The sequence below is a fragment of the Halichoeres trimaculatus genome, unplaced genomic scaffold, assembly GCF_033239565.1.
Source record: "Halichoeres trimaculatus isolate MK-OKI-2021-1 unplaced genomic scaffold, fHalTri1.1 fHalTri1_scaffold_19, whole genome shotgun sequence".
NCBI classification, from domain to species: Eukaryota; Metazoa; Chordata; class Actinopteri; order Labriformes; family Labridae; genus Halichoeres; species Halichoeres trimaculatus.
The window spans coordinates 22,055,639-22,177,534 of record NW_027437197.1 but is presented as its reverse complement, the minus strand read 5'-3'; the positions used below and the strand labels follow the sequence as shown (position 1 = coordinate 22,177,534).

General features: G+C 41.1%; 4 protein-coding genes across 8 annotated transcripts; 2 read left to right on the top strand and 2 right to left on the bottom strand.

Moving 5' to 3' along the window:
• Window positions 1-2,045: 2,045 nt before the first annotated feature.
• Window positions 2,046-11,027, top strand: desma (desmin a). The gene is made up of 10 exons (XM_074695182.1): window positions 2,046-2,687; window positions 4,546-4,606; window positions 4,848-4,943; window positions 6,240-6,401; window positions 6,480-6,605; window positions 6,698-6,808; window positions 7,979-8,088; window positions 8,194-8,246; window positions 8,754-8,842; window positions 10,399-11,027. Exons 1-10 carry the CDS (start codon window positions 2,107-2,109, stop codon window positions 10,438-10,440), a joined length of 1,431 nt encoding a protein of 476 aa, XP_074551283.1. The 5' UTR covers window positions 2,046-2,106; the 3' UTR covers window positions 10,441-11,027.
• A 5,564-nt stretch (window positions 11,028-16,591) lies between these two features.
• On the bottom strand, window positions 16,592-58,435 carry tmem198aa (transmembrane protein 198aa). The gene is made up of 7 exons (XM_074695676.1): window positions 57,973-58,435; window positions 36,217-36,457; window positions 26,515-26,753; window positions 26,179-26,391; window positions 25,345-25,468; window positions 18,434-18,738; window positions 16,592-17,076 (listed from the first exon to the last, which is right to left on the bottom strand). Exons 2-7 carry the CDS (start codon window positions 36,353-36,355, stop codon window positions 16,927-16,929), a joined length of 1,170 nt encoding a protein of 389 aa, XP_074551777.1. The 5' UTR covers window positions 36,356-36,457; window positions 57,973-58,435; the 3' UTR covers window positions 16,592-16,926.
• Window positions 58,436-60,117: 1,682 nt separating this feature from the next.
• On the top strand, window positions 60,118-80,826 carry bin1a (bridging integrator 1a). 5 transcript variants are annotated; one of them, XM_074694544.1, is made up of 20 exons: window positions 60,118-60,451; window positions 61,372-61,452; window positions 61,691-61,745; window positions 61,897-61,991; window positions 62,546-62,641; window positions 64,223-64,333; window positions 64,443-64,535; window positions 64,633-64,718; window positions 64,884-64,959; window positions 65,278-65,333; window positions 66,599-66,640; window positions 67,399-67,468; window positions 69,284-69,406; window positions 69,650-69,739; window positions 72,179-72,199; window positions 74,892-75,215; window positions 75,683-75,736; window positions 77,498-77,587; window positions 77,677-77,778; window positions 77,867-80,826. In XM_074694544.1, exons 1-20 carry the CDS (start codon window positions 60,365-60,367, stop codon window positions 77,966-77,968), a joined length of 1,854 nt encoding a protein of 617 aa, XP_074550645.1. In that variant the 5' UTR covers window positions 60,118-60,364; the 3' UTR covers window positions 77,969-80,826. The 5 variants fall into 5 exon arrangements, with proteins under 5 accessions (XP_074550645.1, XP_074550646.1, XP_074550647.1 ...); XM_074694545.1 differs by lacking the exon at window positions 66,599-66,640; XM_074694546.1 differs by lacking the exon at window positions 69,650-69,739.
• Window positions 80,827-83,250: 2,424 nt separating this feature from the next.
• On the bottom strand, window positions 83,251-88,688 carry LOC141808490 (indian hedgehog B protein-like). Its single transcript, XM_074695117.1, has 4 exons — window positions 88,383-88,688; window positions 86,971-87,128; window positions 86,611-86,714; window positions 83,251-83,963 (listed from the first exon to the last, which is right to left on the bottom strand). The coding sequence occupies exons 1-4, from the start codon at window positions 88,686-88,688 to the stop codon at window positions 83,251-83,253; spliced, it is 1,281 nt and encodes a 426-aa protein (XP_074551218.1).
• Between the last annotated feature and the right edge of the window lie 33,208 nt (window positions 88,689-121,896).

Here is a 121,896-nt window from a genome sequence, read left to right as displayed (position 1 = left end):
GTTTACATGGAAAGGAATATTCCAATCTCTGGTCTACATGCGCCACTGTAATCAAACAGAATAATCAGTGGGACATGCGCAGAAAAACGTAAACATCACATGGTTTATCAAAGAACGTCTCTAGTTTCGTCTTACGTCATATCCGCTGAAAGAACGCCCCCTGACAACTTTCCATTTGAGTGGATACATGATACCTCAATCGATTTGGGGAAAGGAATATTTCCACCCTGTGAAACCGATTAAATGTCCATTCTGATTGGCATTTTTCTTTCAGAATGAGGTGTATACAAAGGTTAAATTCTTTCTGTTTGAGCAAATAAACCAAATGCAAGTGGAATATTTAGGTCCATGTATTCGTGGCTAGTGTCACAAGTGGGTAAAACAAAAAGGGAGGACCTTAAATGCAGTATAAAAAGGGATTGATAACACAGTCAAGGGGTTAAACAAAACTTAACTTGTAGAAAAAAAAAACACAACAAATTATAAAACAAGGACCACTAGTAGCAGCGAGACAAAGAAAGAACACAGACTTAACGAAGTGACAGAGAGATCATACACACGCAGGATAATGGGTAACAAGACTTAAGTGTGGCAAAGAGACGGACACAGGTCAAACTTATAAGGTGCAATCAAGAAGAAGAGGGAAACACACAAGGAAGGAATTGACTTAAACACACAGGGAACAAACACAGAAAAATGAAACAGGAAACACTCAAGTCAAGACTTGAAGAAAGACACATACAAAGGAAAACCAGAACACAGGACATGAGACAGAAGGCAAAACAAATATGAAGTAACAACTAAGGTACCAAATACCAAGGATACAAGTAGCACAACAGTCAGGAAGGTGTCGGACCACGCAGATTTCACCATGGTAGAGAAAAGGCGGTTAACTGATGCTTGAACAGCAAAGCTAAATTTTGGCATTTTGCCCTAAAGTGGGGATGAGTGTTCCCATAACCTGTTTTTCTTTTATCTGCACTGATTTGCAACCCTTGTCATGGTGCGTGTGTGCCCGGTCGAGAGCCCTTCGGACAATCTGAATAGCGTGAAGGACTTTCCCGGCAGGAGCCATATCTGTCATACCGTACCACGCCTTATGTAACCAAGGGTAAATACATAACTCTGTGGTGTATCTACAGCTGCTGGCAGAAGAAATCTCAGAAAGGGTAAATCCTTATTTCTGTAACTTGGGCTTTACAGTGTAGTTTCTCAATCCTATTACATGCTCTGAACTACATAAAGTCTACTTCATCTGTTTCAAACATGTGAAGCTATGTAAAAGTTATTTAAAGCATGATCTATTTTGGTCTGTTGACATATAGATTGGAGCTGGACAGAACGTGTTTAAGAGACGGCACTGACTGTTGATATGGACTTTCCCCTTTACTAGCTCACTCAATAGTGGACTCCAACTAAAAGCACCCACAGACAGACATCCATGGACACACAACGCCCTTTCCAGCAGCTGAAACCAGACCCTTGGACAGCTGAAATGGGGGCTGGCAACAGGCGCGACAAGGGGAGAGGAATGAGAACAGAAGAGGGGCTGGAAAGAGGGCGGCAATAGAGGGAAAGTAGGGGTAATAATAGAGACAATGAATGAACTAATTTGCGAAAATGTCGTCTGAGTAACGATGACCACAACCCCTTCCAAAAGTCACCCAGTGATTCAGTTGCTGATAGCGCAGATGATCACATAACAGCAAATTTGAGCCCTAATTGTTGTGTTTGTCACAGTTTTCATGTCACATCTTTGCAAGAAACACAGCTAACATTGGTTAGCATCTTCATCGTGTCTTGTTGATCTTAACTGGTTGGCCAGTCATCCCTTTGTGAGTGGATGTACCACACAAAGTAGTGATCAAGTGGGTAAAAATGGCATCAATGCACAGCGGTGGGGTCGGTGTGGGTGGGCTAGGAGGTGTGTTGGGGGTGAACATCGAGGAGGGGTCTGGGTCGGAGTGGGTGTGGTAGATCTACAAATAGCTGTGCTCAGTGTCTGGCATTCCCTCACTTCACAACCCTCCCAGTTGCCCAGTGGGACAGTTGGGTCTCAGCACCTCGTACAGCTTCATCAAGACCACAAGAAACACAAAACCAGCCATGAGCAAGTCCTACTCCTCAGCCGAGACCGCCTCTTCCTACCGCCGTACCTTCGGCTCTGGGGTCGGCTCATCCCCGATGTCTTCCCTCTTCTCCTCCGCTGGAGGCATGGGAGGAGGTCGCAGCTCTTCCAGCCACAGGTCCTCAAGAGTCTATGAGGTCAAGACCAGTGGTATCCCCTCCTATTCCAGCTACAGGGTGTCCAGCGCTGGTGGAGCAGGAATCGGCTCCTCTTCAGCCATGCGCACCTTCTCCGGCGAGAAACTTGACTTCAACCTGGCCGACGCAATGAACCAGGACTTTCTCAACACAAGGACCAATGAGAAGGCCGAGCTCCAGCACCTCAACGACCGCTTCGCCAGCTACATCGAGAAGGTGCGTTTCCTGGAGCAGCAGAATGCGGCACTGACGGTGGAGATTGAGAAGCTGAGGGGCCGCGAGGGGCCTGGGCGCGTGGCTGAGATGTACGAGGAGGAGATGAGGGAGCTGAGGAGGCAAATCGAGGCTCTGTCCAACCAGCGGGCACGAGTGGAGGTGGATAGAGACAACCTGGCTGACGACCTGCAGAAACTCAAGCTCAGGTGAGTCCCAGCCTTTGGGGTGGTGGTTGCATGAACAGATGCTTACCAATGGAAACAGAGTGGGTGAATGATGAAAACAGGTGTGATTAAGAACACAGAGGGCTGACTTATCAGGAGTGAGCAACTGTTCCAGAAAGAGGGACCCAGGCTTATGGTTTGAACAAGATCCTGTTACGTGAGACTTCTATTATTGGGCTGTCTACATCAGGCTTTGCAGATGCTTTCAGCTTATGATTCTTTGAAGTGGTGGAATTTCTACATGCAGTGCACTGTTATGTGCTTTGTATGCCAAGAGCTGCTAGCTTAAGTGTTCCCACAACAAAAATAAGTTTTCCAACGAAATGAAACTAAGAATACATGAATCAGAAAACATCAAACTTTAAAAAAATGGTTTATCATTTGAGGACCCCTTGAAGTTTTCATGCGGCCCCTTTAGGGGTCCCAACCCACAGGTTTGCTACTACATGTCTACTTTATACAAACATGCTAACACATTTCTGAAAGCAACAGGAAGAGAAACTAGGCACAAATGAAGAGCAGGGAAAAGATTATTCAGACGTAAAAACCACATTAGTGTTTCTCTCACCAAGAACGACAAAACAACAGGGACAAATCTGAGAACAGTCACGCTTCGCTAAGTGTTAAAGTCCAACAGCTTTTATTTGTGTTCTTGCATAATTTATCCACAAGAGATGGAAAAATGTGGGGAGTGAGGAGAATGAAGGAGGAAGGCTGAGGAGTGCAGCTGAGGAGGACAGAAAGACAGACAGATAAAGGTGCAGACAGACAAGTAAATGAGCAGATGGACGCACCCACGGTTTGTTTATTTGTGAGACTGAAGTGAAAGAAGCTTAGAAAATGAAGAAAAAACTTTTCAAAAAATACAAAAAAAAATCTTCAGGTTTGTGTGTGAACAGTTTGTGGGTTAAACTGACAGAAGGAGAGGCAGGAAGAGCTGTGATGTGGGTGTATCTCTCAATAGTCTATTTGCAGCTTCTGGGCTGGCTCTTTGAATTTAGAATTTCAATCACTTAAAATTAGCTGTTTAAAAAAAACACAGCTTGAACTGTCAATTTGCATTAACACACACACTAATGCACTCACACACATACATACACATGCAGGACACGTACACAATCGTTCACCCTTCACTTTCTTCAGCCATCTTTAAATTGTTGCCTGCAGCAGTGAGTGAAGCTTGCCAAAGCACCTGCTGCTCCCACTGAGATCAAAAAGCACACAGAGACCTGCTGCCCCGCCAGCAGTTACGACACACACACACACTCAAACATGCACACACACACATGCACTCACAAAAACACTGCAAAGTGTAAGAAAGCAACAGAGGTTGAATTCTATTTGCCAAACAGGTTGATCCAGCAACGTTTTTTTTTCCGTTTAGCATTTTGCCATATCTGATGTTAGAAGTTTGCTGTTTCAATATGTTAATATAAATAAAGTTTATATGCTTCCTACATGCAGAGTGCAATGTGAAAAGCTAATTCTGGAAACAGCTGCAGCCGAGGGCACACCTTTGTTCCTCGTTCACTGTAACCCCTCTGACTCTGACAGCAGCTGCACCACAGCTTTACGACTCAAAGAGCAAAAAGTGCAGCAGTGTGTGTGCAAGCGTGGGTGAACGTGGCTACAAGAAAATGTACCTCTGATGTGTCATTGTCTAGTCAGTTCTATTCTTGTTACTTTACCGGCAGCCTAAAAAACACAAAGCAGAGGTATGTAGGAGTGCGAGGTGGTAACTCGTGTATCTGTGTAATAATTGGTCCCTGGAGAAGACGACTTTCAAACACAGCTGTTGTCTGACTTTCTGTTTCCTCTTTGTTTTTCTTCTTCTCTCCAGACTGCAGGAGGAGATCCAGCAGAAGGAAGAGGCTGAGAACAACCTTTCTGCTTTCAGAGCCGTACGTCTTCTTTTTTCATTTAAAGAAACCGCTGCTTTACATCTCAGTCCTTTGTCCCTTTATCCTCTGAGTAAAAATGAAACACTCCATCCTCGCACAACTTTCCCTCTCATCAACTTTCTTCCTCCAAGCACCTTCCTACTTTTTCTCTCAGTTATTACCACTTTTCTGCTTCTCAGCCCTGAGCCATTCCTCTGTCCTCATATTCCCTCCTCTGCTGCTTGTGTGTGTTTGTGTCCAGGATGTTGACAATGCTACTCTGGCCAGGCTGGACCTGGAGAGACGCATTGAGAGTCTGCAGGAGGAGATTGCTTTCCTGAAGAAGATCCATGAAGAGGTTTGTTGATCTGTCTGTGAATTCTATCTGTCCACCACCCCTAAAAAGCATTCCTTTGAGCTATGTATGCCACTAGGTTGGTGTGTGCTGTATCAGATACTGTAACACCAGATATGTTTGGACATCTGAAGACACACAGTTCCTCAAGCTATTAAATATTTCACACTTGAACACACCCACTGGAGTCAAAACATATTTAAACACACATTAATATCCTTGTTCTGCTCACTAATATAACCATATTCACTTTATGTTCTTACGCAATGATTGCAGCACTTGTGCACACTCCCCTCAGACATCAAAGGACACACCGTGTTTCACACTCAGACACACTGCAGCACAGTTGAGGTCCCTTCCCATCATTTTTTTTCTTCTGCCACAAGTTTGACCGCTCAGAAATGCAGAACTGCTGATAGGTTGAAGAGAGCATGTCAGCTGTTACATGTGTGCCTGAACCAGTATGCGTGTGTGTCAGGATATGAACAGATGCAAAAGCTATTTATAACTCTTTGGTTTGACCAGGAGACAGCTGACCAGGACTGAAGCTGACCAGGACTGAAGCTGACCAGTTTAAAACTAACCAGCTCAAACTTAATTTGTGATATTTATATAAGATATATAGATAAAATACTTGAAATTGAAGGCACAGTACTGTAATTGTTGCAAAAAGGGATTAGGGCCTGTTTCCACTGACACCATTTTTTGTGCAAAGGCACCTATTCTTTGTAAAAAACCTATGCATTTTATTATTTTTTAGCACTAAGGGTCCCAAGTGAAAACACAACCTCTGCTTTTTGTCCTTGTACTCAAAATTGCACTTCTCCAAGTCTCTGAAGCCAAGTTTGTGTCTTCTGATACTTAATGTATCAACAGCAAACAAAAATAGGGAGCAGTTTAAAAAGGACGTCATGGTTTTGATAAGGGCAGCAGAAAAGCTGTTGGACACATTACATGACCGAGCATTGACTGATTAGAAGCACTCTGACGACTTAGCTTGTGGGCACTACTATAATGCCTTTAGTGGACACAGGCCCTAAAAGAAAAGATATTTGGTCTCCATTTCTTTTTCCTTGTCTCATAACACATATAAGCTTTTCAGAATCCAGTCTCAAGTATCACACATTTAAAAAATAGTTTTCTAAAGAATTAAAAGTATGTCAGCATTTAATAAAGACACATTCAGTCTTACATTTAAAAGAGTAACTTATCACCCCACACGGTATCATTATCATCATCATTTTTATCACTCTTATTCTTGTTTAAAATGGTTTTTGTAATCCTTGTATCACCCTGCAGGAGATCCGTGAGCTGCAGAGTCAAATGCAGGACACTCAGGTGCAGATCCAGATGGACATGTCCAAACCCGACCTGACTGCTGCTCTGAGGGACATCCGCATCCAGTACGAGGGCATTGCTGCCAAGAACATCGCCGAGGCTGAAGACTGGTACAAGTCTAAGGTAGAGTCACATAATCACAGAAAAAGAAAACCTCCCTAAGCTGTTTCACTGCTCTAACTCCATCCACTCTGTTCTCAGGTGTCTGATCTGAACCAGGCTGTGAGCAAGAACAATGATGCTCTGCGTCAGTCCAAGCAGGAGACCATGGAGTACAGACACCAGATCCAGTCCTACACCTGTGAGATCGACTCCCTTAAGGGCACAGTAAGTACTGCACTCCCTTTTATACCCCTCTGTTTTGCTCTTATCATTAGTCAGCTCACTCTGTGTCACTCTCTACATGACATCTCTCCTAGAACGAGTCTCTGCTGCGCCAGATGAGAGATATGGAGGACCGTATGGGCCGCGAGGCTGCTGGTTACCAGGATACCATTACACGGCTGGAAGAGGACATTGCTAAGATGAAGGTAATTAGCTTTTATTGCTGTTGCTTTTACATTGTTCAGCTGGGATGTTGGGAAACTGATCCCAAAGAGGACTCGAGTAGCTGCTCTTTGGCAGGGGACAAACACAGATCCCAAAAAGTGGTCTAGTTTTCTACCTGTTGTATTTAGATGTTGCTTTTAAAGAGGGGTTTCAGGCCGTAAAGTGCTTAGAGCAGTCCTTGCTGACATGATGAGGTCATCATCAAAAAGATCTCCTAACTGGCCCATGACACCTCAAACATTATGTCTTCCCATAGCTCTGCCCTGAACACTCCTCCAGAAGCTAACCAATCAGAGGAAAGGGGGTTAGTGGGGTGAGGAACCTTAAAGAGACAGCAGCCAAAACAAGACATTTTTCTAAAACACCAATGTGAGAAAATAAAGATTTTGTAAGGTTGTAAATTATTAAAAGCTACTTCTTGGGTACAGAAGCGACAGTATAAAGCATGAAAAAAGCTCAGTACCCCCTCTTTAAACACAATTTTTTGAGTTTATGATAAAAAATCTTGACACACCTTTTTACAGAATTATTCAGAATAGTTCAGAACAAAGAATTTTTCATTTCTGTGATCATCAGTGAACTACTGGAGTCCAGTAAAGGGATCATTTTTTCAAGTGGGGAAAAATAATATGAGCACAGGCTAATTAGCTTCTTATACACTTTCTCTTTCATCATTGTTGTGCATGTCAGCTTAAACATGCTGTGTTTTTCAGATAAAAGACGCATGTTGTGTCTGTTATAGCCACCTCTGTTGCAATAATATGCTCCAGAAATTGCTTAGCTCTGTAAGAAATAATTAAGCTAACAGCAGGTTTGTGAGCGACCCCAGGGAGCTGATTGATGAGGCTACAATTTAGCTAGAAAAACACAATTACATGGTGGGATGAGAGTACCCTGCAGAAAATGAAAATCATTACAGAAGTGTTTGATACTGAATTTAGAGGATTACTCAAACATAAAACATGGAAAAATTTGCTCAATTAAAAAAAACACATGAGGCTCACATGCTTCAATAAACAGGATCAACCGTTGTGAGTTGCTTAGCCTACCACATGACCACATGTCACAACCTACACATGAAGATAGATTATCTGTCTCTCTGTATGTAAATCTCAGCAAACAATCATACTCTCTTATGTCCTTTCTTATAGGATGATATGGCTCGTCACCTGAGGGAGTACCAGGACCTCCTCAATGTGAAGATGGCCCTTGATATTGAGATCGCCACCTATCGCAAGCTGCTGGAAGGAGAGGAGAGCAGGTGTGTGACCGAACTGGACAAACTCAAAAAATCTTATGACCTCAAGTCTTATTGAATGTAATCTTTGGCTTGTTATTCTAAATTCTGAGTAATCCTTTTTCATAGGATCACCACTGCTACGCCTATGCAGTCTGCTTACTCCTCCATTGGATTCAGAGGTGAGAGGAGACAACAACTTCTTCCCTTCGCTCACAGAAACCCACACAATCCCGATGAGTCAATAGAAGGATGAAAAAACTAATAATAGCTCGTGACTGTATATGGTTTGTGCTATTTTGAGAGTTGCACAGCTGCAGTGACACATTCTGACCACTGTGTGGCAACATTTGACACGTCATGATTCACAGGGTCAATCATGCACAGGGCACACATCAATAACCGCACAACTGAGCCTATTTACTTGATGTATTAACAGTCCAAATGTGCAATTAATCTCTGCCAGCACCTCGTAACAATGAGCAGTAATTAAAGCTGATGTATGAGGAGCAGACGTGATTTATTACAGTGTAATTAAAAGTTTAATTGTTGTATTAAGTGCCAGTCACATATGCTCAGAACACTGTTTTGTTGTTTATCCAAGGTCATTGAATCTTAGAATGAGCTGAATGACTTTGTATGACTGCAGCAAATATAATTTTAATGGGAAAATAATTGTGCTTTCACAGAGACCAGTCCTGAGTCGCAGCATCGCTCCTCAGAGGTTCACTCCAAGAAGACAGTGCTCATCAAGACCATCGAGACCCGTGATGGAGAAGTATGCAAAAACACTCACAAAGCATCACACCTACAGCTTAAACGTGTACATAAATCAAAATGCTTTAGGGAAATCAAAGCAAACCCAGTATTCAGTATAACTTTTAAGCAACCCATGTTGATTTGATGTATTTTCACCCAGATGAAGTATTCTATGAGCCAGGGTGGTAGTGCTCATTCTGTAAGTGCATTCAGATGTTCCAACCACTTTTTATCACCTTTCACTCTTTACAGAGGAAGTTCCCTCTTTAGGTTTCATCTATCCTCCACCTTAGCATTTCTCAGCCTGAGTAGGATGCATGTAGCCATAAAAGCATGAACACAGTCTCTATAGTGATGCCTGAAATCTTGTCTCCACTGTTTAGACACTAGATCTCTGTCACTACACAAAGGCTTCACTGTATGCAGCTACTGTTCTCCCCATACCCAGCACTTCACTCCAAACAATATTTACTCCTCAGTCTATTGACCACATTCACTCTGCAGCTGTTTTACACTGCTATTGTGCTCTGAGTGGGAAGATTAACTGCTGGTTTAATGTTGTGCTAAAGAATTCAAGGTTATATAGTCTATAGAATTAAGGGTAAAAAGTATTTTTTATTATTCAAAACTTTCTAATTTAAAAGCAACTGAAATACAATAGGCAGTCAAACTATAAGAATATCTTGGACAATATATGAAAGTAACCTTTAACAAGAGTCAAAGTAAGCAGAGTTCACAGCTAATATTAGCATTTTTTTTATCACTATTCTGCTGACTTTATCACTTTTGTTTTTTGTAACTTGAAATATGTCCAAATTTTTCAGTTGCTGCAGAGTTCAAGCTTTAAAAAGTTGATTTGTTTGATTATGCATTAAAAAAAAAGAATTACATGTGTGATAGAACGAGACTGTATAATTAATGAACATAGTCTCCTCGACATTGCGCATCTTTTGAAGCAGATTGGCTGTCATAGCAATATTGGAAGTGGAGGAGTACAGCTATAGGGCACCCGTTAGCCACATGAGCTGAGCTGGGCCTCGGATTGGGCAAGCTCATTATCTCAATATCCTCTAAACTACCAGGTTAGAAAAAAATAAGCCACTCTTGTACAGTGTGTGCCGACAGTCAAATTAGCGACTCAGACAGGAGACGTTTTTTTTTCAACCAGGCTGTAAATAGTTTTATTTCTGCTGTGATACAGCTTCTTTTTTTAATTAGTGATTCAAATTGGTGACGTTTTTTTGTAGCAGGCTGTAAATAGGTTAATTTCTGCGGTGAAGGTCTGTTTTTTTGGCTTGGTGTGTATGTGACTTCTGGTACTTCCAGGGCCAGCCTCAAGTGGACAATAAAGAAACAGCAGGTTTTAGCACTTCAGCATTGTCTCATATTCTCAGACACAGGTTTCCACTTGTACAGAATTGAACACCCTGAGCGTGATTTCAAAGAAAAATGGCTGCCGTTTCAAAACAGTGAAAAGAAAAGTGCACCCACACTCCCTGCAGCTCCTCTCACAGCTAACACTTTCTTTCATTTGCTTCTGATAACTGCTAACATTTCCTTTTGTTTCCTCCTCAGGTTGTCAGCGAGTCCACACAGCACCAGCAGGACATCATGTAAACCAGGAGAGGCAACTTTAGAAACACTAAATATAATAAAACGGAATAATACAAAACAAAACAAAAAAACATCATTTTCTTACCACAAATAAGGATTGAAGCTGTAGACTGTCAGCTGATCTAAGAGAAAACACCAGTATACATCATTAAACACCTGGCTGTATACTTGATAAACTGCATAAATTCACTTTGAAGGTAAATTCTTAGCCTGGTTTTAAATAAAGGTCATTCCAGGAATTAAGCTCATTTTGATTTGTCTTCCTATAGATTTTTATTGTTTCTTGTCTGCAAAAAAAAAAAAAAAAAAATGGCAAGAGGTTAAAATGATCAGCAAAGGCCCAGCACGCACAAGGAAGTGTGCGGCTCTCCCTGTGATAACTTGCACATAAGACTCGACAAGGAAGTGCTTTTAGTTGTGTAACAGATCTAAGGAAAATGTCATGTTGATCTTAGGCTTGTAATATGTCAGAAACACAGACATGAAAAAGGAAAAGTCATGTTTGAAGTTTGCGCTCAGTAGTATGTGCAGGGTCTTATTGTATGTGTATGGGTGACATGTTATGTTGCTTCACAGTGCCCCCTTTAAGAAACCACCAAATAAAGAGATTTCCTATCAGTGTGGCAGTTTCTTTAGTCTTGGATGTTAAAGAAAAATCTTTTGTCAGTGCATCGAAAAGGACAGTATCCGTTCAAAACTCTAGTCATTATCATTCCTCAGCATTCGCCTTCCTGTTCCCTGCTTTTATCGTTTGACGTGTGTTAGCTTTCTAAAATGATACCAGCTTCCCCAGCCAAGCGCGACAGTCTTCTGTTAACATTTAATTTGCTTTTTATAAAGAAAGTAGGAGTTTATTTTATCAGTAACAGAACTGGTAGCGGTGCAGGGTGGAGTGAACAATGGCTTGTTAATGAGCTGGCTCGGGAGACGCTTTGTTTCCAGCGAAGAGCAGATTAGCACAACAACAAGAATAATATAGTCTGTGTGCAGTTTGTGTCTGAAGTCACTGGACTGAAAATGTCAGCAGAGATAAAGAGTGGGGGAGGAGGGAAAGAAATACCGTGAAAGGAGACAATAAATGAGGAGCAGAGCGGAGGGAGAAAGCAAAAATAAAGAGAGGGTAGAATGAAAACGGATATTCAGGCAAACAGAGAAAGGAAACAAGAGGAAGATTCAGGGAGATTATTCAAAACAACACAGGAGGAGAGGAAGTGAAAGAAAGTCATTTCCCTGCTTTTCCTTGAAGAAACAGATCAATGGCAGTCAGAGCGCTCTGCCTCCGTTTTTGTTTCTTTGAAACTCCTGCCAGTCAGTTTTGGTCACGGCGTGTTCCTCTCTTCTTCTTCTCTCTTTGACCGTCTTTCAGTCAGCCCGGGGAACAGTGTGCTGATGGTGTTCAGGAGCCAAAAAAGTCAAATCCTTTTATCAGAAAGCAATACAATCAAGCCTTGTATCTCATCCTATGTGTTTGACTACTCAGAGTAAAGCATTTGTCGTTACATAACCACTTCTGTGTAGTTTTTTATCAAGCTGCAATGCAAATGTAGCCCGAAACCTTCTGTCAGACCACATCAGAGCATAAATGAGCAAAAAAATAAAGAGGAGCACCATCATGCAGATGAACCCAAGCGGAGAGCCAGAAGCCATGTTTTTTTCCTCCTCGTTATGGTTCATGTTTCTGACTGGCTACTGGAGGAACACAGCCGAGCATAAACATCCACATGCCTGAAAAATGTAAACAATATTTTTTACTCCATAAATTGAACTCTAGCTTGTTACTATGCCTTTACCATTTGTATTACAATCATAATCGGAGATCAGCTTTGAACTAGTGTACACATGGTTTCTAGTGCTCCTGAAGCTAGCCTGAGGCAGGCACTCAAGAATTTGCAGTTTTTAGCACTTCACCCTTATTCCTTGCAGCAGGAAGCTGTGAATTGATCACAATAGTTAAAACTATACGGTATCTTAATTGGACCCTGTCCCCACCAAGTGTACCAAAATGGATCAGTACAGTTTGGTAGGAGTTGGAATGGTAAAACCCGATCCAGTTTGCATTTCCACTATAGACTGCATAATAAATGGACTATTCTCTGTGATGTCACACATCTGTTTTGATCTGTAAGTGACGCAAGCTTTGAGTCCCGACACAAACAGCTACAGGGCGCCTGTCAGTCATGTGAGCTGAGCTGTGCCTCCGATTGGGGGAACTTGCCGAATTAAAAGAAATTCACTTTCTGTACAGGGTGTGCCGATAGTGAAATAAGTGATTCAGATAGGAGACGTTTTTCGTACCAGGCAATAAATAGGTCTATTTCACAGTTTACTGCACCAGCAAATCAAACAAAGAACACAAAAGGCAACATAGTGAACAAAGAGCAACCATCTACATCAACATCTAGCAATTAATCTTCTTTGTGATTGATTTCCATGTGTCTCTTTGTTACCAAGTGCAATTAAGCTTTGTGTCAGGCCCCGTTTACACTTAAACGTCGCATCTGAAAATGCTAAAATGCAGTGAAAACAATCTGCATTTACACGGAAACGCCAAAGGAACTGAAAAGCTGTAGTTAGAATGCCAGGCCTGTAGGTGGTGCTATAACTGTCTTGTCCAGAAGCAGCTTTTGGGAGATCTCCAACGGAGTACAGTTGAGCCGATTCTCTGGTGTATTGGGGAATACTAAGTGCAAAAGTAGAGCAACAGATTCACATTTTGTATGAAGACAGTCAGCAGATACAGCAGATTAAGCAGCACAAGCACGACACGGTAGTTTGGGACGACCGTAACCACGGTACTGTTGTTTTGTGTGAAGCGGAGTGTGACGTCAGCATTTCCACTGAAAATGCTGGCTTACTGTTTACACGGCAACAGTGTCGACACTGTTTTAGAAAAGTCACAGTCTGAAGGCCGTTTTCAAATGTCTGCGTTCTAGGTTGGCTGTAACGCTGTTTCCGTATAAATGCAAGGCTGAAACACAACAAAACTTTTGTGTTTCACCCTAAAACCGTTGTCGTGTGAACAGCCCCTCAGGGAAGGCTGTGTGCCACCAGGAGAAATACAGCAACTACTGTTGCACTGGAAATGACACTTCTTTCTACCAATCAACAGACTGCAGTGTTGTAGCTCCACCTTCTGGGTTAGGATCAGTATGTCTGACACCCCGACGGAAGGGTCCAAAAAATTGGGACGGTACATCTTGGTGATTTCGGGATCTGTACCAAGAATAGTCAATGTAAACGCTGCAAAATGCGTCCTGTACTGAGATGAGACGACGCAAACTTAAGTCAAATATTGAGTCACTCCGAACACACTATTTTTTTTCCTGAGCTGTGACTGATGTGCAAAAAGCAGCACAGTTGCTACTGATGAGTTTATGAAAAATGCAGTTGTGCATGCAAACAAATGACTGCACAGAAAGAGTCCAGACAAGACCAATAGATTGTAGAATCACAATGTTTATCATATTTTAGGTCCATATAAATCCATGCTCAATAATAATAATAATCATAATCATAATAATAATAATAACCTGGCCATTTGCACACATTTAGACAGGGTGTTTGGGAAATAAAATACCAGTTAAAAAGTATCAGTTATTAAATTAGTGAACAACACATGTTGAAAGTCGACAATGGAAAAAGTGCTTCAACCAGCCAAAAAAAAAAAAAAAAAAAGTCAGTCAGCGTACAGTAGTAAAACAATATAAAATCAGGTCTAATTCATTAGAAAAGAATCAGCTGGATAAATGACATGAGTGTAAACATGAAGCAAAACATTTGTACAATTTAAAACTATTTACAGTTCAGTATTTACAATACAAGTGTTCCCCGTCATGAGTACAGCAGTGATGACGATCATAGAAAGGAACGAAACTCATAACATAGTTTTTGGTCCCCAGATGCACACACAGGAATGACCAGTTTCATTTTTCTATCTTGTTAATTTTTTGTATTTTTTCATAATTTCCAAACCTAAATAATAAGAATGCTGAAATGCCTACACTAACAAAATCTATCACACCGATTCAGTGCATACAGTTCCCATCTAATCAACCATGGTTTACTTAATTTCATTTCTAGATCATTCCTTTATTGTACTATCTACCTTAATTCTCTGCTGTTATTATGTAAAGCACTGAATAAATAAAGTTTTTTGTTAGTGCAGTAAAGTCACAAGAATAAACCAAAACAGGACAAAAGCGTCAACAAAACTCCAATTAACATTTTCACTGCCACTACTGAGAAACTTAACCAACAGAAAAAACACAAGGTGATTCAGATGAATGCATTTCGTAAGAAGGGGCAAATGCTTTTTGAAAGCCCTTTAGCTGGACAGTGTAAACAGAGTGAGGAGATAAAAGAAGGTCGCCTTTTCACTTGACCAGAAAGGATTCGAGTTAGTCCTCACAAGATTCACAAAGTTGTACGATAAATGTCACAAACTGCACTGAGGTCACTATTAACACTGAGGTTTTGATATTCCTCTGCTGCAGACGGTTGATTGGTTTTATTTTCATCGTTACGACTTCTTCTGCGTCTTTTTCTGGTCATGTTTTATGCACACTGGGACCAGCGAAAAATAAACTTGTCTGAGGTTTTCACGTGACGACAGAGACACACTGCAACACGGACACATTGGAAACGATTACACAAGGATTTTCATGCAGGAATGGGTTATGTTAAAAATGATTGGTCCTCCAGTGCCAAGTCCTCCTCCAAACACAGAATCTTTAACCTCAGAATGTAAAACCAAGTGGATGTAAGGGAAGTCTTAAAAGAAAGGTAGCGTCTAAGTCAGGAACAAATCTCTGTTTTAGTAAAACTTTAATACATTCCTTTGTATTTTTGGTCATCGATTTGAAGTTTGTGGCATATTTAAGCTCTAACTTGGATATTGGTAGTTGAGGAACATACATAGAGAGGTTCAACTGAAAAAAAAAGGTTCCTTTGTATCAAAAACACATCCTGAACCAAATCCTTTACCTTCTGGATGCTGAATACAACATTATAAATCTTCACACTGCAAAGCAAATTACAGGCAAATGCATGGACACACAGACATATGCACACACCAACAGCAGGTCTGAAAAAAGAAGGTCCAGTAGTAAACATTAGAGGGTGCCATTTGCAAATGCTTTCATCCTTTCACTGTGCCTCATCCTCTACAAAACATCATCCTCACATCAAACCACCTTCATTTCTCTTCACTTAGGATTTCATCCAAATAAATTCACATTTTTAACCAGGCCAGCACAGGGGGTAGGCAAGGAGAGAGACAGATACAGCATGTTCTACATACATTAAAATAAATCCCCCTCTCCTTGGTCAGCATTTGGTACGATCCATCACTTGCCAGAGGGCTGGTATGTCCACTCGCACGTGCAAACACACTATCTTTGACATTTTTCTGGCATATGTGGTCTCCAAAAACTGTAAGAAAGAAAGGTTTAATCTCTCAAATCCTGTGGTGACCAGTATCAGGAATCAGTTTCTTGTTCCTAAACAAATGATGCAAATATAGATATTCTTTTAGGATAAGATGAGGAGACCGGACATGTCAGCAAACTGGATTACCAACAGTAGCTTGTGATGTTTGAAATCAGGAAAATAAAGGGAGGTAAAGATGTCTCTCCGGTATGGGTCCTTGGTTTAAGACATTTGCCGCCTGAGGGCGGAGGAAAGTGACGAGAGGTAAGCGGAAATAGCAGGCATCGACATCTGGAGTGTTAACTGTAGAGACACATAAAAACTGTCTTCGGTGTAAACTGTTTGATTCATTACAAACCTGAAAAAAAATCCCTGTCATCTTGCAGTGATATCGGACTTTTGCTGCGATGTGGAGACAACATGTTGACTTGATAAACACCTGACGTCATGCGATGTCTTCCTCAGTAGAGAAAACGTTGGAGCAGAGCTGCCTTTCTGTTGCAGTGTTAGCTGTGTTCGCTGTTTTTTTTCAGTTTCCTCCTCTTAATGGAATCCTTGAGGAACAATGTTTATGTTCGGTCGTCAAAGTGTTTTCAAGGCGTTTTTTCTTGAGGGCAGTGCTACCTTGACTCCAGGTAAGTTGCATTTTGAAATGTTGTACTGATGTTTCTTTGCTGAAATGTGCCAAAAATCACTATTTATGGCTCAAAGGAACACAATTTTTGTAAAAATCCAAATGTTCAAAAGAAATATTTCAATGATCCATGACCTGATCGGCCTAAAAGTAATTACACAAGAGGCCTGAAGTCAGTCGCTATGACGAGTGAAAGGGATCTCTTCTTGAGTCTTGACATTCAGAACAGAACTGGATGGAACAACAACCAAAATCAGAGCAGGACTGACACAAACCACCTTGGAGGCAAAGCGACTTTCAGTCTGTGGACAGGCAGTTGAATGTTGGCACAGTCAGGGTAAAGTTTCCAACTCTTTACTGAGACAGTAATTAAGTATCCTTGTGCGGTTTTCTTCGATGTACAGTTGGGTTGTGTGCATTTCGCTGACTCAGATACGGACTGGGGGTCCACTGGGGGCTGTGAGGGGCACTTGGGAGCCACAGTCATAGTCGAGTTCCCCCATCCTGGTGCGGCTCATTCGACTGTGGGAGTATGCTCGCCGGTCTGTTTGTCTGTCCCTGAAGCTCCTGATGTAGCTCTGAGGATGGACAGATGAGAGGGTCAATAAGTAACGGTAGGTATACAAAATAACTTTGGCACAATGACTCAAAACTCATAGGTATGCACAACATTTTTTTAAAGGTAGGGTCTGCAGGAGTTTTTGTTACTTGTTAGTAAACACAAATCCAAACTGGGCTACTCCTTCTTGGATCAGTGCCAGCGGCAGCCCACACCCACTACCTCCAACCATGACTACTTGAACACACTCACTAGTCCAGCAACCACCTGCAGCATCATGTTTCTACGTGGGAGAGACTCGAGAGCTGTGCACCTGACTTAGCATGTTAGCACAAGCTAATCACAGGTATTTGACACAAAGTAACCTCGCCCCGTGCTGCACTTAAAGTGTCCGAAAATGAAAGTCGAGCCAAGCTACACCTTTGTTTTTGAAAAAACTTGATGTATTTGGCATTTTGTTTCACATTGCTTGTGTTTTTCTTTCTCTTGGCTACGTACACTATCCTAGCCCCTCAGGATAGCTTCCTCCACTCGTGGTCATCAACACAAAGTCATGTGCTTACTGTGGTCTCGATAAAGGCTGTATTATGCTTCCAACATAAACTCAATGCACGGAAATGAGACGTACAGAATCAGCATGAGAGAAGCGCACGTGGCTTTTATACTTTTTTAACATTCGGCACAGCATCCTTTCCCAAAATGCACATTCACCACTTTACTAAACTAGAGTAGAATTATTTACACTGTTTACATTTTTTTTTCCTCTTCTCTGCCAAGTTTGGTCGCAATTTCATGTCCGGAGTGGTTCATTACACAGGTATAACGGTGATCTCTGCGTGATGAATCACATAAAGTACTTTGTACTTCAGATGCTGGGAGCTCCTGATTGTCTGCATGGAGATATGTGGAAATTAGAGAGTTTCGGAGGTGCGTGATGTAGAAGTTTTCTACGTAAAAGTAACCTTGCGAGGGGGCAAGGCTGCTAAAATGACATCATCTGTTCCTCGCTGACACGTCAAGCAGAAACCAAGCTTAATTATCCACCAGGAAACGTCCTGATACAATCTAAAACATCAACATACAGGTAGAGGAGGGGGCTGGGGCAGACACTGACATGCACATAGAAGCTCATAGGAAACAATTAAGTGGAATTATTCCTGGAAAAGTTGACATTCTATTTTTTTAGAAAAATTCTGCAGACTCTACTTTTAACTAAGTGCTTGGTTATTCATTTATGTTTTCTCTTAGTTAAGAACAAAAAACAACAAAAGAAATTCTTTTGATCATTTCTTGAAAAACAATCTAAAAGCAGAGCTTTCTCAGTAAAATTTCAAACTGCATTTCCTCAAAGCACTAATGAGGATTCTTCTTCCTACCGGTGACAGCACGTCTCCGTCAAAGCGCCTCTTGGGGTTAGATTTTCTGTGGTAGCCCGGCTCGGTCTGGGGCGGGGGGACTTTGGGAGGCTGAGAGCCCTGGGCCTGGTGGTGAGGATGGGATGCTGGTGGGTGGTGGTACTGCTGGTGGTGGTGGTGGTGATGGGTGTGAGCTTTTTGCTTGATGGTGGTCTTCTGGGTTTGCCGTTTCTTCTTCTTCTTGTTCTCCTTCTCCTTTTTCAGCCGCTCTTCCCGCTGTTTGATCCGCATGAGCTGGACCCTTCGTTGCTGTCGGCTGAGAACCACTGGAGGGAAGGGATCAGAGATGAGAGATTTGTGAGACGGAGAGAAGGACAAATGGATAATAATTGGGGATTTAGAGCTTTCAGAGAGAAAAATACAGCTCGTACTGAAGATCACTCAGAGTGACGACTAAAGCGAGACAAGCCTTCAGCCCGTTTATTTATATATGTTTTAATTAGCATCTGAGTGCTGGTGGAAAGTCATCACTATGGAGATTATTGTAACGGTATGAGAGATAGACAGGAAGGGAAACCATATACATCCACTTCCCGTCCTTCACGCAGTCTGATGACTGTACAGAGCTGCTCAGTCCCCTGACATATTGTGAGTGGGTGACTGTGTTTGTGTTATTTTCACACCCACCCCAGCAAAGGATGTCCAGAATCCATCCTGTCTTGCTGTCCAGTAATTACACGGACAACTATTTTTGGATTTAGTAGTTTGTCAGCACTTTGATTCAGCTGTGTTTGGGATTTGCTCCGTGTTCATTATGTTGGGTCACAAGCAAAACCCTGCTGATCTCCACCAACACATGACGTACTGCATGCATCACAGTTACTGTGTGTGTGTGTGTGTGTGTGGATGTGTGTGAGTGGGTGTGGAAGTGTTATGAGGTCTATTGTTGTTTCTTTGTGCAGGCGGACAGCTAACGAGGCACCATCTGCCAGGGAAACTGCTTAATGATACCCCCCCTTTTCTTTTCCTCAGCTCACCCCACCGCAGGCCTCTCCAGCTACATGCTACTGTGTGTATGTGTGTGAGTGTGTGTGTTTCCACATCCTTATACCCTTATGAGAACCATTGTGAGATTAAGACCTTGTGGGTATGGAAAGTGTGTTTTCCTTCATTTTTTTTCTCAGAGGGATTCATTGTTCTGGTTTAGGTTTTGCTTTTACTGGTTTGGGGGATTCTTATAAGTATAGAAACACAAATTTGTATGTTTTTTTTTTTTTTACATAAGAAAAGGACAAAGCAAACACGTGTATGCTAATTCTTTCACGCAAGGTCCCACACACCATTCAATGGGTTAACAGACGGATGCTTTTCCTCACTGCTCCACTCGGCCGCCCTGCTTTCCCGTTGTGCCCCAGTTAATCACCCTTCCCCCAGATCCCCTGCTCCCTCTGTTTGCCTTCTCTCTTTCTCAGCCCTGTGTTCTCTGCCAATACAGGGCTCGTTGCCACTGAGAACCCTTTTAGCAGCTAAAGACTTCAGAAAAAAATCTGACAGCAAAGTACATCTATGATTCACTTATACAGTGTTGGTACATAAATAGAGGTTTCTAAGTGATGCAGTGATGACTCCGACTGACCCCACTCTTATCTCAGAGCTGCAGAGTGCAACAACATTCAGTTTTCTCGCTTGAGTCTCCTCCATCTTTCAGTATTGTTAAAAAATCTTTTACTGTTTATGATTGTTTATTTCAGTGTAACGGGTTTGAAGAGAGATGTTGTTTGCCTTCAGAGTGAGTGATAACAGTAATACAGACCAGTATGTGCTCAGTACATTACACAGTTTGTGACATGGTGTCAGGGTAGCACTGGCTGAGACTTTAGAGACTAGGTTTGAAGTTTTTTCGGATCATAAACTTTATAAAACCATGGACAGGAGGTTAGCTACTCTGAGTAGGGCCAAAATATTTAGAGCTCCCCCTGGTGACTAGCTGTAGTAATAGTCTTAAATCATACCTCTTTTATTTTTATTTATTTATTCATTCTTTTTTATTTATTTAATTTCTTTTTTTTAAAATATTTCATATTAATATTTTTATATATAAAAATATTAATATGAAATATTAAATATAATATAAATATAATACAAATATTTAAATATTTCAACTATGGTTGCAAAGGGTGGACTTTTTTTTAAATTTGTTTTTCTTTTTGTGATTTTCAGGAAAGTTTCCTTTAATTTTCATGGGAATATTAACTTAGGAATAATGTAAATTTTCAGGGTTTTGTTGGTGTCCACAAGAAATTTTGGCTTGTAAATTTTGAATATTTTTTTTCCTTATAATCAACTTCAACGAGGTGCAAAAAACAATTTTGGTTAAAACAACTCAAATCAATGCAAATTCAACTGTGTAAACTTGAATCACGTGTGCAAATAATACCAAGCACATTGTTCATCGTCTATCAGTACTTCACCAGGCTGTAGTGTTTACATTAAGACAACATTTCTGGATTTGGAGTCTAGAAGTCCTATCAAGGTAAGTTTTGATGACAGTATTGAGGTAAATATATTTGATGGTACGGTTTAACTTTAAATAATTTGAGTTAAACTCAAAGATTCTCTTCAAAATATGGATCATTTTTAGAGGTTAGCCATGACAGACTCAGTTAGGGATATGTGATTGGTCATGTGGTCCAACAAACTAAATCACTCCTACATAGACAAAACATCAGCATCCTTTGAGACCATTAATCGTATAATAAATGGAAGTTAGGGGTTTCCCATATCATATCCTCTACAATATTAATATACAATCATGTTTTTGACAATATAAATTTGTCATTTCGTGATATTTACAGTGCAGAGAAGCAATGACGTATGACGCTCCCTGTTGTAATGACCAAGAGCATAAGTAGCACAGCAGCATCAACATTAGCATGTTAGTATCGGTGCAATTTTTTTTCCTCTACGACGGACATGTGGTCAAGCTGAACGTCTGAACCCTGTATCAGCATTACCCCTAATTCACACACATAAAGCATGAGCGCCCCACAGCGCAGGGCAGCACCCACAGCAGCTGGATATCCGAGATCACAAGATCACAGGAGAACCGCATGTTCCTGCAGGAATCCACCCATGACAACATACTTTCATGGTCATTAATTAGCATGTTAAGCTCATCTGGTCCTCCTTAAACTTCAGCACTTTCAGTCCATACCTTCTCCTTTCTGTTGGTGTCCTTATAGAAAGAATGTGTTGTGTCGTATAGAATTATTTAGTTTTTTACTTTCAACAATAACTTTTCCTCCTCCAAAACTTCCTCTGGATCTGACCCACTTCATATGTTTACATTTCAAGCTTGTGTAGTGGTAGTAAATGATTTTAAAAGTGGCTTCCATACTGTGTGTGCAATAAAAATGCTGTTATTCACAAGCAGAAACCACTAATAATAAGTTTTTCTTTTCCTTTTCCTTAAAATATTGTGCTATAATTCTAAGGCTATATCGCCCACTCCTAATGGACGTAGACTCCCTGACATCACTTGCTTGCTCTGAAACTGAGTTTTGAAGCAAAACAGCTGGAGCGGCCGTATTGGAAATGGGGCAGGCTTTAAGTATCCAAATTTACAGCTATAGAGTGCCCATCAGTCATGTGAGCTGAGCTGTGCCTCTGATTGGGTGAACGCGCATTACTAATTTATTTTAAACCACTGAGTCAGAAAGCAATTCACCCTCATACTGTGTGTGACGACAGTGAAATTAGTGTTTCAGACAGGAAGCAATTTTTGCACCAGGCTGTAAATATGGCTATTTCCGTAAAAACAGCTTGTTTTGGCTCAGTATGTATGTGACTTCCAGTACTCGAGAAACAGCAGATTTTAGCACTTCCACATTGTCTCATTTTATTTTATTATATTCAGACTGGAGGTTGCCGCTTGATTAAGAATGTATTTTAGCTTCAATTTTCACAGTAGGAAAGGATGGAAGTGTGCTATCCATATTGATATAAAGTCATTGGTACAAAGTATGAAAACTTGAGAGGTGCCATTTAACTTTTTGAGCTCTGCCCTCTAAAGCAAAACACCAAGCTCCAAATTGCTGGACACATGCAATCATGTGCGGTCTCAAACTATGACATCTCGCCATTGTTGCATGTCTGTAAGATCCTGTGTGTGTATTTTTTGGCCTACACATTTATAAATGTATAAATAAATGAATAACAATGACTTTTTTTTCAGGATTGATCAAGTTTCTTCTGTCTTCTCCCCAAAGCATGTTGTTTCATCATAATGAGTTAAGTTTTTCAAGCATCTCTCTCCCTCGAACAAAGCCATTTCTCCTGAATTTTGGAGAATTGATTCCGTTGCACAACAGCAGTTTTTGCCTGCCCTTTCCTTCTTCCTGTCTGAATCCATTTCTAGCTCTCACTCCCCCACACACACACAATTGTACATTTTTTAAAATAGCACCAAAAAGCTTCCTCTATCTCTTTGCCCACACCCTCTGACTGGAAGCCATGGCAGCTGGCTGTTTAATCCCATTATTTGAGGCCATGTGTGACTTCTTCTAAGACACTATAACTCAGCACGTCACATGCCAGCAAAGATCAAATGTAGGACTTAATGTGTGTGCCTCTGCAAATAAACGAGATGTGGGTGTTTCAATTTAAGTTGTTTGGGTTTCAGGGAGAAACTTTGCCCCTGTGTATTTCTGTCTCTCTCTGTGTGTGTGTGTTGTTCTGAAGTTACGCTGTGTGCTTGTGCGTGTGTGTGATCTCGCCATCTGTGTTGTGGCTGCTTTCAGAGAAGGCAGTATCCCATTCTGCTGACAACACTCATGTTCAGACTCCCACACATATAGACACACACATTTGTTTCTGCTATTGTAATGGCTGAGACTCTTTAAGCTTCCATTGAACTGACTGTTTAATGAACAAGGACAGATTTTTCAATCATTTAAAATGGTACCAGCTTGTGACAGTGGGAGCTTCATCATTTATCCACGCAGCTGACACGATTTCAAAGCAACTAAGATTAAATGTTCAATCAAATTAAAAAACAAACAGGAGATGTGCATCAGAAAAATACATTTGTGTTTAATCCAGCCTTAATGCACACTTTCAGCTTGTGGGTGTAGCACCAGTCTTCCCTTATTACACAGCCATTGCTATGGAGATGGGTGATAAAACTGTAACTTGACTTCAAAGCTGCACTCCAAAGTTGAACCCTATCAAAGATCCAAACTCCAATATTAAGGCTGAAAAACAGACCTCGCAGATTATCCCTCCCTGCCTGAACACATTTCTGATTTAAGCTTGATCAAACATATTCCTAAACCTTTTTCTAACAGGTCTGCGTCGGCCTCAACTGCCGCCTGTGGCTCACATTACCATGAAGTTAGAGCGGACACGGGGAGGTGAGCACTGCCTCTATTGATTCAGCTGTTTCAGAGCACATCCAATTTTCTAAGTTAGAGAAAACTAAGGCTGTGTCTGAAGTTAGCTGTGTCTGACTTTACTTTAAACATTTAAATAAGGATACATTTCATTAAGATCCTCCATCCATCTGTCTTTGTCACTCCTCAAAGTTTCAGACACTGTCTCCTCTCTACTGTCCTTAGAATTTGTGAGTTTTCTAAACCTGCTGTAGCAGCTTGGACCTGCTTTTTCATGTCACCCTAACCTCAACTCCCACTTGCAAACTTGTCTGCCAGAGTCTGAATTTGAGTCCTCAGTCCTGTTGCCAGAAAATGAATCATGATGGCTACTTATTCTTAGACACACTCACCAAACACTTTTTTTAGGCATACCTTGATAGTAACACGCCTAGAGTGCTGCTCACTAGATTTTTCCTCCTTTTCAGGCCATTCACTGTAAATGCTGGAGATTTTTGTGTGTGAAAAGCCGTTTCTGAAAGACTCTGAGCAGCCCATCTGATACCAGCAACCACGCCACATTCAAAGTCACTTAAAGGTAGGGTCTTCAGGATTTCCTGCAAAAATAAAATGCCAACTTTTATGGGAATAATCCTGCTCAATCGTCACATCTGAGCCTCTTTATATGTGTGTCAGTGTCTGTGTCTGCCTCAACCCCCCTCCTCTGCCTGTTGATTTTTTGGTTTTGTCAGGACGTTTCTGGGTGAAGAGCAAGGGTGAAATGCCAAATAGATAAATATTTTTCCTAAATGATGGGAAAGCTTGGCTCCACTTTTACTCGCTTTCAGGAACTTGAAGAGCAGCAAGGGATGAAGAGCAACGTGAGTTAGCTTTATGCTAACCAGGTATGTATCAAATATGTGTTTAGCTTGTGCTAACATGCCAAGTCAAGTGCACAGCTCTCAAGTCTCTCCCACATAGAAACACAATGCTACAGGTGGTCGCTGGTCTAGAGAGCGTGCTCCTGTAGCTTTGATTAGAGGCAGTGGGTGTGGGCTACCGCTGGCACTGAACAAGTAACAAAAATCCCGCAGACCCAACCTTTAAATTACCTTTTTCTCCATTCTGATGCTTTGTTTGTACCCCAGAAAGTAGTTTAGTTGCCGCCATGTGGTTGGCTGATTAGATATCAGTGTTTACAATCAGTTTAACAGGTGTTCCTAATAAAGTGGCTGCTGAGTGTTTTGTACAATCACCAACAAAGTAAGCCATTAAACTTTTGAAGAGTAAGATATTTAATCTTAAAGAAGGACTAACAGGGACTGGAGAGTTTTAGATTATGTGTTGTTTTTGTTAGGCTACTATTGTACAAGTTGTTTTTGATTATACTTTTCTCCGAAGGAAACAGGGCAGTATCTCAGAATGATAAAATATGAAGTATTACATCCTGCAGCACAGAGGTAAAAATCAAAAAGATAGCAGAATATTAAATCCAGAGCTACTGTAACACATCTGCAGGAAGGGATAGATTTTAAAGTTATAGATGGCTACAGCACTTCTCACCTTCTGTGTGGGAAAATCCTTCTGCAGTGACTTTCCATTGGATCAGCACTCCCAGTAAGGCCAGGACAGGCCACACCCCCAAGATGACCCAGGTAAACCAGCACACTGGCCTCTTGGGTGCCACCTGCAAAGATCACACTTGTTGTTATTGTATAAAATATGCTCATTCAACTTATACTCGCACTCTGTTCCAGACACAGACAGGTATCATTGATCTGCTGAAAATTTAATAACTGTTTGAAAAAGTTGATATTTTTTCTTATTTTTTTGTCATGGAACATTAATCATCCCTTCGCTTTCTTTTAAAATCATCATCAACATAAATCAGTCTCCTACCTGAGTCAATCCAACCATCCAACAAAGTATGTTTAAGTTTTTCCCCTACAATCCAATCGATTACGACTTTGAGAGAAATAATCCAGCAGTTAAATCAGGAGCTGAGCTGATTACAGACTGTTTGTTCACTGACGCTGGCTGATTGTACGGTACCTGATGTACCTTCATGTGAAGTCATGCCAACATTTAGATTATATGACTCACTGTTCAGAGACAGACAGGCGGATATTTCATTAAAGAGATTTTGCTCCAGGAGGAGCAGCTATCTCTTCAATCAGACTGATTTTTATTCAGCAGTTTCACGGTCTGCACGACTGTTTTATGGCCACATTGAATTTTTAAATGTTTGCATTAGTGTGATTATGCGCTCTGACTTACGACACTGGCTTTAACTAGCCGAGACCGACCAAGATAAACAACCTGATGCTGAACCCCTGTCAAAAAATACAGAGCGTTAAACCACACAAAACAAACACACACACACATGCACAAGCTTACCCTCAGTCTCTCGTAGATGTAGTGCACCAAAGCAAACAGCTCTATAAAGTAATCCACGGTGACGGTGATGATGGCAGAGCCAAATGTGGCAGTGGAGAGGGTGACAAAGCAGCGCTGCCACTGAAGAGTGAGGACGGCAAATAAAGTCCCAGAGCCCAGGAGGATACCCAGAGGGACCCAGACTGTTCTCGGATGGTAGAACTCCTCCATCGCCTTCAAAATAAGAGAGAGGGGGTTCAGTTTTGTGTGTTTGGTGTAGTATTTACAGCCGAAGCATCAGGAAAAAGACGTGCAACAAAAAGGACTTAAGATGCAATGTTTGAAATGTTCCCTCACCACAAGTGAAGCCACTCCGACCAGCAGGCCCAGCAGCAGGCCCACCATAAACAGCCCCACACTGCGGACCAACATGGTCACAAGGCCACACAGCGTCCCGATGCCCAGGCCGATGCCCACTGACGCCTCAACGCTGAGCTGCGTGTCCATCACCCTCTCCTTGTAGCACAGCATAAAGATGACCACAGAGCCGAACATGAGGCCTGTGAGGAACAACACGGCCTTGAAGCATCGATAGCCTGAAAGAGAGAAGAGGAACAGACCACGGTGAGGCAGCTGGGCTCCCTGTGACTAATGATCTCATTTTAATAAAACGCTCATGCTTTATTGTGCTCTCATGAGCCATTAAAACAACTTTTGGTTTGTGTAGATGTTAAGATAATTGGATACTCTTTCTTTGCCGCTCTTCATAAATCTGAGCCGTTTTCTCAGACTCTGAAGTACATAAAAGAAACTCTGTTAGCTCAGAGCTTCATCTTTTAAATCTGCAGCTTTTGCACAAACAGCTGCCGTGTACAATCCAGTGCAAGTGGAAACAACCACAGCTCCCAGGTGTCCACTGAAGGCTGACTCCAATAGCTATAAAATCATTATTTAAGATGTATTTGAATCACTATTTTCACAGCTTAATTAATCATGTTTACAGCCTGATGCAGAATCGTTTTGGTCTCCATACCTCAATTTGTTTGTAGAAACAACAACTTTTTGAACAGATTATGAAAAAGAGGTTTGCATATTTAAGGGTGTAGCTCTTTGGGCTCCCCAGCACCTCTTCAGGCACTGACTGGCAAAGTCACAGAGGCGCCATTCATGTCCCTACGTCTATGCATAACTTCACCCTTACAGAGCTTTAAAACTGATCATCCTGGGACGCTGGTATGGTCTGGTGGTTAGTCCAGCCTCAAAACCAATCTGCGGCAAATTTCCTGTATGTCACTCCTCACCTTGTTTCCTGCTGTACCCTCTGTACTGCCTTTATGGAAAGCCATTTCAGCATGAAATTGATACCAGTGAAACCATACTTCAGCTCTACAGAGTACATGTACTCCATTTTGGTTTAGTAGTGCACATGTAGACTTTACTAGCAAAGCAAAATGTGCCACTAATAGTACTAGTAGACTAAAAATGTTCACTAGTGATTGTCCAGTAGCACTGTACAGATTTGAGTTTTTACAAGCAACATTTTCTAAGCCTACTAGTACAACATCTAACACAAAATTGTCTACTCGTAGACGACTTTGCTTTACTAGTGAGGTCTTCTCACGCAGTTGTGTGCCAAAAACCTTTACTATTTAAAGATGCTGTGAGGAGGATCTGTTTTAATTGCACTCCCTCGCCACCTTGTGGCCCGAAGTCTCCGCACACTGTTTTAAATTACTTTTAGTGAGGCACGCGTTTGTTTTGGAATTAAATGGAGATTGGATCAAACAAATTTTCTTTGATCAAGATAACTTTTAACAGGATACAACATGCTGAGGTAAGGTATTTATCAGTACAGTTATGTAGGGCTATGGTTTAAAATGTGACATCAAGACACCGTTGTAGTAGCCGGCTATATGTAGCGCTATCATCAGCCTGGTGCTCCGACGTATCTGAAGGCTAGCGTGACAACAAGTAAACACTGTCAGTTTGTATGTAGTTTAGTAGCTGTTTATATTTAGCGCAGCTGGCAGCCCGGTGCTCTAATGTGTAACGTCAGTGAATCCTGGTTATGTCCTGCCAGTCATCTACCAATCAGAGCTATTAGCTACAAGCTAATTAGCCTTTAGCTCGGGCTCTATCACTCGCCTGTTTATCTTTCTCCTGATCTTTTGTCCTTTTTCTGTCTGACAGACTCCTGTGCCCACCATCACTGTAAAATTAGTCATTGAAAACATTTTTAGCAGAGAAAAACACAGATCTCTGTTTTATTTGTTCTCACTACTAAACTTCATCAGCCAGCATGGTCCACCTGATCTAATATCTGATATCTGATACCCGACAAATACCTAGAAGGAAGCCTTTTTCAAGATCACTTTCAAGCTCCTCATAGCCTCTTTAAACAAAACTTTGGTTTACCGCTTCCACCGGTGAACTTTAAATGTCCTACTAGTAATACTAGTAGACTGATTGTAGTGTACTAGTTCTACTAGTAAAGCCAAAAGAGCCACTAGTAGTATTTTTTTACCTAATGCAAATGAGGACGAGGGATTATTAACAAACACAGCACCCTAATTGGTTGTCACATTTTCAAAAGCCAATGGGAAGCCTGAATTGCCTTTTTTCCCACCTCTTTGGTAACATATAAAGCTCACTAGTAATACTAGTGAACATTTTAAAGTTTCCTACTGGAAATTTTCCATTCTTCTAGAACTACTAGTGACACTTTTTGCTTTACCAGTAAAGTTTACACGAGCACTAGATAACCCAAATTGAGTACATGTACTCTAAAATTGAATACTAGTAGAGCTAAACTATGGTTGATTTCCCTGGTATTGATTTCATGCTCAAATGGCTTTCCATAAGTTAGATGAATTAATAATACATAAAACTATAAACCCTGGTGCCTTTATTTCATTTTGATCCTTTATATAAACACTATTGAGCTAAACTTCAATTTAGGAGTTAAAGGAGTGTAGTTGTCCTCAGGTTATAGAGAAGTTATTGAAAATTAATGAATGTAATTAAATCCAAACAGAAAGGATAAAGTGTTTAATGGAGGAACAACAAAGAACAGCAAAGGAATTAATCGCTTTAATTTGGCCTAACAGAAGTGAGTAAAGGAGAATTTCATTTTGCCAGTATTATTACCTCAGTGCAAATACAGATAAGAGAGGATGAACTGTCTCTCTAAACCTTGGTGAAGCTGCTCCAGAGTATGATAATCATTGTATAACCAAAGGTCATCCACATTCATTAGTCAACAGGCTCTCTGAATACAACAGCTGCTCTGTATTGTCCCTCCTGCCCTTGGTTTCGTCTCTCTGTGCATTATTTCCAGTTTTATGCTCGACCAAAAGGCGAAGAAGCTCACCTTATCAGCAGTCTAAATCTTATCCCTGCGTCTGTGTTTATTAATGCCTGTGTCTTCTTATTTTTCGCTCTGTTTTCTTCTCTCTCCATCTGACTGGACCTTGTCTCAAGGGGAACCAACATCGGATTGTTATCTTTGTGTAATCAGGCGTTGCACAGCCAAGGCCACACAATACTCCTCCTCTCATCCAAGCCTCGGTCCACGCGCTTTCCTCATGACCAAGCCCCTCTCTGGTTATCTCAGAAGTCTGACACTAAGTACAGAGAATTGACTTTGTCAACAGCCACCACAGATTGTCAGGATACTGAATAAGATAGTCTCTATCAATCAGAAACTGCTTCCTGAAATATGAGTCAAATGCTCATCCTCAGTCTGTTTCCTTATCCACTTGCTTCCTTTCCTTCTCCTCTTCTATTGTTCCACTGCTCAGACCTCCTACTCCTCTCTTTTGTTCCTCATCGCTCCAGCCCTCACACCCTCCCTCCCATCTGTTCACTCTGGCTGATCCAGCTCTTGCCCCCCTTCCTCCTTTCCTTCCCTCACTCCTATTTGGTCTCATCCATCACTCATCATTTCTGCATCAACTTTATTTTTTCCAGCCTGAAAGCAAAAGACGGTTAACCTTTCATCTCAAAAACATTCATTTGAACAAATTCTTATATCGCGAGAGGCATCAATCAGCAGGGAAACTCAATTTGACTACTGAGAACAGAGGAGATGTAGCTCTTCCCTGATGCTTTCTGAATGTAACAGTGGGGCTTCTGTGAAATGTCAACAATACGCGTTGTGCATAGTTATCCTGTTTGGTTTTAGAGCAGCATGTGGCGCCGTGAGTGAAATTGCACCTCTTCATCTCCTTTTTTTGTCAGAATCTGCTGACGCACAAACACACAAACAGATAACAGATGTCGAAAACCTGAAGTGCTTATGATTTTGTAGAATAATGGTGCTATTTCTTCCCATGATTTGACACTCAGCTGTGTATTTCAATAAACTTTAGACCCACTACAGTCAGTCAGAGCTGGTGTTAAGTGGAGAGTTCCAAACACATTGATTTACTCTCAAGATAATGAACTTGCAAACTGAAACCGTGGTATTGTTTGGCTCAAAGCAAAGACGTTTAAGAGGCGAGACGACAACGACTTCAAGGGCGACTTGACATTTTCTTCTGTCCTCCAGGTGAGGATGAACAAAAGCAATTTTTTCTTCTTTATTCCTCCACCAAGCTTCATGTTTGTGTTCTTGCTGAACACTGTCATCCCTTTACAATAGAGTTGTTGGGTAACTTGTTTGTAATGCAGGAGCTGATGCTTTACCAGGACAGATACAATGAATGTTAATAACGTCTGTTCACTTCAGTGAACCTGTGTCTGTGTATTTGTATGCAACTTCGCTGTTCAGGGCGACAACATACATAAATATTTATCTAAAAGCAGCCAAGGATCGTTTCCCAAAAACTTTGATTTGACCCGTCATCTGGGGCCGACAATTTTCTGTTTTATAACATCTCATTTTCCTCAAGTGATTCACATTTTTGTTTTGTTGTTAGTGTTTCTGGGAATTTATAAAGAGCTGGAATCGACCTCAAGTGAACACTAGAAGGGCAGATGTGATTTTAAAAGTTGCTACTTAAAGACCCAGTGTCTAGAAATAAGAATTCTAGCAACTGAGCACTGAGCGTTCAGATTTTAGAATGAGCCCATCTGCCGCAAAAACATCACATCACTAAGTGACGGAAGTCTTTGCAGATCAAACAAGATCTTGAAGATGACATCATTTATTCTAATCATCATGATGGGCGTTGATGTTGCAGGACATGTCTCATAGAAAGCTCCAGAATCAACCTCATAACCCTCTGATACCATCTCTGTACTGTTTTACAGTAAAAGACAAATACACCTCTGACTGTCAAACATAGAAACAGTTAAGTTTGTTGGACTATACCATAAACAATAAAAAAATGCAGTTTAGTATGAAATAGAAAAGCAGTCAGAGAGCGTAGACATCCACCAAGCATTTTGTGATTGTCATCAACACCTAAGTCCTACTTTAATGTTATACTCCCTTTCACCAAACTGTCTGATACAATTTGGTGATGGTTGCAGGTTTGTACTAACATTTTGTTTCCTGACGGTGTTGAAAATTATGATGACCCAGTACATATTTTCTATTCCAGATCTTAGAATCCAGAATATTGCCAGGATCTGGATCATACTTTTACATCTGTCAGAAATTATGGTGACCTTGTCTTGTATTGTTTTGCAAAGCAATCCGAACATTTATGGTGGAGTTATGTACACATATGGTGAAAACGGCACTATCTCACAATGATAAAGAATCCTTTAAAAAAAATCCTTCAGCGTTGTCCTTCAGACTGAACTTTTTCTTGATGACTTCTAGATTGAAACACTACACGGATGTTTACTCTCCTTTAAGTTGTTGTCTGTCTCAGTTTCACATCATTTCTTCCTAATCGGTTTTGATTTACACTAGACATGCACCGATCAATGCCGTTTTCCTTCATTTTGGGGTGATTTGTGATCAGCCCATCCCTACATGTGAAACTGATCTTGCATACCTCCGGGAAGGTCTGGCAGCCATTGTTGCTTTTTGCTCTAAGACATAAAACTCAGGACACTTTATTGGTTGTTTAAGTTATAACATAAAGATCCTATTGTTTCACAAGTATCATTCAATGATTTTCAATAAAATAAGATCGGAACATTGAAGGTTTATGCTGTCAGTTATAAAAAAATAAAAAATAAAAAGTATCGGCAGGTCAGGTTTTTTGAAGATCAGTGATTAGTGATCGGACAGAAAACTGTGATCCGTGCACCTCTAATTTACACCTATGAGGCGGATTATTGTGATTCCACATCCTAAAATATTCTCAATACAAATTAAAATCAAAATAATTAATTAAAATACCCTCAATACTAGTTGTTTGTTCAAAACATCAAAGATGTACTCTCTTTTTCTTCTTCAACAACAACATCAACAAAAACAACGGCCCCATCTCTTCTTCTCCACCTGATGTCTAGGTAGATTTCAGGACCGGTGTATTTCAAACTGAAAACCACGTTTTGCTCTTTCTGTCCCTTAAAATCTGCCACAAACAAACATGGCTACTTGTTATGTCTCCCTCTATAAGCACGACCCATGGTAATACAAATATAAAAAGCTTTTTTCTAACTTAGTGAAAAGAAAACAGAAGTTTAAAGGAGATTACTGAACACTTATTTTAAGATACTTCACATCTCACTTCCACTGTTTCTGTTCAGCAAATTGCTGCCAACTTCTAAACACCCCACCTTTAAAGCAAACAGAAAGTTCTTTGCAGTAGCTTTAAAGAGGATTTAAGTCTCTACTTTGTGTACTCCAGAATAAATAGCACACAAAATGATTTGAGTGCCTGAGTTTGTGTCCAAAACCATTAATTCACAAAACCATTACTGGATTAAATCCTCTGCAACTCTAACTACCAAACAGCTGCAGGTACAGTGAATAAATATCAATATCTGTCAAACATCCAAAAGCAAAACCCTAAGATCAGTTGTACCAGAGCAAAAACACCACATTAAATATTCTCCATCAAATGTCACTGCCTGTGATGTTTTGTCGGGACTCTGATACCTCTGTTGCATTTGTTTTTTTGTTCAATGATCTGACCTCTCATGGGAACGTCCTCTCTTTCTAATCACTCATTGATTACACATTCCTGTAATGACTTTACATCTGAACTCATTACAGCGAGGCCTTAATGCTCCTGATGCAATTAAAAGCGGTCACTCACTGGGAACAAAATTAAACCTCATGTCAGGGGCTAAGTGTCTTGATGTATGAAAGGATGCTCACACACAGTTTGAGTCTGTGTTTGTGCAGGGGGATGAAAATAAAGACGGCAGGCGGTCCTCTTCGTTAAACTCGCTGTGCTTCATTTTTCCTTGATGCTACTGAGAGAAATGGGGCATGTCTCTTTGTAAGAAGCAGGAAGTAACATTTTTTTACAGTCTTGATTTTAAAAATGTCCGACATGTGTTTGGGATGCTGTGATGCAGATTTAAAGATGTGATGTACCTCTAAGAAAACTCAGCAGACTCTAAGTTTCCCATGGCGTCGTCCAATCCATTCATTCACTCCACTCGATTCTGTATGTTAAAAGCACTGCTACAGAAGCCATGTCTGAAGGCCTGAGATTTCAATATTGATTCACACAGCCTGAAAGAAGGCAACCTCTCTGTACTCCTCCTAAATCAATAACTTCATACAGGAACTGAGCAGAGTGAAATAGAAATGACAGAAAAATGATAAACAGTGGAGATTTCAGGGCTCTTTGGCTGCTTGTTTCAGCACTTCCAATTATTTCCCGGCACTAACACATCGAGGAAATATATCACAGCTACATGTCCCTCCTGTGCTGTTTCCATCAGGCTGTCATTTATGCCGCTGGCTGACGTTCACTTCTTCCTTCAATTATTAGAACTGATGCCCGCGTCCTTCCTTATTCATTTTGTAAATAGGTTGTTTACATTGGTGGCATCCTTAAAATGATCAAAGTAGAGCAGATAAAAAAATACCTCCACGGTGGTCGATAAAACATTGGCTGTTTTGTGTCACAATAAAGACTATGATGACAAATACACACATCTGCATCTCAAAGGGTTGTTCATTCAAATATCTGTTTAAGTGCAAAGATAAAGTGTAAAAACATCAATCACATGTTTCTTTTTCTTAAAGGAACACCAAATTGATACATGAGTCTTGGTTGGTTTTTGCAAATGGGATGTTAAGCCAAGAAAAGTGGCCAAAGGCAAAATGCGCTTTGACTGTTTTGAAAGCATAAAAATGAATATATATATATATATATATATATATATATATATATATATATATATATATATATATATATATATATATATATATATATATATATATATATATATATATATATATATATATATATAAGTAATGAGCATTTTTAGACACCTGGGAAAGAGGTGTGAGCTATCACAGACAAACAGGTTTTAAACAAGGATGTTTAAACTAAATGCTTAAATCTCAGCTGGAGTTCAGTTTGTAACACCAATGCTGTTAGCTGCTGCAGTGATTTCTTTTCAAGAGTGTTTAACACCACGACTCAGGCAGACAATCATCAAGCCTTTGTCTGAAACACTTCATTTTATCTGCTGTTGCTTTAAGGCTCTTTTCTTAACCCTCTCCCTCTGATTGGCGGGGAGGCAGCCCTTGGTGTTTGAGGCCAACATATCATAAACCTCTAAGGAGATCCTCATGCGATGATCTTTCTACTTCAGCAAATATCATGAAGATCTTTTGCTATTTTTCAACACCTCTTGGAAAAACTTCATTTTAGTTACTGTCTCTTTAAGATTTCCCGTTCCAAACCTCCCCTCCTCTCTGATTGGCTAGCTTTATGGAGGCCCAATTTAGGGATTCCTGCAACATACACATGTGTAGGAGTTTGACAATTTGCACACATTTGGAGTTGACATCCAGCATTGTTACTTTATACCCATATTCAGAACAAGGGAAATCAGGATACCCTCTCTTTAAAAATTTCCATTAATCTTGAACAGAGGTGTCAAAAGTATTGACATTCATTACTCTAGTAGAAGTATAGATACTAGGGTTTAAAAAGACTTTTGTAGAAGTTAAAGTGTCCACTCACTTCTCTTCCACGGACATCTTCATACTGAGCTACATACGTCTGTTATGTCTTCGCTGAAGTGTGGCCTGATTTGTGTCATGTGTAGGTGTGATGGATCACGTACAAACCAATGGGGTCTTGGAATGGTTTTGCATTTATACATCTCATCCATACACAATCAAATTCACTCTTTCTGGATGACATTATCTCAGCGATTTTAGGATATGTTTTTACTTTTTTTTGGTGTGTCTTTTTGAGCTATGACAAGCTGGAATGAAACGGGAGTAGTGAGATGATTTTTGAAACTTGTGGAGTAGAAAGTCTGAAAATGTAAAGAGTAGAAGTAAAATGTCAGCTAAAAAATGATTACTTGAGTGAAGTAAAGATAGCCAAAATTTTTACTTAAGTATGGTAACAAAGAATTTTTACTTTGTTACTTGACACCTCTGATCGTGACATATGGTCTGAACACAGATGTCTGCTAATAGACGTTGAGAAAAGTCACCCTTAAAACCTCTGAACATCTTTCCAGTCAAGGATCCTGGAAAACACAGTTATGCTCACTCCAAGAGTCAAGGGCATGTTGTTTTCACTAGTGACAAGATAAAGTTTGTCAGCTCTTTATATCTAGATCTATACTCTCTTGCAGTACATTCTGTTGTTTTTCTATCTATATCAGGATAACTCTTCCCCGTGTTTTCAGTTTAACAACTAAGGTGGTAGTTTCATACATTGGAGGTAAGATTATCTTAGTTACTAATGAAGTTATATAAAAAAAGATGTTTACATGGAAACAGCTTCATTACTCTGTAGTGATGGTTCAGCTTGCAGCTGATACTGAGCCACAAGCACAAACTGTATTTAATTATGTAGATGCCAGATTCTGAAATTATGCTTGAGCTGTGCTTTTAATTAAATCCCATTTTTCAGTGCTTTCATTTAACACATGAACACTTTTTAGATACACTTTAGATGTGAGCAGATCAACCCTAATGAGTAGAACTCTGACTGCATTATCACTTACCAAAGAAGCAGTAAATGATGCCAAAAAGGCAGCACATGGAGCAGACCACCGAGGGCACGATCTCATAGCGCCTCTCGATCTCCTGGTCGCACTTCAGCCCCATCTCAGCCAGGCCCAGCAGTTTACTGGTGTACGCCATGTTTGTTCACAGGAAGGAGGGGCAGCGTTATGAGGAGCAGAAGAAGGCAGGGGCGGAGGGGATGGCTGGATCAGTGGGCCTCACCCATTGAGACAAGCACACCTGTGAAAGTGAAGCATTCAAAGAAAGAGTTAGTCAAAGAAGGCAGAATGAAAAGATAGAGAGGGCAGGGATCACTGGAGCTCGTTTAAAATGTTTAGCTGCTGGTGCTGCTGGTGCTGACGGGGCAGTACGAATCATCTAAGCTCCACACAGCCTCTCTTTCAACCTCTCCCGCAGGTGAAACGACCACATCGAGAAAAACTGCAATCCTGGCACCATCATTCACTCGGATTTACAGTTAAGAGGCTGCAACAAATTGTCGCTAACACTTTGGAAGTGCTTGACTTGTAGCTGAAGATCTGTTGCACATACATTAACGTTGCCATGGCAAGATCGACAGGAGCATTTGCATAAATTTGCAAGTGGTGGGAAGTTGTGGCAAGTGTACATGACTGTGGGGAGTGGTATTTCCGTCATGGAAGTACTTTTATTTTATTAAGAGAAGCAATGAGATCTCCTGAAATATATGCATCTGTGCTTGGTTCTAATCTGCTGCAGCTCAAATCATTCACTAAAACACATTAGCATTTACACACGCACTGCTGGCACAGAGGCTGCTGGCTTCAAACTAATGTATGCTACAGAGAAGTGCTGCACTAAGATATAAGATTATTTCTTTCTTTTCTTAATTTAGAATATATCAAACTGTCTTCTATAGCTATTGGGGAAACATGAAAGAATGTAGGTTAAAAAAAAGACATAAGAGCAGCAAAATAATAATAAAAAAATGAAATGAAATTAAATTAAATTATAAAACAAACAAAAAAAAACCCAAACATGACAAAAAAGTTTTAGAAAATTCTATAAATAATAATTCACAATAATTTGATTATTTAATTTAAGAGTAAATATAAGATTTTTTTTCTCCAAGTTAATAAATACAATTTAAAGATTAAAGTGCTAAAATCTTTTTTTTTTTGAATAAAAAGAAAAATAAAGGAAGAAGTGCTAAAAATCTAATTTTAAAGTGTGAAATCAAGATAACACCACAAGCAGCTGAACAGACTATTTTTTCCTTTTCCTTTCTTGCTGTAGACAGAAACAAATCTCTTGAGACATAGATCTATGAGTGTGATACGCAGGCGAAACCTTGTGCTGGAAGAACAAAAGAATAAATTCTTCATCATGTTGCTACAAAGAGCAAAACTTATGAGACAAGAGGGGCGGCACGGAAAACAAATGTATCGTTGCAGGAGGAACAAAAAACAAAATCTGTACTGCAGTCTGTTAATTTTCCATTAAATCATTTCATTTATTTTCCTCCAAACAAAAGAAAACATTATGTATATTAAGCTAATCCAATTTGCTGTTTAAATGAATGTTGTGATTAAATTGCACCAGCGTTGCATTGTGATTACCTAATGTAAATTATTAATCCACTGACTTTAATTGTAAATGTAGCCAGCGGGTAAATGAGGTTTTTGCCTGTTATGAACAATTACGGTTTTTACAGTTCACGTCTCATAACCCACAGCGCAGGCAGTGTCTAACCTTTGGTCTAATGAGGTTTTATGTAGAGATGAACTGCTACATATACAGTTATTCAGCCCAGTATCGACCAGTCTACTCCTAATTGATCTCTTTGGGGCCTTGGGGTCAGTATAAGACACAAAAAGATCAGTTTGGAGAGCGGTGTCAGAGGCAGCCTGCTGCTGGGAGACCTCTGACAGATCCAGTGTGCCCTGGGCTTAAACTCTGTCTTCTTTTGAGAGCATCTTTGCCACCAGCTGACAAAAGACATCACAGTACATCAAAAACACATCAGTGGTGAGAAGGTAGCGAAAGCATATCCAATCAGTTCCAGCGTCAATCATCTCCAAGTTCTCTTATAGATGTATGATGTTAAGATCAGAAAGGTATATGCTCTTTACTGCACATGCTCAACTCAACACAGACACTTATGATAAATTAGAAACCACTCACAAAGCCTCACTCATCTTTGAAAACCTATGAATGGAGAGTCAGTTTAGGTGGCGTAGATTGTGATATTTTACTCCACATCATCATTATTTCAGGTAACAAGCAACACACTACATATTTTATGCCAGAGTCAGACTCACTTTCAGTCTCCAACATGACATCTCTTACTAAGTTATTCATGCAGAGGTGTCAGTGTGCACTTACACTCATGCTTTTTAAGCTTTTACATAAATCTGTCTTTTTACTCTGTTTCCACGGGACATGTGTGATTCCTAATGTCGTGACCCGTTACGGATCCTTAACTAAATTCTGACGAGCCGAGAAAAAGTCTCTGGGGTTCAGTCAAGACAGTCTTGGGCGTGAGGCACTGCAGATGAAAAAGTAGTTTCCAGACAGAGTGTGTCTTGTTAAGCAGTTTATCTGTATTTTAACTTGGTGAATCTGACACTTTTCTGTTCCACATTAGTACTTGAAATGTTTTCATACGGAAAGCCTGTGTGAGCTGATATTTTGGCCGTTAATTACAGTTGAACATACCTGCAAGTTTGTTTTAGCCTTTGTTTTGCTCTCATAAACGTGTGAAACTTTAAATAAATAAATAGTTTCACAAGTTTATATATAAATAAATAAATAAATAAATAAATAAAATCTCTCTCTCTCTCTCTCTCTCTCTCTATATATATATATATATATATATATATATATATATATATATATATATATATATATATATATATATATATATATTCTTTTTAAAGAGGGGGCTGTTTTTAGGCTATATCCTGTCCCTCTGGTGTGGTACCCCATCTACCCCACCCCATGGAAGATTTACATAATTTACAGCAAAATAAATAAATAAATAAAGAACATTAATGTTGTAAAACTAAAGTTATAAAAACCTCATTTCAACTTCTTTTCAAAAATTGCACATTTTAGCTACTCTCTCTTTAAGGTTCACTGCTCCACAAACCCCGCTCCCTCTGATTGGCCAGACATTTGAGAGCAGAGCTCTGAGTAGACCTTGGTGTTTAAGGCCCACCCTTCCAACGTGCCATGAACCAGGTGGGAGATCTTCAGGGATTGACCGCATGGTTTCAGCATGTTTCTTAAAGATCTTGTTCTGTTTTAAAGAACTGACAGTTTTGAGCAGTTCGTGAACAGATTCTAGGGTTTCGATAACAAACATGTACACAGTAAAATCAATGAATGTGGGTTCGAAAATGGGCACAGGTTAAGTCTGGACATCCAACGTATTTACTTTGAATTCATATTTGAAAGTGGGACAGTCCCACATACCCCCTCTTTAAGTTGTACTTTGATGGGGGCTTCTATGCCTTTTATTTTACAGTTAACAGGACAGATACAGCAAGAAACAGGACCAAAATAGCCTTGGTCATCGGCTAGTGGCGCTATAGTCACATGAGTCACACCACTGCCCTGACACAATCCATCTTCTCACTGATTTTTGGAGGTGTAGGTAATAATTTCAGTCTGTTTTATCACCTGTTAAAAACTCCTCAAAGGTGCTTTAAGTACAGCGATATTGACCTCTCCCTCAGTTAAGCAGTCCTCTTAATAAACCTTTTCCAGCCTTTGCAGGTTTATGTTGCCTTTTAAATGTGAAGTTCTGATACTCCAGATCCATTACCTGTGTTCGTTTCTCTCATTCGGGTCACTGCACTTTACATGTCAGAGAATATATACGACAACCTCGAACACTTCAGCTCAGTCTCAGTCTGCAGCGCTTACCCTTGAACACACAGACTGCACACACATTACTCACCTGCCTGATTGCACTGTAGTGGTATTGATTTTGCAGATGCTCATGCTCCGTGGCAGAAATACACACCCACAAACACACACACAGACACATTATGTGCTGTTTAGTCCAAGTTTTTTATGACGTGGGGTTCGTGAAGGAATCAAACTTTAATGAATTTTTAATCAGTTTTCCAACCCATATTTGGAATATTATTTGTATTTTTGATTGAATCTGAAACATGTGAACGACAGTAAGGATAAAATAGCAGTCAGATAAGAATGCTGTGATTATTGATCATCACATTAACTGCAGGAGCAACTTCACAGCAAACAGATTTTTATCTGAGCAGAATCAGTGTGGACAGGAAGGAGCGAAGTAGAATGTAACAGCCCGCAGTATGAAGGCGATAACAGCAACAACCAGTGAGCTATGATATGAGCGAGTAGGCAGTTATAGCCAGTATCTCAATAATTAATTGCTTCGAATTCCCAGGTATCATTAAGACATCTAAATGTCAGCTGCTATGGTTAATTACTTCGAGGCCCTCACCACGGCAGCTTTCATTGGATGTTATGTCAGCAACACCAGCCGGAGCCCGCGCCTCTGGGCCTCCCTGTCATTACTGATATGGAATTAAAAGCATTCACATAGATTAGGATGAACTGCACACCAGTGTTTAGCATTTGAATGATGTGCCGTAAACGATGCTCCCTATGGGTGAAAGACAGAGCATACGATTCATATAAAACTGAAGATGATTAATACAACCGTGGGTGTTTGAATAAAGCGCTCCTCACCGTGCATAACGTGAACTTTACAGCCCAGTCAACAACAATAATAACAACTCTGAGAAAAGTGTGTGATTCTTTATTGATTGGTGAAGTTTCCGTCAGACTTAGGAGCAGAGCAGCACTCCTACAGCCGGAAACTTCAGCTAAGTACTTATTGACAGGAGGAACTCAGCCTGTCTGCTTCACTGAACGATCCACCTACACATCACAGCATCCTGCAGCCCTCAAGGCTGGTGATTCTCATTTTCAGCCACTGCAGATAAAGTCAAACTCAAATAGTGAATACATCAGGCACTCCAAAGCATTTAACCAGTAGCCTTGAGTTTGTTATTCAAGATAAAACATACTTCTGCTTATCTGCTCCTGGATCAAAAACAAAACAACTAATGAGAGCATCAACATAAGAAAGAATCAGTTTGATTTTCTTAAATAAACATGATTCTTTTATCAAACTTCAAATAAAAGACCCACATAGATTCAAGCTTGCCTGATTTATGGGGGAGAAGAAACTGAAAAGCAGTTGGAAATGTTTCAGTTCATCCCGTCATGTTTTGGAAAGACTTGAGCGTGGAACCAGATCTTAAAGACCGTAGCTTGGTAACACCACAGGCCCCTGACTCAGGAGAAAGATCCAGCTGGGAATTTATGACAAGGGACTTCAAAACACCGCCAACAAGAATGGTGACAAAGTAAAAAAGGTGCTAAAAGGATTCAGTCATTCAAGCTGCCTTTATTTTTTCCTCCATTTCTTTTGTTTAGTCAATCAAAAATGTCCATTCATGGGAGGCTTTTCTGTATCTTTCAATGCAGTTTAGCATACATGGAGCTGCTCATTGTTCAGGGCAGTGAGATGCAAAAAATCTGATACAGAAAAATAATAGAGCTTTAGGCAACGAGACTGCTTTTGTTCTCTTTCCATGGTGTTGCAACTATCTTGTGTTTTGCATCCTGTCTGTTTTAGTTATGAACAATCCCCCTGGTGTTTTTGAATCATTAATATCTTGTGTTTTCCATCTTTCTTTAAGGTTTTCTTGTGTTGTTTTGTTATCCTTTCTTGATATAAATAATATATATATATATATATATATTTATATACACACACACACACACATATATATATATATATATATATATATATATATATATATATATACACACACACACACACACACACACACACATATATATATATATATATATATATATATATATATATATATATATAAGAGCTGAAACGATTCCTCAAATGATTCGAGGTACTGGATTACAAAAATACTCGAGTAACTTTCTCCGCCTTGAGGAATTGTTTAATTTTAAAAAAGATCAAAGAGTGGTATTTCAAATAGAACTGAGGACATATTAAGAGAGTTTTCAGACCCCTCAAGCTACCTCTTATACAAAATAGCAGCTAGCTACAAATCTAGCTTATTTTCTGGAGTTTGGAGACTAATGTGACATTCTACGAAACGGGTGCCATTTGGGTCCGCAACATTTGATGAGATGTAAAAGGCACAAAAAATGTGTCAAATGCATTTACAAATTTTGGAGCTACCAAAGCAAGTGCTCTTATTGACATGCTGTATCAGAAAATTCTATTTCTTAAAGACAAAAATTTTCATTTGAAAAATAACTGCTCTTTAACTAAACAAAAATGCATTTTATCCGATTACTCGATTAATCAATGGGATTTTCATAAGAATACTCAAATACTAAAATGTTCGATAGCTGCAGCATATATATATATATATATATATATATATATATATATATATATATATATATATATATAGGCGTAGCCTCTATGACATCACCCTTTAGTTTCTGATATAAAGTTTTGAAGCCTAACATCAACAGAGGCTATGTTGGAAATAACTAAACCTAATCTAGCTTTGTTTGAGGCAAAGAGTCGAGCCTTGAGCATTTTTGCAGACAGCCACAGGGTACCAGCTGTCAGTCAAGTCAGTTTGCCATTAGGCAAAACTCATCAGTTTAATAACTTTAAATAAAATTAGTTTGGCAAAAGTTAATTCTTTTTTTTCTAATCATTTATCTTGGTTTGTATGTGGTTTCCAGTGTTTTTGCAGCCAACCCTCAAAAAGACTCTCAAAGAACTGCATTTTATAGCACTTCCTCATAGGCTTTATATTTGTCCACCTCAGGTTGCTGCTTGATGAATTCCTGTGATTATATTTTGAGTTGGTTTTCAGTGTATCAACCTTTATTTTATTGTAATAAAGTTATTACAATGTTTTAAGTAAAGTTTTACTTCCTGTTGCTGTCCGTCCTTACCTGATTGTTTACACCTCTACATTGTTAGCCCCGATATCTGTTTCCTCCTGTTTTTGATCATCCACAGGTTGTTGTGTTTTGTATTGATGGGTTTAGTAAATTTGGCTCTTGTTGAATAAACATCTTCTAATTCTGCACAGAAGTCCTCTTCAGCTGTTTTGTCTTGCACTTTCTGAATCAAACCATATTAGTATCACAAAGTTTCGAGCTGTTGCTGAAAGTGGCAACACACTGCTTGTCAAGAAGCTCAGCTAAATTTGCCAAGTCTGCAAATCTTTGACGACACCAAAGTCACAAACAATTGAGAAAGAGAGAGCGTTGGAAAGAAAATCTTTTGATACCATATGACTTTAACAAAGATGCTCTAATTACACCTTGAGACTCCTCATTCTGACTGATTTTCTATGATCAGATTTTTCAAATTCACATCCTGCCGTGACCTGACGTTACTCCTGTTTAGCTGCTGCTTCCACAGAGACATGACATGGTCAGGGAAAAAGACCACAAATAACATCAGAACCACCAAGATGAAAAAAGAAAATACAGCATATTACACAACAATGTCACGTCCTGTCTGTTGCCATAACAACAAGCAGCGCTACAAGGACTCTGCGAATGGGGAGGAGCGCTCATCTCCATGGGAATGTTAAGAACCAATTGCTGATGGTTTCTTCGAGGCCACTGGCAGCAGACGGTCCTGACCTCTGACCCCAGTCAGCTAATGCCTTTTTGTAATTCAACAACAAATTAGGATTCCCTCTGAAACGCTGTGCTGAGCATAATCTGGCATAAAAAGAGCAGCTTTGGAGCATTTCCCTTGACTGTCTGAGGGACGGGGCTAAACAGGGACAGTGAAAGTACTCAAGGTTAAACATAGAGCTATGAAAAGACTCAGCAGTAATCATCATTTACCTTGTTTGGAAACATCTAGTAAGATTTTGTTTCAGAGTCTCACAGCCTGGCTGGAAAAATATCCACACATTCCTCTTAAGGTGAGACTTTGTCGCAGATGTGCTCCATGCTCATTTCTGCACGAGTGATTCAACAGCAGCCAAAATCATCATGGGATTATAAAAGTGTGCTCTGCCTCCAAAACATGCGGGGGAAGACATCACACTGCAAATTAATATCAACACAGGAGAAAAGCTCTGGTAATGTTGGTTTCTCCCAGATAAATACTCCTAAAGGCTTCCGTTAGGCGCAAAACATTATTAGCTTCTCCGTGGCATTATGCTCCCATAGAGACTACACTATAAATCACTATCTAATTACAGCAGTGCATAGCTCTGCACGCTAATAAAAAAAAGCATTAGAGCCGGCCATGTGATGACTTCAGTCCCTTTGTGTTGTTTTTCTACTTCAGTTATGCGACAGGGAGATTAAAATAATCATTGCCTTTGTTGCAACGCAGGTCGTAGCAGTTCCACCGGGCCGAACACCCTAAAAGATTTCTTTTTCAGCTCCACTTTCAGCACACAAACTCAACCAGCATCTTAAAGCTGTTTCACAGGCTCGCTTCTTCCTCCCCGCTGAGAAACAGGGAGCGCTGAATCACAGCGCAGCACCTCTGACACAAATCACAGCCGTAGCCTTGCTTACATGCTTCTGACAGCCCAACAGGCAAATAATGTTGGGTTACATATCAAACCCACAGGCAGTGTAATAACCTTTCTGCACGTTGATGTGCTTCCTGCTGGAGTTTTTACTCTCTCCTCCAGATGAGCTGACAGTCTGAGGTCACAGATCAAATCGCAGCACTGCTGGCATCGTAATAAGGCCTTTCTCTGATTTGTTCTGCTGGATGCCAGTTTGTATTCCAGCTCTCGAGGCTGTGGATGCCACAGAGCGGACTGGCTTCACCTTCACCTGCCTGCTACTGATATGTGATCACAACATCTTTGATCTTTATCTATTAGAGAGGGTGATGCCCTTTAAACAGACTGAAAGAGCCGACATGAAACGTGCTGCTCCCTCTGAGCAAATGTCACCGTGTAGAGAATCACAACTCTGTTATAATCACTCAATTCAGAAATAAGAAGTAAACATGAACGCCAAGAGGAGTTAAGAAGACTCTGCCTTTGTTTGCGTTTGTATTGTGCGCTTTTCCTCCCAAATCCTGCTGCGAAATATATTATATTTTTGTAATCTTCTACCAATACGGGAAAACTCAGAGGCAGAAACATGGAAGGTTTGTGCCAGTGTTTCTCTAGGTGTGTGTGTGTGTGTATGTGTGTCAGCATAAATATTTCAGAGGCCCCACGCTGAGATGTGGCGACAGAGCATCATCAGAACGAGGACACTCTGGTCTCGGGGGTGAGGATTGGAAGGGTTTGGAAAAGAGGGAGGAGAAGACAGACGTGCAAAAAAAAAAAAATGAAAAGCTGACGACGTAAGAAAAAGGGAAACTGGATATACAAAGTCATGATGTTCAGATTTGTGGAAGAACAAAGTACAAATGTTCCCCGAAAAATCAAAAGAGAGTTTATTTTTTTCCTCCCACTTTGAGTTCAGCTTCCTGGCGTCCTCAGTGAAACTATACCTCCGATAAACTGTTTCCTCTGCCAAGGAAGCAGAGGTGATTGTGAGTTAGAGTTCCAAAGCTGCAGTTCACTTAAAGGAAACACACCTTTCGCTGTAAGTAGTTTACACTGCATCCAACAAAACAAGTCTCCTCTAAAGTCTTCCTCACATTATTTCTTTCAACATCACAGAATCAATACTGCAGCGTTTCATGGGCTCCTTTGGCTTGTTCTGTGAAAGTGGAAAATCTGACTTTGATTCATACAAAGCTCCAACAACACACACACACACACACACACACACACACACACACACACACACACACACACACACACACACACACACACACACAAAAGAAGTTCTTCTAAAATCCATCATGTAGCAGGGTTTGGATTCATTTGTTCAGGGTTGGGGTGTTTGTCTCAGAGATTTCTGCCTCAGCTCAGCATCAATGACTCAAATTGAATTCTCAACTGCTGTCTGCTTTTACAGAAACACTGTTGTCACTGCTCGGGATAATAAACAGACCCTGCTCCGAACGGTTCCAGTGAAAGTACTTTCCACTTAAAATAAAGTCTCCACTCATCTCGTGGTGAGGGGGTTCTGTCAGGGTTGTTCTGGGTAATAAGAAATGATCGTTTCTGAAATTCTAGTTTTTCAATGCCATGAGCAACCTCTGCTCTCCTCAAACTTTAAAAGCACAATACCAACATCAGGGATACTAAAGTAGATGTAGTCTGGCTCCCTATCCGGGGTAAGGTAGACTATTGTCTCCCCTCACTCGGGTGTGAAGTGGTGTTATTGATTTTTAAATGTACCTAAGTGTACTCAGCTCATAGAGCTCACAAAACATCACATCATGGCTGAAACAATGTTTAACTCTTTTTGTACCAGATGACTTGTGTGTGGATGGATCCGATATCATACACTACAACCTTTGGAGTGAGGAGTTCACTGGGTTAAAGAGGTCAGTAGGTTAAAGTGGGATAGAGAATTAGCATGATAAGTCTGAGGTGAAATGTTTGCGAGGTAAACCTTCCTAATGCCGGTAAAGCTGTTAGTGAGATATCCAGGCTTCTTCCCTGGTCGGGTTAACGAGATACTACAGGCACAGTCACGATACAGCACGCACAACAACCTTGTTTGTTCCCATCCACTTTTTATGGCTAACATATGGTTACCTTAATATTTACTTTGTTTGGATTTTCACTTTATGATAGTTACTCATGGTCCCCAGAGGAGGGACCCTAAAGACTGACATCTGTGATTCAAGCCTTTTTCTCTGGCTACTGTTGTGTTACCCTTAATATCTTAAACTACCTGGACATGAAATTTGCAGCACTAAGTATAATTTTTGTCATTTTTATTTGTATGTTTTGTCTACATATCTATTTGGGTAACTTGAAGTATACATAAGTTTACATTTAAGTATAATTATAAATTACATGGGTGGGGACTAGGGATGATATGATCATGTGATTGGAAAACCAATCATGTGGTTACACACTTGATCTGAATCATATATATATATATATATATATATATATATATATATATATATATATATATATATATATATATATATATATATATATATACACATATATATATATATATACTCCACACAGAAACAACACACGGCATGACATCACTGTGCTGCAGTGACGCTATTGCCGAAAAGTGGAGCAGACCATGGAAGGAACTTAGGGCTGGGAGCACGGTGTTTAGAGGTAGACGTAACGGCGGATACTCAGAATCAAATGACTTGGATTCGGGGCAAAAAAAACCTGATCGGGACATCCCTGGTAGGAACCAAGTGTTTGTTGGTGTTGCACTCCAACATTAAGAGTAAGAAGAGGTTTGAATGTGAAGTGTAGCTCGGTGGACGTTTGAAGAGGCGAAACAGAAGTTAAAAGGAAAGTTGAGTTTGTCTGAAGAGAAGAGGAAGGAATGAAGAATTTCATCAGAGGGTTTTTGTTTTCTCCTCTTCTGTTTTCTCCTCTGGGTTTGTGCAACCTGTGAGGCATGTGCGTTTCCATGAATGTGTTGTTTTGTGGCTAGTGTGTGACTCTGCATTTACTATGATGCTTTCATCTTGGTGTGCTTCGCCAAAAATAACAAAGACATCAGCAGAGGAATCATGGCAACGCCTGGGAGGGAGTGTCACAAAGGATCGGACATTCGTGCTTTGTAAGATGTCACAAGAACTTTGACCTTCGGAACAGTCCACCATAGTTTTTGATATCATTGCACTATTTTACTTGAATGTTCACATTTTTTTAAACATTTTTTTAAACTTATTTACACTCCATTTTGGTTTTGATTTTTAGGGTTTGTTAATTTTTTGTACAGAGATAGCACAGTTTTAAAAAAAGAGTAGAATTCCTTCTGTTCTTTTGAAGACACTTGGCAAATAAAGATGACTCCGATAAGTTCAAGTGGTATTTTACAATTAGAAAAATTAAAATAAAAATTGTAAACACGCTTTGATTCATGTGTATCAATGCCAACAGGGTCATTTCAAATATGTTAGCTTAACACTCTTACATCTGAAAATAACCATGGAGTATGATCTTAAAGAGCTGCTAGCATCACTCTTGGTTTGATAAAAACACTGATTTAAAAATGTGAAACAGAATATGGACACTGTGCCCAGCCACCAACATTTTCCTTATTCCATAACCATCCAACTCACACCAGAAAGGTTGTTTATTAACATTATTAGTACGGACCAGGCACAGGAAGCTAGTGTATCTGGATATATGATGTATATCTGATGAATTGCAGTGACTTCCTTGATTATTTTTGCATTAAAGATTTATGACTGTGAGATATATCAGACTTCCTGTCTGTTTTTTTGGCTGTTTATCAAGTCTCAATGTTTGGTCCATCACAGACTCATTTTTCTCCGCCATGTGCTTCGGTCTGTTTTTCCAAATAAGATTTACGTCTCAACAATGGCAGTCTTGTCATGGCCGCTGTCTGTCATCACCTCTGGTCTTTTGTTCAGTTTGGGGAGACAGAGAGCATTCATGTGCATGTGACATTGAGTAACAGTGTTGCTGATGTCATGGTTACTAACAGGATGACTGTGCTTCCATCTCGCCCATCTGTCACTGGGAAGACTACTACTGTGTGAATGTGTGTGTGTGCTTGTGTGTGTGAGAGAGAGACAGACAGGATGGTGTTTTTAGAGACTTAGAGATAGAATCTGCTTAGGATTCAAGATAGCTATGTGACAACAAAGACATCGCAAAACAATCCCATAAGGCATCTGTTCTCATGAAATCTGCCGCAGAATAAGGAAACTGAGGAATTCATTTACTGTGTAATTATAGACACTGCATCGAGCTCTGAGATGTTTCACTAAAATCACCTCTATTATCTCATTATGTTGAAGTAGACCAGTGTTCACTCAGTAGTGTGGTGTTGTGTAGCTCTAAGTATGTTGTGTTGCTGACCTTTATTGTACAGGAGGCTGTAATAACTGTTATCATGGTGATGCAGTCATGTCAAGCACATGTATCACTGACTGCTCAAGTATTAGGCGCTACCTATGACTAACAGTCCAACATTGTTGAAGGCTGTGTCTCCTCTGGTTTGGATCAAAACAGCCCTGACCTGAAGAGACACAAATTATACTCATTTTGCAAAGCTGTCGTATCTGGAATCCGATATTTTTACAACTATTTTTCCTTCTTACAACAAATCAAATTCAAGGACAAAAGGTTCATTTGCTGTTTAACAGGTCCCACTCACTGACAGGTGCTATTGTACAAAGATAGTCAATGATATTCACCTCGCCTGTAAAAGGCTATAACAGAAAAACAAACTTCTTGGCTTTTATCGTTGGTGTATTATCCCACATGTGGGAGCTTTTCTTAAATTTAAGGGCTCAGACAACTAAAAATTGTGTGTTTAAACACCACTTTGTAAAACTAGGCTGATTAAATTATGAATTTACTCATCAAAAATAGCATCTATAGGCCTATTTCTGAGCACTACATAACCCCTAAAGTAGCCCCATGGTCAGTTAGCATAGTAACAACTTTAGCACCGTTTCCACCAAGTGGTTCAGTTCGATTTGTCTTGGTACAGCATTCATTTTGAGGCATTTCCATTGAATAATCCTGGGACAGATCCCCAAATAACAGGCCCGTACCATTCTACTTTTTGGTACCCTTCTGTTGGGGGGCCAGACATATTGAACCGACCCCAGGAGGTGGAGCCAGAGACATTACAGTCTATTGATTGGTCCAATGAATCACTTCCTGTGCGACAGCGTTTGCTGTATTTCCCCTCATTGCACACAGCCTTCTCCAAAAACAAAGCTTGATTGTGCTTTGTAACGAAGAGACATATGGCAATCATAAGGAAGACAAGTAGTGCCTTGATTACTTTGTTGTGTTTTTCTTCTTCGTTGGTTTTATTAGTGGGGCACACGGTGTTGTGCTGCTATGACATCGCGCAACTATGTAGCTGAAGCCACTATTGGCATCTGACTTACACCCCAGCGCCACCTACCAAGAAGGGCACTGGTGACTGTAGAACGCAAACAGGACCAGGCTTAACCCATCCAAACTGTAGAAAACTGTACTGATCCAAACCAGCTTGCTTGGTGAAAACAGGGCTTAAGCTTCTGTACCTTCACCAGTCCAGCAACACTTTATCCACACGGATTGTAGACAATCAAACTTTTCATCTAAGCAAAGTTTCACAACATTCATCACACTCTGTGTAATTTTGTCCTGCGAGCTTGAGAAGTCCTCTGTGAGATTGCCCTGGCTCTTCTTGATTGCTTTTCTACTCTGTGTTTCAATCCAATTTCCTTTCTGCCCATTTCCCTCTCCTACAGTTTTAATCATGTTTTGATCACATTGTATACTGTGGAGCGCCTGGTTAAGAAACATTTACAAACTCCAGTGCTCTACATTTCCTGATTTTCATCTGGAGAGAGGAAACAACAACAACAACAACAACAGGGCTAGGCTAGAAACGAATATGGGGTTAGCAAGATTTAAAACAAATAGAGCCAATAAAGCCAATAGTCTTTTCAATTCAATCTTTTAACAGAAAAGGGATCCCAGAGGAAGCAGCAAGTGTTGAAGAGCCTCTAACAGAAAATGATAAAACTTGCAGTAACTCCATTATTTCCATTCTGATTGGCTTTTAGGGTGCCCTTGATTTGCCTTTTAAAGGATTTGTACTGTCACTCTGGTACCTCTTTGTAGCTTTACATGATTTGCAGCTAAAAGAAAAAAAATCCCTTTTTTCTCACTCAGGTGTTTCAGAAAACCCTTATTTCAGCCTTTGTAACATTCTGTTTTAACTACTGTCTCTTTAATGCTCATCCCTCCATAAACCCCCTTCCCTGTGATTGGCAGGCCCTTTGGAGGCATGTGAGGGGTGGAGCTTCAATGTATGAGAATGAAATGGTTTGAAAGTCTGTACATGCTTAAAACAAACATTCGGCATTGTGAATTTATATCATAGTCTGAAATACAGGAAGGCACAATACCCCCTCTTTAAGTTCCTCAAGTATCCAAATCCCATACTTAAGTATGAAAACTGTACATGACCACGTCTTTTGTTCAACTGTTTCAGCCGTTGTCTTTTCTGCAACCAGGTAAGAAAAAACGTTTCATCCTGAGTTCTCTCTGTCACGCTCACATCTTTTTTTGTCTTCCTTTTGTGTGTCTGTAAAATAAAACTCAGACTGGAGGACACTCACAATGAAACAGCCTCTCTCTGGGTCATTTGCTTGGCCGGGTCGTTAGGTTTAAATGCTGGAGACTGATTAGTATGGGAGCTTTTAACTTCCTCCTCACACTCTCCCTCCCTCCTTTTGAGCTGGGAGTTTATTGAGATGTCTGAATGACCTACAGACCCCTCACACCCACACACACAGACACGCATATGAAAACATACGCAAAAAAAGAAAATACAAAACATCAAAGAGACGGAGAGTGTGCAGTGTACTACTTTAAAGTGAAACAGCAAAGCATGAAGGTGGAAGCGTTTCTCTGCAGCAACCATGTTGAAGATCTTCAGGTGTTGGAAGTATCGACAATATCTGAGATGTTAAAGTGAAGTGATCTAACAGGTGTATGGGAGTTTGTGTGCGTGTGTGTGCTCGTATGTTGGTGGCCTCAGCATTGATCCGCCTGTAAGCCCTGGTCACTGCTCGAGGCTTGAAGGTGAAGTGACAGGGGAGAAAAGAGGCTTTCATCAGATTACAGCTCATTTGTTGTCTCTCACCATCCTGCACCACTATCATTTATCTCAACGCCGCTTTCAACCACTTTTCTCTTTCTCTATCGCTCATCAAACGCTCTGCTAAGAGCAGCAGTTAGTCCTCACCTCTTCAGAGACACATCTGTCCCTGTCAAAACGTCCCTCATGACCTCATGTGTCTATTCATAACTTTGAGTGCACTTCAAACTTACTCAGATTGCATGAAATGAACAGCATATAAAGCAATGTGTCTTTGCAGGCTTTCATGTTTTCAGTAGATAAAGATAAGCCTGTCCTTCCTTCCCTTTGAAAACCCTTATGCTTCATTTCCTACATTTTCATGCTGCTTGATTTCTTCTCAGATTTTCTTTGGAAATAGCACAAAAACCCCACGGTGATGGAGGTATTTACGTCCTTCCTGAGGATGTGAGTGTTTGTGATCAAACATTACCGTCTCCGCACCGGAACTGCTGATTGCTAAAAGAAATGGTTTATGTTTTTATCATTACAGACCCTAAAATGTGGGTTTTATCTAAAATGTGGTGTTACCACCCAGCACTAGCAAGGGCTGTAGCTCCTGTACTTCTGTAATGCTCTGCTGCCTGGAAATAAAAGAGATGATGGATGTGAAATCTCATTTGGCATTCCTTTCATTGAGAAAAAAAAGATAAACACCACTCAGCCAGAGCAATGCCTTACCAGGCCAGCGGTGCTAGCTCTGCTAGTGTTAGCCATGCTCAGTAAATTAAAGACAGACTCTATGGTCCTATGTTTTGCTGTGTAATTTAACTGTACTCAATTTTAATTTGTCTTCTCCGAGTTTTCACACCTTTGGACCAGAGGGTTAGTTGGAATTAAACTTCTCTGTTTAAGGGCTAAAAAAATAAGCCACATCCGAAAACCTTAAGCCTGGTTAGTATTTCTGTGTTGACCCTACTCCAATTGGCTGACAAAGTCATAAGAAGGGCTGGGCAAATATAGCAAAACTCGTAATCACAGTTAATCAAGCCTTCAACTTCGATTTCAGCTAAAGCACAACTAACTTTCATCTCTGTTTAATCTGTAAATATCTGTGATTGTGAAACTGAAATGAACATGCACAGGTTTATTTATTGAAACAATTTAATTCAAAACATAAGTAAAAAAAACTTATATTTTCCTAAAAAAGAAGAAAATGAAAAATCTTGTATTTCTCCCAGGCAAAACAAATATTTTATAGACTGTGGTGTTAAAGTACAAAATAATTTTCTTGCTCATTTTCTGGCAGCTTTCACGCTTTGTGACACCTGGCTGCCTGTTGTGTATTATAAGGGGATGGTTTGTTACGTTGGTTAAAAGCTTTAAGACGTCGGTTTTGATTCTTTTCGATTACTCGACCAGTCCTAGTAGTACTAAGCGCTACGTACTTCTGCGTCGATGTGTCTGCATCACTCTGCAGTACTCTTCCTAAACACATGGAGGCAGTGTCAACCTGCTGCATTTTCTGCTTGCTTTTTCACTTCCATAAGTTAAATTAGAGCTGGTACTTATCATAAAGTTACTTCTACAAGGAATGATAGAGAGTAGACGTTGGAGGATGTAAAATATGTGGCTGGTTTACGTCTATTAAAATGTCTGTTTAAAATGTAAATATAGAAAGTACGATCCTGCTCAGCGACCCGATCAAAAAGCTAGCGTTCTGCGTCGTTGTGGTGAGTAGTAACATCTGGGAGGAGGTGCACATCAGGTTATGTGCGCAGGCTTCAACATCCAAAAAAAGGCTGAGTAGAGCTACAGCTCCAAAAATACAAACCAGGTTCTAGTCCCACTCTTTCAAGATTTTTTTAAAAAAGAAGTAAGATCCATATTTCTTTAAATTATGATTATCTTTCAAAATTTTTGACAGATTGTTGAATTAAAATATCCAGAGCCTGAAAAAAACTACACTTGGAAGTTATCAAATAATAGCTTAAGCACCCCTGCAAAAAATACTGCAATACCAGTACAACTTTTACCAGCATAGCTTTTTATAAATGCTAATTAAAGGTTTTGGAAATCTCAATCTGAGAAGTAGCTTGTTGAATACATAAGCTTATTGGAGTGAAAATCAATCATTTGCCTCTGAAATCTGTGGGTAAATATTTGGGTGATGTACTGATGCTTACACAATGTAATTAAGCAAATCTGCTCATTTTTCCCCCAAATGTACACTGACTGTGTTAAAACAGGTCAATATGTGCAGGAACCCAGACACACAGCACATAAAAATGCACTGAGTCTCTGTATAATATCTCTGTCTCCTCTTCACTGTTCCTGCTTGCCGTGCTGCTCACAGCTCTGAGTCTCTCCAAGGACCTATCCTGAATTACAGCTTTCAGTAGCAGCTCTGTTGGCTCCGTTTGCTCTCTTTGTTGATATTTGCCTGTGTTAGCGCTCCGGCTGCAAACACACAGTATTAGCTTACATTACAAATGATGAATGTTTAATTGACTTGATTTATATCAAATATTAGCCCAAAATCCTACGAGGATGAACAAGTGTTCCAAAATGCTTATTGCTGAGTCTTTGCTTGTAGCAGCAGAGTAAGTATTTGACTCATGAACACAACAAACATCCTCTCCTCAGATATTGTTGTCTCTACATCAACATCTGCAGATGTGTCTGCTCAGAGGTGATGGAGGGTTTCCAGCTAAAAACAAACATGACAGCCAAGTCCACATGTGGCCCGAAGGCTTCCAGAGGCTGCGAGTCAGATGTGGTGGAAAAACGTGGCCTCAGACTTGATGTGGTGCTGATCACACTGATGGCGCCCTGATGGCCATACATTTAGCGTTTGGAGCGCTCGAATCATTACATGGACATCCAAACAGCTCGATAGTGAGCAGCATAGCAAGCAGGAATGTATTTCACCCGTGCAAACTAGTGTGTGTGTGGTGTGTGAAAACGCCAGCGGGAAGGACAGCACCAGTGTGTATTAATGGGATTAGGATTGACGTTGCCTTTTCTCCCCTGCTTTATTTCTTTGACCCTGTCTCCATCTCTTCTTAGCCTTTCATTCTCCAGAATATTCTGTTCCTAATTTCCTAAATCTGTTATTTTCCTCTTCACAACCCTTTCTCCTTTTATTCATTCTCCACTTACCTTTTTAATACTTTCACCTTCCTCTTAATATTTATTACTTACATTTCAGCTCCTTCTCTTTCTTTACGGTGGCTTTCTTTCACCTCTCATTTATCTTTCTCAGTAACACAGAATAAAACACTAAGGCTGTTTGCTGACCAGCTCTGTCAGACATGGAAACCCCAGTAGACATTTTATGCTCTGTCTCAAGTCTTTTTGGCTGATGTTCACTGCACAGACTTATATAACCTGCCATCAAAGCACTGCACAGTAAGTGCATAGCAACAAAGGCAATCCTTGAATTGTACGAATGTATGAATGAAAGTGTCCTCGCTGTTCGTCCTCATCTCCACACTACGATCTTTTTAACTATTTGTACTTTGGTCAGTCTTAATACAGATAAAAACACTGGATGGAGGACATTTTTACAACTACTGAGCAACATGAAATATGAGGTACCCAATTCTGTTGTTCCCTCTGATGCATTTTTTTCTATGAATTTAAATTTACTGAAATGATATTTCAGAAAAAAACACATCATCTTTTTTGCGGAAATGGATTTTTTTCCACTTCAACCAGCGATGGAGGGAGCTGAAATGTTATTAGGAGACAAAATTTCTGATTTCTGGCCAGACTTCTCATCTCATCAGCTCAAAACCTGTTCCTTTGGCCACAGTCCGAAGTCTGGGGACTGCTTGGCTCTCAGATACAGTTACATAACTATCAGAAAGCACCATATGGGGATATCAGTCAAACTGTTTTTAATTGATTTGTTGAAGGTGTGGGAGTTAGTCCCAGGAAGTTGTCACATTTCCATCACAGGGATCGTCTCTCAGTCTGTTCTCATCCTTCTCATTATCTTATCCCAGCGTAGACCCTGCCAATTATAACATGACAATAAGATTGAAGGGTGACATCCAGAGCTGTGAAGCCTGTTTCTTTTTCTATCAAGAGTTTTCCTTGATTGAGATTCTTGTCTTTGTGTGTCTTTTATCACTTCCTGTTTTCTATTTCTAGCATTCTTACTCGCTGTGTTTCTACTTCAGTTTTACCTCCACCTCTTGTGTTTCCCTCCTGTTTAATTTCACCTGTGTCTTATTGTCGTTACCCTGTGAGTGTAGTTTCGTGCTGGCTCATCTTATCTTTCTTGTCATGCTCAGCTCTTCTATTTTTTTTTTCCTCTGCTGCTTTTGTTTTTTCAATTTAATGGTTGTTGGGTTTCTGTTTTTTGGTCGGTAGCAATTTATTTTCTTCAGTTTTTTTCCTTCTTTCTTGTTTGTCGAATCTTAACTGTGACAGATTTGTTTAAAACTTTTGATTTGTCCTCTTACCATGGAAAACACTGTGCTGATAGTTGGGTGATTCATCTCAAACTTATTCATGTCACATAGAAAAGATGTTGCAGAGGGCTTGACCCACTCTCAGTTTAATTTAAGAGACATTAAAGCATTTTTCTAAACAACGTCAATACAGCAAAGATTCCTATTTTTTAACGTGCTAGTGCAACTAAGGATTATCATTCTTGTCTTTTCCCATAACCAGAAAGTCACTCATGAACCATAGGGCAGTCTGATTAAACCGTGTTACAGCCCTACCAAGTAAGAAACTCTGTGGATTGACATCTGGCAACACAGCGGTTTCTGATGCACTTAGTCTTTCCCTGCAGCCTCTTTCAAATACCGCAATAAATCTGAAGCTATCACTATTTCCTAAAAGATCTGTCGCTCAGAGGTGTAATTTCACCTGTTCTGATCATTTCCCTCCCTGACAGGCCATAACGTTCTGCATAATCTGTAACTATAAAGAAGATCCAGAGCCCGTGAAAGCTATAGCAGCTCATAATTGGACTGTCTCTTATACACTCTACATCTCTTGTATGTTTCTTCTTCTCCTCTCGGCAGCATCACATGGGATGTACAGTATGATCACGTTCAACATTACACAGACATCTGCGCAGAAATCCACAGAGCTACACCTCTGAACATGTGAAATCATCATTAGCAGCAAAAACAACATGTGGAATGAAGCAGATAACAACACTCTCGTGTTCAGTTTTTTGATCCCTCTGTGAATAATGTTGCCCATAGATCTGGGACAGTATGTGGTAGAGAGACAAATTTGCATGTTTAACAAAGGCAATAAAGGAAAAATGCCTGCACACTTAGCTCTGCAGGCTTATTGCTGCATATAATTACTTCTGCTTTGCCCAGGCAAAGTACTAATTATGATGATGTTTCATGTGCCATTACTGTGCCCTGAAGGAAAGAGAAGAGCAGAAATTTTAAGGAGGGTTTTTGTTTCAGATTGGGTCTTAAATCCAGTCCAGATGTTTGTTGCTGAGACTGGCTGACAGGAAGATAGATGTGGATGGAATATGTGCGCACGTGACTGAAAATCAATTTGCCTCCCAGTGTTTACACGCAGTCCAACCCAATTAAGAGGACGGGGTATCAAATTCAGAGTTTAGTCTTTTAAATTATTCACCCCCACACATCATGAAGGATTCATCTGGCGTCTACTGATATGTGACCGTTGAAGGGTCTTTAAGTGGTCATGTCTTGTGTCACGGCTCCAAATGGTCCGGAAAACAAGGGTTTGAAAACAATAGAGGGAAAACAATGGGAGAGCTGAGCTACTCCTCCATGTGTCTAGTTTTCAAAGACAATTACAGTCAGGAGGCAGCTGGCATCATGGGAACCATTTTATTCATTCATTCTCATCTACAGACTATTATTATTGTTGTTATTATTTTAAATGGGACCTTATTTGTTCCCAGCTGCTGGGCGGAGATAGCAAAAAGACGTTCATATAACAGTCTTTGATGTAAAGGGTGGCACGCAGCAACAAAATATGAGCTATCCTCAGGCTTTATTTGAGGTGAACAAAGAAAACTCACTCACCTTAAAACATGAAACATGTTAGCTTCTCTTCTTTTATCCCCCTTGAGTCCCAGAGAGGGGAAAACTGATTCAAAGAAAACAAATATCCACTCGTCTTCGCGATCAACTCGAAACATCCAGCATTGTTCTCTTGTTGAACCAGGCTCGGTCCAGAAACTGATAACTCCACAAGAACCTCGTAGCGGAGATATGAAACAAAGCTCAACTCCTCTCCTCTCCACTCTTGGCTTCAATTTCTCACTCACTGGTTGCCTTGTCGTGTCCAGACAGAGACGCTGTTGTTCGCCAGCACCTCATGTAATATTGATCGCTGATAATGGACCAGCAAGACGGGAAATGGAAATGCAGCCTTGCGGTTTTTATTCCATGTTTACATCACGCTGTCCTATTATATCCCCACTAACCGACCAGTGTGTGCGCTCCCTTTGTGCTCCCTGTGTCTCTCTAGCTGTGAATAACGGGTTAAACCATTCCCGCAAGACGGAGAGGGGGGCGCGGAGGAGCCATTCATGTGAATGTATGGGAACGAATGGGCTTGGTGACTCGTGGCCAAATGTTGTTATTGTCGGGGATAAAGGGACGAGGGAGACGGGTGGAGAATTAAAAGAAGAAGAAGAAGAAGAAGAAGAAGAAAGGGCGGGAAAAGGGAGAAAGTGAGGGTGAGGAGATTAAACACAACTAGGGGACAAGGTGTTAAGACTTCGAACAAAAAGGTCAAGAGTTACAAGATTTAAGTGGGAAATGAATTCATGTTGTTTTTACTTCAATATCACATCATGGCTCATTTGACAATTTCAGCCTGGATCAGGCTGTGGCAGATTATGATTCATCCTATAATCTGGAGCTATATAAACGCCCCCTCACGAGACACACTCCTCACATGCGAGAATTCCTGGTTAAGTACACGCTCGTGCCAGATTATGTAACAGAGATAAAATTACATCTGATAGTAGGGGGAACACAAATTATAAGTATTGCCAGCCTGGTCTGTGGAGAGCTTATTGTTCAGCTGTCAGGCCCTTCCCTCAGCAGCTGCACAGTGTTAGTTCAGGACCTTGGAGAGCTACTCAGCCAGCAGCCACCTGTGTCTACAAAGAGCTGTAGTTTATGACAGAGGTCTTTTTGATGACAAATCATCCAAGTTTGTGAGATTTAAGGTAACTTTATGCGATTTTTTAAAACAAAAATTAAGGGAAATGTAAGAAAGAGACACAAAGCTAACGTTCAGATAACCAAAACACCTCTCACGACCTCTGAAAGTCGACTGACCGCTCTCCTTACGTCAGCAGGGCCCTCTGTCCGTCAGAATATTTGAAGCCTCAAAGTTATGACTAAAAGTAAGGCTGGGTTTTATAGAAAACAACTCGCTCAGTGTTATCTACAATCAAGTTCTCATGATGTAAGACAATGGCGCCATCTACTGGAAAGTAAACGGGCAATTTATGGTACCCTAACACAGTTAAGAATCCAGAAAAAAAAACATGCAAAAGCCTGCAGTGACATGTAGCCATGGTTAGAGCTGTGGACCGGAAATAAAACCAAAATTATTTTAAAGCAGTATTACCCCAAAAATAAAGTAAAATAAAATATAAAATAAGAAAATGTGAAAAAATATATAAATAAAAAGGGAAGGTGATCATTTGTAGACCTGCTTTTAACTGAAGTTACATTAGGAAAAACAAACATCTTTCTTTAGATTTTTGCTTAAGATTACTGCCTTATTGGTCCTTAATAATCTCCAGTTGATGAGCAGTATTTCATGGCACTCCGTGTGTTACGTAACGACTGAGCAGATGTGTCTTCAAGGCGTGAGCACTGCGCATGCGTGGGTTTATACAGACTGTTAATATTATTTTATTTTGCCAATGCACTGTCTCAGTTTTTTCTTTTTTGTAAATTATTATAAATGATCACCAACTAACTGTACTGTTCATTTGAAAGACCTGTCAGGGGTTTAAAACCGGTTTTCTTGCTCAAGTGTTAATTACCTCCAGGAGTCAAAATATTTTTTCCTGAAGTCCAAAAATCCTGATTAAAACGTGGATTACTTTGCGTCTTTCTTCTTTAGTGTACCAGTAATGCTTGTGGTGCTGTATTGTGCGGTTTTCCTGTACGCACAGCGGCGTCTGTACCTTTAAGAGCATCTCTGACAGCATCCTCCTCTGACACGGACGCGCACACAGCAGCTGAACATTTGAGAATACAGCTTAGCCTTCTGCCCTCACATCTCCCGATAGATCTACCCTGAAACATCACACGATTACATCCACATCCTTTATTTCTCCAACGGACATTGATGCATTTGACTCATCGGTCACCGTAGCGGTCCCTCCGATCGTTATTGCTTTCATTCCCATCATCTCCGCATCCAAAGACTGATCTGCGCTTCAAGATGGCTGAGTTGAATTTGGGGAAGGGTCTGACTGCAGGGAAAGTAGCCAGCAACGTTCAGAAAAAACTAACGAGAGCCCAGGAGAAGGTGAGAGCTGTTCGGTGACTCGTTAATATGTGTGTGAAATGGATACCTGGGCCTTAGAGCCTCGAAGCAGCAGTGCTGCATCCTCTAACGAGGCGCAGTGTCGCATCACGACATGACAATAATCATGGCAGGGTTGCTGTATTTGGGGATGGGGATGTCCACTTTAAAAACACAGCTTCTAATGTGTCAATGTCATGCAGCGGGCACACTCATATTGCGGTGGGATGCATGTTACCGACGGCCTGCTCATAATTTATCCCACAACTGCTGTGGAGCTGTCACGTGAGGTTATTATCTGTGTGTACAAGTCAGTGTGCACTGTACGAATAATGACAGCAGGAACATCCTGCAAGCAGAAAGCATGATAGTAAATATAAGCCATGCTGCAATGTGTGTCGGTGAGTAATATGAGGCCTAGTTTCTGCGTCTGTGCACCTGCGCGTTTGGCATTTGATAAAAGTTAGGGGGCGCTATTTAACTATCATAACGCATTAAACCCTGGAAGGCTGTGGAGGGGAAGACAGAACCAAGACAGGGGATTTAAGCCCTGTAAACAAAGTGTGGGTGGCATATGCACGTCTGTACACTATTGGCAACACGTGTAATAGTAAAAAAATAATAATAATCATGTGCTGCATGAATGCATTTACCTACAATATGGTTTCTAAGTTGCTTTTGCTGTATATCACATCATAACATCCAGTGTAACATTCCAAGTTTATTGTGTGTTAAATTCTGCTTTTGCATCTTATTCATTTGACCCATATAGGTAGAAAAAAAAATCTCTCTATAAACATGGAGAAAGATGTTAAAAAGGCTGAAAGTTATCCCTTAAAGTGAAAAAAAAAACTGTTTTTGTTGCTTACTGTAGCTGTATCATTTTCACATTACTAATAACTTATAATTCCTTTCACACACAGGTTCTTCAGAAGCTTGGCAAAGCCGATGAGACCAAAGACCTTGCGTTCGAGGAAGGAGTGATCAACTTCAACAAACAATATGTGAGTACTGTTCAGTGAGTGACACTGCATTTTACAGTCGAGTCACGTTCTAAAAATCTCAAAAAATCAATGTGCTATTGACTGATGATGGCAAAAACATGCTACAAACACAATATGGGAGACATGTTTGTTCGGACTCTGATAGTGCAGGCTCATCAGGCTTGTAAATGTAAAGTAAATGTCTCAGAACATCACTTTTTGTTTTGTAACTGTGTCATTTTTTGTGTTTCACCCCCAGGCTGAAGGTAGCAAACTGCAAAGGGATCTAAGGGCGTACCTGGAGGCAGTGAAAAGTAACACACACATACACACACATACACACAACCCATTATAAAAACTGTCTCATTGGTATGCAGAATTCTATCAAGCCACATTTTTTCATCTTGTCCTGAGCACACCCACAGAATCTCCACTGATGCTGATTGTGTGATTTATTTTTTTTAGCGATGCATGAGTCCTCCAGAAATGTGCAGGCATGTTTGGCGGACATGTACGAGGACCACTGGTACGGCAAGAGAGAAGTGGATTCCATTGTGGAGGTCAGACACCCCTTCATAGAGGTCTTTTAAATGCAGACAGTGCCTGCAAGTGTGAGGGTGTGAAGACAAGCTGGAGGTCAAAACCACTTTGTTGTATTATATATTAGGTGATTGAGTGCGTTTCGTGTGTATGTGTGTCGGTTTGGCTCATGCTAGCTTTATTCATCACAGTATCCTCTTTTCCAAGGGTAAACAGCTGAGTGTGGGATTTTTCTGTCCTCTTCTTCACACCAGAATTATGCCTCATTGAGTCTTCCTTCGACCTAATTGAGATCGTTGTCAAAATTACTTTGGATTAATGGTTATCTTCTGCCAAAGATCTACGAGCTAGCAACAGGAAATACTGCAATCAGCGAGAGTGCAATCAGTGTATTCTCAATTTAGAAACAGAACTACAAGCCAAGAAACGGCAGAGAGCTGCCGAAAGGTTCTCAACACTAATAGAGGGATAGACACAGAAAGAGGACCATTACAATTAAAAGAGCTTGGCAAGCAGTCACTTTGATTTTATGTGTGTTTGTGATGGTGTGCTGTCGTGTTCATTTATGCTGCAGGACTGTGACGTGCTGTGGACAGACTACCATCAAAAGCTGGTTGATCACGCTCTCATCTCAATGGATACTTACCTGGGCCAGTTCCCTGATATCAAGGTGAGGGTTGATGGAGACCTGCAGAGTTTTCATTTTCATAGTCAAGACAGCAAAATATCAGCTTTATTTTTTTCTATGTCTTTTGTTATCTTTTTATTTCTTTTCTTTACTTTTATTTATCCCTTGGGAGAAGGAGTGATTTTTTTCCACTTTGAATCATGCTATATATATACAGACACCCACAAACAGCACAGAAACATGCACAGGTGAGGGGAGCAGTGTGAGGATACTGCCAACCTGAGTTGGGTGTTCTGTGCTTTGCTCAAGGGCACTGCCACAGTGCTCAGAAAATTCTTCTTACACCTTCACAGCTATCGGCCCAATTCTGAATCTTGGTCTTGGTTCATGCCAAGACTCGGACCAGCGACCCTTTTGTTGCCAAGCCAAGTCCTTTGAGACTCATTTGCTGTCCCCCAGTTACACTACGTGACTGGGGTCAGATTAAACTTCATCACTTGTTTGAAATGCGCTAAGGTAACATGGATCCAAATGGATATCATCGTTGTTGTAGTCACTCCTGCTGCATAGCAAAAAAAAAAAAGTAAAACAAGAGAGCATCATGTAGCATTGAAATACAAGATATAAAGTGTATACATGGTGAAATGCAAAGAAAAATGTTAAATTTCCAATATGGCGTACATATTAGTTGGAACCACGAGTAAATATGTAAGTTGCATACACAAAGGATTCCAAGAATCTGCTTGCTTTACATTTTCTTGTTCATTTCTTATAAAGACTTCACGTTAGATCACAGTAAAGTCCAAACAGCTGCATTTTACCATCAGTGTTTGAATAAGGTAATATATCTTGCAGCCTTTTGAGTCTTTGACTTGTTTTCTGGCCAAAGCTGTCAGCCAATCCTTTTTTGTCATACATGTCTCAACTTTAATGTCTCTTTTATTCTGTTCCCTGTGTATTCAAACTTCCTTCTGTGTTTCTGCCAAGCGGCAACCTCTGGTCTAAGAATAGTAGACAATGCGGAAGTGCTAAAATCTGCTGTTTCTCGAGTGTACGCTTGAGGCTGGCTACGGGGTACCGGAAGTCACATTCTCACCAAGCCAAAAAAAGGCATTTTCAAAGCAGAAATTACATTTTTATAGCCTAGTTCAAAAAATGTCTCTTGCCTGAGTCGCTAATTTTACTATCAGCACCCACTGTACGAGGAGTGATTTTTTCCTGACTATGTCCATGTTTTTTACAGTCTATGGTTTCTGCTGATGTATTTCAGTCAGTCACCACAACTCTAATGTATGGTACTTTTCCACTAATAGTCGAAGAACTATTAGAAATGGTTTTCTTGTTGTTTACTATTTAGATTTCTAACTAAAACTAGGATTTTGCCACTGTGTCAACAGTTAGCCAAAACTATTTTTTTCGTATTTCGATGTTATGCATGGTATCAGGTTGTCTGTGCTTTACATTTCAACAGCATCAAACACACACTACCTGAGTACTTTGCATCAGTATAAACACACTTAGCCATATACTGTTAAAAACCAACAAACAAAAAATTCCAGGAAATTTGATTTGATGATCATAATCAGAAAAAACTGTGTCTTATTAATCATTTCTTTCATTCAGGCTCGTATAGCAAAGAGGGACAGGAAGCTGGTGGATTACGACAGTGCCAGACACAATTATTCTGTCACACACAAGACCAAGAAAAAGGACGGAGGCATTAAAATCACCAAGGTAATATAAAATCACCCTAGTATTTGAAACAGAGGAACACATTGAACTGAGGGACATACATACAAATGTGCTTCATGATCCCATGTTTAACTTGGTGTCTGTCTTTCAGCCTTCCTCTTTGTTGGAGAGAGCCACTCCAGGCTGGGCTCAGGGTATCTTGTCTGCACATAATGTCGCTCAGAGCAGTCTGTCCAGGAGCCAGGTACAAGAAAATCTCACACACAGACACTCACAGACAGACACAGACATACAGCCCAGAATCAATCACAGCCTTTTGTGTGGATGTCTGTGTGTCTCAGGCAGAGGAAGAGTTGGAGAGAGCCCAGAAGGTGTTTGAGGAAATAAATATTGACTTACAAGAGGAGTTACCTTCACTGTGGAACAGGTCTGTATGTGTGAGCATCAGAGTGTGAAAACTGGTTTTCCTGTTAATGGATTGCTGCTATAACCATGTTTCACTTACATCTGTGCTACATTTACCCTTAAACAGGACACTCAATGAAGTCGAGCCACTAACTCAATCAATACTCTCCCTCTCTGTTCTCTGTAGTCGGGTCGGGTTTTACGTCAGCACCTTCCAGAGCTTGGCTGGTTTTGAGGAGAAGTTTCACAAGGAAATAAGCCGGGTAGGAGTTAATGCTGAATGTAGATAAAAGACCAGACAAAACAAATTGATTCAGAGATCAGATATCAATTGATGAGAAAGGCAGATGAGGACAGTTTGTCAGCATCAGCGACGCTGCTTTTGTGCACATGAAGAGGAATCATTTCCTGCCCTTTATAATTTTAAACCTGATGCAAAGTCTGTGAATACTGTTAATACTCCCAATGAATTTGGACACAAATGAACATGTCATGGACTGTGTACAATAATCATACAATATTTTATTTCTGTGAATGTATGTATTATAATGATCCCACATGGTGTTTTTTCCTCTCTGCAGTTGGATCAGGATTTGTATGACATCTTGGTGAAATTGGAGGGAACAGACACAACCAGGTTAGTGAGCTATTCTCATCCCCCTATAACTTATCCCAGGATAACTTATTGACAATAAACTAAACTAAACTGAAAAAGACTTTTTACATCATAATTTCATCTTTCTTTTTCTTTAAAAAAAAAAAAAAATCAAAATAGACACGTGTAGGAGAAAGTGGTACTTAGTGGCAGGGCTGAGACGCCTTCCAACCGTACAACTATTCTTCGTGTTTATCTTCCAATTACAAAAAAATAAAATATTTTTTTTAAAAAGGAAACAAAAAACATAACCACTAGATTTTAGCTGTTTATCAGCTGTTTGAAGCCACGTGAAGTATTTTAGAATGCATCAACTCCGCCATCATTTACAAATAAGGGCCTGTGTCCACTAACGACTTTGATTTCACTGTTGCTCACCGTTGCCATGTCATGAAAGTTTTTTTAACGAGTATGAATGCTTCACAATGGCTTTTATTTGATACAATTTTAAAAGAAAAGAGTAAAATCAACAGTCAAACATGGTGTAAAAACATTAACAGCAGATTTAGAACTGAAAATCATACCCTCTAAAATATCTGGTTTTCTTCTCCACAGCTTGGATCGCTGAGATTTTTTTTAAAATAAGTTAATATAAAAAGTCCCACTCTGTCTTGATTTGTCTAAATAACAATAAAGAACAAAATTAAACAACAGAGCAAAAAAAAGACGAGAGCTGTGGTGTCCAAATAGTTTTTTCATCCTAGAGCACAAAAAAAATGCAGTAAATGGACACAGACCCTGAATCTTTTGAGTGATACATACATATAATTAAACTTTGGTGAGTTTGGTTCATTGTTGTTGAATTAGCTGTAAATTTAGAGGTTTGATTCTAAATAATAGAAGTTTTTGTTTCTGTTTATTTATTCATTTTTCTGAACACAAGGTAAGAAGTCATAAAAATGTTGTTAGGGTCAACAGATGTACCTGTCCCCTCCAGAAGTAGATTATTGTAATTCAAGCATATCTTGCTGTGAAGAGGTTCTTCAACGTTTTTCTTGTTGTTGAGGGTAAGCAGAGTGACATGGCTAAACTATTTATACTTGCTGTCTTATTTAAGTTGCAATTAAAGTACACTTTGTTAAAGGAACTGTTATATGGATAGCAGTTATAGTCACAGCATCAGGTTCTTCTTGCCTTTTCTGAAACATTGAAGTGATTTGTTAAAGCACTTTACGTCAGATCAAAGCTAAAGGAAACAAAGTTCATGGCATGCATTAACCTGGAGCCACCCTGAACCCTCCTTACAGAAAGACAGGTAGCCGCGGCGCCTCATCAGGAGCGAATAGGAGGTAACCAGCAGCAAATGTGGTAACAGTGGTGACGAAGAACCTGTCTGTCTGTCCAACTGACCTGTCTGTCCAGCTGTCTGTCAGTCAGCCTGCAGGCTTGGGAGAAAAAAAAGAGTGAACTAGTGCTTGGTTTGGTTGTGCAAGTAGAGTCATCGACACACTGATCTGGGAGTTTGGCACCTAGAGCTGCAGATATTGACCAGTTGAGTAAACCTGAATGTTTAAGGCTGCACCAGGCAAGAAAACACACAGGCGTGTGTTATTGGAGTATGGTAGATGGCTTGATCAGGGAAACATTTCCTATTCTGAGTTATGAAAATGTCAAAGTTTCATAAATTGCCTGGTATAGTCGTGAATTGCAGGTTTTCCAAACTTGAAATATCTACAGATCCGGGGCTGCTTCTGAATGCTCTATCACTGCTCGCTCATGAGGATGTGGAGGACACAAGAGAAGCCTGCTTGCATGGGATGGAGGGAGGAAATAGAGAGGAAAGGAAATAGAAAGCACTCACTTACTTTTCTTGCATGGTAGCTCTTGCAACTAAAACTTCTGCGTGGACTCTTGTAGAGCATGCCGTCCTACTTCTCAAGCTGTGCAAGCTTCTAGCTGCTCTTTTAACCTTTGCCAGACTTTCTTTCTCACTGCTTGCCGTTCTTATTTGTACTTTCTCTGTAATTTGTCTTTTTTACTGTTTTGCCCTCCATCTCTCCTTTTCTCTTTCCTTTTTTCTCTTTCTCTCTGTCTGTAATCCACTCAGTGGGAGAGATGCATCCAACCACACTCTCAGGCCAGGAGGACCTCCGCCAATCCCCAAATCTCCATCCAAGGTAAACCCACTCACACTCAAGCACTCAGGCTGTACCTTGCCTAAGTAATAATATTGATAATGAATCATACATCTTAATTATGGACGCTTTTCAAGACACCTAAAGTCACCTGACTAAACAAAGAAATAAGACAGAGCATGCATACAGAGTGCTATAACACTAAACCAAACACTGAGTATGCAAGTATGCAATGAATCTGCAGTTCTAGGGACTTCGAACTTGGATGAGAGTCAGGCTGGGATAGGTTGGGGAAAAGCGTTAAAAAAACCAGAGGGCTGCAGGGCTGAATGCTTAAGATCTTATAGTGGTGAAATGAGTATAAGGTTAAGAGAGGAGCATGGAGGAAGGAGATGTGAGAGTACCTGTAGGTGTGATTTGACAGACAGCAAGTAAAGTTTTTAGAGGATAGGGGTGATTTGGTGGCAGCTGAGTTTTGGACCAGTTGAAGTTTATGGAGAGGTTTATGAGAAAGAGCAGAGAAGAGAGACTTACAATAACCAATACGGGAGGTAACAAACCCTGTTTCCACCAAGTGGTTCAGTTCGGTTCGTCTCAGTACAGCATGCATTACATGGAGTTTCCGCAGACTAATCCCAAGACAGATTCCCAAATAAGCGAGACGAGCTGTCCCACTTTTTGGGACTCTTCCGTTGGGGTGCCAGACTAAACCGATCTGATCCTGGAAGGTGGAGCTACAACACTGCAGTCTATTGATTAATCAAAAGGATGGTCACTTACCTAGCAACAGCAGCTTCTCCTCACCGCACAAAACCTTCTCTGAAACAGAGCTTGAATAATCTTTGTAACAAATAGCCACATGCTTATCACAAAGAGGACAGATTGCTGGATGTCTCCCCTTGCTGCTCTTTGTTTACTGTGTTGTGTTTTTCTTTTTTGTTGGATTTATTAGCAGGGTACACTGTGTGGTATTGCTATGGCATCATGCTGTTATTTATCTGATGCAGCCATCGGCATCCAGCTTACATGCTGCTTTTCTCGAGGGGGAACGGTTGGCTGTGGAAATGTAAAACAGGACCAGGCTTAACCGAGCTAACCTGTACCAAATCGTACTGTTCTAAAGTGAACTGCTTGGTGAAAACGGGGCTAAAGAGTTACTTCAGCAGGAAGTTTTGAGAACCAGGACTTCATTAAATACATTACAGTTAGGAATGGGTACCTTTCACCTTTGAAACAATACGGTACCAATGCCTGGTACCTGGTAATCGGTACAGGTACTCAACGGTACCAATTTTTGGTACTTTTTTGGCTGTATGCAGTAAAAAAAGAAATCATTTTGTTTAATAATAAAATATATATATATATATATATATATATATATATATATATATATATATATATATATATATATATATATATATATATATATATATATATATAATTTAACATGTTTCCTCTTCAATAAATAACCTTGCAATGCTGTACTGTAGTATGGAAAATTGCCTACTCTTCCACTCCCTCACTGTCACAAGGATGCACTTAGGTACCTAAGCATGGTACCTTTTGATTTCACGTGAATCAGTACCCGGTACTTTTGACAGAATTCAGTTGGTACCTTTAAAAGTATCTAATTCGGTACCCATCCCTAATTACGTTTGCTAAGTCTCCTTTCATTGCTCATAGCTGGTTGTTGTTCCTCTTGAAACCTCACTGAAACACATCTTACAAACTTCTGTTGCTGATGTTTGGCAGATTTAGGTAATTTTCTCTGAAGTTACAACATTCAGTGGCAACAGAAATAAAATTGAAGGCTTTGATTTCGAATGCATTGTTCACAAACTCTCTTTTCCATCCCAGCTCCGGCCAGCAGTGCCTCCTCCACCAAAGGTGACGCCATCCAAGGAGATGAAAGCAGAAAACATCATTGGCATGTTTGATGCTGCAGCCACTCCTAATATCAGCGTCACCTCACCGACAGAGGTTAGTGAGCAGCAGCTGTTCAAAAACAACCAGAACTCTTCCCTTTCCACTTTTGCTTTCCTGGACAGGTCAGAGCCTTTTAGGTCTCCCTCTTGTGGCCTGTCTCCCTGTTCTATTCTATTCTATTCTATTCTATTCTATTCTATTCTATTCTATTCTATTCTCCTTGCTGTTCTGTTCCTGTCTTCCTCCCTCCGTTGTACCCATTCAGCCAGTGAGTCCTCCTATCCCTGTTGTTGTCAGTTTGACAGTCCAGCAGTGAGCAACCTGTTGGACATGGACCTGGACTCTTTCAGTGCAGCAACCAAAGCCCCCACGGTCACAATCACACAGGTGGACAAATAAAAGCATGAAAACATAGATCGTAGAGACCTTTCACTGCCAGACATGCCAAGCTTTCCAAGAGATGCATCTCATACAGAAAGTTTTCATTTCATGTATCAGTCTAAGTGGGCTCTGCAGGCCTGTTTTTGATTGCAGAGCATCCCCAGTTGCCAGCACAGTTATGAAACTTAATAAATCTCAAACTAAGCTTTGAGCAGTCTGGATGAAAATGAAACTCCTTGAAAAGCTTGGCATAGTTTGAGGTGTACCTCTGCTCTGCTTTTTTCCAACTTACCAAACAAGAGGTGGCATGATGATCTGTGGAAACCTGCTTTTTAGAAAACACTTCTTCCTGCTTCAGCACCGTCCACAGACCACTTATGGCATGTCCTGTAGAATAACACCCTGCTCTGCTCTAACGTCTTTTTCTTCAGAACTGTTCAGTAGTGTGTAGTTATAGGTCAGGGAATGATATAAGTTGAATTTACTTTATGGGAGTAATAACATTTTGTTTTCATTCATTAGAAATTAAGTCAGTACAGGGTTGTAACATGGCACGTAACCTTCTTTACATCTTGACCAAAATAGTTACCAAATGTATATAACACAACAGGATGACCTGTAGAAACATGTTTTCACTTATTGGCTATAGCAGAGTCAAAAGAAAAAAATCTCTACTTGGATCATGGATTTAAAGAGGGGGTATTATTAAGATCTGTACACGATCTTAATGAGACTAACTGAAATACGGATCTTCTAACTGGTCTGTAACACGTTGGAGGGCCTCAAACACCAAGGTCTGCCCATGGCACTGCTGCCGACACACCTCCAGGGGGTTGGCCAATCAGAAAGAACAGAGTTTGTGGAGTAAGGAGGATAATAGAGGCTAAGGTTAGGTTTTTGTAAGGGGCTGTGAGGAGTTTGAAAGAGATCTAGAAAAAAGTCTTCCTTCTTGATATATGCCTGATCGTAATCCACACTTAAAAATGAGATTATCAGCACCAATAATGCTGGTTACAGGTTATTTTAAATTGCTACTTCTTAGCTTCCAGTTTAGGTCATCCGGGACCGGCATATCTAGGTCTCTATGACAACACCATGCCGGCTGACAAAGTTTAGCAGAGAGAAGAGAGATCTGTGTTTTTCTCTGCTGAAAACGATTTCTGTGATTAATTTTGTAGTGATGGTGGACACAGGAGCCTAACCGTCAGACAGAAAAAGGACAGAAGAGCAGAAGAAAGCTAAACAGGAGAGTGATAGCACCCGAGCTAAAGGCTAACACAATGGCTCAACTGTTTGTGATAATGTTCATTCCAACCCACAGTCAGCAGTTATTCTGCAGTGGTCTGTTCAAACATAAGAGTCTATCAATAAAATGAAGAGTGAGGTTATGTTAGCTCTGCTTGGTAGATGACTGGCAGGACATAACCAGGATTCACTAACGTTACACAGTACTGACATGTCTTAGAGCACCGGGCTGCTAGCTGTGCTAGATATAACAGCTACTAAACTACTTACAAACTGACAGTGTTTACTTGTTTTCACATTAGCCTACAGGGCTAATGGGTCGGAGCACTGGGCTGTCGATAGCACCACATATAGCTTGCTACTACAATGTTTGCTTGATGTCACGTTTCAAACTATAGCGCAACGTAACCTTACCTCTGCTCGTTGTATTCAGTAAATAGTTGACTTGATCAAAGAAAATTTGTTTTGATTTGATCTCCTTTTAATTCCAAAACAAACACACCTCACTACAAGTAATTTACAACAGTGTGCGGAGACTCAGGGCCACAAGGCGGCGATGGAGTGCAATTAAAACAGATCCTCTTCATAGCATCTTTAAACACAAGCATGAGAAAAACATGTTTTTTTTTGTCTTTGTTTAGCTACATCTCAGGTAAGGCAACTACTGGGGTACCCGAAGGATAGTATAAGGCCATTAATAAAGCACATTACCCCTCTTTAAAATGTGGCTGTATTGGAAGTCTAAAGAATTTGAAGATCCTGCTGGGGACCCAAGGTTTGTGTTAATTATGGTGCCCCCTGTGGACAAAGTAGTGCCTTTTCTCTCTGTTGATCTTGCCTGTGCACGCTCAGTTGGTTCTAAAACAACATAAAAACAAATCTTAACCTAGGATTTATAATATCATGACTTAGTTTGCCCACTCGGAAGGGGAATGATAACACCATATAGAGCTTTTTTTTCAAATTATTTTTAACTCTTCTCAGGTCAGTATTTATCTTCTTTTGCCTCTTTTACACTCTTAAGCATTGTTATTGCCTGAACCTCTTTCTCTGCTGGAAATCTTCTGCTCTGGGCTTGTAGTTTTATAGCATGGGACCTGCACTGGAAATTTCTGACTGAATGCAGTGGACAGTAGCCTCAACCAAAGCCATGCTAGGGTTTTCTTTGTCTTTTAACTCTGTTCTTTTTTTCCCCCACAGCCTGCAAACTGGGACTCATGGGTAAGTGTGTCATTCTCATCCGTATATGCAAATACATCAATCACTCTTCAGAAAATGTTTTCCTGTGGTCAAAGTAAGCATCTATTCACATGTTGATGTTAACATATATACGTCCTATGAAGCCATCGTATACCCCATTCTCATTCTGCATGCTGCTTCATAACCAGAGTTTGCACGACATATGGAAGTCATGCTGGATTTTTAAGCCATCTTTTGGTTCTGTGTTGTTTGTGTGTCCCAGATCTGTTTGTGCGTTGTCTTTGTGTCTGCAGTGCTTTATGTGACAACACTAAACACTGAGGAGATGGTTGTACAGCGCAAATAGAACGTGGGATTTTGCAAAGGTTAATTCAGTTTCAAATAAAATATACTTCACAGATATTACATCAAGTGTAATACGCCAGGAGATATTTGTAACTGAGTTAACCTCCTTTGTTTCTGTTTCTCCTTGTGTGTTCACATGTTGCACAACATCTACATGATGCACCATGTGACACACAAGGAAGAGTTTTGTTGTGGAAGTTGAGTGAAGTTGCTCATGTTTCAGTGGGAAATCAAACACAGCGAGTGGGCAACTTTCTTGCAACTCTGCATCCTGACCATCGACTAACTTTTTGTTCATCGTTACCGCTGTAAGAGAGACGTGTCAGACAAACGTGCAGTCTAACTGTACTGGAGCTTGAGGCTAAGCAGTGATAGCTCAGAGTGAAATGACACCTCTACTCTTACAAAGTGTCCTTCCTCTTCCTCTTCTTCTTCCTCCATTTGAGTATAGCTGTGGGAAAACATACCATGCTCGCAAACCCCAAACAGAAGATCCAACATCTTTTTTTCTGATGGGAAAAGGCTGACAGTTTTTGAGTTTCTGCCTTCTGCTGCCACCCTTCCCTATCTTCATCTGCCTTTTACTTTGAACCAAACCCTCTCTGCAAAGATCTGTGCACCTGCATCTTTCTGCTTGGGTCAGATGATGAGATTTTTGTTGACTTCCAAAAATGCTGAACTGACATTAAATGTTTCTATGGCATCTTTTACCCCTGTTCCCCTCATACTTTGAAAACAGCTTCTCTCCCCCTTCACGGTTGTAGCTCTTGGGCTAATTCACATTTTTAACATCTCTGCTAAGGACATTAATAGGTTTAGCATGCTTAGATTTGCCAACAAATTTGGAACATAAATAGTGTGTTGGGACCACAGGGCAAATCTTTAGATCAGCCAAGGCTGGCAACAAACTAAACAATACAAACCAGATTTAGGGCCTAGTTTTCCACCCTATGTGACCTGCCAACGTTGACTGCCCTTGTGTGCGTGCTAATTCTCCGAGAGTCACATTTAATCAGAAAAGTAATTTTTGAGATCTCATGTCCTTAGAATCATTACTGATAGTGCTATTGATTTGTTCAATGTATGCTGCCCTCTTCGCCAGGTCACCCTGTAAAAGAGATCCTGATTTCAATAGGTGTTTTACCTGGTTGAATAAAGGCTAAATAAAAAAAAGTCACATTAAAAATCAGTTAAGTCGGACTTTATTTTAAAAATTAGTTAAAGGGAGGGTCTGCAGGAATTTTCGTTGCTTGTTAGTAAACACAACATTCAACAAACTGGGCTCCTCCTCCTTGGCTCAGTGCCAGCAGCAGCACACACCCACAGCCTCCAAACGCATCCTGTTTCTACCTGGGAGAGACTCGAGAGCCGTGCACCTGACTTGGTATGTTAGCACAAGCTAATCACGGGTATTTGACATGTAACTGGTTAGCATAAATTCAGTTTACGTCGCCCTTCATCCCATGCTGCACTCCAAGTTCTGACAGCGAGTGAAAGTTGAGCCAAGCTTCACCCCTCATTTAGAAAAAAAGTTGTATCTGTATTGCGTTTCATTTCACTTTGGTTGTGTTTTTCTTTCTCCATGCTATGTTCACTATTGTAGCTGCCCAGTATAGCTTCTTCTACTTGCTAATCAACACGCAAAGTTACTTGCACACTTGGTGCTTTGTGACTGACTGATGTAACCACACTTACTCTCTGCCCAGAATCATCCCTACACAACCAAAACATCAACTTACAGTCAGAGGAGGGGGTCGAGGCAGACACAGAAACTGACACACATGTATAGAGGCACAGAGGAGACAATTACACAGGATTATTCCTGTACAAGTCGACACTTCATTTTTTAGGAAAATCCTGCAGACTCTACCTTTAAGATCCAGCAGTCATCTAGTGAGTATCTGGCTTAAGCAAATGAAACAAAGTGCTTCTGAAAGTAACAAGAATCTGAAGGCCATGTATCTAATTACTCCTGACATGAATTAGTGTCTCAGTGGCCTGTGTCTAGTCTAACGCTTATGCATCTCAATGTACGAGATACAGTCAGGTCATATTTCTGTTAATTTATCAGTTGATCAGTCATAACAATGAGCTGCAAATTTTTAAATAAAAAAAAAATCCCATTTCTCTTGCCCATCAGAGTTTTTTTCTGTCACTCGTTTTTGTGACCCTGCCCATAATTACCCAAAATGCCTTTCGAGTATTCTTAACCCTGATGGCCCCTGCTCTTAGACAGCTTGACCCTTCCTTTCCATTTTTTTCCCATAAAAGTTCCTCAGCCATTGATTTCTGAAGCCCTTGTAAAACACCCAAGATAAAACATGTCTTTTGACCTCTGACCCCTTGAAACCCGACCCTTGCCCCTCAGCCTGAGGACAGTGGAGCCCAGGAAGAGGATACCCAGCAGGACTATGACCCAATGGCAGCTGCCGCAGATGGCTGGGGAGACGACGGCTCACAGCCTGTACGCTACGACCCCATAGCGGCTGCCTCTGAGGGCTGGGGGGATGACGGGAGCAAACCGATTCGCTATCAGGAGGAAGAGGTGGATTACCAGGGCCAGCAAGCTCATTATGACCCAGTGGTTGAGTCCCAGAAGGGCTGGGACGATGATGAGCCAGCGGCAACAGAGGTGCCGGATGAAGCAGCTGAGGAAGTAACACCTGCTGCTGCTGAAGATGAGGAGGGTCAGGTAACTACAGAGAGGAAAAAACGGAGAGATGCATCTGGACGAAAACGGTGGATGCATCGGTTTGGAGGTGGAGGTTTGAGCATGAGGTGCTGGAAAGGAAAACATGATGTAGAGATAAATTGTAACTGAAAGGTGGAGAAAACTTGAGGCGGGCAGATTTAGGATGCATCTGGAACAGGAGCACGGATGCATCAAGCTGAAAAGTTGAAAGAGAAGAGTAAATAGTCATAACTCCACACTCACTGTGTTGCTGCACAAAGCTTAACAAATATAACAAATGTGTTTTAGTGTCAGGCTTACATGTATTAGTCATAACTTTGTTGTTGAGGCTGTGTGGTTTGTCTTTTGTCTGTCTTTGTCTCGTTTGTCTCCTCTTCTCTTTCTTTTCTTACTCCTCCCTGGTTATTTAATCTTCCATCTGTCTCAGTCTCTGACCTGTCTCTGTATTCATGTCTCTGTGCTCACAGGGTGAGTCGGCAGCAGCTGCTGCAGAAACAGAAGAAGAAAAAGCAACTGAGGAGGTGAGTGCTGAAAAACCACTGTAACATGCAGAACTGTTAAGATTTAAAAAAGGAATCAGAAATACTATATTGATACCTGAAGGGAAATTGCTTACAATTCAGTTTCATCCATTCTGAGAAACATAGAAAGACAGTAACATACACTGCCTGGCCAAGTATTTGATATTTCACCTAGATCTTTATTGATGATGGTAGAGTCTGACCGCTGTCAGTTAGCAATCAGTGAGGCTAACCAGAAAAAAAGGCTTCAGTTTGCTAGGGAGCATAAAAATTGGATTCTGGAGCAATGGAAGAAGGTCATATGGTCTGATGAGTCCAGATTTACCCTGTTCCAGAGTGATGGACCATCAGGGTAAGAAGAGAGGTAGATGAAGTGATCACCCATCATGCGTAGTGCTTACTGTCCAAGCTTGTGGGGGCAGTGCTATGATCTGGGGTTGCTGCAGTTGGTCAGGTCTAGGTTCAGCAACAGTCTGTGCTCAAAGAATGAGGTCAGCTGACCACCTGAATATACTGAATGACCAGGTTATTCCATCAATGGATTTTTTCTTTCTTGATGGCACGGCCATATTCCAAGATGACAATGACAGGATTCATCAGGTTCAGATTGTGACGTCATTTTCACATGGATTGGCCTCCACAGAGTCCAGACCTTAACCCCATTGAGAATCTTTGGGGATGTGCTGGAGAGGGCTTTGTGCAGCGGTCAGACTCTACCATCATCAATGAAGATCTTGATGAAAAATTAATGCAACACTGGATGGATTGTGACATTGCAGAAGCTTAACGAAACAATGCCACAGCAAATGCGTGCCGTAATCAATCAAACAATCAAACTTTATTTGTATAGCACTTTTCATACAGGACTTTGTAATACAAAGTACTTTACATCGAAAAATAAAATAAAATGAATTAACAAGAAGTGGACTAAAAAGCAGAAAATTACATAATTGAATAAAATGAAAACATAAGACCCCTACAATCCCCTCCCCCAAATCACATTCAGTATACACACTCACTCAAACACACAAAGACATAAAAAGGAAATTCTGACAGAAAACAGAATTAGAGGACTGAGGAAATGCCATCTTGAATTAAAATAAGGAAACACAGACGCTAAAACTAAATAATCATTGATTGATAAAAAAAAAAAATACTTGAAAATACTAGAGGGTAAGATAAGTAAATTTGTAAATACATACATAAATGAACAATATAACAATATAAAATAAAAGTTGGATAAATAATTTGGTAAAATGAGAAAGTGTAACACCAGGTGCATAAAAAAACTAACTTAAATTGGATAATAAAAGGAAAAGCATTTAACAAAGAATAAAATTCTAATCAAAAAATCTGAACTGAAATGTAGAAATAAAACAAAATAAAAGGGTTAAAATAAGTTAAAACACAACATAAAATAACAATAAATACAATCATCTAAAAGCCAGATTAAAGAGGTAGGTCTTGAATTTTCTTTTTAAAATAACCAAAGCTAAAGGTGTACCAACGAAACATGAGATTGTATGCCCTTTTTTTGGTGGTGACGTTTTTTTTGGCCAGACTGTATATAACAGGGGGAGGAAAGGAGCGGGTGAACTAATGGGGCAGCCAGCGTGTGCAGCTGCCAGTTTCATTAGATGTGCAAAAGAGTACAAGAGGGAGGAAGAGGCAAAATAGCAAATACAAATTTTACCAATACCATGGTTTCAAAATTAAAGATAGTAACAGCTACACTTAAAGAATTTCCTCTTTTTTTTCCAGGCACCTGCAGAAGCAGAAGCCGCAGCAGCAGCAGAATCAACAGAAGCAGCAGCAGAGGATACAGATTTGCCACCTGGCTTTTTGTTCAAGGTACCAACAGGATAAAGAGCTCAAGCATGTTAATAACAGCCCTTAAAAGTTCTTTGTGTGAATTTAGATTTTGGATATTTGTGTTTTAGGTCCAGGTGATGCATGATTATGCTGCCAACGACACGGATGAACTGGAGATGAGTGCTGGCGATGTTGTGCTAGTAGTCCCCTTTGACAACCCTGATGAACAGGTACACGCTCATATACATACATGGATTACTGGTTACTGTGAGGGAGACGTGAGATGAGATACATATGTACTTCCTTCTTTGTGTTCAGGATGAGGGCTGGCTGATGGGAATGAAGCAGGATGACTGGAAACAGAACAAAGAAAACGCCGCCAAAGGAGTATTCCCTGAGAACTTCACCCAAAGGCTGTGAGATAGGAGGACAGGACGTCATTCCAGCTTCCTTCTCAGTGTCTCTCTTTCTCTTCGCCTCGATCTTTCCTTCCCTTTCTCGCCCTGATACTGTATCTTCAAAAGGACTTTGGCCATAGAAGCAGAGCTGTCACAGCCCTGGCTGAAATCGTGCATTTCTAAGGTCTGCTACACTGTGCAAAAAGTAGATCTTGGCATTTCTGTGGATTTCTGCCAACATTAACACATCACAGATGTAGCCATTCCACACGTCCCACTCCTTGTTAAGACCCTGCTGAAGGTAGGGAATGCTGATCATGTAGAGTAGATGCAGGGATGGGTACCTCTGCAATGGCTACCACTGTAACTGCAGAATGTTTTAATTGTACGTCATGGCTCATCATAAATTCTCCAAGGCACTATCATAACACAGAAAGTCTACATACTAGATGAACTTTGAAAACAAAGAAGATAATGCCACGTGTAGCAGTGTGGTGTGAGTCCTTAAACTGTTTTTTAAAGGGTGAGCGCGTGAAATTGCTAAACCAGGTAACAGGAAGTTAAACACAGACTGGGTTCAGTCCTCCCAAAGTTAGAAATCTCATTTAGAAAAATTATACGAGAAAAAAAACCCAACCCTCATCAAATTTACATCATTGCTGCAACTTTCGTAGCCATCAAGTTTTTTTTTAAAAGGGAGCATTAAGATTTTTGTATGCTGGTGGATCAGGGCCACAATGAAGACAAAAAGCTGGGGAATACTTGTTATGACTATATTGTTATGATTAACTTATGATAATTTAAAAACTTTATTTTTGGAAGTTCTGTATCTTTTCTAAACTTTAATCATCTTTTAAAACTAGATTTTCTTTCAATCTTTTATTTTGAAAGGGCAACTGACAGAGACAGGAAATCTAGTGACACAGAGCAACTGAGCTAAATCGGCTCCCTCATTTTTTCTTTTTTTTTAATTATTATCTTTGGAGTCTCCACTTGTGTCTGTTCAACTTTGTCGATGGCTTACTTCAGTTCTGAGCATATCTAATTAGATTTATTGTAATTTACCTTCAGATTACAGATGTGCTGTCTGCCCAAGACAACACACCCACTTTTAAACTTACCATCTTATTTACTCGTGAAACATGGGCCAATGGTTGTTGTGTTTGTTTGAATTAGTGGTTTTTGGTCCTGTGAACCCAAAATCAACCAGATAAATATGCAGTTTACCAGTCATGTGACACCAGCCGTGTCAAAAGGCGGCTGAAATGTAATATTGAAATGTTTTTAAAATGAGAACAGAGATATTTGTCTTTAAATAGAGAGTGAAGAAAAAACATGAATGTTTTGATTTTGGGACATTCATGGTTTTTATCCCCCTTGGTGTGAGTTTTTGTGGAGTGGGCATGAAAAGGAACTTAGTTTACTTTCACTGGATTCCAAATATGCATTAGCCAGGCCTGCTTCATGAGCTAGCCGACACTACAGCAACCAGAGCTGCGACTGGTAGTATAATCCCTAATGCTAATCAAGTATCCGATAACAGAGCCAGCCTCATCCAGTCAATAAAAAAGTGTGCCGAAAACGATTCTTCCGTTTGCAGAGAGACGACTTCACTCAAATGCAGATGATTCAGAATATGCACCAGAGCAACTTCTTTTATTTTTCTATGCTGCCAAGCAATGATTACATATAGCCTAATGTAACTATGTCAAAATAATTGCCAACTTATGAAGTAATGGAGTGTTTTGTACTTCTGTCAGGTTTACTGCTCTCAACATAGCCGCTTACTGTAGGTAGTTCGATCTGTCTCACGTTCAGTCGGTGAATGATCGACTGACTGTGAGATGGCGCCACATCCAGTCTTTCATTCAGTCACAACTCAGAAGATAGTCACAGTTATCATGATGTTATTAACATGTAATATGCGTGTGAGAAAATGCCTGTGTGTGGGTGTGTGTGTGTGTGTGTGTGTGTGATGTATGCGTGTGTTTGTGAGTTGTTTGAAAACATAAATTCTTTATCTATAGGCTATTGTTATTGGACGATGTTACCACCTATCTACCTACCAGGCAATGAGGTCGTCCATTTTACAGAAGGTTTTTTCTCATTGGATGAAGACCTCCAAACAGATCTGGGTCTTTTTTCCACTGGCTGGTATTATGGTTCCAGGTGTTCTTGTGCATTTGTTGTGTATAAGTGTAATTTTGCCAAGCTGTGATGACAGATACATATTCTATAAAGACATTCATATCTGTATGTGAGTTACTGTGAGCATGCTGACTTCCCATGTGTCGTTGTGTGAACACCCTTAATTTACGGCAATGATACTTTGGTCACTTTTGAGGCAGTGTAAACAGGCCCTTTTTATTTATATCTAATTTATGATAGTATTTTTGTTTACCTTAGTAACGAGGTTGGTGGGCTGTTACATATTCTTTATTTTTCCACCATTCCCTCTCGAATCAGTCCTGTTATATTCGCTGATTGTCCATCAGCCTTGCCTCAAAATGTTGCCGGAGTATCGTGGTCCAAACAGAGATAAATAGAATTGCATGGAGACGGGACACATAGAGAAATTTTACAAACCCTCAGACTCAGGTGGACAGGTTTTTGTAATGGTTTTCAGTATTTTACCACTTGACAAGTGCATGATCTTTTTCATATAAGTGTAAAAGGCCTCACGTGAAGGCATCACCTGCAGATATACACACACCAGTCACTTTCATATTTTTATTTTCAGACATGGTGGTGAGTGTCTCACTTGGGTCTGCTTCTCTATCTGTTCTGATGGATCAGTCTCCTGCAATGAGTTATGGGATACGACAAAATGTTTTTCCTGTACCTAACTGACCAATAATAATAAAGATTACTTAGAATCTCTGATCTTCTGCTGATCTTTTCCTGAAGTGTTAAAGTCCAAGATAAGGATGAAACTAGATGTCCTTACTTGGATGTCTCTTTTATCACTAGGTCTTTTTGCATGTAACAACTTGTCCAGCAGGTTGTGCTGTGACCCAGGACTTCTTTCGCATCCCAATAAGAAGAAAAAACATTGAGGCATCATGTGGTGGAAACAGAAGCCTGGCTGTGTGCTGCTGTCCGTGGTACTGAAACCAACCAAGCAGCCCACCCTGTAACCACAGCTCATGCTGTATCCACATTGTTCAAGCTGACCCATCATTTATGAGACGTACGGTTAAAAGCTTTAAGCCCCCATTGTTCCTGGTACCAAAATAGTGCTTCTCTTCCAGAAAGCATTGTGCAAAGGAACTTGACAGACTTCAAACCCAAAAAGTATTCCCTGGTTTTGCAGAGACAAACTGAGATGAATTAATATTCCTGTAAAACTGTTCAAAGTGGTAGTAAAGAAAGCACAAAGTATTCAAAGTTTAAACAACTTTATGTTTCAAATACAAATCGTATGCAAACAGTTGCTGAAAATAATATTAGTTAACAATATTTTCTAAAAATATATCTTTAAATAGTCTCTCCAAAAATAGCTCAATATACATATGTGACAAATCTTTTAGTAAGCATATAGAGTAAGGCCTTAGAGTTCCTAGATATTCAACAAGTGTCAATGAGAGGATGCTATAAACTACAACATGAGCCACTCATCACATCTTCTTCCTGTTCTGTTCTTATCCAACACATCTGTATCTCTGCCACTGTGATTGAAATCTTTGGTGATAAATGAATTACAAAAAAAAAAAAAAAAAAAAAAGAGACCATGCAAAGGACAATAATTAAATAACTTACTATTAACGATTAAAGAGATTTTCTGTTTATTTTCTAACTCAACATATTTACGCAGCAGCCAGAGTTCTCTGTGTCAAGCTGAAAATGGAAAGCTCATGCTGTTATAACACTAAGGTTAGGGTTAGTGGAATGAATCCAATATATTCAGTTTACCAGTTATTTTCATAAGCAAAAAGAGATAGCGGCAAACATTTAAAGGAGCATTACGCCCTACTTTCCTGTAAAACATCTACTGATAACTACTTCAGTGATTTTTTTTTTTTTTTGCAAAAGCCAACAGGCTAATGGAGCTCTTACTTTAATGTGTGAAAGTTGTAAACCAAGCCAGGATTAGCTCACATTAGCTGTTGTGTTGTACCCTTAAGCCCTTAATTATCAACTGTTGTATTACATTTTGAAATATTAGCAACTACTAAACATGATGAATTCCCAATTTACTCTTTTTGCCAAACAGCACCCTCAGCCAAGAAGTGTCTACTGTTACCTAGTATTAGCCAATGGATTATTAAACATGCTAGGCTTGTTTTACCTTTACCTTAATTTTGTCATTTTGTCTTTTCAGAAGCTAATTGCAGGGAAAAAAAATACATAATGAGTTAATCATTTCTTTAAGAAATCTTGAAAACATCCATGAATCCGTTATAACATAGTTTTAGATTCCTGACCTTAGCGTGATGACACAGAAAAATGGCTCCTGTTTAAATATGGTGAATATAATGCATAGCTGTTGTTAAATACAGTAGTTAAATACAGCCTGAGTGTGGTTTATGTCTCAACCAACCTGATTTTTATACCTGAAACAATGAAAAAACATGTCACAAAATAACAACTTTTAAATTAATACATATATGTATATATATAAATGAACAATAAGAATCAGTTTGGAACAATCAAGTTGACTGACAGATTAACAGAATAGGCATGAGTTGTTTACTTTAACAGTACTTTAAAAAGTCGTAAAGCTGATGTATATACACAGTTACTATGGCTGATATTCCTCCCTGCTATTTCATAGCTCATGGGGAAGGCTCAAATAGCTATGCCCAAATGTTAAAAAATAGTAATGTCATATATTTGAGCCGAATTTTTGTTTTGATGACTTTGTGAACAGCAACACTTCATGTACATATACAGTCTTAAACCACACTCTGTTTCATCAGGTGTTTCCTACATGTCAGTGCCTGTTTTTTAATTTGCTCTGGAGAACTTTTAACAATTAATTTTTTCTTTATATAAATATGAGATGCTCGAGTATTTTCTATAAGGAAGTTAATTTACATCAAGAGCTTATGGAACTGCCTTTGATTCTCAAACCTCACGAAAGTCGTCCAGCCTTCCAAATTTCCTCCTGGGCTGAACTCATTTTGTCATATTACAAAATTTGACAAATCTTTACAGCAAGTACAGGCATGTAGTGTTGGAAAAATATATTCCACCTTAAAAAAATTAACCGTCCCTTTTGGCCCCGCTTTGGTTCTCCTGAATACAGGTAAGTGAATGGTGTCATCAGTGTGAGACATATCTTTGTGGCTCATCCATGAGTCCTTACTCAAACCCCCAGGGGTGGAAGTGTCCAGCATCCAGCAGTATTAGCCCAAGCCTCTGTAGAAGCCGGGGGTACCAGTGTAAGCTGTCAGTCTGTGGCTCTGAGGGCCCCATCAGGCTGTAGAAGAATCTCAGAGGGGCCAGGACCCAGTGGGCCAAGTGGTGGTTGTCCATGGCAGCATAGCATGATGCTAACACACCATTCACGACGATGGACCCATGCTGGGTTAGAGGGGCATACAGCCCCGTGTTCCTCTGCTCCTCTATGAATGTGACAGTGGAAAGTTTCGCCTGTGACCCCTCTTTCTCTTGTGAAGTGATTACACACTGTCCTGGCAGGATTTCACTGGCAAAAACTGTCCTCAGACCTGCGTTCAAGCCTGGCCTGGTGTCCCAGACAGAACTAACAAGTGGCCCCTCCGCTGTCTCTTCTCCTGAACAGTCTGTGACAAAGATCAAGTGAGCAGCTGTGAGAGTGATGTTGAGGCCTGAGCTGGTGCCGATGGTGTAGAAAATCTTTGTGGTGTTGGGCTGGTGGTCCAGGAAGGATAACACCGGGCTGTAGACCAGAGGCCCGTTACGGTCTGCAGTTGAGGACGCCAGGACACGATCTCCTGGTTGGAGATCACGCATCTGTTTGGTCGACCCACCCTCAAGGGTGACCTGAGCATCTCCAGGGAAACAGCCACCGGTTTTGGCTGCCACAGAATGTTCTAGAAAGAAAAGAAAAACAAATATTTTCCATCTTAATGAAATTAAGACATTTCTTTCATTTTTTTTTACTAAATTTGGAGCAACAGAGAAGAAGCACATGGACTTGTACAGTAGATGCCTGATCACTCAGTGGTCTAATAAACCTGAGACTTTGACACTGACTCAAGGACAACTTTATCTCAGTGGATCAGTGGTAGATTGTTAACATATGCATATAATCTGACTCACGTCCAAGTCTCTTATTCTTTGACCTCATTCACACCACAGAAAAACACTTGTGGGAAAAAGAACTTGCTCTTCCTGAAACTCTTTCAACAGCTCTACCTTATTCCTATAACATCAATACAAGTAACACAGCTTGATTTAAAAAAGCATGTTCTCTTGTTTTCTGTAGTTATCCATTCATGTCGCCAAAACTACCACATAGCATGAATTTGAACTTGTTTCTCTATGTTACTTGGCTCTTTAAGACACAGTGAGACAAGGTGGCAAGAAAAGGCAGTCAGTGAGAGCTAATGGATAACCAGCTGATTGTATCACCACAGTCAGAGCACGGCCTGGGGTCAGAGAGACAGGAAAGCACACAGACTCAGACCTGGGTCTGGATTTTGTTTGGATTGGGTTTTAAAGTCACATGCCCACTGACAATTGTTCCACAAAGAGAAAGCACTGGCACACTGTAAAGAGATTAATTCTGAACCCAGTGAGTAAGAAATCTGAGGAGGACAGAACAGAGGTGACCAGAATCTAGCTAAGACTAACGAATGCTAAGTAAATGAAAAAAGCATCAGTAATGTACATGATGTATTTGTGGAATGGTCGTCTTAAAACAGTCTTAAGGCAGCCAAATATTTGTCCAAGGTGTGTGTGTGTGTGTCTGTAAGCCTGAGGGCTGCAGAAAAAGGAGGGCTGTGACCGAGAGGTGATAAGACTGAGATAAGAGATCTGAGAGAAACCTGCTGAAGGAAAAGCAACAGCAAAACAAAGAGAGAGTTAATCATCTCACAGCCCACTAACCTCCACGCAGGGCTAGAATGTAGTTTGGCATCAAATAGCTGGTGGTACCAGACAAGGGGAAAAATGGATTTCTAGAATATCATGTCTAAAATATGTGAAAAGGGAAACTCAGCCAAGGATTATTTTCATATAGAGTTGATTTTGGTTTCATAAAGTTTTAATTGAAGTATATTGTAACTAAAAATTCATGTAGAAAAAGGCAAACAAACCTCACTACTGTTACAGAAAGAGGAGTGAGCCGTAACTTTAAATATACAGCTCATCATTGTTTTTTTATTTATGTATTTATTTTGTTGATGAGTCAAATGATCTGGATCACGAAAAAGAACCGAACTTCACTTGTCAAGGATGGCTGTGCACCATGTCACAGCCAATGAAAGCTCCATATACAACCATGTCCAAATATCAATCTTTACGCAGATGATATGCTCCTGTATTAGGGTTGGGTACCCTTCACATTTAACATGATACCATACCTGGCAATGGTACCAATTTTTGGTACTTTTGTGTGTTTATATGGTGATAAATATTAGTTTGTATAAAAATTAAATCTCAAAGACTTCTAATTGAACATGTTTATTTTTAGTACATAATCTTGCAATGCTGTGTTCGTGTCCAGCATGGAAAATCGGCTACTCGTCCATTCTCTCACAGCCACAAGGATGCGTTAAGGTACCAAATATAGTATCTATACAAGTACCTAATTTGGTACCCATCCTTAATCTGTATGTTTCACTTTGGCATTTAACCTGAGACATAAAACAAGGGGTGTACACTGACAATACTGTTGGACAAATATTAGTTTAACAACCACACCTCCTGCTCCTGCAGCGTCAAAGTATAAAAATATCTGTACAGAATTTGCATTTAAACGCACTGGGTAGTATTTTTATTATAAGCCCTTATAAGGAACTTTTTGACCATTGCTTTGCCTCGTGCAGAGGATTTCCAATCTTTTTTTGTATGCAGATAACTAACCCCTAAAATGATCTCCTTCCCCTTAAATTTTTTCCACGCCAAAATTTGAAAATCGCATCCTCTGATACTCATCCTGAAGCGGCTCTAAAACGCACTTAATTCTTTAATGGCATTGAAAAAAAAAACCCCAATAACCTCAATGAGGGTCTTGTTGCTTTCCCATCAGGTCACAGTGAATGATTTGTATTTTTTTCAGCCTCTTTCATAACAAACTGCAATCTCCTCTCAGGAGCCCTAACATCGATAACAATCATAACAAACAAAATGTTTTTTTTTCCATCAAAATATTTCATGTTTTTAATGCCATAGTGCCAAGATCTGTGACTAGATACTGCAAAGAGCCCAGGTGCACACCCTGCTTTGATTGGCTCCCAATAGGCCACACACACACACACACAAACCCACACACACACACACACACACACACACACACACACACACACACACACACACACACACACACACACACACACACACACACACACACACTTGACTGAGGTGGAGTTTAACCAATAGTGAATGGCCAACAAAGGATCTGGCATCGACCTCATTAGTGGTAATGACAGCTGTCCACAAACACACTTAAAGTTAATGCACACACACACAAACATAAACACACATACACTCACTGTGACTCACACTGTCACTTACCTGACTTGACACTGCAGTGAATGTGGGCTTTGGACTCGTAGTAAACCCAGTCAAATCCAGCTTCTACAGCCAGCCGAGCCAACATGGCGTATTTATTTCTGTCCCTGTGGAGAAAAATGAGTTCAAATGTAATTCAATCAGAGTTTGGCAAACACTGCATAAAGCTCTAAATATTAAAAGACCAGATTCCCACTGACATCCATACATTTATCAATCTGATGTGAGCAACTCAAAATTTTGTAATTTTGAAAGGATTTGGCCAAATTTTACATCAAAGTAAAAAATAAAATAAACGGAATGCTCACTGACAGCTTGGCGGACTTGTCATGTTGTGAACCCACTGATTGTTTCATGTCTAACCTGTCAGAGGTGGTGATGTCCACAGCACGACCCTCGTAGTGCAGGGAGTCTTCTGAATGGTGACCGTCCTCATCCCAGCCCTCTGTCACCCTCAGCTTCACACCGGGCCACATGTTCATCACAGAGATGGCCAGAGAGTTTAATTTGTCCTTACAGCGCTAAAATGGGCACAAGGAGGGAGAGGAGAGGCAGGCTTTTAGAGAAATGACAACGCAACAGGAGGAAATCAGTGCTCCAACAACACTGAGGGAGAAGCTGGAGTCAGAGGACAGAAAGGTCAACGTGAATAGAAACAGGTTTGATAAGTGGATGAGCTGGACATGCAGAATGGGCTTTTTGGTGAGTGTGAATGGTGGGCTAGACAGGGTGACACATGATAGTCAGTATAAAGAGGTGGAAACAGTGTAGGTGAGAGAGAAAGAGGAGCAGCCAGAGAACAATAGGGAGGGTAGATAAATGGATAAATATCCCTAAGACTGATGCGCTCTGCACATACACACATGTAGGAGCACATGCTAGAAAATGAAGATTGTTGCTGTATTTGTGTCAGGTGAATCCTGTCAGGTGAATGGCCAAAGTACAACTATCCATGTGGCCTGTTTGGGATGATTCAGCAGTTTTTCAAACACTTACATAAAGTCTGAGGTCAGGTTGCTCTGGAGACTTTTTTTTTAAAGAAATTTGATTTAAAGAATTATATTAATTATTATTATTGTTATAATTTTAATAACAATACACCATATAAAGAAGTGGGGAAAAGCATGATATTAACAAATTGATGTATATCTAATCCAAGATCAAAGCAATCGTCTTCACTATCTCCTAAGTCAAGGACTTGGCAGGCTGTAAGCAAAGAAGGTTGTTAGGTTTTGAAGTGAAAAGGTAAGGAACCCTGTTATGAGACACAAGAGCTACTCTGATTCAAGGTTATAAATATAGGAATATATCTCATCTACAAAAACCAAAAGGTAGAGTCTTTACGCACTGTGCTCCAGATGTTAGAACTCGATTTACTGTAATTGTGATTGTCTATTAAAATAAGGCTGAGCTGTGATGTGAAATTAGCTTTTCAAGGAAACAGCAGCCACAGCACGTGTTAAAGAGTAAAATCCAGGGGTGAAACGACAAGCTTGCAGTCAATGAAATCAATCCTTTTGGTTCAAACATTCAACTGACGACAAACATTCAGCAGTCAATTAACTGCAACCGGGTGGCTAATCAGTCTGACGTAAAATGGGTCGTTCAGATTCTTTCTGAAGTCATCCAAGTAAAAACTAAAACAGTTTCTATTATAAGGAAACAGTAAAAGTTAATAAATAAGATGGGTAGTTGCAGGTGTTTTTGGAGCCATGTCTTGTCTTTGCGCGTGGCGTCACGTCCATCCATGGACTTCATTTATCTGACCTCCTTACCTGGGTCATTAGCCTGTCTGCGCCCGTGTCCTCCTCATCTTTGAAGATAATATCTGTGTTGTAATTCGGCGTCAGCTCCTTAAAGCGTTCAGAGTTGCGTGTAATTTTGCCCTCGGGTCTCCCACTGGCTCCGAGGGTCTTCTCGGCCACGTTGGGGCTGAACTGCTTGTACGCGAGCGGGATAAGCTTCTTCGGGAGCCGCCTCTTGCCGTACCCCCTCCCCGGTCCGCAGCCCTCCGAGGCAGGTGCGAGGAGGAGGACCAAGGCACACAGAGAGGCGGTAAGCAGGAGGAAAGAGATCCGCATCGCCCCGGGGGGAGGCAGGACTCTCCCGGGGGAGAGAGAAAGATGTCTTCAGTACCTCTCCGGTTCAGCTCCCGACTCCATCGTCCGTGACAGTCGCTGTATCACGTCCGAAAAGTTCTGATCAAAGAAGCTCGGCACCTCGGCTGCACCCGGCACCATGAGGACACCAGAAAGTTTTCAGCTGTTCTAAACAAAACAGAGCCAAAACTGAGAAACTTCGCTCCCTCCGCCTGACAGAATCAACAGTAAGTGTGCAGGCTGTAAAGTCCGTGTATTTAAACAAACAGGTTCAAAGTCGATTTGGTGGGTGAGAGAGTTAAAGAGAGAGAGTGGTTACTGATATCCAAGTTGCAGTGTTGTGGTTTCTCTCCCTCTCTTTCTTTCTGCGCTGGGAACTGTCACAACATCTTCAGCCCCGCTGCCTGGTTTGAAAGCTCTTCCTCCCCAGATGCGGCCAGCGCGCAACAAGCTGCAGCTTTCCAGTTGAATTGGAGGGATTTGAGTGATCCAAAACGATCTGTTGCCACTTCAGACCGCACCCTGCCAGTCCTGCCTCCCTCCTCTCTCCTCTCTCCTCTCCTCTCTCCTCTCTCCTCTCCCTTCTCTCCCGCTGTCCCCGCTCTGCCACCCACCCCGCCCCTCCTGGGCACACGCAGGGTGCACTGGAGAGTCCTGAACACAGCATAGTAAACAGTAGCTTTGCCCTTTATTGCTGCCACTTCTCATTTCCAGTTGTTGTCTTTGACTGTGCCCTTGAAAAGTTTGCATGCTGACAACCTTGTTTTTGTGTTTCAGGTTGTAAACAACAATCACAATCAATTGAACCAATCTGTTTCCCAGAGTAGGTAGCCTGGTGTGTTTTATTTTCTCGGCTGCATTCCAGTATCAGATAAGTTCAAGGGTCATTGGCTGATTTGCTTGATAGTGTTTGGTGAACTGACTGGGTAATGGAGTAATTTACCAGCAGTGAGACAGACTGTTCCCCTGGGTTTTTGGCAGGACAACTCGCTGAGTGATTGATTGACGGTCAAGCTGATTATTTGACTCACTAATTAATCCGTTAATGACTTTAATCTGTGCCAAATCATCAAAATGAACATTTTTTTTACAAGCTTCCTAAAATGGACATCTTTAATTTAATAACTCTTGGCTGTCTGGCTGCTTGTGGCTCAAGTACACACACACACACACACACACACACACACACACACACACACACACACACACACACACACACACACACACACACACACACACACACTGTTCAACACCAGCAAACCCAACCCCACCAAATTAGCTCTTCAAATATTTGCCTGCTGAAAATCAGTGGTCTCACCCCTGTTTCTTGGGGCAGCCAGCTTTGAATGAGCAGGACTGTACAAGGCTGAGGGTTTCCACAATTTATGTTTTATTATTTGTGAGTGTAAACACCGTAAAGTATTTTTTGCTGCACCGCCGCTTTTCATGTTCCTCGATGGAACAGAGGAAAGCAAAGAGAGGGATTCACACACAGTAAACAGCCATCTATAGCCATATTTACCTTTAAGCTGAAATAGACTGTCAACTGACTCTTGTGTAAATTCATTAGGACTCCCCCAGTATGGAGCAAAAAAGCTGGTTAAAAGAAATCTAAATCACAAAGAGCCACCAGTGTTAATTTATGTCGATCTCTTTATGGTGAGATGTGCTCTGGTGATGATTTACCACCTCATTGGTCACATTTCAGGATTTTTTATGGCTGAATAGTTCCCTTACAGAGCTGTTAGTCACATCAGTTCTTCAGATAGTCAATACCTCGAATTATCAAACTGATTTAATTCATGAAAGCTAGATTAGAAGGTCTGATGGACAATTAAATCTGTCGACTAAGTCTAAAGTTACTCAACTCAACTTTTTTATAAAGCTCTGAAAAAACAGCTAGTGCTGAAACTAAGTGCTGTACAGGAAAGATGGTACAGGCATGAATAAATAACACTAAAATAAATAAAATCAATAGAAAAATGGTGCAAGCACTAAATAGTTTTTTCTTCTTAAAAACAGTTAAAGAACAATAAAAACAGTTACGAAAAACTATAAAACAAACTATAATATACTGAAAAAGGAGAAGAGTCTCAAGCTGGGTTAAAAGCCAAGGATTAAAAAAGGGTTTTAAGACGTGTTTTAAAAATGGACAGTGAGGGGACTTGTTGTAACTGGAGGTGGAGCTTGTTCCATAACTTTAGAGCAGCAACAGAGAAATCTCTGTCCCCCCCGAGCTTATGTTTTGATCTCCAGGAGCAGCAGATTGGCTGACCTGAGGCACTGAGCAGGAGCATGTGGGTGAAGGCTAGCTTTACAGTTAGCAGTACAGCTAACATTAGCTAGCTTAGCTTACGGTGCATTCTGTTTGATACCAGAAGCCTGTAATTCAAAGATCTGCGTTTAATGTACCTGCGTTCTGAATTTCTACTCAGGAACTTGAACTTGAATCCCAAGCTCAAAAAGACGTTTTCTCCCAGCGTCATCAATAAAGAAAACTGTACTCTTAACAGTGTTTATTTGCAAATGAGTTATGTTCTCACCCAGAAAGTGTAATGGTAAACAAATGATCACATTGTGTATTTTCTTCTCCCCTGTATTTGGCTAGCAGTGCACACAAAAGTAGCGGCAGCATCAGACATCTGAGGTTGATGGGAGGCACCATTTGTGTGTAGGAGAAATCAGCTAAACTCGCTCTGTCCAAAGCTAGGCTAACAAACTGTGACAACTATTACACCCAATTCACTCATTGTATCTCAGTTGTTTTATCCATGCAAAAACATAATTTGCATGAATGAAAAGCTTTCAACTTTTAGGGGTTTATTCCCTCCTGTGGGTGGGCCTGGCTGAGTCTAGGCCCGCCCACTTTTCGTTTAAGCCAATGAAGCTGCTTTCTTTGTTAATAAATCTGTAATTCAGGGGGCTTAAAAAGATGGTCAGTGTGACCATTTTTTCTAGCCCCCTGTGCATCCTGTTGTGGTTGAGGACATACAGAGAGGAATCTATAAGCCTACTTCAATGCTAAATTCTAGTGCGCTATTTATGAAAGTAATTGTGTGGCCCATCTACTTTAATTCAGGTTCTGCTGCAGGTTAATTTCTGGCTATGCCATTGGTTTATACTTTTTTTTGTTCTTGTTTCCAGCAGATTGAGCTATTTGTGTTGGTTTATGCTACTTAACAGCAAGTGAGCAACAACAAGACGTCAGTTCACTGCCTATCCTGGAACAGTCTTGCACATAACTCTGAGATAAAAAAAAAAAAAAAAAAAAATACTTGCCTATTTTTTGCATTTAAACACAGAATAAAACTTTTTTTTTTTTTTTTAAATCCAAGAGTTCCCGTAGAGTTCTAGGTTGTTGTTGTTTTTTTTATCTTTATATGCAAATCATGCTAAGCTGCCCCAACTAGAATGCAAAATCTTCAACCCATCAATCACTACAGTGTTTGGTTAAACCTTTGTCTCCCGTCCACTTTAGCAAAAGACTGAACCCCAGAATCCTAACTTGTAGACTCTCAGTTAGAAAAGCAGTGTTGGTGCTTGTTTTTCAGAGGGTAAGCGTTCAACTCTTACAATTCAAAAAAATGAAAAAAGAAACACTGTAAACTGTGTAACTTCTAAATTCTATAAATGCATTTTAATTTTACATCACTTCAAAGCTGTGCCGATTCTTTCGTATACCTCATTTAAGTGTGTCAACATGTACAAAGGTTGGTGTCGATGAGTGAGCAGAAATCCATATGCAAATTGGTGTGTACCCACAGTTGCACAAGCATATGTTTTCCTGTAACTATCAGCATTTGTGGTTGTGCGTGAGTGTGTGTGTGTGTGTGTGTGTCATCTCTCCTTTGAAGATCATAAATACGGGAGTGGCTGCCGGCAGGCCCGCTGCCTATTCAGCCCTGCTGTCGACAATGCCTCAGAAGTGGTCACATTCGCCCATCCATCCATCCATTGATCCCTCCCTTCATCCATCCGTCTTTCAGTTCATCTCTGCCTCAAGAAAGGAAGCCACGGCCTTTAAGGAGACAACAATCTGATCCGAGCAAAGCAGCGGGACTCTACATCGAACACCATGTTAAAAACTATTAGTCCTGTTAATCTGTCAGTTTTCTGTTTTGCATCATTTCTGTGAGCTAATTTCTGCATGCTTGCACTGGTTCACAGAGTTTAAGGTATTAGCTTTAACACACATGCAGGCCCACAAACACACAAGCAAAAATACACACATCCAGCCATGTGTGCACAGTACACATTCACACACACCAGACCAGCAGACACGCCAACCAAGCATCAGGCCCCGGCTCATTGATGTTTGTTAAAGTTATTAATTTTCTCTGTGAAATAAGAGGCCACGGTGGCAGGACAGAGGGAGATGGGTGCCAGCCCCAGAATCTCTCTCTGCTTTCATCTACTGGCACTGGGGCTCTATGAGTCCACACTACTGGGCCTTTACATGGGCACCGGGGTTACCCACGCATACCCCAGGCCCTAACCAACAAAGGCTCTGAGTGGGGCAAACAGATGAAAGGAAAATGCAAAGGAGGAGATGAATAGAAAAAATATGGGGGGAAAAGGATGATACAGAGAGACAGGGAGATAATGAGAGAGGGTGAGAAAGTAGTACAAAGGAATCGCTGAGACCATATCGGGAAATGAGGGAGCAAGATGTGAAATGAGGAGTTGATAAAAGAAAAGGCAAGAGGGGGTTGAATGAGTAAGAGTGAGTGAGTACATAGCACATTAGCTGGTAAACAAGCGAGTTTTGGTTGTTTTGCATTCAGTGGAAGCTAGCGTGTTTGTGGCTTGTGGTGATTCGCTGTAATGGGGGTTAAAGGCCGTTATGCTCAAGGTAACAACAGCTGGTGGCAAAAACCACCATCCCTCTTCCTCCTTCTCCTCCTCCTCCTTCTGTCCCTCTACACACTTCAACGTCCAACCCCAGACCACAATAAACACCTAACGCTCGCTCATTATATCTAATTTCGAAGCTTTAGATTGGTTCTGTCTAAAACTTGTAAGCCTTAACTTTCAAGACAAGAAGATAAAACATCCAGGATATGCTCCCCTTAATTCAAACCGCCACTCATTTCACAAATACATTTTTGGCAACAAGAATTCCTTTGCTTTTGAAAGCCCTCTAAGGAGCTAGCTTAGCTTTGGCTAACATAGCAGCCAGTTAAAACCACAATGACCAAATCTGTCCATCAGCGTTTGAGAGTTGCATCAATTCTAGTCGAGCTAAAGGCCAGTTAAGTGCAGTGTGTTTGTTCAGACGGAAGGAAAATAAAAGCAGGATGATATAAAAGTGGAGCACAGGCTAAATGTGTCCCGGAGTTAGCGGCTAGGCTAGCCACCACATGGCTAAAGCAAACAAAGAGCTGCCCAGGGGACTGGAGTAGGCTGTGCTCTGACACTAAAACACTATGCGCAGGGAGAAGCAGGCGCAGGGAAGAAAACACAAGCAGGTATGGAGCCACGACGGGTCAAGTTCACACAGTTTACAGCGACACACAGAAGTTTAAGTTTAGCTGCATGAATACAAAACTGTACAATCAGGCTACAAGCAAGTTCAGTCTCCACAATCATGGACTTAAAAAGTGTTTATATGTTTGTTTTTTTTCAAAGAGCTTGTGTACGTGTGGTTAAATTTATTCATACCTGTGCTTTGGTTTCATATTTAATAAATTTGGGGTACATTTCTAAGCTTCAAGTCCCTCAGAGAGACTATTCTTCAAATACCAGCTGGGGTTTGACTCATGCTGCACCAAAAAAAGTGACGACAAATGCGGGTCAAATTTTTAAAGACCGTCCTATTAACTCTTTCTTTAGGTGTTTAATGTCGTCCTGCTGTACTCTCTTCATGTCAAATGAAGGATTTCTTCTCCTCCCTTTCTCCACCCCCATCTCTCCCTTCCTCTCCCTCTCCTGAGCGTATGCCACATCTGTGGGCTCTGTGGTGATGTTTCTCTGCTCAGAATGGATTCACCAGCTCAAAAACGTCCTTATTATATTTATATTTTACTACACCACTAGAAAACCATGCCAGCTGGGCTGCAGAAAGAGGGAGAGAAAGCAAAGGGGGGAGGAGGGAGGAGGAATGAAAGATGGAGAAAATTGAAGAAGGGGAAAACAAGAATTAAAGCCAGAGGGAGAAAAAAGGAAGGTAGACAGGTAAATTAAGAAAGGGGGTTGAGAAAATAAAGGATCATAGAGGGAAAGAGTTGAACGGTGCAGGCTGAGTGCGGCAGAGAAGAGGATAGAGAGCAGCTGAGTGGGCGCCCTGAAATAGGATGTGACAATATGATTACACTGGGTGCTCAAAGGTAAACACAGAAATGGGAAATGAAGAGATGCTGGAATATGAAAACAGCGCTGAGTCAAGCTTTTCTCACACACATGCACACCCACGTGTCCGTCCGTACACATGCATACACCCACAGACAGACACGCTAACCTGAGCTAGATAAAGGCAACAGTGACCCCTGAAGAGAGGAGCTGGAGGAGGACAGAGGGAGGTGGCTTTGAGTGAACACAGGGAGGGACAAAGAGGGAGAGGTGGTGAGAGACGAGGAAGGGAAAAGTCCACAGATGAGGGGAGGGGAGGTCAGGGGAGGTGAGAGGGATGACATGGAGGATTGGTGGAGTGGAGGGAGGGGACGTAAACACAGAGAGGAGGTGATGAAAGTGAAAGCAGTTGTACACAAGATGCTTGATGGATCTTTCAAAGTACAGGCAAATTCTGACAAATTCTTCATCTTATCTTATTTTTTCACACTGAATGAGTCAAGCTGAAACAGAACTAAATGGATCTGAGTTTCTGCCTCCATGTCATACAGATCCTGCACTTAGCATCATTTCCAATAACTTTGAGTTCTGAAATTGCACATACACATCCCTTTAAGCTCATGTAAGGAGTTTTATATTGCATGACATGATGACATATATACCAATCTTGTGCACAAACAAAAAAACCCATCAGAATTAAGATTGAACATTTTTTATTGTAGCTTTTACGGAGAGTGAGAGACAAAGCATTCTGGGATACTTATTCTCCCTCCCTCTCAAAAAATATGCATTCAAGATAAAATGGTGAAATACTGATGAGCGAATAAATCTTATGAGGTCTTGCAGCTTTTTGAAAAAGATTTCTGAATCAAAGACAAGATACAACAGAGGTAGGCTGTGCATCTTTTGGGGAATAAGTTCGTCCCTCACTGTAACAAAGGGACTCACTGAGTGTTGTAATGAGTAAAGAGGAGGACACCAAGGTGTCATCTGTGTAAAAATGATTTCTGAAGCCTGGTACGATAGAACCAAGTGCAGACTGTGGAAACCCATGCTGATCATTCCAATATAATAAGACTTACCCTTGGGTCTGAAGTCAGTAAATGAGTCTTCTTCATCTAGAGCTTAACACCTTTATCATCACAGTTAGAGTTTATTTCAAGTGTGCTGCCTGTCCTCAGTCAGGATAGGAGAAAACTTCCATATTTCTCATTATTTTACGCATTATATGATTTCCTTCAGAACCCTACTAAAATTTTAATAAAGTTAACAGATGTAGACAATGGCTGCATTGTTACATGTGAAATTAGCTGTTAGCAGCCTGTAGCATGTCAATGCTAACTAGTGCAAGGCCTGATGTTTCCCACAAGTTGAGGAGAAGGAGGTGAGGATGACGTGCTGGTTCTCAGGTGTGAGCTAAGACGTGACGACATCAACCTGTCCCTCCATCCATCATTATTGGGAACATACGATCTATCTCCAATAAGATGGACAAGCTAGCTGTGCTGACCCAGCAACAGAGGGTATACCAGAAGGCAGAGCAGCATCATGCTAGTCACAGACATGGCTAGCAGAGCTAACACAGACACCAACGCCATGTTGGAAGAACTTTACCTGCTGCTTTTGTTTTCTTGATTGCTGCTGTGACTTCGCCTGAATTTCCCCTTGGGGATAAGTAAAGTATTTCTGTTTTATTCTATTCTATTCTGTTCTATTCTATTCTATTGATTAATATTGAAGCAATGGAAAAAAAAAATGTTGTTTTATTTCACAACATTTGCATTAACATTAATTCTCCCCATCTCCCGCCCAGCAGACTGGAGTAGCTACAATGAGGAAGGAAATTGGGACATTGAAACAGTTTTATTGAATAAACAGTGAGGTTAATCAAGATTTTATCAAAAGGAAGTCATACTGGCTACTCCCAATAAAACCAAGACTGCGTCACCCAAAAGACAGAGTGTGAGAGTTTGGGTCACAGCTTTTACTATCCCACGCTTTCTCAGTGCTGTGCTCAACAGCTCATCAGCTTTACTATGAAGAAAAGCTATTACATAATAACTCGGCAGTTCTGGTTGTCGTCGGTGCTTCAGCAATTTCCTTTAGTTTCAGCAAAGTTCCAGCTTATCCTTCCTCAGTTATTAGCGTCCATCTGTTTTATACATACATATTTTCAATTAACTCTGAGGATTGTAGGTCATCACAGTTAAGCAAGTAAACAGTTCCTGTTAGAAAAAAGGAGATCTGTGGTTCACTTGTTGATCACATTGCAGAAAACCTGTTTTTGTGTGCAACTCTTGGTGGGAATGTGGGATCTGTTTTCTCAGATTTGAGCCGATTTTCACCAAAAAGGATTGTCATTCATAAATCAGACACATTCTCGGAAGGCTCTGGTGCAACTACCAATTACAGGATTGTGCAAGAGAGTCAGAAGAGACTAAATCAGGAGTAAAGACAGAGTTTTATGAGCACAGAAAATATGAAACGCAAAAGTGACAGGATTCACATTAGCCTAGTTTAAAAAAGAGGAAGAGACAGAAAGGTGGCAGAAAGAAGAGAAGGAGAAGAAGAAGAATCTGAGCTGACTTCAGTGAAAGAGAACAGAAAAAAAGAGAAACCAAGAAAGTGAAAAAGAGGGCGAGAAGGAGCTAAACGAGAGAGATGGATGGCTACGAGGACTGGTACTGATCAGTAGCTCTTTCTCTGATGCGGCTTCCAGCTTCCAGCCCACCGATTGGTCAGCTGCCTAACTCGGAACATGCGTTCCCACAATCCCTCAGCACCACTTCAATCCCACCACACTGGTTCACCACGCTGTGGTTCAAAACAGTGCCTGCTGGCATGGGCAACATATCAATAAATTCATTACACATTTATACTTAAATATTTATACTGCAGCAGTGTGTTTTGCACAGGGATGGTATTTATAGTGCGTGTGTGCGTGTACGTGTTTGTGTGTCTATGTGAACTCATATTTATAGCGTTGTGTCACATTGTAGCTCTGTGCTGCGGTGAGACAGCTGTCTGGGGTGGGGGTGGGGGTGGGGGTGGGGGCGGGGGCGTAGGCCTTTGGGAAGGGTAGAGGGGGGTGTTTGTGCAGATTAACAGAGAACAAGTGGAATGGCTGAGACACAAGCATCTCATAGAAGCTTCTAGTTGAAGAAGAAACCGAAACTCTCGCTGCAGACGCACTGGCAGAATGATAAGAGCTGCTGTAAGAATGAAACAAAAAAAGGTCAAATAGCTGATTACAATCCATATGAGTGATTCAAGAAACAGTGCAAAAAATAAATTAAACAGAAAAGGAAAATAAACCCAGAAATCAAATACTCTTATTGGCTACACCCATTCACTCCCCAAAGCAATGACAGCAAAATATTTATTTTTTAGAAACAGAATTTAGGGAAATTCCTCTGTGTTTGATTGTTCGGCTGTTTATTGAATGAAGGCACTCCCATTCAGAGACCCTTTTAGATATTCCACTATTGTTCAAATAGTTACAATGGTTTTTATGAAGTCCATACAAAGCAGCACCAAGAGACTACGTGCCATATAGAGCAAGGCAGCGAGGGTGAAAAGGCCACAGAGGCATGTGGTCTAAGACGCACCGAGCTTCAGATGGACGGCTATGACACAGTCAGAGATACAGGTAGACAGAATGTTCTATGAGATTTATGATACAAACAACACAATACAACATTACCTACACAGAGTTATACTTCGCTTTACCATACCATCTCTTTGCACAAAGCTTTGCTTACTTCTGTTTTATTTTTTATTTTGGCCTAACCACTTTCCACTTATGTTACTCTTTATATCTTTTTGTATTTTTAGTTAGGTTTAAGCTTTAAGTGCTGCTTAAATTGACACTTTATATTTAGGTTTTATATGTGTTTTACATTTTTCTTTTGCAATGCTGTTAATCTACTGCTCTGTGTTCCTCTGAATTGCCCCTAAGGGATAAATAAAGTTTTTTTAATCAAATCTAATTGAATTGAATTGGATGAAATTAAATTAGATTAAACGCAACATAATACCAGACAAAACCATACAAAATGATATGACATGGCCTGATACCCTCTAAGAGTAACTTTTATTTGTTGGTTTGTTGCTTTGGCTCCTCCAAAGTAAAAGAAAAAAAAACTCCATATCAATTATTCAGTACTGAATCTCTCTTATTAAAGTAGCAAATCCTGATTATTTTTCTATCAAATAACACCGTCCTATCTATTACTTCATTTTGTTTTGTGTTAAATACTGTAAATTTAAAGCAAAACAAAACAAAACAATACAAAAAACCAACAAAAAAACAAAACAAAACAAAACAAAACAAAACAACAAAACAAAACAAAACAAAAAACAAAACAAAACAATGTTTCTTGTATCCAGCCTTCTAGTTTTTCAGTGATTCAAGCTTTTTTTACAGACATTACTGAAAACATAAAGTCTCTGGGTTTCCAGTAATACTAATTACTAAAATGTGCCAAACTTTGACCGTCTGAGCTTGGAGTATTTAGAATAATAAGACAGTAAGTTTCAGATCTGTGTGAATTAGTTTAAGCTTTAATGTGAATTTTTACAGTTTTAATTAAATTTCAGTTATCGCAAACCTCAGAAATTCACTTCTTATACTCCATTTGTGTAAAAACAGCGTAAACACAACAGAAAGCACTGTAGATTAGCTCAGAAACTGCACTAATCTCCTCATGTGTAAACTCTTGAAGCTTTAACCATGTCTAAATTAATCTTCCAGTGAAAAACTGTTGGGTTCAACTTGATGAGGTGTTGATTTGTTAACTACGTGAATTCCTTATTTGCTCACTGGTGGTAAATCAGTTCAACACACACAGCCTCTGTGTGTATTTGAAGAGGGGCTGAAGACACCTGTTGGATTATAAGTATCCCTCTAATGTCTACAGAGCACTGATACACTCCAAATTTATTTAAAGCAGTTAGTGAAAGACATAATCTTCCGAGTAAAGTAAAGGTTGTTTTCTGTGGCTCGGTTGTGATTTAATGTTGACAGTTTCTCTCCTCATTTATGCAGTTACTTTTTTTTTAACTCGTGAGTTTCTTTCTGTCTGATCCATCACTGTGTGTAAAGGTTTGAGTCACAAAGGGGAAGGGGGAACAGAGTGAAACCAAATCAAACTTTTTCCTGCTTGAGTGACCTAGTTTCTGTGTATTTCAAACCACAGGGCTTAATCATTCATTCATATTCTATACCACTTATTCTGTTCAGGGTCGCGAGTAGCTGGAGCCAATCTCGGTGGTTTTAGGGCGTAAGGTACAGGTACACCCTGGACTGGTCGCAAGTCAATGACAGGGCTGACACAAAGACAGACAACCATTCACGCACACGATCACACCTACGGACAATTTAAAGTGATCAATTAACCTGATGACCGTGGTTTTGGTCTGGGAGAAAGCCAGAGAGAACTCACCTTTCCAAAACTGGGATTGGACCTGGTGACCTTGTTGTGAGGCTTAACAAGCCACCTGGAGTAACATGCCCTGTTTTTTTTGTTTTTTTTGATTAATTAAGCCGTACCTTAACCTAACAGAGAACACACAACCTGATGTAACCATGATGATTCCCAATCTCATGTTCAAACTGAAGAATCCAAGTTTTGATTTTATACTCAGATTGATGAGGGTATTAGTGTCACGTCTCTAGATTAGGTTAAGTTTGCACATTTTACTTAAGTTGGACACATTTGTCATGTCTGGTTTCATTTTTGTCTCCTTTCATTTCAGATCACTTCACTTCCTGTCTTGGTGTTTTCTCGCCCTTGTGATTGTGAACCAGCCCCTGATCGTTTCCACCTGTGCTCCATTAGCTCTTGTATAAAAGTGTGTGTCACCCTTTGTCCTGTGTCAGAGCGTCGTGCCAAGTCCTTGCGGTTATGTGATCTCCCAAGCCTTTCTTAGAGTTTGCTAGTTTAGATTTAGATATTTGCTGTTAGCTTGTTTCCCAGCTTAGCTGTGATTTTCAGTTCCTTTTTGTGTTCATTGTTCCAGCCCTGTGTGGTTTTTATTTTGAAACTTTTGCAAATTTAATTATGGATAGTTTTGTTTGTTTGTTTGTTTGTTTGTTTCACTCTGGAAATTATTCATCTGATCCTGTTAACCAGTAAATGCCCAAATCCTCAGTATTGAAGTTAGGGAATGAAAAAGTTGGATCAACGATTACAATTTTTTCATATTTTAATAATCAACAAACAAGTACTTAACTGTTTAGATATTTATAAGAAACATTTAGAACCAGTCTTTTCAGTGTGTTTGTATTTTTGTCAATTAGACAAACACAGCAAAGGGGATCTGTGGGAAGCCTCATATTATTGCCAGGGTTGTGCATCGTCAAAATGACCCAAGTTAGATTACATGATGAGCCTCTAGTCTAGTGGTTTTTAAATGGGGATATGCAAGATTCAAAAATGTATATTTAGAAAAAAGAAACCAAGCAAAATCCCTTTAACACCACTTACTCAATTAATGTTTGAATCCAATTCAAGTTTAAGTCCATGAACTGAATATCATATCCAATAAACACTATTGGTACTGTGCTGTGTTTTATGACTTTTTTTCCCAACCAAAACTGCATTGTGCTTTTTACTGGGTACACAGCAGAAAAAAAATCATAGGGGGTACGTCACTGAAAAAAAATTGAGAACCCTACTCAATACAATCCACTTAACACATTTAATGCATGAATCTGTGTACCTGCGTTCCTGGGTCCATGCCTTGCTCACTTTAGATGAATGACGACATCAGCTTTTGGGTCAGGTCATCTCCCTGACCTGGATGAGAGGGCAATGATTTTTAGACGTGTGAGAGAGGACTCGGGGAAATGATGTGAGAGTAAGAGAAGTTTAAAGAGAGACCAAAACAGAGAGACTGCAGCGGACAGACCGAGAAATTAGGGGCTCTACTGACCAGAAAGAGCTCTGACTCAGACAAAGTCAACATCTCTTCTGACATCACTGACCATCAGCTCCATCATTTCAACTTCAGATGCTTTGATGGCCCAAACAACCTTCATTTGTCTCAGCCCACAAGGTTTTTACTACTGCCAGAGAGACAGGGGGAGCCCTGTGGCACTGCAGGAAAAAACGTCACCACAGGTTTCTGCTACATCCAGACATTAGAGGTTTTTCATTAAGATGATTGCAAAACTCCAGTTTTACAATGTTCACATTTAATGACTTAAATGATGAGTTTATTATCTCTGAATGATGAGAAGAGCTTTTTCCAAAGAGGGATTTTTTTGCAGTGACTGCCTGTATGGGGAGCGGTGTTCTGAATAAGAGGACTGTACTGTGAGATGAGAGAGGTAGACAACTAACCACAAGCGTCCTGCAGGCACCAGGCAAATATACACCAACTTATTTAACACTTGTAAAACCCTTTACAAGGCTAACAATGTAAGCATGATAGGTTTCATATAAGCGCAGAGAGATTGGTGATTATGGAAGTGTTACAGACGTATATGTGATGAATAAGAGCATCCAGGTATGAAAACACAGAGGGTAGGTATTTAAAAAGTACTACAGGTACTTCTGATGATCACATGTTGAGAGTTGGGCAATGCTCAGCCTCCATATAAGCAGACTGTCACTATACTCAGAACAATATGTCTTTACAACTTGAAATGATTAGAATTAAATGGCCCTCTGTTTTTAATCGCTAAACATGTTGGGTAAGAGGGAGGTTAGGGTTTAAGGTTAAGGTTGTGGTTGTCTGAGGGGGGCTGGGGGGCTCGAGGTTTCAAACCAGCAGCTTCTAATCCTGACACGCTGCCTCTGCCAATTATAAGGGCTTTAAACACGGCCGGTGGGAGGAAAAAACATGACCAGGGAGACCAGACTAGCGCCGGGGCGTATTTAGCAACATACAGGCAGACTGTAATTACATATATGGCCAACAGAGAGATTTAATGACTTTTTCCTCCTTCTACTGATTGACAAGGCAGAAGGCTGGAGGATGGGGTGGGGGTGAATAAGGAAATAGGAGAGAAGACGCACGAGTCTAACTGATACATCCAAGCACTAAAAATGTTGATTATTTGTTCAATCTGAATTTATGAATGCATGATTGATCAACGTCCCTCAGGGAGTTTGAGGGACCGTGGGTTTTTAAAGCTTTAGAAGACGTGTGAAGACTTTCCCCAAGAGGTGATATTAACTCAAACAGCTTACTCTACTTTCAGCTACATCTTATCGTCTTCAAAAACTCACAAAGTTAAATAGGTCTGGTTAAAAAATCATATAAGGAGCCACGCTACTCTCTGAAATAGCCCAGATTTTTGCAGATGATGCTGAAGTTTCACATAAGGGTCACTGCAACACACCTGAGCTAGCTGTGTAAATTCTCTGGGCTTGAAGAATAAGTTGGAAATGAAGTAGCAATTTTAACAACTCAGCTTCAAAAGTTGTCCTAGAAAGCCAAGGAGGAGTAAATATCTCATTAAATAATTGAGATCAAGATTTACTTGAATCTAAATGTATTTTTCACGCTATTTGGTGCATAAAAAATACTGTGTTGTTATTGTGACCAACCTTTAGATCAGTGGTTCCCAACCTTTTTGGTCTTGTGTACCCTTTCACTAATGCATCTTGATGATTCTTTAAAAGTAGAAGGTAACACAACTGATTATTAACTGACATTTATTTTGTTTTATCTTCCTAATTTGAACATTTAATTCTCTGTCATTTTCTTCCTTTTCACTTAAAATAAACATTATATTAAAAATAAAGTGTTACCTTGAAAAGAAATACTTGGAAAAAACAAACAAACAAACAAATAAATAAATAAATACCCCCCCCCCCCCCCCCCCCCCCCACACACACACACACACACACACACACAAATGAAAAGAAAAAATAAAATCAACATATACCCCTGGTCTATAACTGACATAGAGAATCTGTGTTTAGGCACACATGCATGATCCTCATTGTTTGAAGACAGTATAATGGTAAACAGGGGGTAAATATAATTGCTGCTGTAAATTGTCGCCTTTAGAAAGATTATTTCTTGTAAACAGGATATTTGGATGAGGGAACAGGGTTGAACAGCACACAAACCTCAGCCCGCTCAGAGTGGCACTGTTAAAACGTGAATGTTTGACAGGTAATTTGGTCATTTTAGGATCTCAGTTTAGCATGTTTGCTTGCTAGGATTTGTTCACTGGCTCCATACAGAGTACAGTAGAAAATACTGGAATGAGTTAAGTTGTCAATACCTGATGAAAATTTGTTCTTCTTAACTAGTTAGGATATTTACCGTGCTACGTTTTAAAATTCAGTCATTCAGTGTCTGGCAATCTAGAGAAAATAGATGCTTTCAAGTCATCTAAGGCCGGTACAAATGTGTGTTTCACATTTCATAGATCCTCCTGTTGTTGTTTTTTTCAACTTTTCTTCAGTGTAAAGAAACTCATTAAACATTAAACAGTTGGGGATTACTAAAGTCGTGTACATTACAGTGAACCATGACTTTGCTTTATTTAATCTAAGATGCTCCTGGGTGGGTTTTAGCTTTTTATGTCACTTATTCCCTTCAAAAAGGTCATCAAAATGCAATTTATTATACAGTTATTTTGCATGGTAACTGCTGCCAGTTAGGGACAACATTATGTGGCACCAGGTTTTACCTCCCTTTCCATAGCACTGGTATATGACCTGTCAGTGGATCAGTGTCATAAATGTTTCACTCCTATGGTAAAGGTTTACATTGAATGATTCCTTTGACTGTTAAAAGACATGATAAAACAATCAAACAAATGAATAAACAAACAAACAGGAAACAACAAACCCAAGAAGTTCAACTCTGTCCAAACAAGGTGCTAAAATCACAAACTGAAACTTAAACAGGGTAAGTGACAACTTCTGAAGATGGTCCTGAAAGCTACAGTGGTCAACAACAGCAAAGAAAGAAAGAAAGAAGCCAATAAATTTGATTTAAGAGGCTCAAGTTGCAAATTAAGAAAGAAGCAGGTTGAAAATGATGATAAAAATGATTTTTAAGCAAAATAAAACTTGTTTATGTGATGCTAAAAATGCAGAGGAAAATTAAAATAAATGCATAGCAAAACTAGAAATGCTCCACCAAATGTCGGAGTGTCTTAAATTTTTTTATTTTTATTTTTTCTCATTTGAATCATTTTCCTTTATAATTGTTCCATACTATTATTTGTAATTTTGGAGTTTTTTGTTTGTTTGTTTGTTTGTTTTTTAACAAGTTTGCTTTACGACTGCCTCGAAATATATATATAATTTTTTTTGTGTTCATCTTTTTTCCTAGTTTTCACAATGGTTATATGGGGATGCCACAGCTTGTTTTTCCTCCTAAGCTATCTTAGCTTCTGAAATAGAAAAAAAGGCAGAAGATCATAAGGTGAAGAAAGTACCATTAATAATTAATTCTATGGTATGAAATATTCAAAAGACATTTGAACAATGTGATGGAAACAGGTGAACTATAAAGTGTTTGATGATTAAGCACTGGTAAGCATTTTCATAAAGAAACTCTGTATCTATTCCAGTTTGCTAGCTAGCCGTCACTGAGGTTTCTGTTACAAAACACGAAGAAGAGGACATCAGATCTGTCCTCATGTCACTTCTCTATACACACATTCAACATGTTTTCCTCTGACTGTAAAGATTTCCTATTCCTGTCATATCATTTCAGTCAGAGGAAAACATGAGGTTTTAGTATGTTGGTTGTAGATAGCGTGCTGCTCTTGTTTACTCCGTTGCGAGCATCTTACATCATTACAACCGCAGCAACATAATAATAGCGTGCACTGCACACACAAACAGACATACACACACACACCTCAGCCCATCCTTTCATCGCACACCACATTCACACTTCCCGTAAAACCCTGGCTCCTTAAACGACGGGTCGGAACCCAAGATGGGTCACAGCCCTACTTCCGGTGGGTTGCCACACGATAAAGAGCCCTTATATTGTTTAATGAGGCGGCGTCCAGGGCTATATTTCCTCTTTTGGTTTTAAAGGCAGAGTGTGTGAAAAGACTGCCATAAACATCCCTGATAGATGTCTGCGACCCCTCATCTTTCTTTAATCCATCATCAAAAAGGTCCCGTCTCCCCTTCAATTTCTGCCCCAGAATCTCTGTAATCAGCCTCTTAAGATCTGACCACAAGCTGTTAAAACATGGGAATGACTGCATCATTGTTCATGCACAAGGTAGACGGTTAGCATTATGGATTTGGAGTTGCTGGCATACTCACAAGTTTTGGAGCCACATGTGTCTTTGTTTTTAATTTGTCAAACAATTTTTTTTTAGTAAACCAGAAGGAATTATGCTTCAGCTGGTAACGTTTCCTGTCAAAGACACAAAGCTTCTGAATCACTGGTGGAGGATGACTCAGGTCGTGACAAACTCATTTTAAGTGATGACAAAATTGACTGGTAGACAGCATGACGATATGACATAAAAAGGAAGCAAATGAAACACTTATGGATATTAAAGTAAAGCACTTTAAAATCTATGTGTGGTATTTAAAACTGTGAATTAAACCATCAGTCATACAGTTCACAGGGAAGTGAGGTTGAAAAAATGACAAAATAAACCCACTAAAAAAAAAACAAACATATATACACACTTTATAATACATAAATTCAATGAATTTTGATACCTTAGCAATTTAACAATTTAATGTGCGCTATATAGGATATGATCCCAGCTTTGTATATCAGTATTCCAGTACCCTGTGGCACCCTAAATTATCAAACGTGTTTAAGAAAAAGAACATTCCAGAGATTAAAGCCATATTGCAGTGTGGTATATTTAGGTATTTGTGCAAAGTATTGATTCAACAGGAATGTTTGTTATAGCTTATAGACAGAGGTAGTTTGCGTGTTGTTCAATTACAACAAATGTCAGTTTGCAGCATATTCACATTATGGTACAATATATAGTAAGCAGGTGGTTATTGCACTATAGAGATGGTTTGCCTGATTGACTGTTATAGTTTACTTGAAAATTAGCATTTATCATTTCCAGTAAAGTCAGGTCAGGAAAAAAAAAGATAACCAGCAGTAACTTTTTCCCTGTAAATCTTCCGTTGCTGTTTTTTTTTTTTTTTTTGTCCTGCTCAACCAGTCCTTGCACGACCAAAGCTGATGTGTTAAGGTTTGTGATCACCATGTCAAGTTGTTTTTATTTGGTATCACTGTTTCCTCATCATTTCTGCTGGTGACTGACAAGCTGTGAACCATTGATCTAAATATGTGCGCATTAAATTGAGTCATTAACCCCCCCCCCCCCCCATGTTGTTTACCAGTGTTATAAGAAACATACGTTTTTGCCGTATTGTCAACAGGAAGAGGCGAGATAATGTTCTGCTAGATCACTCTCAAGGCTTGATTTGAAATACTGTACATACAGCATGTGGCCTGGCTGTTCCGGCACTGATCTTGCTGTTTAAGAGTATTTATTGTTGTTACGGATTCTGACTACTTAGAATTAAGTATTTAACATTGCCTGGTAATTCATTTTATGTACTGTAAAATACCAAATAAACGCCGAGTTCCAATTAATCGCCGGGTTCCAAATAAACGCCGAGTGAAGCAGCACGTTTAGTAAAATAGACGCCCGTTCCAAATAAACGCCGGGGGTATGGTAGGTTATTCGGCGCAGCCTACGAGCCGTGGTCCATTTCATTTGTTCTTTTTTTATTCTGCAGTCATAGTTACAGAACACACATGCAAAAGCTGAGCTCACAACTGACAGTTGACTCTTGAAAACTGATTTTTGTAAAAGAAACACAATTAGACTGTACCTTATCAGTAGTGGTGCAATGGATCATCATTGATCCGTGATCCGTTCGGATCGACGTAATCGGTTCGGCACACACATGACCCTACAGCAGTGGTTTTTGTGCTGCAAAAGCCCAGAGAGTTCACACCAAACACCCCCTCCTTGCTCGTCTGCCGTCTGCCCCATCTGAGTGCAGACCCATTCGGGACCATATTTTACTTGACCCAAAACACAAATAAACGGACTCCCACCGAAAAAATCTGATATCGGTCTGCATTCACGCTTTATTTAGATAACTTTCAGCGTGTTACTTTCACGCAAAAACACCGCTAAATAAGGCTGGAGTTCTCACCGTGGCGTAAAACGACACTACCTCCGCTGCAGAGCCACAGCTGGCTACGAGGCGCTTGCCGCCTAGTGTATCAGTCCACACGCGGTGTGCCAGATATAAACAAACGCAGGTAGTCTGCCAGGACGAAATATGCAATAACAACGCCAAGATGAGGAGGTTTTGAAGAGTCAGATAAGAAGACGATACCACTTCCGCTGAGTGTTATTTGCTGGAAAAGGAATTAAACGCCTGCCCCAAATAGTCGCCCGGTCCCAAATAAACGCCTGGTCTGCTCAGTGATTGAAACAAATAAATGCCCCAGCTACTACTACGTATTTTACGGTACTATAAACATTTGGTTGCTGTTAGATCACACCTTGTGTTTTCTTCAGTTTGTCTTAGAAAAATCTTAAGTAGCTGGACACTCTACCACCACCTTGTTTGAAACAACGAAAAAAGGAAGCATCAAGTCGATGTTTAAATTCCAAACAAGGGCCCTTTTTTTTCAAGATTTACGAGTTCGGTGTGGGAAACTTCAACTGGAACAGTTGGAATTTCCTACTGGGAAGTCAACAGATCTATGCTATCCTCTAGTTTAAAGTCAAAGATGGCTTTCCTAGGTGTAATCATTATTACACCTTTATTAAATATTCTATTTATTGTAGCATTTCTGACCAGTGTTTGTCACACTAAATCAGTGGTATACATAGTATTCATTGATGTTTATATATAGAAATATTGCTGTTTTGTCAATGACTTGGCACTGGAACACTTTTAACTCGGAGATTACATAATTCTCACTCCCCACTTCCCATTTCCAATGTAAATGGAAACCACCATCAGAACCAAGGGGCAACATTGAAAAATGAAGCCTATGCAGAAGTGTGAAAAGTTGCTATTTATCGAATCCACTTGAGGCTGGTTGCAGAAAGACAAGAGGCCATGTACACACCAAGCCAAAAAATGACTGATGGTCAACTTGTAGCTGTTAGAAAGGACGCTTATCCAACGGCATATCCAATATTGCTGCGTCCGCTGACTGGCTTCATTTCACTGTGTCAGCAACAGACTGGTGATGTCATGGAGTCTATGTCCTTATTTTTATACAGCCTATGCTCAAAACTTAATATTAGAAAGAAAAATCTAAGTGCAGTATCAATTAAAAAAAACAAATTTATATATTTGTAGTCTGTATTGTTTTTCTGTTAACACTTTTTAAAAAGTAGTCTGTGATTGCAAAACCAAACATTGCATGAAACATCATTCATGTGGTGTTTCATAATTTCATATTTATAAAGTAACTCTGCCATGAAAAGGTGTGTCCCATTATCAACAGTTGTTTTGCCAACAGCCAAAGAGATCACTGAACTTGAACAGGATGCCAGGGCAGTGTCCCTGCATCATGCACATACTCACACACACACACACACACACACACACACACACACACACACACACACACACACACACACACACTTACATACATCTTGCTCCCAGCAGATGTTTTGTCCACCGCTGCCTTTCCAGAAACCACAAGTGAGCGTATTTTCCCACCGCAGGGTCGAGGAGTAAAACCACTGAAGAAGACCGCTGCACCCCAACATAAAACAAAACACCAGAGGGAAAAAAAATGTACAGAAAACCTTTCAAAAAGGAAAAGAAGGGAAAAAAGCAAAGGATTTTCTAATCCATCCTTTATTGAGGTGGCTGGTTTTCGGCAGCGCAACCTTTTTTATGTGTGAGAAGCCTGGCCTGTAATTTGGGTAGCCACGGCGACCAGAGGGACTTGTAATAAAACGAGACTCTATTCTGGGATGCTCTGTAATAATGGACGCCACCATCCACTCCTCTTGTTAGAGATGGAGGGATGGATGGAAGGATGAATGGATGGATGGACAGATGGATGGATGGCAGCATCACATATGGATGAAGTGAAAGATAGTCCAGACAGATGGACATTTGTTTGGAATGAAACTTTAAAAAAAAAAAAAAAAAAAAAAAAAACTTAATCAATAGACGAGCAGTCTTGTTAAACAAATAAAGCGATCAAATGGATGGACAGATGAACGGACGAAGGGAAAGGTGGATCAATGGATAAACAATCTAATTAAATCAGCCAATCAACTCATCTCAGTGGCCCTAACTAACCTAAATGTTGTGATCAATATTTGGCAGGACTCCTGCTCAGCCATTATGCCCTTCAGCACTGGTACAAGTCCCTGTGGTTGGATTTCTGCATCCAGACACCTCTCTATAATCTCCACGCCATGTTAACAGTCACCCATTATGCACAAGGCCACAATTAGGAAATCACATTGGCATATCCATCCTGTCATTAGAAGTGTCTATTGCTATTGCATTGTAATTACATTTTAGTAGGTTGTTATTACACCATTTAGAAGCTGTCTGTCTTACCTCAATCTCCTCCTTAATTGGTTATGCTGGTCTGTCCCGCCCCCTAGGGTCCACCCACTTCTTTGACGGAACATTCCAGTGGTCATAGCATTTGAAGCTGCAGAGTAGTACAACTGAGTCTAATTCGCCACAGAATGAAAGAAATGAAGATGGAAGGAAAAAAAAAAAGAGTGGGCAGCACCGAAGAGAGAATTTGGTGAAAGAAAGACAGAACTTGGGTTGAAGAAAAAAGAGATGGAGGAGAAATCAAGGAGGGAAAAAAGGGTGAAAAACAGATTTCTTGTTGCATGACAGATTCCCTCCCAGCCAACCAAGGCTTGTCCTTTAATACCCAGAAGCCTTTATGTGGCTTCTCAACGATTGCACATGGGGCAACGCTGACCACATCGCTGCCACGCTGCTTATTATACTGCATTGCTCACACTCTGCATGTGTGTTTGCATGTGTGTGTATGAGAGGGATTAAGTGCCCGTGTACAGTAAATTTGTACAGATGCAAGTGTGCATGCAAGACCTGGTAGGGAAGCAGCATCAGTCATGCATTTAAGGGTTCAATGAGACTTGCATGTCTTAATTTGTCAACAGCCTGGTGATGGATAGGGGTGGAAAAACATAAACATAAGAAATATTTGAAATCTGTTGATAAATAGAAAAAAAACCCAGAAAGTTTGTCAAAAAAATTTACACATGGACGTAGTAACCAGCTGTCCGCTGATTGGTTTGGTTCTGATTAAGATTTCTGCCAGTTTAAAGCAACTTTCTCATGCAAGAAGGTCTTGCCCATGGTGGATCAGTGTGAAAGCTCATAATACATGGCGTTAGAATCAGTATTATTCCTGTATTAGAAGAATTGATCATACAATAGTCAAGAAAGACTGAGGTTTATTCCTGCTAGAGGAACTTTTTCTTACCACCCCAGAAGTTTTCTAGAATTGCAAAAAGATATCTGTCTCCAGAATATTTCTTACTGGCCCACAAATGCCTCATAGCCAGTGGTATAGGTTTGAGTTCATTGGTGGGGACAAAGCCGTTCCAGCACCAGCACTGCCCGTTGTAAAATGACATAATGACAGATGAAGCGACACAAATAACAGCATAACACTGACCCACTGTGGACGCTCCTAGGGACCTCACGGACGCACCCTAGAAATTAAGGAGCCCTCGGGCTACGTTTTGTGGAGTTACGGCCAGTTTACTAAGAGGCTAAAAGCAGGCCTAATTTGCCGTGAAAACCAGCCCGCAAAAAACTGCGTTTTGCCGAAAATTGGACCCCGACTGGGTTCTGAGAGAACCCACTGGGGACACTCCTAGAGACCTAACGGAAGCACCTTAGAAGTTTCAGAGTACTCCGGCTACGTTTTGTGGAGTTACGGCCTGTTGAATGAGAGGCTAAATACAGGCCTAAATTCTTCAAAAAACAGCCTTTACAAAACTGTGATTTTCTGAATATTGAACCCTGAAACCGATTCTGAGAAAACCCACTGGGGACGCTCCTAGTGACCTGACGGACGCACCCTAGAAGTTTCAGAGCCCTCGGTCTACGTTTTGTGGAGTTACGGCCAGTTGAATGAGAGGCTAAATACAGGCCTGAATTCGTTAAAAAACAGCTTTCACAGAACTGTGATTTTCTGAATATTGGACCCCGAACTTGATTCTGAAAAAACCCACTGAGGTCACTCCTAGGGACGTGACAGACGCACCTGAGAAGTTTCAGAGCCCTCGGGCTACGTTTGTGGAGTTACGGCCTGTTGAATGAGAGGCTAAATATAGGCCTGAATTCCGCATAAAACACCCTTTACAAAACTGTGATTTTCGAAAAATTGGACCCCAAACCCGATTCTGAGAAAACCCGCTGGGGACACTCCAAGGGACCTGACAGACACACCCAAAAAGTTTCAGAGCCCTCGGGCTACGTTTTGTGGAGTTACGGCCAGTTTAATGAGGGGCTAAATACAGGCCTAATTTCCTATGAAAACATGCCCGCGCCAAATCGCAATTTTCCGAAAAAAGTACCCCAAACCCGATTCTGAGAAAACCCACTGGGGACGCTCCTAGTGACCTGACGGACGCACCCTAGAAGTTTCAGAGCCCTTGGGCTACGTTTTGTGGAGTTAAGGCCAGTATAATGAGAGGCTAAATACAGGCCAAATTTCCTATGAAAAAATGCCCGCGCAAAATCGCGATTTTCCGAAAATCGGACCCCGAACCCGATTCTGAGAAAACCCACTGGGGACGCTCCTAGTGACCTGACGGACGCACCCTAGAAGTTTCAGAGCCCTCGGGCTACGTTTTGTGGAGTTATGGCCAGTATAATGAGAGGCTAAATACAGGCCAAATTTCCTATGAAAAAATGCCCGTGCAAAATCGCAATTTTCTGAAAATCAGACCCCGAACCCGATTCTGAGAAAACCCACTGGGGACGCTCCTAGTGACCTGATGGACGCACCCTAGAAGTTTCAGAGCCCTCGGGCTACGTTTTGTGGAGTTATGGCCAGTATAATGAGAGGCTAAATACAGGCCAAATTTCCTATGAAAACATGCCCGCGCAAAATCGCGATTTTCCGAAAAAAGTACCCCGAACCCGATTCTGAGAAAACCCACTGGGGACGCTCCTAGTGACCTGACGGACGCACCCTAGAAGTTTCAGAGCCCTCAGTCTACGTTTTGTGGAGTTACGGCCAGTTTAATGAGGGGCTAAATACAGGCCTAATTTCCTAGGCATAAATCCCGCGCAAAATCGCGATTTTCTTTAAATCGGACCCCGAACCCGATTCTGAGAAAACCCCTTGGGGACGCTCCCAGTGACCTGACGGACGCACCCTAGAAGTTTCAGAGCCCTCGGTCTACGTTTTGGAGAGTTACGGCCAGTTTAATGAGAGGCTAAATACAGGCCAAATTTCCTATGAAAACATGCCCGCGCCAAATCGCAATTTTCCGAAAAAAGTACCCCGAACCCGATTCTGAGAAAACCCACTGGGGACGCTCCTAGTGACCTGACGGACGCACCCTAGAAGTTTCAGAGCCCTCGGGCTACGTTTTGTGGAGTTACGGCCAGTATAATGAGAGGCTAAATACAGGCCAAATTTCCTATGAAAAAATGCCCGCGCAAAATCGCGATTTTCCGAAAATCGGACCCTGAACCCGATTCTGAGAAAACCCACTGGGGACGCTCCCAGTGACCTGACGGACGCACCCTAGAAGTTTCAGAGCCCTCGGGCTACGTTTTGTGGAGTTACGGCCAGTTTAATGAGGGGCTAAATACAGGCCTAATTTCCTAGGCATAAATCCCGCGCAAAATCGCGATTTTCTTTAAATCGGACCCCGAACCCGATTCTGAGAAAACCCCTTGGGGACGCTCCCAGTGACCTGACGGACGCACCCTAGAAGTTTCAGAGCCCTCGGTCTACGTTTTGGAGAGTTACGGCCAGTTTAATGAGAGGCTAAATACAGGCCAAATTTCCTATGAAAACATGCCCGCGCCAAATCGCGATTTTCGGGAAATCGGACCCCGAACCCGATTCTGAAAAAACCCACTGGGGAAGCTCCTAGTGACCTGACGGACGCACCCTAGAAGTTTCAGAGCCCTCGGGCTACGTTTTGTGGAGTTATGGCCAGTATAATGAGAGGCTAAATACAGGCCAAATTTCCTGTGAAAACATGCCCGCGCAAAATCGCGATTTTCCGAAAATCGGACCCCGAACCCGATTCTGAGAAAACCCACTGGGGACGCTCCTAGTGACCTGACGGACGCACCCTAGAAGTTTCAGAGCCCTCGGGCTACGTTTTGTGGAGTTATGGCCAGTATAATGAGAGGCTAAATACAGGCCAAATTTCCTATGAAAACATGCCCGCGCAAAATCGCGATTTTCCGAAAAAAAGTACCCCGAACCCGATTCTGAGAAAACCCACTGGGGACGCTCCTAGTGACCTGACGGACGCACCCTAGAAGTTTCAGAGCCCTCAGTCTACGTTTTGTGGAGTTACGGCCAGTTTAATGAGGGGCTAAATACAGGCCTAATTTCCTATGCAAAAATCCCGCGCAAAATCGCGATTTTCTTTAAATCGGACCCCGAACCCGATTCTGAGAAAACCCACTGGGGACGCTCCCAGTGACCTGACGGACGCACCCTAGAAGTTTCAGAGCCCTCGGTCTACGTTTTGGAGAGTTACGGCCAGTTTAATGAGAGGCTAAATACAGGCCAAATTTCCTATGAAAACATGCCCGCGCAAAATCGCAATTTTCCGAAAATCGGACCCCGAACCCGATTCTGAGAAAACCCACTGGGGACGCTCCTAGTGACCTGACGGACGCACCCTAGAAGTTTCAGAGCCCTCGGGCTACGTTTTGTGGAGTTATGGCCAGTTTAATGAGAGGCTAAATACAGGCCAAATTTCCTATGAAAAAATGCCCGCGCAAAATCGCAATTTTCTGAAAATCAGACCCCGAACCCGATTCTGAGAAAACCCACTGGGGACGCTCCTAGTGACCTGATGGACGCACCCTAGAAGTTTCAGAGCCCTCGGGCTACGTTTTGTGGAGTTATGGCCAGTATAATGAGAGGCTAAATACAGGCCAAATTTCCTATGAAAACATGCCCGCGCAAAATCGCGATTTTCCGAAAAAAGTACCCCGAACCCGATTCTGAGAAAACCCACTGGGGACGCTCCTAGTGACCTGACGGACGCACCCTAGAAGTTTCAGAGCCCTCAGTCTACGTTTTGTGGAGTTACGGCCAGTTTAATGAGGGGCTAAATACAGGCCTAATTTCCTATGCAAAAATCCCGCGCAAAATCGCAATTTTCTTTAAATCGGACCCCGAACCCGATTCTGAGAAAACCCACTGGGGACGCTCCCAGTGACCTGACGGACGCACCCTAGAAGTTTCAGAGCCCTCGGTCTACGTTTTGGAGAGTTACGGCCAGTTTAATGAGAGGCTAAATACAGGCCAAATTTCCTATGAAAACGTGCCTGCGCAAAATCGCGATTTTCCGAAAATCGGACCCCGAACCCGATTCTGAGAAAACCCCCTGGGGACGCTCCTAGTGACCTGACGGACGCACCCTAGAAGTTTCAGAGTACTCCGGCTACGTTTTGTGGAGTTACGGCCTGTTGAATGAGAGGCTAAATACAGGCCTAAATTCTTCAAAAAACAGCCTTTACAAAACTGTGATTTTCTGAATATTGAACCCTGAAACCGATTCTGAGAAAACCCACTGGGGACGCTCCTAGTGACCTGACGGACGCACCCTAGAAGTTTCAGAGCCCTCGGTCTACGTTTTGTGGAGTTACGGCCAGTTGAATGAGAGGCTAAATACAGGCCTGAATTCGTTAAAAAAACAGCTTTCAAAGAACTATGATTTTCTGAATATTGGACCCCGAACTTGATTCTGAAAAAACCCACTGAGGTCACTCCTAGGGACGTGACAGACGCACCTGAGAAGTTTCAGAGCCCTCGGGCTACGTTTGTGGAGTTACGGCCTGTTGAATGAGAGGCTAAATATAGGCCTGAATTCCGCATAAAACACCCTTTACAAAACTGTGATTTTCGAAAAATTGGACCCCAAACCCGATTCTGAGAAAACCCGCTGGGGACACTCCAAGGGACCTGACAGACACACCCAAAAAGTTTCAGAGCCCTCGGGCTACGTTTTGTGGAGTTACGGCCAGTTTAATGAGGGGCTAAATACAGGCCTAATTTCCTATGAAAACATGCCCGCGCCAAATCGCAATTTTCCGAAAAAAGTACCCCAAACCCGATTCTGAGAAAACCCACTGGGGACGCTCCTAGTGACCTGACGGACGCACCCTAGAAGTTTCAGAGCCCTTGGGCTACGTTTTGTGGAGTTAAGGCCAGTATAATGAGAGGCTAAATACAGGCCAAATTTCCTATGAAAAAATGCCCGCGCAAAATCGCGATTTTCCGAAAATCGGACCCCGAACCCGATTCTGAGAAAACCCACTGGGGACGCTCCTAGTGACCTGACGGACGCACCCTAGAAGTTTCAGAGCCCTCGGGCTACGTTTTGTGGAGTTATGGCCAGTATAATGAGAGGCTAAATACAGGCCAAATTTCCTATGAAAAAATGCCCGTGCAAAATCGCAATTTTCTGAAAATCAGACCCCGAACCCGATTCTGAGAAAACCCACTGGGGACGCTCCTAGTGACCTGATGGACGCACCCTAGAAGTTTCAGAGCCCTCGGGCTACGTTTTGTGGAGTTATGGCCAGTATAATGAGAGGCTAAATACAGGCCAAATTTCCTATGAAAACATGCCCGCGCAAAATCGCGATTTTCCGAAAAAAGTACCCCGAACCCGATACTGAGAAAACCCACTGGGGACGCTCCTAGTGACCTGACGGACGCACCCTAGAAGTTTCAGAGCCCTCAGTCTACGTTTTGTGGAGTTACGGCCAGTTTAATGAGGGGCTAAATACAGGCCTAATTTCCTAGGCATAAATCCCGCGCAAAATCGCGATTTTCTTTAAATCGGACCCCGAACCCGATTCTGAGAAAACCCCTTGGGGACGCTCCCAGTGACCTGACGGACGCACCCTAGAAGTTTCAGAGCCCTCGGTCTACGTTTTGGAGAGTTACGGCCAGTTTAATGAGAGGCTAAATACAGGCCTAATTTCCTATGAAAACATGCCCGCGCCAAATCGCAATTTTCCGAAAAAAGTACCCCAAACCCGATTCTGAGAAAACCCACTGGGGACGCTCCTAGTGACCTGACGGACGCACCCTAGAAGTTTCAGAGCCCTCGGGCTACGTTTTGTGGAGTTACGGCCAGTATAATGAGAGGCTAAATACAGGCCAAATTTCCTATGAAAAAATGCCCGCGCAAAATCGCGATTTTCCGAAAATCGGACCCTGAACCCGATTCTGAGAAAACCCACTGGGGACGCTCCCAGTGACCTGACGGACGCACCCTAGAAGTTTCAGAGCCCTCGGGCTACGTTTTGTGGAGTTACGGCCAGTTTAATGAGAGGCTAAATACAGGTCTAATTTCCTATGAAAACATGCCCGCGCAAAATCGCGATTTTCCGAAAATCGGACCCCGAACCCGATTCTGAGAAAACCCACTGGGGACGCTCCTAGTGACCTGACGGACGCACCCTAGAAGTTTCAGAGCCCTCGGGCTACGTTTTGTGGAGTTACGGCCAGTTTAATGAGAGGCTAAATACAGGTCTAATTTCCTATGAAAAAATGCCCGCGCAAAATCGCGATTTTCGGGAAATCGGACCCCAAACCCGATTCTGAAAAAACCCACTGGGGAAGCTCCTAGTGACCTGACGGACGCACCCTAGAAGTTTCAGAGCCCTCGGGCTACGTTTTGTGGAGTTATGGCCAGTATAATGAGAGGCTAAATACAGGCCAAATTTCCTATGAAAACATGCCCGCGCAAAATCGCGATTTTCCGAAAATAGGACCCCGAACCCGATTCTGAGAAAACCCACTGGGGACGCTCCTAGTGACCTGACGGACGCACCCTAGAAGTTTCAGAGCCCTCGGGCTACGTTTTGTGGAGTTATGGCCAGTATAATGAGAGGCTAAATACAGGCCAAATTTCCTATGAAAACATGCCCGCGCAAAATCGCGATTTTCCGAAAAAAAGTACCCCGAACCCGATTCTGAGAAAACCCACTGGGGACGCTCCTAGTGACCTGACGGACGCACCCTAGAAGTTTCAGAGCCCTCAGTCTACGTTTTGTGGAGTTACGGCCAGTTTAATGAGGGGCTAAATACAGGCCTAATTTCCTATGCAAAAATCCCGCGCAAAATCGCGATTTTCTTTAAATCGGACCCCGAACCCGATTCTGAGAAAACCCACTGGGGACGCTCCCAGTGACCTGACGGACGCACCCTAGAAGTTTCAGAGCCCTCGGTCTACGTTTTGGAGAGTTACGGCCAGTTTAATGAGAGGCTAAATACAGGCCAAATTTCCTATGAAAACATGCCCGCGCAAAATCGCAATTTTCCGAAAATCGGACCCCGAACCCGATTCTGAGAAAACCCACTGGGGACGCTCCTAGTGACCTGACGGACGCACCCTAGAAGTTTCAGAGCCCTTGGGCTACGTTTTGTGGAGTTACGGCCAGTTTAATGAGAGGCTAAATACAGGCCAAATTTCCTATGAAAAAATGCCCGCGCAAAATCGCAATTTTCTGAAAATCAGACCCCGAACCCGATTCTGAGAAAACCCACTGGGGACGCTCCTAGTGACCTGATGGACGCACCCTAGAAGTTTCAGAGCCCTCGGGCTACGTTTTGTGGAGTTATGGCCAGTATAATGAGAGGCTAAATACAGGCCAAATTTCCTATGAAAACATGCCCGCGCAAAATCGCGATTTTCCGAAAAAAGTACCCCGAACCCGATTCTGAGAAAACCCACTGGGGACGCTCCTAGTGACCTGACGGACGCACCCTAGAAGTTTCAGAGCCCTCAGTCTACGTTTTGTGGAGTTACGGCCAGTTTAATGAGGGGCTAAATACAGGCCTAATTTCCTATGCAAAAATCCCGCGCAAAATCGCAATTTTCTTTAAATCGGACCCCGAACCCGATTCTGAGAAAACCCACTGGGGACGCTCCCAGTGACCTGACGGACGCACCCTAGAAGTTTCAGAGCCCTCGGTCTACGTTTTGGAGAGTTACGGCCAGTTTAATGAGAGGCTAAATACAGGCCAAATTTCCTATGAAAACGTGCCTGCGCAAAATCGCGATTTTCCGAAAATCGGACCCCGAACCCGATTCTGAGAAAACCCCCTGGGGACGCTCCTAGTGACCTGACGGACGCACCCTAGAAGTTTCAGAGTACTCCGGCTACGTTTTGTGGAGTTACGGCCTGTTGAATGAGAGGCTAAATACAGGCCTAAATTCTTCAAAAAACAGCCTTTACAAAACTGTGATTTTCTGAATATTGAACCCTGAAACCGATTCTGAGAAAACCCACTGGGGACGCTCCTAGTGACCTGACGGACGCACCCTAGAAGTTTCAGAGCCCTCGGTCTACGTTTTGTGGAGTTACGGCCAGTTGAATGAGAGGCTAAATACAGGCCTGAATTCGTTAAAAAAACAGCTTTCAAAGAACTATGATTTTCTGAATATTGGACCCCGAACTTGATTCTGAAAAAACCCACTGAGGTCACTCCTAGGGACGTGACAGACGCACCTGAGAAGTTTCAGAGCCCTCGGGCTACGTTTGTGGAGTTACGGCCTGTTGAATGAGAGGCTAAATATAGGCCTGAATTCCGCATAAAACACCCTTTACAAAACTGTGATTTTCGAAAAATTGGACCCCAAACCCGATTCTGAGAAAACCCGCTGGGGACACTCCAAGGGACCTGACAGACACACCCAAAAAGTTTCAGAGCCCTCGGGCTACGTTTTGTGGAGTTACGGCCAGTTTAATGAGGGGCCAAATACAGGCCTAATTTCCTATGAAAACATGCCCGCGCCAAATCGCAATTTTCCGAAAAAAGTACCCCAAACCCGATTCTGAGAAAACCCACTGGGGACGCTCCTAGTGACCTGACGGACGCACCCTAGAAGTTTCAGAGCCCTCGGGCTACGTTTTGTGGAGTTACGGCCAGTATAATGAGAGGCTAAATACAGGCCAAATTTCCTATGAAAAAATGCCCGCGCAAAATCGCGATTTTCCGAAAATCGGACCCCGAACCCGATTCTGAGAAAACCCACTGGGGACGCTCCCAGTGACCTGACGGACGCACCCTAGAAGTTTCAGAGCCCTCGGGCTACGTTTTGTGGAGTTACGGCCAGTTTAATGAGAGGCTAAATACAGGCCAAATTTCCTATGAAAAAATGCCCGCGCAAAATCGCGATTTTCGGAAAATCGGACCCCGAACCCGATTCTGAAAAAACCCACTGGGGAAGCTCCTAGTGACCTGACGGACGCACCCTAGAAGTTTCAGAGCCCTCGGGCTACGTTTTGTGGAGTTATGGCCAGTTTAATGAGAGGCTAAATACAGGCTAAATTTCCTATGAAAAAATGCCTGCGCAAAATCGCGATTTTCCGAAAATAGGACCCCGAACCCGATTCTGAGAAAACCCACTGGGGACGCTCCTAGTGACCTGACGGACGCACCCTAGAAGTTTCAGAGCCCTCGGGCTACGTTTTGTGGAGTTACGGCCAGTTTAATGAGAGGCTAAATACAGGCCAAATTTCCTATGAAAAAATGCCCGCGCAAAATCGCAATTTTCCGAAAATCAGACCCCGAACCCGATTCTGAGAAAACCCACTGGGGACGCTCCTAGTGACCTGATGGACGCACCCTAGAAGTTTCAGAGCCCTCGGGCTACGTTTTGTGGAGTTATGGCCAGTATAATGAGAGGCTAAATACAGGCCAAATTTCCTATGAAAACATGCCCGCGCAAAATCGCGATTTTCCGAAAAAAGTACCCCGAACCCGATTCTGAGAAAACCCACTGGGGACGCTCCTAGTGACCTGACGGACGCACCCTAGAAGTTTCAGAGCCCTCAGTCTACGTTTTGTGGAGTTACGGCCAGTTTAATGAGGGGCTAAATACAGGCCTAATTTCCTATGAAAACATGCCCGCGCAAAATCGCGATTTTCTGAAAATCGGACCCCGAACCCGATTCTGAGAAAACCCACTGGGGACGCTCCTAGTGACCTGACGGACGCACCCTAGAAGTTTCAGAGCCCTCGGGCTACGTTTTGTGGAGTTACGGCCAGTTTAATGAGAGGCTAAATACAGGCCAAATTTCCTATGAAAACATGCCCGCGCAAAATCGCGATTTTCCGAAAAAAGTACCCCGAACCCGATTCTGAGAAAACCCACTGGGGACGCTCCTAGTGACCTGACGGACGCACCCTAGAAGTTTCAGAGCCCTCGGGCTACATTTTGTGGAGTTACGGCCAGTATAATGAGAGGCTAAATACAGGCCAAATTTCCTATGAAAAAATGCCCGCGCAAAATCGCGATTTTCCGAAAATCGGACCCCGAACCCGATTCTGAGAAAACCCACTGGGGACGCTCCCAGTGACCTGACGGACGCACCCTAGAAGTTTCAGAGCCCTCGGGCTACGTTTTGTGGAGTTACGGCCAGTTTAATGAAAGGCCAAATACAGGTCTAATTTCCTATGAAAACATGCCTGCGCAAAATCGCGATTTTCCGAAAAATCGGACCCCGAACCCGATTCTGAGAAAACCCACTGGGGACGCTCCTAGTGACCTGACGGACGCACCCTAGAAGTTTCAGAGCCCTCGGGCTACGTTTTGTGGAGTTACGGCCAGTTTAATGAGAGGCTAAATACAGGCCAAATTTCCTATGAAAAAATGCCCGCGCAAAATCGCGATTTTCGGAAAATCGGACCCCGAACCCGA

Bases quoted from the DNA above. Each gene is read 5' to 3' on its own strand.
- desma (XM_074695182.1), top strand. From the start codon at position 2,107: ATGAGCAAGTCCTACTCCTCAGCCGAGACCGCCTCTTCCTACCGCCGT. The intron at 6,402-6,479 runs GTAGAGTCACAT...CTCTGTTCTCAG, and splicing joins AAGACTGGTACAAGTCTAAG to GTGTCTGATCTGAACCAGGC. The intron at 8,089-8,193 runs GTGTGTGACCGA...CCTTTTTCATAG, and splicing joins CTGGAAGGAGAGGAGAGCAG to GATCACCACTGCTACGCCTA.
- tmem198aa (XM_074695676.1), bottom strand. From the start codon at position 36,355: ATGGCGTACACCAGTAAACTGCTGGGCCTGGCTGAGATGGGGCTGAAG. The intron at 26,754-36,216 runs GTAAGTGATAAT...TCTCTCTTTCAG, and splicing joins CATCATTTACTGCTTCTTTG to GCTATCGATGCTTCAAGGCC. The intron at 25,469-26,178 runs GTAAGCTTGTGC...TGATCTTTGCAG, and splicing joins ACATCTACGAGAGACTGAGG to GTGGCACCCAAGAGGCCAGT.
- bin1a (XM_074694544.1), top strand. From the start codon at position 60,365: ATGGCTGAGTTGAATTTGGGGAAGGGTCTGACTGCAGGGAAAGTAGCC. The intron at 65,334-66,598 runs GTTAGTGAGCTA...CCCTCCTTACAG, and splicing joins GAGGGAACAGACACAACCAG to AAAGACAGGTAGCCGCGGCG. The intron at 67,469-69,283 runs GTAAACCCACTC...TTTCCATCCCAG, and splicing joins TCCCCAAATCTCCATCCAAG to CTCCGGCCAGCAGTGCCTCC.
- LOC141808490 (XM_074695117.1), bottom strand. From the start codon at position 88,688: ATGCGGATCTCTTTCCTCCTGCTTACCGCCTCTCTGTGTGCCTTGGTC. The intron at 87,129-88,382 runs GTAAGGAGGTCA...TGCCCATTTTAG, and splicing joins CAGACAGGCTAATGACCCAG to CGCTGTAAGGACAAATTAAA. The intron at 83,964-86,610 runs GTAAGTGACAGT...TTTTCTTTCTAG, and splicing joins TCACTGCAGTGTCAAGTCAG to AACATTCTGTGGCAGCCAAA.